Source organism: Coregonus clupeaformis, unplaced genomic scaffold, assembly GCF_020615455.1.
Source record: "Coregonus clupeaformis isolate EN_2021a unplaced genomic scaffold, ASM2061545v1 scaf0642, whole genome shotgun sequence".
In the NCBI taxonomy this organism is placed as follows: domain Eukaryota; kingdom Metazoa; phylum Chordata; class Actinopteri; order Salmoniformes; family Salmonidae; genus Coregonus; species Coregonus clupeaformis.
The window spans coordinates 39,391-183,569 of NW_025534097.1; the positions used below are offsets into that span (position 1 = coordinate 39,391).

The 144,179-nt window shown below is 43.0% G+C and overlaps 2 protein-coding genes, 2 long non-coding RNA genes and 2 pseudogenes across 4 annotated transcripts; 3 read left to right on the plus strand and 3 right to left on the minus strand.

Moving 5' to 3' along the window:
- Window positions 1–6,861: 6,861 nt before the first annotated feature.
- Window positions 6,862–17,765, plus strand: LOC123485281 (annotated as a pseudogene).
- Window positions 17,766–36,163: 18,398 nt separating this feature from the next.
- Window positions 36,164–50,455, minus strand: LOC121572670 (TOG array regulator of axonemal microtubules protein 1). Its single transcript, XM_045216229.1, has 9 exons — window positions 50,312–50,455; window positions 50,094–50,237; window positions 49,606–49,867; window positions 45,893–46,004; window positions 45,598–45,703; window positions 45,208–45,443; window positions 37,674–37,832; window positions 36,377–36,508; window positions 36,164–36,182 (listed from the first exon to the last, which is right to left on the minus strand). Exons 1-9 carry the CDS (start codon window positions 50,453–50,455, stop codon window positions 36,164–36,166), a joined length of 1,314 nt encoding a protein of 437 aa, XP_045072164.1.
- Window positions 50,456–52,729: 2,274 nt separating this feature from the next.
- Window positions 52,730–54,779, plus strand: LOC123485276 (annotated as a pseudogene).
- A 30,455-nt stretch (window positions 54,780–85,234) lies between these two features.
- LOC123485279 lies at window positions 85,235–86,119 on the minus strand. Its single transcript, XR_006658957.1, has 3 exons — window positions 86,107–86,119; window positions 85,947–86,018; window positions 85,235–85,395 (listed from the first exon to the last, which is right to left on the minus strand). It is a non-coding gene; the product is annotated as an uncharacterized LOC123485279 (long non-coding RNA).
- Window positions 86,120–90,570: 4,451 nt separating this feature from the next.
- On the minus strand, window positions 90,571–91,550 carry LOC123485278. The gene is made up of 3 exons (XR_006658956.1): window positions 91,075–91,550; window positions 90,864–90,971; window positions 90,571–90,638 (listed from the first exon to the last, which is right to left on the minus strand). It is a non-coding gene; the product is annotated as an uncharacterized LOC123485278 (long non-coding RNA).
- Window positions 91,551–108,183: 16,633 nt separating this feature from the next.
- On the plus strand, window positions 108,184–118,225 carry LOC123485282 (TOG array regulator of axonemal microtubules protein 1-like). Its single transcript, XM_045216230.1, has 5 exons — window positions 108,184–108,260; window positions 108,451–108,556; window positions 108,711–108,946; window positions 116,867–117,025; window positions 118,189–118,225. The coding sequence occupies exons 2-5, from the start codon at window positions 108,503–108,505 to the stop codon at window positions 118,223–118,225; spliced, it is 486 nt and encodes a 161-aa protein (XP_045072165.1). The 5' UTR covers window positions 108,184–108,260; window positions 108,451–108,502.
- The last annotated feature ends 25,954 nt before the right edge of the window (window positions 118,226–144,179 follow it).

Sequence of the window (144,179 nt, forward strand, 5' to 3'; positions counted from 1 at the left end):
CACGTGGCCAGGGGCCCTGACCTCAAGGGTGCCCATATTGAGTCATTTTCACTCAGATGTCATTAACATGGCATGAGTCATGGCAAAATGGCAGAATTGCAGGAAATTTGCTTTAAAACGGCAAACATTTTTCTCCACCCCATGGCAAAATGGGTAGAATAGCAGGAAATAAGCTTTAAAACTGCAAAAATATATATACGCCCCATGGCAAAATGTGTCGAATTGCAGGAAATAAACTTAAAAACGTAATTTTCTCTCAGCCGTTATTATTTTTTTGCCTGCTTGGTGGGGGGGTCTCCCAACTTAGGGCCCCCAAGAGGCTAGAGCCAGCCCTGCTCTGGATCATCACTTTCATAGAAAGTGTTACCAAACGTTCTTGTGTAGAGATGACACACATTCACTGCTAACTAGGGCCGGGACATACCAGTATCCAAAACACGAAGCGGATTTAACTTCTTTAGGAAAACAGTTGTAATGTTGAAAACAAATATCATTATGTTGTCATCCTGAGTCACATTTATTTTTATTTCCAAGCTATAGCACACAATATTTTACATACATAATTTTTACTTTTAAAGGACCAAAGAGTGAGATCTGCTTTGTGTTTTCATTTTTGCCATCGAAAAAATATTGTGATACTGGTATTGTCCTGGCCCTAATACTAATGTGTAGTATACATACGCAAGCAGTGACCATTTTGCACCAGAAAGTTCACTACATATCAATGATCTATTGCATTGTCACATCAGGGATGTTTGGAGTGAATCCTAACTACCACTTGAGTCAAACTTTCAATGTGAGACAAAGTGAACATTTGTGGAAGTTAGGATCTACCCCTTAGTGAGTGACTGTTAATTGATCCCTCTCCCTCTTTACCTCAGCCCACCGACCAGCAGGGCTTTCATGACACGGGTAGGGGGTGCAGCTCTGCACCATGTGACCCAGGGCAAAGTTTGCGCCCTGCCGGATGAAGGTGTTGGACTCGCTGGCTTTGTGCAGCAGCACGCGTGCCGTCCCCTCCACCTCACTGTCCATGGCCCTCTGGAGGTAGGCGTACATGTCACGCAGTGTGGCCATGGCAGCAGAGGACACTGCAGAGCGCAGGTTCTTCACCTGAATCATAATAACACACAGGACCAGCTATTAATGTTGAGCAGTACAACCCGCTAACATCAGAAACATGACACAATAGTTTGTCTTGACTTGTTCTCCAAATGTAGCAGATTTGTGCAGATGAATAAATAGGGCAGTGAATGAATACAGCTACCTCATTTATAATAGCAAGGCAGATATCATGGAGTTTAGGCATCAGCATGTCCATGTGGTTCTGAGCCATCGCACGGAGAGAGGTCAAGCCCTCGATCTTCTTCTCCCTGCAATTCAGTGAAATAAACATAAGCAATTTCCACAACATTTTCCATTGAAAAACATTATGATGATGTTCATCAATTAGGACTCCCTGTAGTTTCTACGCTCTGTAGCTAAAATCTACATTTACAAGGACACTACACTGTGCTTCCTTTAGCCGAGCTCCATTGGTCTTGTCTACAGTGAATGCTCACCAGTCATCAGAGCGGAGCAGCTGGAAGGTCTTAGTCAGGGCCTGCTCTGGGTTGGAAAGGGCTGCAAGCTGGTCTTTATTTGGTCCTTTGGCTCACTGGCTAACTTCTTGTCTATAGGTTGACAGTGGACATCTATCTGTCTGTGAACTGTATATATATATATATATATATATATATATATATATATATATATATATATATATATATATATATATTTATATTTATATTTATATTTATGTATTTATTAATTTCCATATCTGTTTTTAGCTTTTAAAACTAGAACATCTTAGTTCATTATGACATCATATAATTCTAAATTTAGCACACATTTTTTGGTGCTCACCCAGTTAGCCTTCAGCAAGGACTATCTCAATGTGAAACAAGCAAAGCAAATGTGGAAAAATGTCTTAGCCTTGGGCTAAGCTGGGAAAAAAAGTCATATGAAAAGCTATGTGTCCCTTCCCTTTCTACTGTCTTCCTATCAATCTACCTACAGTGAGGGAAAAAGTATTTGATCCCCTGCTGATTTTGTACGTTTGCCCACTGACAAAGACATGATTAGTCTATAATTTTAATGGTAGGTTTATTTGAACAGAGAGAGACAGAATAACAACAAAAAAATCCAGAAAAACGCATGTCAAAAATGTTATAAATTGATTTGCATTTTAATGAGGGAAATAAGTATTTGACCCCTCTGCAAAACAGTACTTAGTACTTCGGTGGCAAAACCCTTGTTGGCAATTACAGAGGTCAGACGTTTCTTGTAGTTGGCCACCAGGTTTGCACACATCTCAGGAGGGATTTTGTCCCACTCCTCTTTTCAGATCTTCTCCAAGTCATTATGGTTTCGAGCCTGACGTTTGGCAACTGAAACCTTCAGCTGCCTCCACAGATTTTGTATGGGATTAAGGTCTGGAGACTGGCTAGGCCACTCCAGCACCTTAATGTGCTTCTTCTTGAGCCACTCCTTTGTTGCCTTGGCCGTGTGTTTTGGGTCATTGTCATGCTGGAATACCCATCCACGACCCATTTTCAAAGCCCTGGCTGAGGGGAGAAAGTTATCACCCAAGATTTGACGGTACATGGCCCCGTCCATCATCCCTTTGATGCGGTGAAGTTGTGCTGTCTCCTTAGCAGAAAAACACCCCCAAAGCATAATGTTTCCACCTCCATGTTTGACGGTGGGGATGGTGTTCTTGGGGTCATAGGCAGCATTCCTCCTCCTCCAAACACAGCGAGTTGAGTTGATGCCAAAGAGCTCGATTTCGGTCTCATCTGACCACAACACTTTCACCCAGTTCTCCTCTGAATCATTCAGATGTTCATTGGCAAACTTCAGACGGGCCTATATATGTGCTTTCTTCAGCAGGTGGACCTTACGGGCACTGCAGGATTTCAGTCCTTCACGGCGTAGTGTGTTACCAATTGTTTTCTTGGTGACTATGGTCCCAGCTGCCTTGAGATCATTGACAAGATCCTCCCGTGTAGTTCTGGGCTGATTCCTCACCGTTCTCATGATCATTGCAACTCCACGAGGTGAGATCTTGCATGGAGCCCCAGGCCGAGGGAGATTGACAGTTATTTTGTGTTTTTTCCATTTGCGAATAATCGCACCAACTGTTGTCACCTTCTCACCAAGCTGCTTGGCGATGGTCTTGTAGCCCATTCCAGCCTTGTGTAGGTCTACAATCTTGTCCCTGACATCCTTGGAGAGCTCTTTGATCTTGGCCATGGTGGAGAGTTTGGAATCTGATTGATTGATTGCTTCTGTGGACAGGTTTCTTTTATACAGGTAACAAACTGAGATTAGGAGCACTCCCTTTAAGAGTGTGCTCCTAATCTCAGCTCGTTACCTGTATAAAAGACACCTGGGAGCCAGAAATCTTTCTGATTGAGAGGGGGTCAAATATTTATTTCCCTCATTAAAATGAAATCAATTTATAACATTTTTGACATGCGTTTTTCTGGATTTTGTTGTTGTTATTCTGTCTCTCACTGTTCAAATAAACCTACCATTAAAATTATAGACTGATCATTTCTTTGTCAGTGGGCAAACGTACAAAATCAGCAGGGGATCAAATACTTTTTTCCCTCACTGTAGCTTCATCTCCCCGTCGAATTCCCATTAGTGTGAGTACATGAGAGGGACTGACCTGAGCCGGTGGCAGCCTTTGGCAGACTAAGGAACCTTATAGGCCGAGCCAGTTGGCTCCTGGGCTTGGTAGGAGGGGGAGTAGGCCTGGGTGTGGGGTCACGCGGCGTGACCGGGGTCCCGACATTCAAGTAGTCACGGAGCTCCTCAGGGGTGTTCATATCCACTGAGCTCAGGCTTCCCAGAGAGCTGGTGGCTATTTCCCCCATAGACATGACCGGGCTCAAACTTCTCCTGCCCATGGCCTTCACCGCATGTACCACCTTTGGAGTAGACCAAAAAATAATGCTCCTATCATAGAAATACATATAGAACTATATACATAAACTAATACATAGAGAGATCTTGTATTCTATGATCTATTCTATCATGCTGTCATAGACAGTGTCCTAAGACATGGAACCACTGTCTAGTTTGGCAATTTATCAGTCCAAGTATAATCCCGAACTGCAAATCTGCACATTTACAATAAATTCGAAGTCCATCCTACCTTCCAGGCCTCCTCCTTCAGGTGAGCCTCCATGGCCCCCTCACCTCCTCCAACAGGTCAATGGGTCCGTTGTTGTCAGCACAGCCCTGGTCCGAATGGACTTTCAGGGCCTTGACTCCCCCGCCTGCCCTTCCTCTTCTTGCCCCTTTTGGAGGGAGCTCCAGTGGAAGGGTCGGGGACAGGATGCACGCTACTACTGCTGAATGACTTCTTTACCTGGATGGACTCCAGAGAGTGAGATCCGGGTCGAACTTGGGCTCCGTCCACCCCCACCACGTTCTTCAGTGGGGCCAGAGCTAGTGTTCAAGCCTTCGTGGCAAAGGCCTTAGCGGAGCTTTCGGGGGCAGAGTGCACTGCATAGTGGGGATGAAGTGGTGCGCGAAGGTGCTGCCAACACCGACGGAGAGCAGTCCGGACGTAATTCTCGTGGACAGCACTTATCTTCCTTTGCTTTGCTTCCATGGCCTCTCTCTCAGCTCTCTGCATCTGCCGAAGTCTGGCGTCACTGATGAAGCCACGATGGCCTTCTGGGATTGTGTAGCTCTCCTGATAGCCCTGGATCACAATGGTGAAATGAATAGCAGAAGTGAAGTAGTCAAAATAGTTTCTACAGTGTGTCATATAAAGCTTTTAAGCTAAAGATTTTATGGATGTAAGCCTACTGTATATCTATGAAACCACAAAATAAACACAGTGATATTTTAGAAAAACTTTAGAAAAACTGATGAGCCTTACAAAACTTGAAGACTTGTCCTGGTCACCCTGTTGGTTTAAAGCCATGTTTTGCTTCCTCAAGTTTTCGATGACACTCTTCATCTTAGAGTTCTCCTTCTGGAGTTTGTCAATCTCACTTGTTTTTCTTCCTCGATAAGCCATTGATGATAAATATTAACACTCTCTAAATAAGAACTTAACCTATCTCTGTGAGAGATCTATCATGAACTGAGTGGAAATAGAATTTTGCCAGTCAGATGGAACCAGCAATGACATAATGGCAAGGGTTCCGTTACATTGTGATGTCATAATGGAGTCTGTTGACAGTGTTGATTAGCACATCAGCACATGGTGAACATTCATGAAAGCTTTTTGATTCCCATATAAAATCATAAATATGTGATGAATTTTTAAATACTATATAAATATACACTGAACAAAAATATAAACGCAACATGTAAAGTGTTGGTCCCATGTTTCATGAGCTGAAATTAAAGATCCCAGAAATTTTCCATACGCATAAAATCTTAATTCTCTCAAATTCTGTGCACACATTTCTCCTTAGATAACCAAGATAATCCATCCACCTGACAGCTGTGGCATATCAAGAAGCTGATTAAACAGCATGATCATTACACAGGTGCACCTTGTGCTGGGGACAATAAAAGGCCACTCTAAAATGTGCAGTTTTGTCACACAACACAATGCCACAGAGGTCTCTCCACCAGAGCTGTTGCCAGAGAACAGAATGTTCATTTCTCTACCATAAACCTCCTCCAACGTTGTTTTAGAGACTTTGGCAGTAACGTCCAATCAGCCTCACAACCGCAGACCACGTGTAACCACGCCAGTCCAGGACATTTGAGTCATTTAGCAGACGCTCTTATCCAGAGCAATTTACAGTTAGTGAGTACATAAATTTTTCATATTGGCCACCCGTGGGAATCGAACCCACAACCCTGGCGTTGCAAGCGCCATGCTCTACCAACTGAGCTACAGGAGGCTCCACATCCAGTTTCTTCACCAGCGGGATAATCTGAGACCAGCCACCCAGACAGCTGATGAAACTGTGGGTTTGCACAACCAAAGAATTTCTGCACAAACTGTCAGAAACCGTCTCAGGGAAGCTCATCTGCATACTTGTCGTCCTCACCATGGTCTTGACCTGACTGCAGTTCAGCGTCGTAACCGACTTCATTGGGCAAATGCTCACCTTCGATGGCCACTTGCACGCTGGAGAAGTTTGCTCTTCACGGATGAATCCCAGTTTCAACTGTACCGGGCAGATGGCAGACAGCGAGCGGTTTACTGATGTCAACGCTGTGAACAGAGTACCCCATGGTGGGGTGGGGTTATGGCATGGGCAGGCATAAGCCTCAGACAACAAACACAATTGCATTTTATCTAAGGCAATTTGAATGCACAGAGATACTGTGACGAGATCCTGAGGCCCATTGTCGTGCCATTCATCCACCGCCATCACCTCATGTTTCAGCATGATAATGCACGGCCCCATGTCATCGGATCTGTACACAATTCCTGGAAGCTGAAAATGTCCCAGATCTTCCTTGGCCTGGATACTCAACAGACATGTCACCCATTGAGCATGTTAGGGATTCTCTGGATTGACGTGTACGACAGCGTGTTCCAGTTCCCGGCAATATCCAGCAGAGTATACTTTTTGTTTATGAACGTCAGGGTTGAGGTCAATTCCATTTAAATTCCAGTCAATTCAGGAACTACACTGAAATTCCAATTCCAATTCTCTTAAATGTTTTTCAATTAGGAAAATGTGTAATTTAATCTGGTTTAGTTTCTGAATTGACTGGAATTTAAATGGAATTAACCACAACCCTGATGACCAATGAACAAATAATACATGCTGTATCCCCAAAAAATCACTAGAGGGAAACATTGCCTGGTATGTCTTACCATGAGAATGGACCTATCGTCTTACCTTACGATATGGAATAGCATGATTACAAGAATGTGGGATTCTGTGTACAGCACTTTAAAATGAAAGTGAATGTGATCTCTAAAGCAAACGGGATATTGTTTGAAGAAATTCTATTGGGTATGATGTCCATGGATGCCACACAAGGAAGCAGAGTTGACCTGAAAAATCGAAAGTGAAACTATCTGAGAAACACTGTCAAAACATTGGAGGCAGAACAAGTAGGTTAATTACGAGAGAAAGTATTGGGGATTTATTATTCTCCTAAATTGATGGGATGACTAATTTAGAAAGAATGCAGTCTTGACTGGGCTAATGTAGGCTGTGACACCTGGCAAGGCTGTGATTGATGTGAAGAGCTGTTTTAGGGGGGTAAAAATAAGATAAGGATTGTGTCTTCAAATTCTAGACTATACTGGTTCTTTGTGATCTATGAGTCTTCCTTTGACTAGGAATGATGTCTAAGGGAGCTGGCTCTTCTCACTATGATAGGTTGTTATGATAATCTTGTGCCTGGCTGAAGTGTGTAACAAATGGCGCCGAGGAGATGAGAGCAACCCCTGAATCAACGGATTGGCTGAGAAAGTTTAAACCACGCTCAAGTCTTTACTCTAATTGGCCAGCAGAGAAGTGGGAAACTCCCTCTGTCAGAGTATTTGGGTATTGTTTCTGGAACAATGTGTGAGTTCTCTGGAGTGTCCTGCGAGACATCACAGAGAGCCCGTATATACGAAACATCATATTTACCATTGAAGGTTTTTGCATTAATTAAAATAACTAGTATACCTTAGAAGTCGTGTTGACCTCTTTTGTTCCTGATACCAGATTTGAATTGACGCGACTTTGACAATTGGTGACCCCGACGCGGTCTGGTAGAAGGGACTTCGCTGGATACTGTCCGGCCCATTTGGTCAACTCTTTAATCGAACCGTGTGTTTCACAAACTGCCCGGGCTTCTATAAAGGTAAGCAGATACCTGTTGTTAAATAACCAAAGATCTGCAAATTGGCTTTATCCAAATTAATTTTGTGAAACACCTGTCTGATGTAAGTGAACTAAATTATGAAACTAGTATGAGTAGATAAGCACAATATTGTGACATGCAAACCTTTGCTAAATGTGATGTTTAAAACCATGGTACCAGAGTGTTGATTCTACCGGCAAGGTCCGCTAAGAGACGGCTAGGTTCAGGAGACAATGCTGACATCTACCGGCAAGGTCCGTAATTGCGACATACGGCTAAGGTTCGGAAGATATAGGGAATAATTGGTTTAAGTAATTGCTATCGGCAAGGTTCGTGAACTACGACAGTACGACTAGGTTCGAAGAATTACACCGGCAAGGTCCGTAACTACGAGGATACGGCTAAGGTTCGGGAAATTTTAGATATAGGGAATAATTGGTTTAAGTAATTGCTATCGGCAAGGTTCGTAACTCACGACAGTACGACTAGGTTCGAAGAATTACACGGCAAGGTCCGTAACTACGAGGATACGGCTAAGGTTCGGGAAATTTTAGATAAATACTAGCGACTGGCAAGGTCCATAACTTCGAGGATATGGCTAGGTTCAGCGGAGTATTTTTTAAAGATAGTAGAAGAGGCTGTGTGCTCAAATAGATTGTGTGTGGAACATGGGTGTCATTTATGACTGTGTGACATTTGACTGTATGATAGGATTATGACTGTGTATTGTGAGTGAGGGCGATAACTGTGTACTATTTTTGCTGTGTGATAACTGTATACTACGCTTAACTGTGTACCATTTTTGGCTGTGAATAGAAATAATATTTTAAAACAGTAAATAATGAGAATTACAAATAGGAAATAAGGTTTAAATTGTGCAAACGTTAACAAAAGACACCCATAGGAGGTACTATAAAAAGTTAAACAGTGCGAGTGTTGTCGTATGCATGAAAGTGTGAATGATAAACCTGTATACCTTGATAGAAAACAAATTGGGAATCATAAGACGTCTGTGGCTGTCCAAACTGTATAATTTGGGAATAACTGTTGGATGTATGGTTGCTTAAACCATATAACCCGTTAAAAACAATTGGGAACATAAAGCTAAAGTGATGAATTGTGTGACTGAACTAAAACGTTTGAACTGATACATTTGAAATATAACGTTTGGTGTTTGAAATAGCATAATACTGCTTTTGAATAGTTGTGTCGAAACAATTCGGTTTAGTATTTGATTTGAGGTTTGATGTTTGACATAGAATAATACTGGTTTTAGGTGCTTGGTTTGGGCTATTTGGTTTATTATTTGATTTAACGTTTGATGTTTGACCGTGCAAAATACTGGTTAAACAATTAGACCGAAATAATTCGGTTTATAAACGTGCACCAACTTGAACTAATTAGGTGGGAATTATTTGATTTAAATAAATGGACTGAAATACTTTGAGTAACGGCGGAATATTGGAGGCGCGCTGGGACGAGAAGCAGCTCCTCACAGCTCCTCAAAAAGGTAGAGTTGCAAGGGGAGGGGCTGGAGAGAGCGAAAGTGTGGCTTTTGGAGCCATGAAAAGACTGGGAGATGGCTGGGAACGCATGTGGGTTTCTGACGAGAAATTTTCTAAACTTGCTCACCCGACCGTCGTGGGTGAGAAAGTAGAGAATGTTACATTTGCATTTTTGTAATTTGGCAGACGCTCTTGTCTAGAGCGATTTATGGGAGCAATTGGGGTTGAGTGCCTTGCTCGAGGGCACATCGGCAGATTTTTCGCCTGGTCGGCTCGGGGATTGTAACCGGCAACCTCTCGGTTGTTGGCGCGGTGCTATTGGTCACTAAACTGCCAGCCGCCCCATATGAGTTTAAGATTGTGGCGTTGTTGGATAATGTGATGGTGGAATAAACTAAGTAAATGTTGTTTTAGACGTAACGTATAATATAGTACAAAACAAATAGAGGGTTAAATTGAACTAATTATCATGGTAGAGCTAACGTAGTACAGTGAGGGAACTTCATTTTGTGTCAGAGGGTAAAATGAGAAATCATTGTAATATGCTATTGGTGGAAATCTATTTATCATTTCAAGGCATGGAGTAACAATCTGCATTTATGAGTGTAAATTCCACGGCTGATGTGTTGATTGAATGGGTACGATGGAGTATTTGGTTTGGTAATGTTGAATGGACTATTTGTAGCAGCGTGTTTAGGGGTTAAATAGAAAAACTAACTTATTCAATAGGGAATCAAAGAGAGAGAGTTTTTTGCTGAGGTGAAAGCTACTGCGATTTTCATTTGGTGACGTCACTTGCTCTATGAACTGGGAGTGGTTACTTTGAGAGCATCGCAGATGGTGTGAAGTGACTGGCGATGTCCCTGGTTCGAACTCAGGTAGGGACAGTAGACAAAGCTTTCGCTGTGGGGCTATATACCTAGATTATTATGTGGATTGAGAAATATGAAAGGTTGAATTAGATAGCTTAAATAGAAGTATTCTAGAAAAAGTCATGAAAATATGTTACCAACGATAGCAAGTATTTGTTTTATTAATTAGGGCCTAATCAGAGAGAACAGTTAAATAAATTGAATAGCGAACTGAAATGGGTTAGCGGGAAAAATACAAAATAATTGGACGATTTTAAAACGATAATTTATTTTGGTTAGGATGAAAGTATGCATTGGCTGTTGTGCTGGGGAATAGCGCCAGCCTGTAGTGGGTTATGGATTTGTTACATAAACTTATATTTTAAATTAAAGTGATGGAATAGGCTACAATTATAACATTATCAGAAAAAGACACAATTTAATGTGAAATAGTTATTACAAGTATTATTGATAGTTATTACAGTTATTATCATTGATCCAGTAATGATATAAGGATAGTAGAGGAAGGCAGGGGATTTAATCTCATTTAGGGGAAGTTATATTAGGAAGAAAATACCATTAAATGAGGGAACATTTGATGTAACCGTGATTGTATTGGCTAAAAACTCAAATATGACATTTACAGGGAGGACAGGAACAATAGAAGGGAAGACAGGTTTTCCTAGGGGTTGAATAAATAATTGATTAATGGATCATTTGGAGATGAGATCACATGTAGCAGAGTTAGGGTAATCAATTAAATAATCATTGTATACTCGAGGAATTTTGAGTGGTTTAATGGATTAGTTAGGAGGAATTAGAATGATACAAACAATTATTGATGGGTTAAGACTGGGAATATCTATCATGTTTTGTGTGTACTACCATCTTTAGATTATAACTAGGAGAAAGAGATTAGCTCATCTCAGTTAGGAAGTAGGTCATAAAAGTGAGCTATCAAATTGAGCGAGGCCTGGCTATTTGTGATTGTTGTTTTTTCAAATTGGGTTAAATGGGTTCAACAGAGCCAGAGGCTGTACAGAGAAAGGTGGAGCCCCCATGTTGCCCTAGTGAAAGAACATTCAGAGGAATGGTTAACACTAGGTAAATGGATAAAACAGGGGAAAAACATTACTGACTGGCAGAATACACCAAATGGGGATCAGTATGGCCACTCCACTGGGACATATAGAAGAAAGTTAAATTGGAGAGCAAAAACCCAGCCCAGTGTCCATCTGGAGATAAGTTTTAACGGATGACAGGAAGAGATTTTCTTAACTCAGGAACAGGAGGCTGAGTTAGAAGCAATTCCGTTCAAATTATGGTCACAAGGATAACAGATGTAGGACTAATTAAGGGGTAGCTCCAGTACAAGTGATTCCTCGATTCGATAATAGACCATACCAAAAGCAATATACTATGAAACCAGAAGCAATAAAAGGGATAACACCTACATTTGAGCATTTACTTAAGGGAGGGGTGATAATTCCTGGAGATGAGGTACAATGAAACTCTCCAATGTTTCCTGTTAGAAAGGAGGCACCTAGCGCCGACTGGAGGATGGTCATGGACTTGCAGGGGGTTAATAGAAATATCATTGCTGAAATACATTGCTGAACCAATTAAACCAGAGAACTCCTATTTTACAGTGATAGATTTAGCTAATGCGTTCTTTAGTATCCAAGTTCATCCGGATAGTTAGGGGTGGTTTGGCTTTACTTTTCAGGGAAGGAAATGGACTTAGGCTAGGATGCCTCAAGGCTACTTGGAAAGTCTTACAATCTTAGCCCAGGCTATAACTAAGAATTTGGGAAAGTTTGAACCTAGGGAAGGAAGCAAATGTTAGTTTATATAGATGATATTCTATTGGCTGATCCCACTCAGGATGGATGTAAGAGGGATACAATCCAATTGTTAACCTTCCTGGCAGAACAGGGACACAAAGTGAGCAAAAAGAAACTTCAACTTTGGTAGAGTGAGGTCATTTACCTAGGACACACTATAACACAGGAGGGGCAAATGTTAAATTCATCCAGGAAAACTGCTATATTTGAAGCGCCAAAACCGTTAAAAAACAAAACAAATGATGAGCTTTTTGTTAATGATAAAGTGCTGTAAAGTTTGCGTACTCCATTATGTACTGCATACGGGTAAATTAAGTGATCTTATCTATGGGAAGGCAATGGCAGCCCATGGTAAAATCATTTGGAACTCTAAGGAGGCATACATACATCAGGGATGTTATCCAAATGGTAGAGAGTAACGAGGGATTTGACATTGGTAGTGATTTAAAGATGATGAGGTTTTTTGGTGGGCTATTAGATATAACTGGGTTAATCATGAACATAATAAAGATTTTTATTCTTTGTTGCTAGACAGAAGACTTAGGTGACCTAAGAAATAGACTTGTCATGTCCAACAATTAGTCTTCAGGTCAAGCCCGGGAGAGCCTGGGTAGAACAGAGTTTGAACTAAACATGAGTGTTTTTACAAGATAAGAGATTGAATGATTGGATTACTAATTGATTCTGAACTGGATGAAAGTTGAATTTAGCTGCCATAAAATACAAAGGAAGTGGGAGGAGCAATAAAGAAGCAAAAGATAATCTAAAAAATTAAAGGCATGGCAATTGGATGATAAATTACATAAGGAGGGTTTAGAAAGGTGGTAATATTGACACATGGGCAAATCATGTGTCAAAAAAGGGGGAGTGATAGGATTAAATAATAGTGATAGGATTAAATAATAATGATAGGATTAAATAAAATAAAAAAAACAACAATAGAAATTGAGAGCTCAACATGTATGTGTGAAGATAGTTTATTAACCACACCCGTATGTCAGAGGTTCTGTGCCCCACAGGTGAACTAAAGGAGAAGGTGACCCACTCTATCACACCAGGAGACTGGGTGTGGAACCAGTCCCTAAAAGAAGAAAAACTGGAAGCAGGCCTGTTGGGAAGGGCCCTATCAAGTCCTATTAGATCCATCTGGGTGCATGTCACACACTGCAAAAAGGTAAACCCAGTTACACCTGATGAACAAACACAGAGTTAGGAGAAAGATCCGATCACCATTAGGGCTCGGGGGTTGGCTCCTTAACGAAGATTCCCTTACCCTGTCTGATCATCCCTGTGTGAGTTTGGTAGAAGGTGAAGTAATGGGTTGGCATCTGACATGTTCTCAGGGCAAGGGTGGGGATTACAGGTTTTCCTGACGGTAGGTAGCTGTCTGATTGTGGGGGCCATATTCCTAACACACTCAAACCCTTCTGATCAGCCGAAAGTAGTAGTTAACCTAAAACAAGTTGATAGAATAATACCTGAGCACAGTCATGAAGGCATAGGATACAGCTAGACGTAGGGAAAGGGGAAGATTAGGGACTTTAGGGGAGGATATCACTGTATGTGTGTCGCCGTGTACATCCTGGGACTATGTAGCGTTGCTCATATCGAGAGCGTGGGGGGATATGTAAATCTTCATACACAGTTTGGGGACAGGTGTAGTGTTGTGAGGGTAGGGAATTACCAGAAATGGCAGTGCGACCCATAGAAGGGTAGGTTCTGTCTGAAAGTCTGAAGTACGCAAAAACAGGTTACAGACCTGACAAGTGAGATATCCTCTTCAACTGGGGCACCCTATAGAGTAAACCTCTCTGAGGGAGGTAGTGAGACAGTGCAACCTATAGACCTGAAGAAAGTAGGACAGGTGGAGATGGGGTGTAGGAATCTTGACCGGTGGTTGGAATGGATTTAGTATACGGCAAGAACTATGTCTAAAGAGGACTGTTATGCCTGTGGGACAGCCAAACCAAGGTTAACAACTACTCCGTTCCCCTTGACAGGCTTTGACTCTCTGTCAGGTTTATCCTCCATACAAGCCACCTGGGAATGTGGTGAAAGAGTCTTGTAGTAACTTGAACTATTAGTATCCCCCGATAACAAAGTCATTCCGACCTAGGTTGCCTACGTTTGAAGTCTCAGGGGATTCTAATTGTTATTCTAGGACTAGTAAGATAGGATACAGAGTAGGGCATCTTAGCTCTGCTCCTACACAGAGAATATCACAACTGAAAGAGACCATGACTAATCTCTCCTCTTTGTTGCAGCCAGAGGATTGTAGGAACTAAAACCAGGCCCGTGCTGACATCTGATGGTTGTGTGGTGATAACTGATTGTGAACTCACCTACATACGCAAACAATCAAACGTGTCAGAGACTGGTGAGTTGTCACGTAGAAAGTAGGACCTCCTCCCGGGATCCTTTGATGAAAGGATCCTTTGATGGGGTAGGAGTACCTCGAGAGGTTCCAGAACAATTCAAAGCTAGGAATCAGATCGCAGTTGAGTTTGAATCAAGTATTTTTTGGTGGGCAACAATTAATAAAAACGTAGATTGGATAAATTATATTTACTATAACCAGCAAAGATTTATAAACCACACTTGTGATGCAATAAAGGGATTAGATGAGCAGACAGCGGCAACTATCTTAATGACAAGGCAGAATAGAATAGCTTTAGATATGCTTTTGGCTGAGAGGGGCGGAGTTTGTGTTCTGTTTGGATCTATGTGCTGTATTTTCATCCTCAAACAATATAGCACCGGACGGGTCAGTGACAAAAGAGCTTCATGGGAGTAACTACACTGACAAACAAACTGGCTGAGAGATCTGGTATTGAGAGCTCCATAAACGGATGGTTTGATAACATATTTGATAAATGGAAAACTATTGTTGTAACTATTCTGGGTGAAGTTATAGCCTCTATGGGTATACTTGTTCTTTGTGGATGTTTGTCTTATTTCCTGTGTCTGAGGGTTTGGTGAGAAAGGAGATGGAGAAGGTGATTTCCCACAGATGGTGAGATAAGGCCCAATCCTGGACTCCAACCTAGGAATGGAGGATATGACCTACCAGGCTTGGTGGAGTGACACTAGAGGGTGTCTAAAGGGGGGCCAAGATATACTTATCTGTTTGTGTTTTATGTTTTAATAGTCTTATGTTTTGTGTTCTATTAATCCTGTGTTTTATGCTTTATTAATCAAGTTAACCATGTGAATGTTTGTCTTTTCTTATGTGATGATTTGAAGTTCCTTGGTGACTGGTAACAATTTGCAAGTGGGGTGTAGATGGACTGAGGGTTTGAATTTTTTAGTATCATTATGGCCTATTAATAAAAGTGTGATTTTTTGTTTGTATTGTATTATAATGAATGACAATCTGTGTTTTCTTATTTTTTGAATCACACCTTATGAGGTGTGAAAAGGGGGACTATTGGGGATTTATTATTCTCCTAAATTGATGGGATGACTAACTTAGAAAGAATGCAGTCTTGACTGGGCTAATGTAGGCTGTGACACCTGGCAAGGCTGTGATTGATGTGAAGAGCTGTTTTAGGGGGTAAAAATAAGATAAGGATTGTGTCTTCAAATTCTAGACTATACTGGTTCTTTGTGATCTATGAGTCTTCCTTTGACTAGGAATGATGTCTAAGGGAGCTGGCTCTTCTCACTATGATAGGTTGTTATGATAATCTTGTGCCTGGCTGAAGTGTGTAACAAATGGCGCCGAGGAGATGAGAGCAACCCCTGAATCAACGGATTGGCTGGAAAGTTTAAACCACGCTCAAGTCTTTACTCTAATTGGCCAGCAGAGAAGTGGGAAACTCCCTCTGTCAGAGTATTTGGGTATTGTTTCTGGAACAATGTGTGAGTTCTCTGGAGTGTCCTGCGAGACATCACAGAGAGCCCGTATATACTGAAACATCATATTTACCATTGAAGGTTTTTGCATTGATTAAAATAACTAGTATACCTTAGAAGTCGTGTTGACCTCTTTTTGTTCCTGATACCAGATTTGAATTGACGCGACTTTGACAAAAGGTAGAAACAATGTAAAAAATATTTTAGCAACTTTTCCACAGCCAGTCAGTTGCACCGCATTTGGATCTATAAGGCATAGATTTTAGTTTTTCTATAGTAGTAACTATACAGTACTGCATTTATTGTTGTTACTATCTATATGGATGTTTTGCTTTCTCTCAGTCCTGTCAAATTAACGCTGTACAGCTGGTATGGTGATCAGGGTTGACTTTCATTCAGTTAGTTCAGTAAAAATGAAAAGTCTTCATAATAAATGATGGGAGATTTGAATTAAATTATTCCCTGAAATGACCCCAGCCCTGGTGGTGACTATACAAATAACTCTCTATAGAGGGAGAAGATGGAGTTTAGTTCAGTAAAAAGGAAAAGGTTTGTGTTGTTCAGTGACACCTTGTATACTTTGTATGCATTATGATATCATACTTTGTACTCAAATTAGCACACTTAAGGCTTGATTCAATCAGTAGAGAATATATGTGTTGTACTTCACGTTTAAAGATAATTTCTGATTGAGCCGACATATTCAGCGTTACCGTGAATGCAGTCTCGCAACTGCGGGAACATTGCCTTTGTCAACCGCCCTATAATGCGGATCTTCAGCGCTACGGATTTAATTAAGCCTTAGTCAATCATCTTTTGGGGGGAATAAATCATGGAAACATACTTGATAAATAATCATTTGAGTTGGGAGATTTTAGAAAAGAAAACCTCTCTATGTCTACATCTTCAATATGTTTTTTCCCCAATAAATATATTATTGCTGTATGTGTACAACACATATAGCCTAACCCGGGTACAGCCAGAAGAGGATAGGCCACCCCTCTCTCTGAGCTGGGTTCCTCTCCAGGTTTCTTCCTTGATGGGAGTTTTTCCAAGCCTCTGTGCTCTCACTTCTGCTTCGCTTGCACTTTGGGGTCTAGGCTGGGTTACTGTAAAGCACTTTGTGATAACTACTGATGTATAAAGGTCTTTATAAATACATTTGATTGATTGATATCATCTGTTTACAAATTGGTGTCAACTGTGTGTCCGTTAGCAGAGCCATGCCAGCGAAGTCGGTGCAGTTCAGCGGTTGGGAGGCTGTGGTTGAGAAGCAGAGTGTCCTGAAACCTGGTCAGGCACCCTGGGCAGACAAGGCTACACCATGTACCATGGAACCCACCGTGACAGAGCCCGAGCCATCATCACAGGGGTTCCAACCTCGGCGGGTGGCACGTTGGGCCCGGGGTCTACTACAGCCGGGACATAGCCAAGGCACAGGGCTACCCCAGTGGTTGCCCCTCTGTGGAACACGTGGTACTGCAGCTGAAGGTCCGGGTGGGCCGCGTGAAGAAGATGGATGGGCAGAATGTAGCAATGTGGCACTCGTGGCAACAGAGCGGCTACGATACGGCCTGGCTGCCTCCACCGTCAATGGGCGTGAGGAGGACTGCGTGAAAGACCCCAAGCGGGTGGCAGTGAATGGCATCGCGCACTGTGGCGACCCAGCCACGAGCACGCCCTCGAGAAGCTCATCAGTCAGCAGAGACAGGGGGCGGAGTCAAGTGGGCGGGGACACGAGCAGGGGGATTGTGGCCGGGTGTAAGCGGTGCAAGAAGCAGACACCGATTGGCCACTCTCTGGAGGTGTGTTTGGGGTGTGGCGCCACAGTATGCCCGTTTATGGACAAACATGTCTGCAAAAAGAGCAGTTGAAAGTGACAGCTTCTAAATACTGGAGACTTTATGATGATGACATTACTGGTTCATTCGACAATAAAAAAAGGTTTGTGTGGAATTAAATTAAGCTTTGTTGGTGACTTCATTATAGGTTTATTTGAAATCGGACAGCTCACTCATTGTCCCCCATGATGAAATCGGAGGGGGACTATGGATCTGTCTCCGTCCATTTGTACATTAGTACGTACAGTACGTACATTAGTTAGTCAGCACGCAAGGAGTCAATGCAAATCCATTTGAGAAAAGGCCTAGGAGAATCTCAATTGGGATTTGCTAAATTCCTCACGTCCTCTCCCTCTGTCTTCTCCCCATCGAGGAGAAGACAGAGGTTGTGGTAACGTGGAAACATGCGCTCGTATGAAATGAGACTCAAGCAAATTACGTTTACAGAGGAGGAATCACATAATCACATAATACATGTGTAAAGAGGTAAAAATAAATTGAGCTAGTTCTGCTAAACATTTTATAATTAAGTAGCATGTCGTTTTTAAGAGAAAAACAACAGCTCTTTCAAAGGGGGTGATGTGGATTTCTAAACTCTTCCGCGATAAGATACACCTGAGGATCATCCACCAGAGGAGGAAATTGATGAGAGGAGCAAACTCCTCCATTCACCTACAGTGTATTAACGAATTGACACACACGCGACCACTTAACGGTTTACGGTCACGGATGAGAGGAGGAAGGAGAAGTCGAGGAGAGGACAGACTTTTTCCCAATTAAGAATATTCCTTTGTTACAAGAGGCCCTTGCTCTGGCTTGCGCTACTTAAAGTCCTACCTGTCACAGATTAAACATGGAATACAATTTTATTTTATTGTAGGATAGTTACATACATTTTTGATCACTTAAATGATTGGTATTTACACATTGAATCCGACTGCTTATAATAGTGGTAGATACAGTGTGGGCGAGGATGAAAGGAGAAAGCACAGGAGTGTGAAGAAGGAATATGCTTTAATCAGCTCAACAAGGTAGTCCGCAGCAATGCGTAAACACGATCCCAGGGCGACTTAAATGCGTACTGGGAACCAAACATACACGGGTAAATGTTCCTGGGGATAAAAATAATAAAATGCTCAACCGAGCATGCGAATACCTCCACAAAGAACAATCACACACAAAGACAAGGGGGGCAGAGGGAACACTTATACAGGTACTGATGAGGGGATATGAACCAGGTGTGTGTAATAAACAAGACAAAACAATTTGAATGATGAGATGAGGAGCGGCAGTGGCTAGAAGGCCGGTGACGATGAACGCAGAAGCCTGCCCGAACAAGGAGAGGAGGCAGCTTCGGAGGAATTCGTGACATACAGTATCTCCGAAGGACTGTTCCGGCTAGGGGTTAAGCAAAGCTTACTCCTTATATCATGTTTCGGGCAAATGTGGATTTAGGCGGGATTCAATCCGCTTAAACACGCTTTGACATTTAAAGGTAATATCCGATTGAGCGGTCATCTGCAGAATTTATCGTTAATTCGATCTCTGCATACGTCAAGGAAAATTCCTTTAAACACCGCATCAGTCGGCTTTCCAGTGCGCTGCGCTATAAATGGAACTGGACTGAACTGCTAGTGATTTAGCGTTAGGTTTGTATGCTTAACTCAACATTTGTGTTACTCTTAGACCAACCAATGACTATGTCTGCCCAACCTGGTCTCAGAGCATTTTGTATTATTCTGTAAGTAAATCTGAAATTCAATTTAGTATGATATGTTGTGTTTCGTATGGTTCATAAGACAGATGGTTACTTAAGGCAAAAACTAAAGTACAGTGGTTGGTCGGGGTAGATAGGTGGGCGTATATGTCTAGTAACCCAAAGGTTGCGAGTTCAAATCTCATCACAGGCAACATTTCATCTACTTGCTACTTAGCATGTTAGCTAACCATTTCCCTAAAACTAACCCTTTTAGCTAACCCTAACCTTAACCCTTTTAGCTAACCATTCTCCTAACCCTTTAACCTAACTTCTAAACCTAACCCTGACCTTAACCCAAACCCTAACCCCTAGCCTAGCTAATGTTAACCAGGTAGCTAACGTTAGCCACCTAGCTAGAATTCGTAGCATAACATATTGTACGTTTTGCAAATTTGTAACATAATATTATTTGTAACATATCATATGAAATGGGTGATGGACAACCACAAATTAATACATAAGATATTAATTGAAACAGAATAATACGAAATGCTCTGAGACCAGGTTGGTCTGCCCCCAGAACCAAATCTAGTAGCTGGCCAGCATGCATGCACAATTTGGTTCTGGGTTCCGAGACTCCTCCCAGTTCTCCTCTGAATCATTCAGATGTTCATTGGCAAACTTCAGACGGCCCTGTATATGTGCTTTCTTGAGCAGGGGGACCTTGCGGGCGCTGCAGGATTTCAGTCCTTCACGGCGTAGTGTGTTACCAATTGTTTTCTTGGTGACTATGGTCCCAGCTGCTTTGAGATCATTGACAAGATCCTCCCGTGTAGTTCTGGGCTGATTCCTCACCGTTCTCATGATCATTGCAACTCCACGAGGCGAGATCTTGCATGGAGCCCCAGGCCGAAGGAGATTGACAGATTGACATTGTGTTTCTTCCATTTGCGAATAATTGCACCAACTGTTGTCACCTTCTCACCAAGCTGCTTGGCGATGTTCTTGTAGCCCATTCCAACCTTGTGTAGGTCTATAATCTTGTCCCTGACATCCTTGGAGAGCTCTTTGGTCTTGGCCATGGTGGAGAGTTTGGAATCTGATTGATTGATTGCTTCTGTGGACAGGTGTCTTTTATGCAGGTAAAAAACTGAGATTAGGAACACTCCCTTTAAGAGTGTGCTCCTAATCTCAGCTCGTTACCTGTATAAAAGACACCTGGGAGCCAGAAATCTTTCTGATTGAGAGGGGGTCAAATACTTATTTACCTCATTAAAATGCAAATCAATTTATAACATTTTTTACATGCGTTTTCAGGATTTTTTGTTGTTATTCTGTCTCTCACTGTTCAAATAAACCTAGCATTAAAATTATGGACTGATCAAGTCTTTGTCAGTGGGCAAACGTACAAAATCAGCAGGGGATCAAATACTTTTTCCCTCGCTGTACATGGGTTGCATGTTTCATCACAATATTGTTTTGAACGTTCGTTTTAGGACTGATGGCCAGCTGAATATTGACTCAATACATCCTCAATATGCGCTGATGAAGATTTGGTCTAAAGTACATTACTGTAGCTTGAAAACACGATGCCATTTCTACAGAAGGTAACTTATTAGTAGCAAAACCTTGTGTCTTCATTTTGATGTTGCCAGATTGACTTTAGTTGCAGTTTAACGTTAGCTAGCTAGCTAAGATCGAGAGGAGACCACCAAACTTTAGCTAGCTAAAGTTCGCATTTCTAGGAATTATTTACAAACTTGGCTAGCTAATGACAACATTGCCATCTTTCTAAAGTGAAGTCGATGACATGATGATAATGGCAGTTGTTTCCTACTAAATATTTGCCTACTTTAGCAATGTCATCGTATTTGAAGCCACTATAGTGTAATTTAGGCGAAACAGTCATAGCTCCTGTTCAACGTCATTAGCCCCGTTTTACTTTTGGACATCAATGTGGCTGCGGCTTCTGTAGAACGTTGATAACAATGGCAACGACTTCGACCGCGTGATGGAGGTGCAATCCATGAAAATGTAAGTACCAATTCAGATACCTATTGACTTTGTCTGTACAATTGTGATCAAGTTGCTTTTCTCACGCCACATACATTACAGATTACATTTACGGAGCTTGTCTCTCTCTCATTTACGGTCACTGTCTCTCTCTCAGGCACAGACCTATCAGGAAAAGTGATCTTCTACGGGCAGGGTTTTGTACTATTAGAGCCGAAGAAACACAACGAGTCTTCGACTGTCTGCCTGACTTACTTCACCGACCTTACTCTTTGGACCTCTCTCTTCTCTTCTACTGATGAATTTTGCTTTTTGTCCTTGTGTTTCATGGCTATTTACATAGTTTTGTTCACAAGCTACGTTGTTTTTCAATGTTTGAGTTTCAACTGCTAGGGAAGAGAAGACAAAGCTGCTACTAATCAGACTCTCAATTTCACAGGTAGTGGTGGGGAGTCGACTCCAAAAGCATCGATTCGTCGACTCCTTGCCCGTCGACTCCCGGTGTCGACTCCAATTTCTGGGTGTCAAGCTTGGCCGAATCGACTCCTCGACTCCTAAAATTCAGTATTTTCTGCAACGGAGGAAACTATTGTCCGTAGTCTACTTCGAGAACATAAACTCTAGCATCTTTCACAGAAAATAAAGATAGAGCTAGCGAAAGGAGAGAGGGAGATGGGAGGGGCAAAGCCAGGCATAGGTAGGTATGTTGGCCACCAGGCAGGCAGTCAGAACCGTGCATCGGTAATCAAAAGATGTAGGCTATAGGCTATCGCAATGCTGTATATCACAATTTCTTGGCTTGCAATGTCTTGTGCAAGTTCACTAAAGTAGGTGCTTTCAATGAGTATGCTGAGCTATTCTACAAACAACAGACCGAAGTCCAACACACACTAGCATTTTTCATAGCGAAAAGAAAGGGGCACAGGCGAGGGAGAGAGAGGATTGGGGCAGGCAGAGAGACAGTCAGAACGTGCGCATAGGCTATACCGGTGGTTCCCAACCTTTTTGGGTTACTGTACCACCAACTGAATTTTGCTCTGTCCGAGTACCCTGAAGTACCCCCTGGTGCATTTTACCAGTAGACCTATGGTCTCATGTGTCTTCTCAAGTACCCCCTGTGGATATGCCAAGTACCCCCAGGGGTCCTAGTACCCCTGGTTGGGAACCACTGGTCTATACTGTATCTTGGTAATCTGTATCTAGCAATGCCTCATAAATTCATCAAAAATATATTAAAGTATATATTAGGCTATCAATGAGCATGGCTAAGCTGTTCTTTATAGTGCCAGTGAATTGAAGTTGAACATCCCCAAATGTATCAGTTTAATTAGGCCGAAATGTGCAATATAAGGTATTGCCTATAATTTATTTAATGAAACCCTGGCTGACTGTTGATGTCCCAGGTCAGGGCTCTCCAACCATATTCCTGGAGAGCTACCTTCCTGTAGGTTTTTGCTCCAACATTTACATTCACATTTACATAATTTAGCAGACGCTGTTATCCAGAGCGACTTACAAATTGGTGCATTCAACTTATGATAGCAAGTGGGACAACCACTTATATTTTTATTTAATTTTTTATGGGGGGTGGGGGAAGAAGGATTACTTTTATACTATTCCAGGTATTCTTTAAAGAGGTAGGGTTTCAAGTGTCTCCGGAAGGTGGTGAGTGACTCCACTGTCCTGGCGTCGTGGGGGAGCTTGTTCCACCATTGGGGTGCCAGAGCAGCGAATAGCTTTGACTGGGCTGAGCGGGAACTGTGCTTCCGTAGAGGTAGGGGAGCTAGCAGGCCAGAGGTGGATGAACGTAGTGCCCTCGTTTGGGTGTAGGGTCTGATCAGAGCCTGAAGGTAAGGAGGTGCCGTTCCCCTCACAGCTCCGTAGGCAAGCACCATGGTCTTGTAGTAGATGCGAGCCTCAACTGGAAGCCAGTGGAGTGTGCGGAGGAGCGGGGTGACATGAGATAACTTGGGAAGGTTGAACACCAGACGGGCTGCAGCGTTCTGGATAAGTTGAAGGGGTTTAATGGCACAGGCAGGGAGCCCAGCCAACAGCGAGTTGCAGTAATCCAGACGGGAGATGACAAGTGCCTGGATTAGGACCTGTGCCGCTTTCTGTGTAAGGTAGGGTCGTACTCTGCGAATGTTGTAGAGCATGAACCTGCAGGATCGGGTCACCGCTTTGATGTTAGCGGAGAACGACAGGGTATAGTCCAGGGTCACGCCAGGGTTCTTTGCACTCTGGGAGGAGGACACAATGGAGTTGTCAACCGTGATGGCGAGATCATGGAGCGGGCAGTCCTTCCCCGGGAGGAAGAGCAGCTCCGTCTTGCCGAGGTTCAGCTTGAGGGGGTGATCCGACAACCCCAGTTGTAACTAACCTGATTCAGCTTATCAACCAGCTAATTATTGAATCAGATGCGCTAGATTAGGGTTTGAGTGAAAACCTACAGGATGTTAGGTCTCCACGAACAGGGTAAGAGAGCCCTGTCCTAGGCAATAGATCTCAAAGCAGCATCCCCGCTAAACCTTTTGGAAATGGCAAGTTCACTTTCTCATCCATAAACACAGTCAAGTGCAAATAGGGTTCAGCAGCTCCAATCAGCAGGATGTGGGGCATTGTTATTAGGAAGGACATCTACCATGGATGGATTGCTAAAATAATGATTATGATCACACTTTATCCATTTAAATATTATGGGGAGACCTATAGGCCTACATTTGGCAGCCACGCACGAGTTATCAGTGTAGCCTATTATTGTCTAGACATGCCGTTGAAATATCTTCACGCTTACAATAAAAACTTCCAGGCTTCCGTCATAAGATTCAATTCATTAAAAAAGATTAATTTAAAAGAACAGGGGGCAGTTTGGAAAAACTCATCCTGTGTGAATCGTCCTCTGGAATAACGCACATGCTTGGATAATAAGTACAAAACCAACGTCTCTAGTAATAGCCACCCGAATAGGGCTATATCATGGTATAGAATAGGCTTTTCAGAGTAGAGTGCGCCGCATCATCCCATGGGATATCACTCAAATATTTTACTTCCTACACATCTTCTTTCTATAGTCAAACAAAATAGGCATTATACAGGCAAATAGGCAGCATCATGCTCATGTCAGTATTCTAGAATGCAAATGTAGTCTTCCTAGTAGGACTGCAATAAAGAGATGGTGTGTATGTGTGTGCGCATTCGTTTCAGCGTGTTTTGGGAGTTGAGCAAGAGTCGACTCCTTTCGACTCCAATCACAGGAGTCGGAGTCGACTCCAAAAATCCTGGAGTTGTGCACCACTACTCACAGGCACAAAAATGACTCAGTCACTTTACCATGGTAACCTCCCTGTCACAGTTCCCTCAGCCAGAACCCAGAAGCAGACCAGGACAAGGAGAGTTGAACGAAAGTGAGGGTTTATTCAGATAACAAAAAGGTGCAGAATAATCCAGGGACAGAGCGGGCGGCGTGGGTGAGTTGTTGGGGGTGCAGTACTTGGTCCAGTGATGGCTCGGCAGCCGCCGACCATCAGGCAGAGGTGGGGTGAAGGTTCCGGACGTGTGACTGCAGGTGGAACAAAAACTCGACAAAGTACAAAACAACCAAAACTCACGCTAGCACTCAAAACTGATACGCAGATACACCTACTGTTCATGGCTAACGATCCGGCAGGAACTGGATGTTGGGCCAGAGCCTAAGAAAGGTGCTGATTAGGCCCAGGTGTGCAGATTGCTAATGGGAAGCAGGTGCGGAAACCAGAGCGCTCCCCGGAGCGTTCCCGAACCCTCGGGAAACTGGAGATTACGACCAGGACCCGACTCAGACAGCCGGGATCGTTACAGTACCCCCCTCCGACAGACGCCACCGGGCGGACTCCCGGAGCGCCAGGATGGAGGCGGTAAAAGTCCCTGATGAGATCCGCATCTAGGACCTGTCGCCGTGGAATCCAACTCCTCTCTTCAGGACCATACCCCTCCCAGTCCACGAGATACTGGAAACCCCGGCCCCGCCGTCTGGAATCCATAATGCGACGCACCGTGTAGGCAGGACCACCTCCGATCATCCGAGGAGGAGGAGGAGGAGGCGGAGGAGGCAACAGAGGACTGAGGAAGACAGGCTTGAGGCAGGAGACATGAAAGGTGGGATGGACTCTGAGCGTCCTCGGTAGTTTGAGTCGCACTGCCACTGGATTGATCACCTTCTCCCACCACAAACGGACCAATAAACTTCGGTAACAACTTCCTAGACTCAGTCCGTAACGGAAGATCCCGTGTGGCCAACCAAACCCTATCTCCGATGGTATAGGTGGGAGGCGGGGGTCCGGCGACGATTCGCCTGGAGCTGATACCGGTCCGAACCTCTAAGGAGTGCCTTTCTGGCCCGATGCCAGGTCCGGTGGCAACGCGAATATGGGCCTGAACAGAAGGCACAGAGAGCTCCTTCTCCTGAGAAGGGAACAGGGGAGGTTGGTAGCCATACAGGCACTGGAAGGGAGACATCCCAGTGGCAGATGTAGGGGAGAGTATTGTGGGCATACTCAACCCAAGGCAACTGAGAGGCCCAGGAGGTGGGGTTGGAAGAGACCAGACAGCGTAGCGTGGATTCCATCTTCTGGTTGGCTCTCTCCGCCTGACCATTGGATTGGGGGTGAAAACCAGATGTGAGACTGACTGTAGCTCCAATGGCCAAACAGAAGGACTTCCAGACCGCAGAGGTAAACTGAGGGCCACGGTCGGAAACGATATCACTGGGCAAACCGTGGACCCTGAAAACCTCCCTGACCAGGATCTCGGACGTCTCCGAGGCAGAGGGAAGCTTGGCAATAGGCACAAAGTGGGCGAACTTGCTGAACCTGTCCACGATAGTCAGAACGACCGTGTTCCCCTCAGAAGCGGGCAACCCCGTGACGAAGTCCAGGGCCAGATGCGACCATGGACGCCGGGGAATAGGAAGGGGGTGAAGTAGTCCAGAGCTGGGCCGATTGGTACTCTTATTCTGCGCACACACTGGACAGGCAGCCACAAAACCCCGAGTATCCTCGGCCATGGCAGGCCACCAAAACGTCTGCGAAGAAACGCCATTGTCCGAGCCACGCCAGGGTGACAAGCCATCTTACTGGCGTGGGACCATTTGAGAACAGCAGGACGAACCGACTCAGGCACAAACAACCGACCGGGTGGACCGTTACCGGGACCGGGCTGAGTCCGAAGGGCCGCCAGCACCTCCTCCTCAATCCTCCACATAACTGCTCCCACGACGCAGTTCCGGGGGAGAATTGTCTCGGTCTTGGACCCACTCTCCTCCGTCTTGAGAACATCCGGGACAAGGCGTCCGCCTTGCCGTTCTTAGATCCAGGTCGGAACGTCAGGACAAACTTGAATCGTCCGAAAAACAACGCCCACCTGGCCTGACGGGAGTTGAGACGTTTAGCCGATTGCACGTAAGCAAGATTCTTGTGGTCAGTCCAGACAATAAACGGTTGCTCCGCCCCCTCCAACCAGTGGCGCCACCTCCTCCAAGGCAAGTTTCACCGCGAGAAGCTCCCGGTTACCCACATCGTAATTCCTCTCCGCAGGCGAAAGCGACGAGAGTAGTAGGCGCAGGGATGGAGTTTACTGTCCGTGGAGCATCGCTGCGACAGGATGGCGCCAACTCCCACATCAGACGCGTCCACTTCAACGGCGAACTGACGGGCCGTGTCCGGTTGAGAGAGAATCGGTGCGTTGGTGAATCGCCTCTTCAAATCCAGAAACGCTCGATCCGCCTCCGGATTCCACTTGAAGGTCCTGATGCTGGAAGTCAAGGCAGTTAATGGAGCGGCCACACGGCTGTAATCCCGGATGAATCTGCGGTAGAAATTCGCAAACCCCAAAAATCTCTGGAGTTGCAATCTCGTGCCGGGCTGGGCCCATTCCAGAACCGCTCTAACCTTCTCCTGATCCATCCTAATCTCACCCCTGGAGATGATGTACCCGAGAAAGGATGTAGTGTGGGCGTGAAACTCGCACTTCTCGGCCTTCACGAACAGGCGATTCTCCAACAATCGCTGCAGAACCTGCCGGACATGCTGGACGTGGTCGGAAGGTTCCTTCGAGAAGATCAGAATGTCATCCAGGTAAACAAACACGAAGAGACCGATCATATCTCTCAGGACGTCGTTCACCATACTCTGGAATACCGCTGGAGCATTGGTCAGTCCAAACGGCATCACCTGATACTCGAAGTGACCCATCGGTGTATTGAAACCCCGTCAACCACTCGTCCCCCTCTCTGATCCGGACCAGGTGATACGCATTGCGTAGGTCTAGCTTGGTGAACACCGTAGCACCCTGTAAGGAGTCGAAGGCAGAACTCATCAAGGGCAGGGGATACTTGTTCTTGACCGTGATGTCATTCAACCCCCCGATAATCAATACACGGTCGAAGAGAGCCATCCCTCTTTCCCACAAAGAAGAATCCTGCCCCCAGGGGTGATGACGAGGGACGAACGAGACCAGCAGCTAGGGACTCCTTGATGTAGGTCTCCAACGCCTCACGTTCAGGTCGGGAGATACTGTATAACCTTCCCTTGGGGTAGACAGCTCCAGGAACCAGGTTGATGGCACAATCATATGGTCGGTGGGGAGGAAGTGACAGAGCCTTCTGCTTACTGAAAACTTCCCCCAAATCGTGATATGTCTCGGGAACCAGGGACAAATCTGGGGGTTTAGCCTCAATCACCTGACTGGGAACCGAATGGGGCAGGCAGTCTTGAGACAGTTAGCAGACAATCAAGGCTCCAACTCGTTACCTTGCCCGTCACCCAATCGAACGTGGGATTGTGTTCCTTCAGCCAGGGGTATCCAAGGACCAGAGGAACATGGGAAGACGGCAGAATGAAAAATGAAATCATCTCAGAATGATTCCCCGACAACCGCATCTTAACCGGTTCAGTCCTCATCGTGATACGTGCCAGACTACTGCCGTTCAGAGTGGTCGCTTCAATGGCTTCCGGCAATTGCTCCTTGGAAAGCCCCAGCTGTTCCACCAACTCGGCATCAAGAAAGCTTCCATCGGCACCTGAATCGATAAAAGCGTTAAGCGCTAAGCTCTGATTCCTGTTCACAAGGGTAGCCGGGAAGCGGGGTCTGACAGAGGTACTGAGAGGTTGAAACTGGCTCGCTAAAAGTCCTCCCAACTTTAGCGAGCCGGGCAGTTTGACGACCGCCGGGGAACAAGTGGAGATGTAATGTCCCGAGCGACCACAGTAGAGGCAGCAGTTGGTCTTACGTCTATGTTGACGCTCCTCCTTGGTTAACCCGTGCCGCCCCCACTTGCATGGGTTCAGAATCGGGAGAGAGGTCCTCTCCACTAATCCTTAGTGGTGGAGAATGATCGACGTGTTCTGGTCCACCACCCGACCCGACTGGGAACTGAGAAGCTGATCGATTGGACGGACCCCATTGCTTCTCCCTCCTTCGCTCTCGGACTCGATTATCCACCCGAATAGACAAGGCTACCAAGCTGTCCAGGTCACTAGGCTCGGATAGGAGATCAACTCATCCTTGAGCTGCTCCGACAGGCCCTGGTAAAAGGCCGCTTGCAAAGACTCTCGTTCCACCCACTCTCCACAGCCAACGTCTTGAACTCGATCACGAAGTCGGCCACGCGGCGAAGTTCCTTGGTGAAGAGAAAACAGACGCCTAGCTGCGTCCCTCCCTCGGACGGAATGGTCGAAGAGCTTCCTCATCTCGGCCGTGAACCCCTGGTATGAAGCCATGCAGGGATCCTGTCGTTCCCAAACGGCTGAAGCCCACTCCAGCGCTCGACCACGCAGCAACTCAATCAAAAAGGCTATCCTAGCCTTGTCAGTGGCATAAGAGTAGGGCTGTAGATCGAACACTAATCCACACTGCATAAGGAAGGAACGGCATCTTCCCAGCTCCCCCTCATATTTCTCCGGCGTCGGAACCTTGGGCTCACGGAGGGACACAACTTCAGAAGCGGCAGGCGAGATGGGTGAAACCGGTAGTGGGTCCTCCACCGGACACTGGCGTTGGTTCTGGACCTCCATCAGGCCGGTAGAAAGGTTCCGAACTGACACCGCGATCTCCTGTAGTACCGTGCTATGATGGCCCAACATCTTCTCCTGCTGGGTAATGGCATGGCGAACGGAGTCCAGGTCCGCTGGGTTCATAATTGGCCGGATCGTTCTGTCACAGTTCCCTCAGCCAGAACCCAGAAGCAGACCAGGACAAGGAGAGTTGAACGAAAGTGAGGGTTTATTCAGATAACAAAAAGGTGCAGAATAATCCAGGGACAGAGCGGGCGGCGTGGGTGAGTTGTTGGGGGTGCAGTACTTGGTCCAGTGATGGCTCGGCAGCCGCCGACCATCAGGCAGAGGTGGGGTGAAGGTTCCGGACGTGTGACTGCAGGTGGAACAAAAACTCGACAAAGTACAAAACAACCAAAACTCACGCTAGCACTCAAAACTGATACGCAGATACACCTACTGTTCATGGCTAACGATCCGGCAGGAACTGGATGTTGGGCCAGAGCCTAAGAAAGGTGCTGATTAGGCCCAGGTGTGCAGATTGCTAATGGGAAGCAGGTGCGGAAACCAGAGCGCTCCCCGGAGCGTTCCCGAACCCTCGGGAAACTGGAGATTACGACCAGGACCCGACTCAGACAGCCGGGATCGTTACACTCCCGCCTTTAAAGGGGCAGGTGAACATTTTTTGTCTCATCTGTGATATTTTGGATAAAAGACTCAGGTCAGAAATGTTTTAATGAAATTAAACAGTATACCATATTACTTCTTACTAGTCATACATTTATTGTTTTAGAAACATCATAAAGCATGCTCATCCTTTATTTTGGCTGGTAAAAAATCTGATTGGCTGGTAGATTTTCTTTTGGGGGGGAATATGTTTCTAAACACTTCTACGTGAATGTGGATGCTATGAATGAATGTGGATAATACTGAATGAATCGTGAATAATGATGAGTGAGAAAGTTATAAATGCACAAATATCATACCCCCAAGAATCTACAGTCTCTTCCTTTCTGGTTAGAATTTCCACGACAGGGTCCACCACCCTGCAGCACCCCAACCCAACCATTCCCACTCAGCTTTAGGATCTTAGTGAAACATTCATTATTGGTTTCAGTTGTGTTAGGCCAATGCCAGAGTGACAACCAACCATATGGAAGGGCCAGGACTGAGCAGCCTAGCAGCTAGTGATTGCCTAAATAAGTATCTCAACTGACGTGGACATGTTTTCAATACAGACTCTTTCGTCGTACAGTATTCCATATAAGGCATCCAGACCTTATGAAAGTTGCACAGTATACCTTTAATCTGGTAATAAATCAAATCTAGTGATACATAACTTAACATTTCTGCCATCCATTGTGACATTGTTGGAGGATAACCAACCTTCCAATTAATGGCAATGCATTTCGTAGCCGCTATAAATGCTAGGTTACACAGTTTCTTCTGATAACAGTCTCCAGTATCAACATTCCCAAGCAAACAAAAACAGGGAGAAGGGAGAATCTGTAGACATGCTGAGATAAAATAACTTACATATTTTCCAGTCTTTATGAAGTCATTTCAATAAAAATAATGTATTACAATGTAGATATTATTTGTTTATCGTCCCATAATTTTGAATCAAAGGTGACCTAAAAAGCAACAAAAGCAACAACACCATTATGTATAAATGCCTTTATAGTGCATTGTAGAGATGAGCAGTAGATAAGTTCACAACCAGAAAACAGAAAACGAATTGCAAAAGTTGGGTCTTGATGGGGAAATCATGTTTGACAAGGAAGTGGTAGCTGACAATCTCGATACCTTTTTCACAACAGTTGCCTAACATTTGGTTGAGAAGTGTGTGTTTTGGAGTGTCAGTGTAGTATGTGAGAGTGTGTATGTGTGGTGTGTGTGTGTGTGTGTGTGTGTGTGTGTGTGTGTGTGTGTGTGTGTGTGTGTGTGTGTGTGTGTGTGTGTGTGTGTGTGTGTGTGTGTGTGTGTGTTTTGGAGTGTCAGTGTAGTATATGTGAGTGTGTGGTTAGAGTCCAGTGAGTGTATATCGAGCCTGTGCAAGACAGTCAGTGCAAAAAATAAGAATAAATCAGAATAAAATAAGGTGTCAATGCAAATAGTCCAGGTAGCCATTTGATTAACTGTTAACTGCAATATTATGGCTTAGGGGTAAAAGCTGTTAAGGAGCCTTTTGGCCCCAGACTTGGCGCTCCGGGACTGCTTACTGTGCGGTAGCAGAGACAACAGTCTATGACTTGGGTGGCTGTGACAATTTTTAGGGCCTTCCTCTGACACCGCCTGGTATAGAGCTTGAAGAATATTGAAAAGAATAATGGGCAAATGTTGCACAATCCAGGTGTGGAAAGCTCTTAGAGACTTACCCAGAAAGACTCACAGCTGTAATCGCTGCCAAAGGTGCGTCTACAAAGTATTGACTCAAGGGTGTGAATACTTATGTAAATGAGATATTTCTGTATTTAATTTTCAATAAATTTGCAAACATTTCTTAAAACATGTTTTCGCTTTTCATTATGGGGTATTGTGTTTAGCTGGGTGAGAGAAAAATATATATTTAATCCATTTTGAATTCAGGCAGTAACACAACAAAATGTGGAAAAAGTCAAGGGGTATGAATACTTTCTGAAGACACTGTAGACAAGGATGGGGCTTGGGGTTTTGATGGGAAAGATCTAGACTTTACAGTGAAGGACCATGGTTAGCAGGGTTGACCTTCATTCCATTTCAACTCAATTAACTCTGAAAATGAAGTCAAATGCAGTTAATGAGTTCACTCAGTTCAGGAAACAACAATATCATTGAATTGCATTAGCTATGTTTTCAAATGTCCAATTACTAAATTCGCTGAGCTGAGCCAGACTGGAATGGAATCAGAGTTGTGCAGGCAGATCACCCGTGATACAAGTCAGTATTCGACGTCAATCTATGGCTGAGAATGTTGGGAGATGACGTGGAAACCGGCCACTAGGGGCAACAGTGAGCGCTGTTACCTTTAAGTAAGTTTCGGTTTTGCTAGAACATTGTGGATGGGGATAAGCATCTGCCTCTGATTCCAAAGGTTTCATGGTTGAATCCAGCGATAGAAAGTAGTTTTTGATATTCTTGTTTTAAGCCTATCCCAAACCTTACCCTTACCTTAACCATTCGGAGTTAATGCCTAACCTTAACATTTCGGAGTTCATACCTAAACTTAACCCTAACCTTATAATCTAGAGTTAACGCTTAAACTTAACCTTAAACACTTTGAAATGTTACGTTTGGAACAACTTTGAAATTTGAAGTTTGAGAAACATGGATGAACGTCTAATTCTGATGTGAGACTGTGAGACCTTGTAGGAATTTAGATCCTAGCTCATAGATTTGTGGATCCAGGATCATAAATTGGGATATGGCTCCCTCTACTGGTGCTTTTCCATATATAATTACCACCACGCCAGGGTGTCAACTGTGTTTTATGTTAATGTCAGCTCTAAAGACTTATGGCGAGGGAATCAACAACCTCTGCATCATTCAAGTCTGTTGCTTTGTGAGAAGGTGTTAAAGTTCACAGTTAGCCATTGTTATGTAAATGACAGGTGAAAAGAACACAGGGCCTTGCCTTGGCCCGAAGTGAGCAGGTCTGCCGGAGCGATGGATAAAACACTATGGTGTAAATCTTGTATGGAAATGCACCATTAGAAGCTGGATGTAGAAACCAATGGTAGAAACTCTGGGTGGTCGTGTTTGTGAGGCACCATCTTTTACTTGAGCATCATTTAGGTCACTGTAAACAAGGGCAACAAAGCCCAAATCCAATGATAATCAAACAGAAAGAAAGAAGCAAACATTATTTTTATCCCCACCAGTGACTACGCTTTTCCACTTGTGCTCTGACTAGCTATCCCCCCTTTCCCTTTCTTTAAATTTTCTCACCTAAATTCTTGGGTAGTCCCATCTATGCAAATGGTATGTCCGCCAGCTAGTGGTGTTTTTTCAGTATGACATGACTGGAGTCCTGTCTACCTCTGTAAGCTTGCTACTGTGTTTCTCACTCAAGGTAAGCACTTTATCACATTTCTATGTCTGAAGGAACTTGATAAATTCAAGTAAGGTCATTCTGAGCAAGTTACAGAGCCCGGGAGGTGACACAAATTAGATTTGATTTGAAATTGTGCCCATGTAATATAGAACGTGCCCATTAATTACTGAAACAAGCTCACAAATTGATATAAAACATGCCCACCAAATATAAAACATGCTCACGAATTTCTACAAAACGAGCACAAATTGATATAAAAGATGGCCACAAATTATGAAACGAGCTCACGAATTGTAAAATGTCCCCATACTTTTATATACATCCACTATACTTTTAGCTTTGGATGTTATGATGAAATTCCCTGGAGGTCGGGGCCCACAGGGCATGTGCCCTGCGTGCCCGTTCGGTAATCTGGCCCTAATCATCAAGTTAAACCATAGGTATTGTTGTTACACATCCTCACACTGTCTTGGAGGATAAAACTGAGACTGTAGCCAGCTTCCATTTCACCTCATTTTATTGTCCAAAGAATGTTCTCATAGTCCATAAGTATTGGATGAAAATACACAATGTTGGTGCCATACAGGAGCACTGACCAATCTGGCTCCAAAAGAAGACTGCTGGTTTTGAGGATGGTGTAGAGGTCAGTAGTTTCAGTAGACCACTGTTGGGCTGGTAGATCAGATATGCGCTTTGAGGCAAGGTCATTTAGTGCTTTGAATGTGGTTGATATCGCCTTATAGTGGATTCAGGACTTGGACAAGGAGTCAATGCAGTTTAAAGATCCATTTACATTGGGGTTTGGATGATAGGGTCAAATTTCTTAGAACGAGCGAGTTCTGAAAATATTGGAGTTTGGGGACTGGAGGGGATACAGTGGGGGAAAAAAGTATTTAGTCAGCCACCAATTGTGCAAGTTCTCCCACTTAAAAAGATGAGAGAGGCCTGTAATTTTCATCATAGGTACACGTCAACTATGACAGACAAATTGAGGAAAAAAATTCCAGAAAATCACATTGTAGGATTTTTACTGAATTTATTTGCAAATTATGGTGGAAAATAAGTATTTGGTCACCTACAAACAAGCAAGATTTCTGGCTCTCACAGACCTGTAACTTCTTCTTTAAGAGGCTCCTCTGTCCTCCACTTGTTACCTGTATTAATGGCACCTGTTTGAACTTGTTATCAGTATAAAAGACACCTGTCCACAACCTCAAACAGTCACACTCCAAACTCCACTATGGCCAAGACCAAAGAGCTGTCAAAGGACACCAGAAACAAAATTGTAGACCTGCAACAGGCTGGGAAGACTGAATCTGCAATAGGTAAGCAGCTTGGTTTGAAGAAATCAACTGTGGGAGCAATTATTAGGAAATGGAAGACATACAAGACCACTGATAATCTCCATCGATCTGGGGCTCCACGCAAGATCTCACCCCGTGGGGTCAAAATGATCACAAGAACGGTGAGTAAAAATCCCAGAACCACACCTAGTGAATGACCTGCAGAGAGCTGGGACCAAAGTAACAAAGCCTACCATCAGTAACACACTACGCCGCCAGGGACTCAAATCCTGCAGTGCAAGACGTGTCCCCCTGCTTAAGCCAGTACATGTCCAGGCCCGTCTGAAGTTTGCTAGAGCGCATTTGGATGATCCAGCAGAGGATTGGGAGAATGTCATATGGTCAGATGAAACCAAAATAGAACTTTTTGGTAAAAACTCAACTCGTCGTGTTTGGAGGACAAAGAATGCTGAGTTGCATCCAAAGAACACCATACCTACTGTGAAGCATGGGGGTGGAAACATCATGCTTTGGGGCTGTTTTTCTGCAAAGGGACCAGGACGACTGATCCGTGTAAAGGAAAGAATGAATGGGGCCATGTATCGTGAGATTTTTTGTGAAAACCTCCTTCCATCAGCAAGGGCATTGAAGATGAAACGTGGCTGGGTCTTTCAGCATGACAATGATCCCAAACACACCGCCCGGGCAACGAAGGAGTGGCTTCGTAAGAAGCATTTCAAGGTCCTGGAGTGTCCTAGCCAAGTCTCCAGATCTCAACTCCATAGAAAATCTTTGGAGGGAGTTGAAAGTCCGTGTTGCCCAGCGACAGCCCCAAAACATCACTGCTCTAGAGGAGATCTGCATGGAGGAATGGGCCAAAATACCAGCAACAGTGTGTGAAAACCTTGTGAAGACTTACAGAAAACGTTTGACCCGTGTCATTGCCAACAAAGGGTATATAAGAAAGTATTGAGAAACTTTTGTTATTGACCAAATACTTATTTTCAACCATAATTTGCAAATAAATTCATTAAAAATCCTACAATGTGATTTTCTGGATTTTTTTTCTCATTTTGTCTGTCATAGTTGACGTGTACCTATGATGAAAATTACAGGCCTCTCTCATCTTTTTAAGTGGGAGAACTTGCACAATTGGTGGCTGACTAAATACTTTTTTCCCCCAGTGTAATAGTAAAGTTGGGAAATGTGCAAATATTTAGATACAAATATATAGTCAAGTTGGGGATTATTTAGATATTCCTGTTGAAAAATAGAAAAGACAGAAAGATAGAATGTTACAGTATATTAAATTCATCCCACTGGGCCAAAACTGGTTGAATCAACGTTGTTTCCACATCATTTCAACAACAAAAAATCTATGTGATGACGGTGAACCTGATTACATTTTCAAGAAGTAATCAACGTAAGTTAATGTCGTCCATTTTTGGTTGATTTCACATTTTGGTTGATTTCCCAAATGTAAATCAAAACTAGACATTGAACTGACGTCTGTGCCCAGTGGGATTGGATTTCTGTAATCATATCAACTCATTTGTCATACTTCTTCCACTCATCCAGAGAGAACGTACCTTGCTTTGAGGTTAAGCTTTGAGATGACTTCCCTCAAGGATTCTCGCTCTTTCTTCGGAGCGAATTTGTCCCACATTTTAGCAAAGTCGCTATAGGTGGCCATGTTTTTCAAGATATTGCGACCATGATGCCTGTGGACAAAGATATTTATATCATCTTAAACGTGCGACAGATCAAACAATTTCTGCTGTCTGTGATTAAAAACAGTACACAATTGATGGCAACCTGAGAAAAACTATCCCATCAAAATAAGACATTAGGTAGAATTTGCAAGAGGGTCGGTTTGAGTAATGCACTGCATTACCTGATCTACAAATCATCTCAACAATCTAACAACTGGTCATTAACCATTCGTTATTATAAAAATCTTAGCGAATCTGCACAGCGCTTGGCTCAGGCCAACCATTTTGTTCAAGTAGGGTTGTCTTCATTAGGCACCAAATATAAGGAAGGAAACTGAATCAGGTACTGACTATTTTTTCCATTGCTAAATGTTTTAAAAAGTTTTGTGCCCTAACAAACACAACCCAAATGGCAACTATGTTGATAATCAGTTTGGGGTCACCCAGGTCATCCAAGTGTTGTCTACAGTTGTGTGATTGTTTTGTCTGGTTGGTGTCTGGTTGTTGCGTCTGAAGATTGACTGTGTTCAATTTGTAAAGTGTATTAGGATCTGTTTGATGTTTGAAAGGGGTTGACATAAAGACTTTCTGTCTTTAAATGAAAAGCAAAAGGAAAAATTATTTCCACAAATAGGTGCAACGTGACAAAAAAAGTCAAAGTCCAGGCACTCGTGTGGGTTTTAAAGGTAAAAAGCTTTTGGCAAAAGCCTTTGGCTTAGGCTAAGCCTTTGGCTTTTTAACTTTCAAACCCACATGAGTGCCTGGACTTGGATTATTCTATGCCAAGTAGCATCTATTTGTGTTTATAATTTTTCCTTTTGGTTTTCAATTACTATTCCCCTCCAAGAGCACCTGTGGTTGTTTTGGAATAGCGCTTCCGCTACTTCCATGTTCTTCAAGACGTTCTGTCTTTAGATGGGTTTAGTTGAGGCCACAATTCAATCCATGGCACCCTTTAGCGTAGATGCTCTAGACAGCTGACAATGTGGCTTTTAAAGGCAATTTCCATTTGTAATCGTGGTAAACGCTGCAGATGTCGACTCAAGTATAAATAACCTTTAAAAGCTGCATTGTCGGTGGTCTAGTGCTATAGCGTGCCATGGATTGAATCCCAGCCTTAGTTTAGGCTGGCCATTATGTTTAAGCAAGCAACTATACAGGATGAACTTCCAACCTGACTTCCTGTGCAGGGTCCACAGCCAGTTTACTGACGGCAATCAAGAAACGGTCAGTGAGTTCTTTCTTCCCTGACAGGAGACGAGCCGCCCCCATGACCTCAGCCAGTCTCTCCAGGTGCTGAGCAGTGCAGCACCTCACCGCAGCGTTACGGTGGCTGAGGAAGGACAAACAGAGAACATCAGTGACAGGTCATAGAGATATATGAGTTAGGAGACAAATGATAATGGTTTGTATTGATGAAGTCTCATCGATGGATCAAAATGTTCAGGAACACTTTATATTAAAGTCCCTTAATAAACCATTTATAAACTGTTTGTAAAGTTTACCTACCATTTATTAATCGTTATTCCTACATTTGTAAATGTCAATAAGAAATCTATAAATAGTTATTTACACATTTATAAACATTATTTTAAATGATTGATTAATGATTTATAAGGTCATTAATAAGGTGTTTGATTATAGCATGTACACAATTTGAAAATGATTACTAATGTACTACTAATGTACTATAAACCAGTTATAAAGGAGTTATTGTCAACTCATAAGATTATTTATAAGGCATTTGTTAATGGTTGATTAATGGTTTGACTTACCATTTATATACAAATATTTAAATGTCATGAAGGGTGTATTTATTAATTGTTAATGAGTGCATTTATAAATGTGAGTACATGCACTTACTAATACCTCAGTATCTCACTAATACCCCCTAATCTAAAGTGTTCACTATATATACTTTATAAAGTATGAAAATGTATGCACTCACTAACTGTAAATCGCTCTGGATAAGAGCGTCTGCTAAATGACTAAAATGTAAATGTAAATAAATGTTTATAAATGACTTGTTATTCCCCATAAGCTGGTCACATCAGTAGACAGTACCTCTCCACCAATGGCTAAAAATAACCTAAATCATGGAATAGTAAAAGAAGAAGTACACAACACAAGGAAGTATAAGACAAAATGGATTCCATTAAAATGTGACGTCTAGCATTGGGGTGAGTTGCTGCCAGAAGTGTTGTGGAATCTAATAAGCTACTTTAGCATGCTAGTAACCTAGCATGCTGATGAAAAAGGCAGTTAATTAAAAACTAGCAGTATTTTATTTCAATCTTCTTGATTTCGAGGCTTGGATAATGGGACAATTAGGAATACAGCGACACCTTCCATCCCTGGATTGAGATAACGTTTTCAAGCCATATCCCTTTTCCGTCACCACAGTGGAAACATATTGGCATAGGACCGTTTCGACTTGATGGCAGATTGAACTTGAAGTCGAGCTTTGGCTAACTAAGCCCAGTAACATAATTAAACTCAAAATATGCTATTCTGTTATTTTGAAAGACATTTTTTTATAAAAATGTAGACCTGCCTTAAATAAAAAAATTAAAAAACATTGTGATGGTGTATATTAAATTGATTTACTTTGACGTGTGGTAGTATTTGATATACAGTTGAAGTTGGAAGTTTACATACATTTAGGTTGGAGTCATTCAAACTAATTTTTCAACCACTCCACAAATGTCTTGTTAACAAACTATAGTTTTGGCAAGTCGGTTAGGACATCTACTTTGTGCATGACACAAGTAATTTTTCCAACAATTGTTTACAGACAGATTATTTCACTTATAATTCACTGTATCACAATTCCAGTCGGTCAGAAGTTTACATACACTAAGTTGACTGTGCCTTTAAACAACTTGGAAAATTCCAGAAAATTATGTCATGGCTTTAGAAGCTTCTGATAGGCTAATTGACATCATTTGAGTCGATTGGAGGTGTACCTGTGGATTTATTTCAAGGCCTACCTTTAAACTCAGTGCCTCTTTGCTTGGCATCATTGGAAAATCAAAAGAAATCAGCCAAGACCTCAGAAAAACAATTGTAGAACTCCACAAGTCTGGTTCATCCTTGGGAGCAATTTCCAAACGCCTGAAGGTACCACGTTCATCTGTACAAACAATAGTATGCAAGTATAAACACCATGGGACCACGCAGCTGTCATACCACTCAGGAAGGAGACGCTTTCTCTCTCCTAGAGATGAATGTACTTTGGTGCGAAAAGTGCAAATCAATCCCAGAACAACAGCAAAGGACTTTGTGAAGATGCTGGAGGAAACAGGTACAAAAGTATCTATATCCACAGTAAAACGAGTCCTATATCGACATAATCTGAAAGGCCGCTCAGCAAGGAAGAAGCCACTGCTCCAAAACCGCCATAAAAAAGCCAGACTACAGTTTGCAACTGCACATGGGGACAAAGATTGTACTTTTTGGAGAAATGTCCTCTGGTCTGATGAAACAAAAATAGAACTGTTTGGCCATAATGACCATCATTATGTTTGGAGGAAAAAGGGGGTGGCTTGCAAGCCGAAGAACATCATCCCAACCGTGAAGCACGGGGGTGGCAGCGTCATGCTATGGGGGTAATTTGTTGCAGGAGGGACTGGTGCACTTCACAAAATAGATGGCATCATGAGGAAGGAAAATTATGTGGATATATTGAAGCAACATCTCAAGACATCAGTCAGGAAGTTAAAGCTTGGTCACAAATGGGTCTTCCAAATGGACAATGACCCCAAGCATACTTCCAAAGATGTGGCAAAATGGCTTAAGGACAACAAAGTCAAGGTATTGGAGTGGCCATCACAAAGCCCTGACCTCAATCCTATAGAAAATGTGTGGGCAGAACTGAAAAGGTGTGTGCGAGCAAGGAGGCCTACAAACATGACTCAGTTACACCAGCTCTGACAGGAGGAATGGGTCAAAATTCACCCAACTTATTGTGGGAAGCTTGTGGAAGGCTACCCGAAACGTTTGACCCAAGTTAAACAATTTAAAGGCAATGCTACCAAATACTAATTGAGTGTATGTAAATGTCTGACCCACTGGGAATGTGATGAAAGAAATAAAAGCTGAAATAAATCATTCTCTCTACTATTATTCTGACATTTCACATTCTTAAAATAAAGTGGTGATCCTAACTGACCTAAGACAGGGAAGTTTTGCTAGGAGTAAATGTCAGGAATTGAAAAACTGAGTTTAAATGTATTTGGCTAAGGTGTATGTAAACTTCCGACTTCAACTGTATAAGTATTTATATATTAAATGTTTATCTGACTCTATAAAGATACTTAAAATATGCAAGCAAGAATTAGGCAATGAGTTGACATTGACTAGCAAGAATTGGTCTGAGAGTGCAAAGGCTGATATTTAACATTATGAAATCATATACAAGGCATAAACTTAAGTTATAAGGCATTAACAAACATTACAATGCAATACTTTAAGCATGATCAGAGAGGGGGAGAGAGAGAGAGAGAAGTCATAGCCTGAAAGGTCATGCCCCAAGAGTCCCTGTTGTGAGAGAGAGAAAGAGAGAGTGGATCTCACCAGCGCAGGTCAGGAACAAAGAAAAAAGAGAGACAATGAATCTAAGACTCTTTTATAAGCCGCCGAGTTGTTAGAATAAAATAATCTGAGTTGTTGACCAATAGGATACTGTAAAAATGTACTTCCAATCATATATCAGACCTACAGGCCGTCATTGTAAATAAAAAATAGTTCTTAACTGACTTGCCTAGTTAAATAAAGGTTAAATATAAAATATAAAAAATAAAACCTCTGCTACCCAGAGGGGTGACAAGAGGGGGTTGGTGAGATAATGCAGCATTCCTAAGACAACACAGAGGAAATTCTTGCATACAGTGTAAAGAGTTACTTATGGGCCCTATATAATCCTCCCTTGAACACATCTGATTCTGGATCAGACAGAAGTGTTCGAAACGATCTGGATGGCCAGCACTGTAGTCACTGTAGACAATCTTCAGACCAGCAGTTCATGGTCCTTGCAGCATCACAGGTAGCATTGTCTTCTGCTTTAGACATGCAAAAGGTCTGATATCTGATTGGAAGTTCACTTTTACAGTATACTATTGGTCAACAACTCAGATTTTTTAATTGAAATTATAAACTGGGTGGTTCGAGCCCTGAATGCTGATTGGCTGGAAGTCGTGGTATATAACCTACCATTTGGTTTTGTGGTAGGTTATATACCACAAGTGTTGAAACCAAACCATATGATTTGTATTAAAAGTATTTTAATAAACAACAGGAAAAGGTGACTGTAAGAAGCGCTCATCATTTCAAATAGGCTACATGTCGTATTAAACAGCATATAAACACTCTAAATAGGTCAGGAGTCAGACAGGTAGCCTAAGAAGGATTATTTAGGATGTATAATTTCAATTATTTCAAGTCGATAGCCTACAAATGAAAAAAATTGTGAAGTATTTGCGAGAGCAACACACTAGGCTGGCATGGACATTAAGTGCTCAGCATTTAAACAACATTTTGTTGTATTAAATCATTATAGTCTTTAAATTGCACACATAGGCTGTTTGACTTACTTAGAATAAAATACAAATTAAACGAAAAATGCTTATTAGGCTCAGTCTACAGTGCCTTTGAATTCAGAAACATGAGTTTGGCCAGAGTCTGTGGCTTCAGGTTCATGTGATGGTGCCTGGAGAGCAGGTCAGCCGCGAAGAATACCCTCTCAGCTCCTGCAGAGCCACTGGGGATGCTAAACACCATTTGGGCAACTAATGCCAGGCTGGGCAGGGATCCGTAGTTGTTTTTTTATTTTTCTGTAGGTAGGCCTAAAAAGTTTTATGTAAAATAAACCTATCAAAATGGAAAGCTCCTTGAAAGAGGTAATATGCCAGACCTATTGGGCCAAAATCAATGATGGCCTATTGTATAGATAATATAATTAAAATTAACGAAACTTTTTAGAGTCGATTGCCATAACTCAAAAATATAGATTGCTTGCATATTCGCCATCACGTAGGCCATGTGTTCGTTATATATCAGTTAATCTAATAGAATAAACTCAAATTTAGTCCAAAGTATCTGTAAGATAAATCACGTCGGGGGTCACCAGTCTGATATATAAGTATTTACATATATACTGTGTATATTAGCCTATTAAAAATGTTAATCTGACTCCATAAAGATAATTAAAATATGCAAGCATTAAGCATTGAGTTGACGTTGACTAGCAAGAATTGGTCTGAGAGTGGAATACGAAAAGCAGATATTTAATACAATTATGGAATCACATACAAGGCATAATCTTCAGTTACAAGACATTAACAAACATTACAATGCAATACTCTAGGCATGATCAGAGACGGAGAGAGAAGTTATAGCCTGTTAAATGGCGATATAGCACTGCAAATATGCTTTTTGTTCAAGTGCAAGTTGCCGAAGTTGATGATCACTTGTGATTTATCAGGCCTTTGTTAATGGCTGCAGTTGTGAAGCAAGAAGTTCATGCAATAAAATAGATTCTGGAGATGCTTTGTTTTTAATGTAATTATTTTTCTTATACTTGTATTTTGTACTTCTTTTATCATTGCATGTTTTAGGTTATTTTTAGCTATTGCTGGAGCATCAGGTACTGTCTACTAATGTGGCCAGCTTTTGGGGAGTAACAAGTCATTTATAAATGTTTATAAAGTATACATAGTGCACACTAAATTAGAGGCTGCGAAATAGTTCATTAATAATTAGTAAATGGTTTATAAGGAGCTACATTAATCATCAACTGAGGTATTAGTAAGTGCATGTACTCACATTTACAAATGCACTCATAAACAATAATAAATATACCATTCATGACATACTGTATATAAATATATTTGTAAATATGTATATAAATGTTGAGTCAAACCATTAATCAGCCATTAACAAATGGCTTATAAATAATCTTATGTGTTGACAATATCTCATTTATAACTGGTTTATAAGTCCATTAGTAGTACATTATTAATCATTTACAGATTTTGAACATACTATGATCAAACACTTGATAAATTATCGTATAAATCATTAATAGATCATTTAAAATAGAGTTTATTAATGCGTAAATGACTATTTAGAGATTGCTTATTGACATTTACAAATGTAGGAACAATTATCAATAAATGGTAAGTAAACTCTTTATAAAAAGTGTTTATATATGATTTATTCAAGCTTGAATCCTTAGTTGCTACATCCATTTTTGGACTTATTAATTAATTATATATACCCATTGATTCTTGAAGAACATAACTTTGAAATGCATCATGGGCTTAGTTCAGAACCCAAAATATAAGCTTGTTTTACTCCAATGTTTGTAAACAATGTACATGTAAACATTTTACATTTTAGTCATTTAGCAGACGCTCTTATCCAGAGCGACTTACAGTTAGTGAGTGCATTCATTTTCATAAACAAACACTGTTTAGCCTCAAATAATGGTTACAACTATAATTTTGATATCATGGATGGTCAGTCCTTGCATCCATAACTCTGTCTATGAATTTGATGGTGGTTACATTTCTCAAGGCCCATCCCTCAGCTATCGATTAGGGGGCCCCCGACCCAAATTATTATATATACTGTATTTTTTTAGGAACTCAGTCGGCGTCTCAATTTACTGCTGAGAGTTAGAATAGTAGAATAGCAGTTTTTCTCTTGTTTTGTCAGTCACTGACAGTTACTCAATTAGCCATGTCAGCTAATAATTTTTAGATGGTAAATTAGTCAAGCCAGTTATCTAAACTTGTAGTAATCATGGACGAAAATTGAACGGGCACGCAGGGCACGTGGCCAGGGGCCCTGACCTCAAGGGTGCCCATATTGAGTCATTTTCACTCAGATGTCATTAACATGGCATGAGTCATGGCAAAATGTGCAGAATTGCAGGAAATTTGCTTTAAAACGGCAAACATTTTTCTCCACCCCATGGCAAAATGGGTAGAATAGCAGGAAATAAGCTTTAAAACGGCAAAAATATATATACGCCCCATGGCAAAATGTGTCGAATTGCAGGAAATTAACTTAAAAACGTAATTTTTCTCTCAGCCGTTATAATTTTTTTGCCTGCTTGGTGGGGGGGTCTCCCAACTTAGGGCCCCCAAGAGGCTAGAGCCGGCCCTGCTCTGGATCATCACTTTCATAGAAAGTGTTACCAAACGTTCCTGTGTAGAGATGACACACATTCACTGCTAACTAGGGCCGGGACATACCAGTATCCAAAACACGAAGCGGATTTAACTTCTTTAGGAAAACAGTTGTAATGTTGAAAACAAATATCATTATGTTGTCATCCTGAGTCACATTTATTTTTATTTCAAGCTATAGCACACAATATTTTACATACATCATTTTTCTTTTTAAAGGACCAAAGAGTGAGATCTGCTTTATGTTTTCATTTTTGCCATCGAAAAAATATTGTGATACTGGTATTGTCCTGGCCCTAATACTAATGTTTAGTATACATAAGCAAGCAGTGACCATTTTGCACCAGAAAGTTCACTACATATCAATGATCTATTGCATTGTCACATCAGGGCTGTTTGGAGTGAATCCTAACTACCACTCGAGTCAAACTTTCAATGTGAGACAAAGTGAACATTTGTGGAAGTTAGGATCTACCCTTAGTGAGTGACTGTTAATTGATCCCTCTCCCTCTTTACCTCAGCCCACCGACCAGCAGGGCTTTCATGACACGGGTAGGGGTGCAGCTCTGCACCATGTGACCCAGGGCAAAGTTTGCGCCCTGCCGGATGAAGGTGTTGGAGTCGCTGGCTTTGTGCAGCAGCACGCGTGCCGTCCCCTCCACCTCACTGTCCATGGCCCTCTGGAGGTAGGCGTACATGTCACCCAGTGTGGCCATGGCAGCAGAGGACACTGCAGAGCGCAGGTTCTTCACCTGAATCATAATAACACACAGGACCAGCTATTAATGTTGAGCAGTACAACCCGCTAACATCAGAAACATGACACAATCATTTGTCTTGACTTGTTCTCCAAATGTAGCAGATTTGTGCAGATGAATAAATAGGGCAGTGAATGAATACAGCTACCTCATTTATAATAGCAAGGCAGATATCATGGAGTTTAGGCATCAGCATGTCCATGTGGTTCTGAGCCAACGCACGGAGAGAGGTCAAGCCCTCGATCTTCTTCTCCCTGCAATTCAGAGAAAGAAACATGAGCAATTTCCACAACATTTTCCATTGAAAAACATTATGATGATGTTCATCAATTAGGACTCCCTGTAGTTTCTACGCTCTGTAGCTAAAATCTACATTTACAAGGACACTACACTGTGCTTCCTTTAGCCGAGCTCCATTGGTCTTGTCTACAGTGAATGCTCACCAGTCATCAGAGCGGAGCAGCTGGAAGGTCTTAGTCAGGGCCTGCTCTGGGTTGGACAGGGGCTGCAAGCTGGTCTTTATTTGGTCCTTTGGCTCACTGGCTAACTTCTTGTCTATAGGTTGACAGTGGACATCTATCTGTCTGTGAACTGTATATATATTTATATATATATTTATATTTATATTTATGTATTTATTAATTTCCATATCTGTTTTTAGCTTTTAAAACTAGAACATCTTAGTTCATTATGACATCATATAATTCTAAATTTAGCACACATTTTTTGGTGCTCACCCAGTTAGCCTTCAGCAAAGACTATCTCAATGTGAAACAAGCAAAGCAAATGTGGAAAAATGTCTTAGCCTTGGGCTAAGCTGGGAAAAAAAGTCATATGAAAAGCTATTTGTGTCCCTTCCCTTTCTACTGTCTTCCTATCAATCTACCTACAGTGAGGGAAAAAGTATTTGATCCCCTGCTGATTTTGTACGTTTGCCCACTGACAAAGACATGATCAGTCTATAATTTTAATGGTAGGTTTATTTGAACAGAGAGAGACAGAATAACAACAAAAAAATCCAGAAAAACGCATGTCAAAAATGTTATAAATTGATTTGCATTTTAATGAGGGAAATAAGTATTTGACCCCTCTGCAAAACAGTACTTAGTACTTGGTGGCAAAACCCTTGTTGGCAATTACAGAGGTCAGACGTTTCTTGTAGTTGGCCACCAGGTTTGCACACATCTCAGGAGGGATTTTGTCCCACTCCTCTTTTCAGATCTTCTCCAAGTCATTATGGTTTCGAGCCTGACGTTTGGCAACTCAAACCTTCAGCTGCCTCCACAGATTTTGTATGGGATTAAGGTCTGGAGACTGGCTAGGCCACTCCAGCACCTTAATGTGCTTCTTCTTGAGCCACTCCTTTGTTGCCTTGGCCGTGTGTTTTGGGTCATTGTCATGCTGGAATACCCATCCACGACCCATTTTCAATGCCCTGGCTGAGGGGAGGAAGTTCTCACCCAAGATTTGACGGTACATGGCCCCGTCCATCATCCCTTTGATGCGGTGAAGTTGTCCTGTCCCCTTAGCAGAAAAACACCCCCAAAGCATAATGTTTCCACCTCCATGTTTGACGGTGGGGATGTTGTTCTTGGGGTCATAGGCAGCATTCCTCCTCCTCCAAACACGGCGAGTTGAGTTGATGCCAAAGAGCTCGATTTCGGTCTCATCTGACCACAACACTTTCACCCAGTTCTCCTCTGAATCATTCAGATGTTCATTGGCAAACTTCAGACGGGCCTATACAGTGGGGAAAAAAAGTATTTAGTCAGCCACCAATTGTGCAAGTTCTCCCACTTAAAAAGATGAGAGAGGCCTGTAATTTTCATCATAGGTACACGTCAACTATGACAGACAAATTGAGGAAAAAAAATCCAGAAAATCACATTGTAGGATTTTTTAATGAATTTATTAGCAAATTATGGTGGAAAATAAGTATTTGGTCACCTACAAACAAGCAAGATTTCTGGCTCTCACAGACCTGTAACTTCTTCTTTAAGAGGCTCCTCTGTCCTCCACTCGTTACCTGTATTAATGGCACCTGTTTGAACTTGTTATCAGTATAAAAGACACCTGTCCACAACCTCAAACAGTCACACTCCAAACTCCACTATGGCCAAGACCAAAGAACTGTCAAAGGACACCAGAAACAAAATTGTAGACCTGCACCAGGCTGGGAAGACTGAATCTGCAATAGGTAAGCAGCTTGGTTTTAAGAAATCAACTGTGGGAGCAATTATTAGAAATGGAAGACATACAAGACCACTGATAATCTCCCTCGATCTGGGGCTCCATGCAAGATCTCACCCGTGGGGTCAAAATGATCACAAGAACGGTGAGCAAAAATCCCAGAACCACACGGGGGGACCCTAGTGAATGACCTGCAGAGAGCTGGGACCAAAGTAACAAAGCCTACCATCAGTAACACACTACGCCGCCAGGGACTCAAATCCTGCAGTGCAAGACGTGTCTCCCTGCTTAAGCCAGTACATGTCCAGGCCCCGTCTGAAGTTTGCTAGAGTGCATTTGGATGATCCAGAAGAGGATTGGGAGAATGTCATATTGTCAGATGAAACCAAAATAGAACTTTTTGGTAAAAACTCAACTCAGTCGTGTTTGGAGGACAAAGAATGCTGAGTTGCATCCAAAGAACACCATACCTACTGTGAAGCATAGGGTGGAAACATCATGCTTTGGGGCTGTTTTTCTGCAAAGGGACCAGGACGACTGATCTGTGTAAAGGAAAGAATGAATGGGGCCATGTATCGTGAGATTTTGAGTGAAAACCTCCTTCCATCAGCAAGGGCATTGAATATGAGACGTGGCTGGGTCTTTCCAGCATGACAATGATCCCAAACACACCGCCCGGGCAACGAAGGAGTGGCTTCGTAAGAAGCATTTCAAGGTCCTGGAGTGGCCTAGCCAGTCTCCAGATCTCAACCCCCATAGAAAATCTTTGGAGGGAGTTGAAAGTCCGTGTTGCCCAGCGACAGCCCCAAAACATCACTGCTCTAGAGGAGATCTGCATGGAGGAATGGGCCAAAATACGAGCAACAGTGTGTGAAAACCTTGTGAAGACATACAGAAAACGTTTGACCTGTGTCATTGCCAACAAAGGGTATATAACAAAGTATTGAGAAACTTTTGTTATTGACAAAATACTTATTTTCCACCATAATTTGCAAATAAATTCATTAAAAATCCTACAATGTGATTTTCTGGGAAAAAAATTCTCAATTTGTCTGTCATAGTTGACGTGTACCTATGATGAAAATTACAGGCCTCTCTCATCTTTTTAAGTGGGAGAACTTGCACAATTGGTGGCTGACTAAATACTTTTTTTCCCCACTGTATATGTGCTTTCTTCAGCAGGGGGACCTTACGGGCACTGCAGGATTTCAGTCCTTCACTGCGTAGTGTGTTACCAATTGTTTTCTTGGTGACTATGGTCCCAGCTGCCTTGAGATCATTGACAAGATCCTCCCGTGTAGTTCTTGGCTGATTCCTCACCGTTCTCATGATCATTGCAACTCCACAAGGTGAGATCTTGCATGGAGCCCCAGGCCGAGGGAGATTGACAGTTATTTTGTGTTTTTTCCATTTGCGAATAATCGCACCAACTGTTGTCACCTCCTCACCAAGCTGCTTGGCGATGGTCTTGTAGCCCATTCCAGCCTTGTGTAGGTCTACAATCTTGTCCCTGACATCCTTGGAGAGCTCTTTGGTCTTGGCCATGGTGGAGAGTTTGGAATCTGATTGATTGATTGCTTCTGTGGACAGGTGTCTTTTATACAGGTAACAAACTGAGATTAGGAGCGCTCCCTTTAATAGTGTGCTTCTAATCTCAGCTCGTTACCTGTATAAAAGACACCTGGGAGCCAGAAATCTTTCTGATTGAGAGGGGGTCAAATATGTATTTCCCTCATTAAAATGAAATCAATTTATAACATTTTTGACATGCGTTTTTCTGGATTTTTTTGTTGTTATTCTCTCTCTCACTGTTCAAATAAACCTACCATTAAAATTATAGACTGATCATTTCTTTGTCAGTGGGCAAATGTACAAAATCAGCAGGGGATCAAATACTTTTTTCCCTCACTGTAGCGTCATCTCCCCGTCGAATTCCCATTAGTGTGAGTACATGAGAGGGACTGACCTGAGCCGGTGGCATTCTTTGGCAGACTAAGGAACCTTATAGGCCGAGCCAGTTGGCTCCTGGGCTTGGTAGGAGGGGGAGTAGGCCTGGGTGTGGGGTCACGCGGCGTGACCGGGGTCCCGACATTCAAGTAGTCACGGAGCTCCTCAGGGGTGTTCATATCCACTGAGCTCAGGCTTCCCAGAGAGCTGGTGGCTATTTCCCCCATAGACATGACCGGGCTCAAACTTCTCCTGCCCATGGCCTTCACCGCATGTACCACCTTTGGAGTAGACCAAAAAATAATGCTCCTATCATAGAAATACATATAGAACTATATACATTAACTAATACATGAGAGATCTTGTATTCTATGATCTATTCTATCATGCTGTCATAGACAGTGTCCTAAGACATGGAACCACTGTCTAGTTTGGCAATTTATCAGTCCAAGTATAATCCCGAACTGCAAATCTGCACATTTACAATAAATTCGAAGTCCATCCTACCTTCCAGGCCTCCTCCTTCAGGTGAGCCTCCATGGCCCTCACCTCCTCGAACAGGTCAATGGGTCCGTTGTTGTCAGCACAGCCCTGGTCCGAATGGACTTTCAGGAGCCTTGACTCCCCCGCCTGCCCTTCCTCTTCTTGCCCCTTTTGGAGGGGAGCTCCAGTGGAAGGGTCGGGGGACAGGATTGCACGCTACTACTGCTGAATGACTTCTTTACCTGGATGGACTCCAGAGAGTGAGATCCGGGTCGAACTTGGGCTCCGTCCACCCCCACCACGTTCTTCAGTGGGGCCAGAGCTATGTGTTCAAGCCTTCGTGGCAAAGGCCTTAGCGGAGCTTTCGGGGGCAGAGTGCACTGCATAGTGGGGATGAAGTGGTGCGCGAAGGTGCTGCCAACACCGACAGAGCAGTCCGGACGTAATTCTCGTGGACAGCACTTATCTTCCTTTGCTTTGCTTCCATGGCCTCTCTCTCAGCTCTCTGCATCTGCCGAAGTCTGGCGTCACTGATGAAGCCACGATGGCCTTCTGGGATTGTGTAGCTCTCCTGATAGCCCTGGATCACAATGGTGAAATGAATAGCAGAAGTGAAGTAGTCAAAATAGTTTCTACAGTGTGTCATATAAAGCTTTTAAGCTAAAGATTTTATGGATGTAAGCCTACTGTATATCTATGAAACCACAAAATAAACACAGTGATATTTTTGAAAAACTTTTGAAAAACTGATGAGCCTTACAAAACTTGAAGACTTGTCCTGGTCACCCTGTTGGTTTAAAGCCATGTTTTGCTTCCTCAAGTTTTCGATGACACTCTTCAACTGGGAGTTCTCCTTCTGGAGTTTGTCAAACTCACTTGTTTTTCTTCCTCGATAAGCCATTGATGATAAATATTAACACTTTCTAAATAAGAACTTAACCTATCTCTGTGAGAGATCTATCATGAAATGAGTGGAAATAGAATGTTGCCAGTCAGATGGAACCAGCAATGACATCATGGCAAGGATTCCGTTACATTGTGATGTCATAATGGGGTCTGTTGACAGTGTTGATTAGCACATCAGCACATGGTGAACATTCATGAAAGCTTTTTGATTCCCATATAAAATCATAAATATGTGATGAATTTTTAAATACTATATAAATATACACTGAACAAAAATATAAACGCAACATGTAAAGTGTTGGTCCCATGTTTCATGAGCTGAAATTAAAGATCCCAGAAATTTTCCATACGAATAAAATCTTAATTCTCTCAAATTCTGTGCACACATTTCTCCTTAGATAACCAAGATAATCCATCCACCTGACAGCTGTGGCATATCAAGAAGCTGATTAAACAGCATGATCATTACACAGGTGCACCTTGTGCTGGGGACAATAAAAGGCCACTCTAAAATGTACAGTTTTGTCACACAACACAATGCCACAGAGGTCTGTCCACCAGAGCTGTTGCCAGAGAACAGAATGTTCATTTCTCTACCATAAACCGCCTCCAACGTTGTTTTAGAGACTTTGGCAGTACGTCCAATCAGCCTCACAACCGCAGACCACGTGTAACCACGCCAGTCCAGGACATTTTAGTCATTTAGCAGACACTCTTATCCAGAGCGATTTACAGTTAGTGAGTGCATACATTTTTCATATTGGCCCCCCGTGGGAATCAAACCCACAACCCTGGCGTTGCAAGCGCCATGCTCTACCAACTGAGCTACAGGAGGCTCCACATCCAGTTTCTTCACCAGCGGGATCATCTGAGACCAGCCACCCAGACAGCTGATGAAACTGTGGGTTTGCACAACCAAAGAATTTCTGCACAAACTGTCAGAAACCATCTCAGGGAAGCTCATCTGCATACTTGTCGTCCTCACCATGGTCTTGACCTGACTGCAGTTCAGCGTCGTAACCGACTTCATTGGGCAAATGCTCACCTTCGATGGCCACTTGCACGCTGGAGAAGTTTGCTCTTCACGGATGAATCCCAGTTTCAACTGTACCGGGCAGATGGCAGACAGCGAGCGGTTTGCTGATGTCAACGCTGTGAACAGAGTACCCCATGGTGGGGTGGGGTTATGGCATGGGCAGGCATAAGCCTCAGACAACAAACACAATTGCATTTTATCTAAGGCAATTTGAATGCACAGAGATACTGTGACGAGATCCTGAGGCCCATTGTCGTGCCATTAATCCACCGCCATCACCTCATGTTTCAGCATGATAATGCACGGCCCCATGTCATCGGATCTGTACACAATTCCTGGAAGCTGAAAATGTCCCAGATCTTCCTTGGCCTGGATACTCAACAGACATGTCACCCATTGAGCATGTTAGGGATTCTCTGGATTGACGTGTACGACAGCGTGTTCCAGTTCCCGGCAATATCCAGCAGAGTATACTTTTTGTTTATGAACGTCAGGGTTGAGGTCAATTCCATTTAAATTCCAGTCAATTCAGGAACTACACTGAAATTCCAATTCCAATTCTCTTAAATGTTTTTCAATGAGGAAAATGTGTAATTTAATCTGGTTTAGTTTCTGAATTGACTGGAATTTAAATGGAATTAACCACAACCCTGATGACCAATGAACAAATAATACATGCTGTATCCCCAAAAAATCACTAGAGGGAAACATTGCCTGGTATGTCTTACCATGAGAATGGACCTATCGTCTTACCTGACGATATGGAATAGCATGATTACAAGAATGTGGGATTCTGTGTACAGCACTTTAAAATGAAAGTGAATGTGATCTCTAAAGCAAACGGGACATTGTTTGAAGAAATTCTATTGGGTATGATGTCCATGGATGCCACACAAGGAAGCAGAGTTGACCTGAAAAATCGAAAGTGAAACTATCTGAGAAACACTGTCAAAACATTGGAGGCAGAACAAGTAGGTTAATTACGAGAGAAAGGTAGAAACAATGTAAAAATATTTTAGCAACTTTTCCACAGCCAGTCAGTTGCACCACATTTGGATCTATAAGGCATAGATTTTAGTTTTTCTATAGTAGTAACTATACAGTACTGCATTTATTGTTGTTACTATCTATATGTATGTTTTGCTTTCTCTCAGTCCTGTCAAATTAATGCTGTACAGCTGGTATGGTGATCAGGGTTGACATTAATTCAGTTAGTTCAGTAAAATGAAAAGTCTTCATAATAAATGATGGGAGATTTGAATTAAATTATTCCCTGAATTGACCCCAGCCCTGGTGGTGACTATACAAATAACTCTCTATAGAGGGAGAAGATGGAGTTTAGTTCAGTAAAAATGAAAAGGTTTGTGTTGTTCAGTGACACCTTGTATACTTTGTATACATTATGATATCATACTTTGTACTCAAATTAGCACACTTAAGGCTTGATTCAATCAGTAGAGAATATATGCGTTGTACTTCACGTTTAAAGATAATTTCTGATTGAGCCGACATATTCAGCGTTTACCGTGAATGCAGTCTCGCAACTGCGGGAACATTGCCTTTGTCAACCGCCCTATAAAGCGGATCTTCAGCGCTACGGATTGAATTAAGCCTTAGTCAATCATCTTTTTGGGGGGAATAAATCATGGAAACGTACTTGAGTAAATAATCATTTGAGTTGGGAGATTTTAGAAAAGAAAACCTCTCTATGTCTACATCTTCAATATGTTTTTTCCCCAATAAATATATTATTGCTGTATGTGTACAACACATATAGCCTAACCCGGTACAGCCAGAAGAGGATAGGCCACCCCTCTCTCTGAGCTGGGTTCCTCTCCAGGTTTCTTCCTTGATGGGAGTTTTTCCAAGCCTCTGTGCTCTCACTTCTGCCTCGCTTGCACTTTGGGGTCTAGGCTGGGTTACTGTAAAGCACTTTGTGATAACTACTGATGTATAAAGGTCTTTATAAATACATTTGATTGATTGATATCATCTGTTTACAAATTGGTGTCAACTGTGTGTCCGTTAGCAGAGCCATGCCAGCGAAGTCGGTGCAGTTCAGCGGTTGGGAGGCTGTGGTTGAGAAGCAGAGTGTCCTGAAACCTGGTCAGGCACCGCGGGCAGACAAGGCTACACCATGTACCATGGAACCCACCGTGACAGAGCCCGAGCCATCATCACAGGGGGTTCCAACCCTCGGCGGGGGGCACGTTGGGCCCGGGGGTCTACTGCAGCCGGGACATAGCCAAGGCACAGGGCTACCCCAGTGGTTGCCCCTCTTTGGAACACGTGGTACTGCAGCTGAAGGTCCGGGTGGGCCGCGTGAAGAAGATGGATGGGCAGAATGTAGCAATGTGGCACTCGTGGCAACAGAGCGGCTACGATACGGCCTGGCTGCCCTCCACCGTCAATGGGCATGAGGAGGACTGCGTGAAAGACCCCAAGCGGGTGGCGTTGAACGGCATCGCGCACTGTGGCGACCCAGCCACGAAGCAAGCCCTCGAGAAGCTCATCAGTCAGCAGAGACAGGGGGCGGAGTCAAGTGGGCGGGGACACGAGCAGGGGATTGTGGGCGGGTGTAAGCGGTGCAAGAAGCAGACACCGATTGGCCACTCTCTGGAGGTGTGTTGGGGGTGTGGCGCCACAGTATGCCCGTTTATGGACAAACATGTCTGCAAAAAGAGCAGTTGAAAGTGACAGCTTCTAAATACTGGAGAGATGATGATGACATTACTGGTTCATTCGACAATAAAAAAGGTTTGTGTGGAATTAAATTAAGCTTTGTTGGTGACTTCATTATAGGTTTATTTGAAATCGGACGGCTCACTCATTGTCCCCCATGATGAAATCGGAGGGGGACTATGGATCTGTCTCCGTCCATTCGTACATTAGTACGTACAGTACGTACATTAGTTAGTCACACGCAAGGAGTCAATGAAATCCATTTGAGAAAAGGCCTAGGGAGAATCTCAATTGGGATTTGCTAAATTCCTCACGTCCTCTCCTTGTGGTAACGTGGAAACATGCATGTATGAAATGAGACTCAGGCAAATTACGTTTACAGAGGAGGAATCCCATAATACATGTGTAAAGAGGTAAAAATAAATTGAGCTAGTTCTGCTAAACATTTTATAATTAAGTAGCATGTCGTTTTTAAGAGAAAAACAACAGCTCTTTCAAGGGGGGTGATGTGGATTTCTAAACTCTTCCGCGATAAGATACACCTGAGGATCATCCACCAGAGGAGGAAATTGATGAGAGGAGCAAACTCCTCCATTCACCTACAGTGTATTAACGAATTGACACACACGCGACCACTTAACGGTTTACGGTCACGGATGAGAGGAGGAAGGAGAAGTCGAGGAGAGGACAGACTTTTTCCCAATTAAGAATATTCCTTTGTTACAAGAGGCCCTGTCTTGTTTTGTATGCTTTGTACAAAATAATAAAATGCAGGACGACAGGATATTTATAAACGTAGCTCTTTATTAACTAGCTATAACTGGCATGTCCATGTGTCTCTGGCCATGATCATCTTAGAATGACCTCACCACCTGGGTGGTCTTAACCAATCATAGCACAGTATGATATGACAGTATAATGCATCCAATTACAATTCAGTATGCTGACACATATGAATATTACATCCCCCTTCTTTAAAAAAAAAAGAAAAAATATGTAGAACAATAAAGCGTTTCTTTTGAATATATGCTCTGTAGTTTGAACTTGAGGTAAGTAACCATTTAAACTGCACCAACTGCATCAACATAACAGACAAACAATGATTCAGCATACTGTTACTTTTAGAACAAATATTTCTCAGCAACTCAGCTTTTCACTGTAGCAATGACATCTCAACATATCAAACAAATACCATACCAAAGCATTTCAAGTTAACTTTCAATAACACGTTTACAGTCTGGAACTCTTTTAGGGCAGCGATCCGCCTACACCCTTTGACATTTCAGAGGTCTAGGACAGCTCTAGGCTTGACCTCTCTTCCTGACCTTGTGTGATATGAAGCTGAGCATGCTTCTGTGTCAGTCAACAGTTCTTGTGGCGTTGCAGGTAAGTATGGTGTATGTTGTGTTGTGTCTGTGTTTAGTCCACCCCGTTCTCTTTCAGGGAAACAGTTAATCTCGTCAGTGTGTTGTTCTTTTGTGTTCAGTAGGTGACGACGATTGCGGCGGTACACCGCTCCTTCTGCGGTGCGAACGAGATATGAACGTTCAGTGTCAGCTGGTTGGATGACGACTGCTGGCTTCCAGTAGCCATGCTCCTGGATTCTAACTGACTCTCCGTCGTTCAGTGGTGGCAGTGGTCTGGCTGACCTGTCGTAGTATCGCTTTTGCTGTTGTTGTCTCTGTGCACGTTTTGCATGCACTTCCTTGTAGCTGATGACCTCAGGTTGCAGCTGCTGGTTGGTGCTGGGAAGGATTGAGCGAAGTCTGCGGCTCATCAACAGCTGGGCTGGTGATTTTAAGTTGTCAACTGGAGTGTTGCGGTATTCAAGGAGACTGAGGTAGGGGTCTCTCTTGTCTGCTTTTGCTTTGTCCATGAGTGATTTAGCGATCTGCACAGATTTTTCAGCAAGGCCATTACTTTGAGGGTAATGTGGGCTTGTGGTGACGTGTGTGAACTCCCATGCTTTTGTGAAGGATTCAAACTCATTTGATTTGTAACAGGGCCCATTGTCAGATATTAAAGTCTCTACAATGCCATGCCTGGCAAAGGCTGCTTTCAGCTTGTGTATCACAGCTGCAGATGTGGTGCTGTGAAGCTTGTCGAGTTCGAAGTATCTGCTGTAGTAGTCCACTGTTATAATGTAGTCCTCGTTGTTCCACGTGAACAGATCGGTTGCCACGACCTGCCAGGGTCGGTCTGGGATACGGTGAGGTAACATTGGCTCTTTGGTGTTTGAGGGCGTCGTTCAAGACAGGTGGGGCATTTACCAACCATGTCCTCTATTTGTTTGCACATTCCGGGCCAAAACAAAATGTCCCGTGCTCTCTGTTTGCACTTTTCCATGCCCATGTGTCCAGCATGGATTTTGTCAAAATCTCTTCTCTGAGACTGGTAGGAATGATGATTTTCTCTCCTTTGAAAATTATTCCGTTGATCTGTGATAGTTCGTCACGATGGTTCCAGAACTCTGAGACGCTCTGAGGGCATTTTCTCCTCTCCTCAGGCCATCCTGACTGTATGACTTTCCTCAGCTGTGTGAGTTGTGTGTCTTTTTCTGTTTCTGCTCGGATCTCCTTCAGTTTTGTGTCACTAACTGGTAAGTTGCTGTACACAGTGTGCACCTGCATGTCCATGCCTTCACTGAGGCTGCTGTACTTGTAGGTAAGAAACTTCCTGGAGAGTGTGTCTGCGACAGGGATGTCTTTGCCTGGACGGTGAGTGATTGTGAAGTCGTATTTTTGTAGTTGAAGGATCATTCTCTGTAGCCTTGGCGGGGCTGCGGCTAACGGTTTCCTCATGATTGACTCGAGGGGCTTGTGGTCTGATTCCACAATGACTTGTCGTCCATAGACATACTGATGGAAACGCTTACATCCGAACAGAATGGCATACAGCTCCTTTTCGATTTGAGCGTAGTTGATTTCACAGTCTGTGAGAGATTTGGAAGCGTAGCCGATGGGTTTTCCTTCTTGCAGTAGCACTGCCCCTAGTCCATACTTGACGCGTCCACCTGGAGTCTGAGCTCTTTGTTGGGGTCGTAGTAGGCAAGGATTGGTCCTGGTTCTCTCGTGATCAAGTCTTTCACTTTCTGGAAAGCGATGTCGTGTTGGTTGTCCCAGAGGAACTCACTGGACTGCTTTAGCAGCTGACGCAGGGGTGCATTAGCATTGGAGAGGCTGGGTGCGAACTTGGCTAAGTAGTTGACCATGCCAAGCATTGTTTCCAGCTCTGCGCGGTTCTTTGGTGGCTCCATTTCCTTTATGGCTGAGATCTTCTGCGGATCTGGCTTGATTCCATTCACTGTGAGAAGATGTCCGAAGTAGCTGACCTCTGTAGCGCCGACTGTGCTCTTCTCGGGGTTGAGCCGGACTCCTCTCTCGCAGGACCTTTGCAGCATCGCGTTGAGGTTTCTGTCGTGTTCCTCTTTGGTTCGACCATAGACAAGGATGTCGTCCACAATTGCCACGACTCCGTCGAGGCCTTCGTACACCTCGTCGATCTTTCGCTGAAACTCGTCTTGGGCTGAGATAATCCCAAAAGGCAGGCGACGGAACCTGTAGCGTCCAAACGGTGTGTTGAACGTTGTGAGCTTAGATGACTCTTCTGTGAGCTTGATAGCCCAGTAGCCTGATCTGGCGTCCATGACACTGAAGTAGCGTGCGGCCGCTAGCTTGTGTGTGATGCCATCTAGCGTCGGTAAGGGGTAATGGGGGCGTTTGATAGCCTTGTTCAAGTCTCTTGGGTCGAGACATACTCTGAGCTTGCCTGTGCGTGGTTTCTCCACCACCACTAACGCGTTGACCCAATCCGTCGGTTCTGTAACCTTGGTGACGATGTCAGATTGCTCCATGCTCTCCAACTCTTTCTTCAGACGGGCGCGGAGAGCAAGTGGAATCTTTCTCGGTGGGTAGACCACAGGGGGTTGCGTCTGGGTCAAGGTGAATGGTACATTCTCCTGGGAATAGTCCTATTCCTGTAAAAACATCAGCAAACTCCTCCATGACATTCTCTATCTCTACTGGTGCTGTCACTGATAAAACTAGCTTGATAAGGTCCATGTCTAAACATGCTTTAAGACCTAGCACTGCAGGTGCTCGAGTGTCAACAATGTAAAAGTCCAACATCATGTCCCTTTCCTTGTATTTGCATTTGAGAGTGCATGTGCCTTTTACTGGGAGCTGTTCACCACCATAACCAGTCAGTCTGCGCGTGGTGGGCTGTAGCTCACACTCAGATGTCAAGCTTCTGTACTTACTCAGAGGAATAATGTTTACTTGTGCACCAGTGTATAGTTTGAATTTTAGCTCTGTGCCTTGTCTTCCTATCTCAATGTCAGCAAAGGCTTGCTCTGTCTCTGATATCTGACTTTTCTGTGTCACTGAATCAATAAACAGTTCATCAGCATTTGACTCTTTGATTGACATTTCATCTTCACTCACTGTATGTACTGTTTTTCCACGGTAAACTCTGCACACTTTTGCAAAGTGATTCCATTTTCCACATTTAGTACACTGTTTGCCTTTAGCTGGGCAATTCCCCTGTTCGCCATGCACTTTGTATCCACAATATCCACATGTTTTGGGGCGTTTGGAGTCTGTGTCGCTCTGTTTTGGAGTTCTGTCTGTCTCCGTTCTGAAACATGCTCTCTGGGCACTGGAGGTGTGCTTTGATGTCTGCCTGACTGCGTGCACTGCTTGTTCACGTGATGCGCTCGTGCTGCCGCCTGAAATGGTTTTAATCTGAACCTGTGCTAGCTCGTGAGATCTGGCTATGTCGATAGCTTTGTCCAGCGTTAACTCTGATCCAACATTCAAAAGTTTCTCTCTCACTCGCGGTGAGTGTATTCCAAATACAATACGGTCCCTGACCATCTCATCCTTGTTTGCATAATCACAGTCTTTCACAAGCAGACGCAGCTCTGTGACAAACTGTTCAAACGATTCGCTAGCGCCTTGTACTTTCTCATGGAATTTGTACCTAGCGAAAATTGTATTGGTCTTTGGCACAACATATGCTTCAAAACGATCGTAGTATGTTTTCAGTACCTTTGATTCAGCCTCAGTAAGTGTCCATGTGTTGTAAATCTCTCTCCCTTTTTCACCGATCCAGAGGAGCAGGTAGCTGCACTTTTCCTCTTCTCCTCTTTCCTTCAGAGGACCCGTGAACATCAGCTCCACATGCTGTTTGAACTTACGCCATGCATCGGGTAGATTTGTAGACCCCCAATCCATTCGAGGTGAAGGAACTCCAGCAAAATCCATCTTTTAGTCCTTTTACTCTGACACCATGTCTTGTTTTGTATGCTTTGTACAAAATAAGAAAATGCAGGACGACAGGATATTTATAAACGTAGCTCTTTATTAACTAGCTATAACTGGCATGTCCATGTGTCTCTGGCCATGATCATCTTAGAATGACCTCACCACCTGGGTGGTCTTAACCAATCATAGCACAGTATGATATGACAGTATAATGCATCCAATTACAATTCAGTATGCTGACACATATGAATATTACAGGCCCTTGCTATGGCTTGCGCTACTTAAAGTCTTACCTGTCACAGATTAAACATGGAATACAATTTTATTTTATTGTAGGATATTTACATACATTTTTGATCACTTAAATGATTGGTATTTACACATTGAATCCGACTGCTTATAACTCTAGCATAGTGGTAGATACAGTGTGGGCGAGGGGATGGATGGAGTAAGGCACAGGAGTGTGAAGAAGGAATATGCTTTAATCAGCTCAATAAGGTAGTCCGCAGCAATGCGTAAACACGATCCCAGGGCGACTTAAATGCGTACTGGGAACCAAACATACACGGGTAAATGTTCCTGGGGATAAAAATAATAAAATGCTCAATCGAGCATGCGAATACCTCCACAAAGAACAATCACACACAAAGACAAGGGGGGCAGAGGGAACACTTATACAGTTACTGATGAGGGGATATGAACCAGGTGTGTGTAATAAACAAGACAAAACAATTTGAATGATGAGATGAGGAGCGGCAGTGGCTAGAAGGCCGGTGACGACGAACGCAGAAGCCTGCCCGAACAAGGAGAGGAGGCAGCTTCGGAGGAAGTCGTGACATACAGTATCTCCGAAGGACTGTTCCGGCTAGGGGTTAGGCAAACTTACTCCTTATCTCATGTTTCGGGCAAATGTGGATTTAGGCCGGGATTCAATCCGCTTAAACACGCTTGACATTTAAAGGTAATTTCCGATTGAGCGGTCATCTGCAGAATTTATCGTTAATTCGATCTCTGCATACGTCAAGGAAAATTCCTTTAAACACCGCATCGTCGGCTTTCCAGTGCGCTGCGCTATAAATGGAACTGGACTGAACTGCTAGTGATTTAGCGTTAGGTTTGTATGCTTACCTCAACATTTGTGTTACTCTTAGACCAACCTTGACTCTAAAAAGCAAATATTAAAGAAACACTAAAGTCCAGAAAGTGAGCCTACTCCCGGTTGATATCAGGCTGCTCTGTCAAGTCTAAAGAATTTGGAAATAGCACACACACACACACACACACACACACACACACACATATGTCTGCCCAACCTGGTATCAGAGCATTTTGTATTATTCTGTAAGTAAATCTGAAATTCAATTTAGTATGATATGTTGTGTTTCGTATGGTTCATAAGACAGATGGTTACTTCAGGCAAAAACTAAAGTACAGTGGTTGGTCGGGGTAGATAGGTGGGCGTATAACGCGAATGTCTAGTAACCCAAAGGTTGCGAGTTCAAATCTCATCACAGGCAACTTTTCATCTACTTGCTACTTAGCATGTTAGCTAACCATTTCCCTAAACCTAACCCTTTTAGCTAACCCTAACCTTAACCCTTTTAGCTAACCATTCTCCTAACCCTTTAACCTAACTTCTAAACCTAACCCTGACCTTAACCCAAACCCTAACCCCTAGCCTAGCTAATGTTAACCAGGTAGCTAACGTTAGCCACCTAGCTAGAATTCGTAACATAACATATTGTACGTTTTGCAAATTTGTAACATAATATTATTTGTAACATATCATATGAAATGGGTGATGGACAACCACAAATTAATACATAAGATATGAATTGAAACATAATAATACGAAATGCTCTGAGACCAGGTTGGTCTGCCCCCAGAAACAAATCTAGTAGCTGGCCAGCATGCATGCACAATTTGGTTCTGGGTTCCGAGACTCCTCCCAGTTCTCCTCTGAATCATTCAGATGTTCATTGGCAAACTTCAGACGGCCCTGTATATGTGCTTTCTTGAGCAGGGGGACCTTGCGGGCGCTGCAGGATTTCAGTCCTTCACGGCGTAGTGTGTTACCAATTGTTTTCTTGGTGACTATGGTCCCAGCTGCTTTGAGATCATTGCCAAGATCCTCCCGTGTAGTTCTGGGCTGATTCCTCACCGTTCTCATGATCATTGCAACTCCACGAGGCGAGATCTTGCATGGAGCCCCAGGCCGAAGGAGATTGACAGTTATTTTGTGTTTCTTCCATTTTTGAATAATTGCACCAACTGTTGTCACCTTCTCACCAAGCTGCTTGGCGATGGTCTTGTAGCCCATTCCAACCTTGTGTAGGTCTATAATCTTGTCCCTGACATCCTTGGAGAGCTCTTTGGTCTTGGCCATGGTGGAGAGTTTGGAATCTGATTGATTGATTGCTTCTGTGGACAGGTGTATTTTATAAAGGTAACAAACTGAGATTAGGAGCACTCCCTTTAAGAGTGTGCTCCTAATCTCAGCTCGTTACCTGTATAAAAGACACCTGGGAGCCAGAAATCTTTCTGATTGAGAGGGGGTCAAATACTTATTTACCTCATTAAAATGCAAATCAATTTATAACATTTTTGACATGCGTTTTTCTGGATTTTTTTGTTGTTATTCTGTCTCTCACTGTTCAAATAAACCTAGCATTAAAATTATGGACTGATCAAGTATTTGTCAGTGGGCAAACGTACAAAATCAGCAGGGGATCAAATACTTTTTTCCCTCGCTGTACATGGGTTGCATGTTTCATCACAATATTGTTTTGAACGTTCGTTTTAGGACTGATGGCCAGCTGAATATTTACTCAATACATCCTCAATATGCGCTGATGAAGATTTGGTCTAAAGTACATTACTGTAGCTTGAAAACACGATGCCATTTCTACAGAAGGTAAGTTATTAGTAGCAAACCTTGTTTCTTCATTTTGATGTTGCCAGATTGACTTTAGTTGCAGTTTAACGTTAGCTAGCTAGCTAAGATCGAGTGGAGACCACCAAACTTTAGCTAGCTAAAGTTCGCATTTCTAGGAATTATTTACAAACTTGGCTAGCTAATGACAACATTGCCATCTTTCTAAAGTGAAGTCGATGACATGATGATAATGGCAGTTGTTTCCTACTAAATATTTGCCTACTTTAGCAATGTCATCGTATTTCGAAGCCACTATAGTGTAATTTATGCGAAACAGTCATAGCTCCTGTTCAACGTCATTAGCCCCGTTTTACTTTTGGACATCAATGTGGCTGCGGCTTCTGTAGAACGTTGATAACAATGGCAACGACTCGACCGCGTGATGGAGGTGCAATCCATGAAAATGTAAGTACCAATTCAGATACCTACTGACTTTGTCTGTACAATTGTGATCAAGTTGCTTTTCTCACGCCACATACATTACAGATTACATTTACGGAGCTTGTCTCTCTCTCATTTACGGTCACTGTCTCTCTCTCAGGCACAGACCTATCAGGAAAAGTGATCTTCTACGGGCAGGGTTTTGTACTATTAGAGCCGAAGAAACACAACGAGTCTTCGACTGTCTGCCTGACTTACTTCACCGACCTTACTCTTTGGACCTCTCTCTTCTCTTCATTTACATTACATTTACGTCAATTAGCAGATGCTCTTATCCAGAGCGACTTACAAATTGGTGCATTCACCTTATAGCCAGTGGGATAACCACTTTACTTTACTTTTTTTTTTTGGGGGGTAGAAGGATTACTTTATCCTATCCCAGGTATTCCTTAAAGAGGTGGGGTTTCAAATGTCTCCGGAAGGTGGTGAGTGACTCCGCTGTCCTGGCATCGTGAGGGAGCTTTTTCCACCATTGGGGTGCCAGAGCAGCGAACAGTTTTGACTGGGCTGAGCGGGAACTATGCTTCCGCAGAGGAAGGGGAGCCAGCAGGCCAGAGGTGGATGAACGCAATGCCCTTGTTTGGGTGTAAGGACTGATCAGAGCCTGAAGGTACGGAGGTGCCGTTCCCCTCACAGCTCCATAGGCAAGCACCATGGTCTTGTAACAGATGCGAGCTTCAACTGGAAGCCAGTGGAGTGTGCGGAGGAGCGGGGTGACGTGAGAGAACTTGGGAAGGTTGAACACCAGACGGGCTGCAGCATTCTGGATGAGTTGTAGGGGTTTAATGGCACAGGCAGGGAGTCCAGCCAACAGCGAGTTGCAGTAATCCAGACGGGAGATGACAAGTGCCTGGATTAGGACCTGTGCCGCTTCCTGTGTAAGGCAGGGTCGTACTCTCCGAATGTTGTAGAGCATGAACCTACAGGATCGGGTCACCGCCTTGATGTTAGCGGAGAACGAGCTCTTCGCACTCTGGGAGGAGGACACAACGGAGTTGTCAACCGTGATGGCGAGATCATGGAACGGGCAGTCCTTCTCCGGGAGGAAGAGCAGCTCCATCTTGCCAAGGTTCAGCTTGAGGTGGTGATCCGTCATCCATACTGATATGTCTGCCAGACATGCAGAGATGCGATTCACCACCTGGTTATCAGGGGAAAGGAGAAGATTAGTTGTGTATCGTCAGCGTAGCAATGATAGGAGAGGCCATGTGAGGATATGACAGAGCCAAGTGACTTGGTGTATAGCGAGAATAGGAGAGGGCCTAGAACTGAGCCCTGGGGGCCACCAGTGGTGAGAGCACGTGGTGCGGAGACAGCTTCTTGCCACGCCACTTGGTAGGAGCGACCGGTCAGGTAGGACGCAATCCAAGAGTGAGCCGCGCCGGAGATGCCCAGCTCGGAGAGGGTGGAGAGGAGGATCTGATGGTTCACAGTATCAAAGGCAGCAGACAGGTCTAGAAGGACAAGAGCAGAGGAGAGAGAGTTAGCTTTAGCAGTGCGGAGAGCCTCCGTGACACAGAGAAGAGCAGTCTCAGTTGAATGACCAGTCTTGAAACCTGAATGGTTTGGATCAAGAAGGTCATTCTGAGAGAGATAGCAAGAGAGTTGGCTAAAGACGGCACGCTCAATAGTTTTGGAAAGAAAAGAAAGAAGGGATACTGGTCTGTAGTTGTTGACATCAGAGGGATCGAGTGTTGTTTTTTTGAGAAGGGGTGCAACTCTCGCTCTCTTGAAGACGGAAGGGACATAGCCAGCGGTCAAGGATGAGTTGATCAGCGAGGTGAGGTAGGGGAGAAGGTCACCGAAGATGGTCTGGAGAAGAGAGGAGGGGATAGGGTCAAGCGGGCAGGTTGTTGGGCGGCCTGCAGTCACAAGTCGCAAGATTTTATCTGGAGAGAGAGGGGAGAAAGAAGTCAAAGCATAGGGTAGGGCAGTGTGAGCAGGACCAGCAGTGTCATTTGACTTAGCAAACGAGGATCGGATGTCGTCAACCTTCTTTTCAAAGTGGTTGACGAAGTCATCCACAGAGAGGGAGGGGGGAGGGGGGGGAGGAGGATTCAGCAGGGAGGAGAATGTGGCAAAGAGCTTCCTAGGGTTAGAGGCAGATGCTTGGAATTTAGAGTGGTAGAAAGTGGCCTTAGCAGCAGAAACAGATGAAGAAAATGTAGAGAGGAGGGAGTGAAAAGATGCCAGGTCCGCAGGGAGTCTAGTTTTCTTCCATTTCCACTCAGCTGCCTGGAGCTCTGCTCTTCTACTGATGAATTTTGCTTTTTGTCCTTGTGTTTCATGGCTATTTACATAGTTTTGTTCACAAGCTACGTTGTTTTTCAATGTTTGAGTTTAAACTGCTAGGGAAGAGAAGACAAAGCTGCTACTAATCAGACTCTCAATTTCACAGGTAGTGGTGGGGAGTCGACTCCAAAAGCATCGATTCGTCGACTCCTTGCCTGTCGACTCCCGGTGTCGACTCCAATTTCTGGGTGTCAAGCTTGGCCGAATCGACTCCTCGACTCCTAAAATTCAGTATTTTCTGCAACGGAGAAAACTATTTTCCGTAGTCTACTTCTTGAACATAAACTCTAGCATCTTTCACAGAAAATAAAGATAGAGCTAGCGAGGGAGAGAGGGAGATGGGAGGGGCAAAGCCAGGCATAGGTAGGCATGTCGGCCACCAGGCAGGCAGTCAGAACCGTGCATCGGTAATCAAAAGATGTAGGCTATAGGCTATCGCAATGCTGTATATCGCAATTTCTTGGCTTGCAATGTCTTGTGCAAGTTCACTAAAGTAGGGGCTTTCAATGAGTATGCTGAGCTATTCTACAAGCAACAGACCGAAGTCCAACACACACTAGCGTTTTTCATAGCGAAAAGAAAGGGGCACAGGCGAGGGAGAGAGAGGATTGGGGCAGGCAGAGAGACAGTCAGAACCGTGCGCATAGGCTATACCGGTGGTTCCCAACCTTTTTGGGTTACTGTACCACCAACTGAATTTTGCTCTGTCCGGAGTACCCCTGAAGTACCCCCAGGTGCATTTTACCAGTAGACCTATGGTCTCATGAGTCTTCTCAAGTACCCCCTGTGGATATGCCAAGTACCCCCAGGGGTCCTAGTACCCCTGGTTGGGAACCACTGGTCTATACTGTATCTTGGTAATCTGTATCTAGCAATGCCTCATAAATTCATCAAAAGTATATTAAAGTATATATTAGGCTATCAATGAGCATGGCTAAGCTGTTCTTCATAGTGCCAGTGAATTGAAGTTGAACATCCCCAAATGTATCAGTTTAATTAGGCCGAAATGTGCAATATAAGGTATTGCCTATAATTTATTTAATGAAACCCTGGCTGACTGTTGATGTCCCAGGTCAGGGCTCTCCAACCATATTCCTGGAGAGCTTGTCATGAGCCCTCTCACTCCACCGGGTTACCACCTTAATTTGTTTCCACTATCTTCCACTCTGCTCACCTCCCTCTCTCTACTCAGCCTAACTAGCTCCACCTGTCCCTGCTCTGCTCGGCTCTAATTACTCTGCCAGCTGCGCTGCATTACCCACTAACCTCTCCCAGTATTTAAGGCCCTGTCTTTCAGCTCTCCGGTGTCAGATCGTCTGCAAAGCTCACACCCGGAACCTGTTTGCTCGCGCTTCTGGCTCACCCTGGTTTTGTGACCCCCGGACCTGCCTGTTTTTTGGATACTCTTCTGCCTCAGGAGATCCAGACCTGCTTCTGCCATTACGACTCCTGACTACTCTTCAATCCCGGTAACTCTGACCAGCCTTCTGCCTTGCTACTACGTATTTTGGATTTCCCTTGAACTGTACTGCTGCCTGGTTTCATTCCGCCCTGTTGTGTCTGTGTCTCCCCCCAGGACTTCTGGACCACCCACCACCGGCTTCATAGGACGCATCGCTGCCACTGGGGGGCACAGACCCAGCGCATTGGACGGGATCCCTGTTACCCCTGGAGCCTTCATTCACTCCCTACTTCCCCTTTTCCCTTAAGTTTAATAAACTTTCTGGTGTGACGCAATTGTGGTCCTCTGGTCGTCTGTCTGAATCGTGACAGTACGATCTGACCATTATGGACTCAGCGCACACTTTCCCCGACATGGAAACCGATGAGCATGAGCAGCAGTTCCAGCAGCAGCAACAACAACTCGCCATGATCATTCAACTCCTCACCAACCTTACCCCAGCCAGTCTGCCCACCAGCCCAGCCCCCCGAGTTACCTGCCCCGGTCATTGCAGCCGCTGCTCCGAACCCAAGATTGGAAACCCCGAGCGGTTCAACGGCGATTCAACCCAGGTCCGGCCATTCCTGACTAGCTGCCGACTTCAGTTCTCCTTGCAGCCAAGGACCTTCGCCACGGAGGGGGCTAAAGTTGGGTATGCCATCACTCACCTGACGGGCCGAGCTCGACTCTGGGGAACAGCAGAGTTCGAACGTCAAACCCCCGCATGTGCAACCTTCGACCTGTTTGCTGAGGAGATGCTGAAGGTGTTTGACCTGGATTCACCCACCGCAGAGGCGTCTCGTGAACTGTTCAGTATTCGACAAGGCAGACGTACAGTCGCAGACCATTCCATCGACTTCCGAACCCTGGCTAGACGAAGTTCTTGGAACACACCATCGTTGGTGGACGCGTTCTTCCATAGTTTGGCTGACTATATCAAGGACGAGTTGGTCTCCCATGAACTGCCTTCCACTCTTGATGAAGCCATCGCACTGACTGTCAGGATCGACAGAAGGATACAGACCCGTCGTCGTGAGAGGGGGCGCCAAGGTCCACCTACTACCGGCATTCGGAGAGATCCGACTGGGCTCCTGTCATCTACTGCCACTCACCCAGGTCAGCTTGATCAGTCTGAGCCTATGGAGATTGGGCGAGCCTCCCTCACTCCTGCAGAGCGCCAGCGCCGCTTCACCTCAAACCTCTGCCTCTATTGTGGAGGTGATGGACATCGTGTGGTAACCTGCCCTTTAAAGGGCCGAAGCTCACCGGGCGTAGGGGGAGTCCGGTTGAGTTCAATGACCATCCAGTCCTCCGACCGCAAACCCCTGCTGCAAGTTCACCTCCGCCTCTCTGACTCAACTCACACCCTGGCTGCTCTGGTGGATTCTGGCGCCGAAGCCAACATAATGGACATCAAGCTGGCACGCCAACTGGGACTGGAGAACCTCCGTTTGACACCTCCTATTCCTGCCCGGGCACTGGACGGACACTTACTCGGATCGGTCACTCATGTCACGGCCCCGGTCTCGATGGGTCTGTCCGGAAACCATCAAGAAACTATCCAGTTTCACCTGCTCCCCTCTCCAGGCCAACCCCTCATCCTGGGTTACCCATGGCTCCGCCCGGCACAACCCTCAGCTCGACTGGGTGACCGGGGTGATCAGGGAGTGGGGAGAGGACTGCCACCGAACCTGCCTGCTTGCTGCCGCACTACCCCCTCGGCCAGTACCTACTAACTCCGCTCCTGACCTCTCCAATGTCCCAGAATGCTACCATGGTCTCAGAGAGGTGTTTAACAAAGCAAGAGCCACATCTCTGCCCCCTCACCGACCGTACGACTGTGCCATCGACCTCCTCCCTGGAACAGCTCCTCCAAGGGGTCGTCTTTATTCGTTGTCTGCTCCTGAAAGAAAGTCCATGGAGGACTACATCAATGGCTCTCTGTCCGCAGGATTAATCCGTTCATCTTCATCTCCTGCTGGTGCTGGCTTCTTCTTTGTGGGGAAGAAGGACGGATCTCTTCGCCCCTGCATCGACTACAGGGGACTCAACGACATCACAGTGAAGAACCGTTACCCTCTGCCTCTGCTCACCTCTGCTTTTGAGTTGCTCCAGGGAGCCACTGTTTTTACCAAGTTGGATCTCAGAAACGCTTACCACCTAGTGCGGATCCGGGGAGGGAGATGAATGGAAAACCGCATTCAATACACCAACAGGCCACTACGAGTATCTGGTTATGCCTTTTGGCCTCACCAATGCTCCTGCTGTGTTCCAGGCTCTAGTGAATGATGTACTGCGGGACATGTTAAACAAGTTTGTCTTCGTTTACCTGGATGACATCTTAATTTACTCCAGAGACCTGTCTGAACACACCCGCCATGTCCAGCAAGTCCTTCATCGTCTTCTGGAGAATTCCCTCTACGCCAAGGCAGAGAAATGTGAGTTTCACGTCAAGACAGTGGCCTTCCTGGGGTACATAGTGGCAGAAGGAAGTATCCAAATGGATCCTGCCAAAGTATCAGCAGTCACTTCATGGCCAGTTCCGGAGAACAGAAAGAAGCTGCAACAGTTTCTGGGGTTTGCTAACTTCTATAGGAAGTTTATCCGGAACTACAGTACCGTTGCTGCCCCTCTCACTGCTCTAACCAGCACCAAGCAACCCTTCACCTGGACCCCAGCAGCCGACAAAGCCTTCAGTACCCTCAAGGTGAGGTTCACCTCCGCTCCCATCCTCCAGATGCCTGATGTGGACCGGCAATTCATTGTGGAGGTGGACGCCTCGGATGTGGGAGTTGGTGCTGTGATTTCTCAGTGGGCTGGCGGAGGATAGGAAGCTCCATCCCTGTGCCTTTTTCTCACGTCGGTTGTCCCCCTCTGAGTGCAATTACGACATAGGGAACCGTGAGCTGCTGGCTGTGAAGCTTGCCTTGGAGGAGTGGCGTCACTGGCTGGAGGGGTCCACCATTCCATTTCTCGTTTGGACCGATCATAAGAACTTGGAGTACATCCGCACGGCCAAACGGTTGAACTCCAGGCAGTCCCGCTGGGCCCTGTTCTTCACCAGGTTTAATTTCACTCTGTCATACCGGCCTGGATCACGCAACACCAAGCCAGACGCCCTCTCCCGTCAATTCCAGAAGGATGACACCCCCTCCAAGGACCCTGTGTCGATTCTGCCAAGTCCCTGCATCGTTGCAGCTCTGACCTGGGCTGTTGAGGAACAGGTGCTGGAGGCTCTCCGTAACCAGCCAGGTCCCAGCACTTGCCCAGCTGACCGCCTTTTGTCCCCGAAGACCTGAGGTCCCAGGTCATTCAGTGGGGGACATGACTCCCGCCTAGCTTGTCACCCTGGCTCCACCCGCACTTACAACCTGCTCGCCCAGAGGTTCTGGTGGCCCTCTCTGAGGAAGGATGTACGGGAATTCGTCCAAGCCTGCCCCATCTGCAACCAACACAAGTCGTCCTGCCAGCCCCCAGCCGGATTGCTGCAGCCCCTGCCTGTGCCCAGACGTCCCTGGTCTCACATCGCCCTTGACTTTGTCACGGGGCTGCCCCCTTCAAGGGGCATGACCGTCATTCTCACCATCGTTGACCGTTTCAGCAAGATGGCACACTTCATTCCCCTCCCCAAGCTCCCAACCGCCAAGGAGACCGCCCAGGTGGTCCTGGAACACGTCTTCCGGATCCACGGACTGCCAAGGGATGTTGTTTCTGACCGTGGTCCACAATTCTCCTCCGCTTTTTGGAAGGAGTTCTGTCACCTGCTGGGAGCCACAGTCAGTCTGACTTCCGGATTCCATCCCCAATCCAATGGGCAGTCAGAGCGGGCTAATCAGGAGCTCGAGAAGGCACTGCGATGCATGACTTCACGCAACCCCACTCCTGGTCGCAGCAATTGACATGGGTGGAGTACGCACACAATTCTCTGACCTGCTCTGCCATCGGTATGTCCCCTTTCCAATGTGTTTATGGATACCAGCCTCCTCTATTTGCCAGCCAGGAGGAGGAGGTTACTTGCCCATCTGCACTTGCTTTTGCCCGTCGATGTCGCCGCACCTGGTCACAAGCCCGAGCCACACTCCTCAGGTCCGTTGCCAGCTACACTACCGGGGCCAACCGTCGGAGAATTCCTGCTCCCACCTACCATGTTGGTCAAAGGGTGTGGTTGTCATCGAAGAACCTGCCACTCAGGGTGGAGTCGCAGAAGCTGGCACCTCGGTTCATTGGCCCATTCCCTATCATAAGAGTGATTAGCCCAACTGCTGTCCGGCTCCAACTGCCTAATTCCCTGAGGGTGCACCCCACTTTCCATGTGTCTAAGATTAAGCCCATCCATGAGAGTCCGCTGGTCCCTGCTGCGCCTGGTCCTCCTCCTCCACGGCTCAGTCGATGGTGGTCTGGTTTACACCGTCCGCCGCCTGCTTCGGTCCAGACGGAGGGGTAGGGGTCTCCAGTACCTCATTGACTGGGAGGGCTATGGACCTGAGGAAAGGACCTGGGTGCCAGCTAGTCGGATTGTGGATAGGACTCTCATCACCGCTTTCCACCAACGGCATCCGGATCAACCTGCAATCCGTAGGGGCCGCCCCAGAGGGGTCCCTAACCGTCCGGCCCGCTCGGCTTCCTGTCCTGTGCCTGATCCTGTCTCGGGACCTGTCCCATCTCCCGACCACGGCCCTCCGGCTTCCTCCGAGGATGAGGACGTTCACTCGGGACCGTTCGGAGGAGTTCTAGCCCTCCTCCGGCTCCCCTCCTCCGCCCGGCGTGGTGTTGCTCTTGGGACTTCTGGGGCCGTCCCTTGGGGGGTTCTGTCATGAGCCCTCTCACTCCACCGGGTTACCACCTTAATTTGTTTCCACTATCTTCCACTCTGCTCACCTCCTCTCTCTACTCAGCCTAACTAGCTCCACCTGTCCCTGCTCTGCTCGGCTCTAATTACTCTGCCAGCTGCGCTGCATTACCCACTAACCTCTCCCAGTATTTAAGGCCCTGTCTTTCAGCTCTCCGGTGTCAGATCGTCTGCAAAGCTCACACCCGGAACCTGTTTGCTCGCGCTTCTGGCTCACCCTGGTTTTGTGACCCCGGACCTGCCTGTTTTTGGATACTCTTCTGCCTCAGGAGATCCAGACCTGCTTCTGCCATTACGACTCCTGACTACTCTTCAATCCCGGTAACTCTGACCAGCCTTCTGCCTTGCTACTACGTATTTTGGATTTCCCTTGAACTGTACTGCTGCCTGGTTTCATTCCGCCCTGTTGTGTCTGTGTCTCCCCCCAGGACTTCTGGACCACCCACCACCGGCTTCATAGGGACGCATCGCTGCCACTGGGGGGCACAGACCCAGCGCATTGGACGGGATCCCTGTTACCCCTGGAGCCTTCATTCACTCCCTACTTCCCTTTTCCCTTAAGTTTAATAAACTTTCTGGTGTGACGCAATTGTGGTCCTCTGGTCGTCTGTCTGAATCGTGACAGAGCTACCTTCCTGTAGGTTTTTGCTCCAACATTTACATTCACATTTACATGATTTAGCAGACGCTCTTATCCAGAGCGACTTACAAATTGGTGCATTCAACTTATGATCGCAAGTGGGACAACCACTTTTATTTTTATTTAATTTTTTATGGGGGGTGGGGGAAGAAGGATTACTTTTATACTATTCCAGGTATTCTTTAAAGAGGTAGGGTTTCAAGTGTCTCCGGAAGGTGGTGAGTGACTCCACTGTCCTGGTGTCGTGGGGGAGCTTGTTCCACCATTGGGGTGCCAGAGCAGCGAATAGCTTTGACTGGGCTGAGCGGGAACTGTGCTTCCGTAGAGGTAGGGGAGCTAGCAGGCCAGAGGTGGATGAACGTAGTACCCTCGTTTGGGTGTAGGGTCTGATCAGAGCCTGAAGGTAAGGAGGTGCCGTTCCCCTCACAGCTCCGTAGGCAAGCACCATGGTCTTGTAGTAGATGCGAGCCTCAACTGGAAGCCAGTGGAGTGTGCGGAGGAGCGGGGTGGCATGAGATAACTTGGGAAGGTTGAACACCAGACAGGCTGCAGCGTTCTGGATAAGTTGAAGGGGTTTAATGGCACAGGCAGGGAGCCCAGCCAACAGCGAGTTGCAGTAATCCAGACGGGAGATGACAAGTGCCTGGATTAGGACCTGTGCCGCTTTCTGTGTAAGGTAGGGTCGTACTCTGCGAATGTTGTAGAGCATGAACCTGCAGGATCGGGTCACCGCTTTGATGTTAGCGGAGAACAACAGGGTATAGTCCAGGGTCACGCCAGGGTTCTTTGCACTCTGGGAGGAGGACACAATGGAGTTGTCAACCGTGATGGCGAGATCATGGAGCGGGCAGTCCTTCCCCGGGAGGAAGAGCAGCTCCGTCTTGCCGAGGTTCAGCTTGAGGGGGTGATCCGACAACCCCAGTTGTAACTAACCTGATTCAGCTTATCAACCAGCTAATTATTGAATCAGATGCGCTAGATTAGGGTTTGAGTGAAAACCTACAGGATGTTAGGTTTCCACGAACAGGGTAAGAGAGCCCTGTCCTAGGCAATAGATCTCAAAGCAGCATCCCCGCTAAACCTTTTGGAAATGGCAAGTTCACTTTCTCATCCATAAACACAGTCAAGTGCAAATACGGTTCACCAGCTCAAATCAGCAGGATGTGGGGCATTGTTATTAGGAAGGACGTCTACCATGGATGGATTGCTAAAATAATGATTATGATCACACTTTATCAATTTAAATATTATGGGGAGACCTATAGGCCTACATTTGGCAGCCACGCACGAGTTATCAGTGTAGCCTATTATTGTCTAGACATGCCGTTGAAATATCTTCACGCTTACAATAAAATCTTCCAGGCATCCGTCATAAGATTCAATTCATTAAAAAAAGATTAATTTAAAAGAACAGGGGGCAGTTTGGAAAAACTCATCCTGTGTGAATCGTCCTCTGGAATAATGCACATGCTTGGATAATAAGTACAAAACCAACGTCTCTAGTAATACCCGCACGAATAGGGCTATATTATGGTATAGAATAGGCTTTTCAGAGTAGAGTGCGCCGCATCATCCCATGGGATATCACTGAAATATTCTACTTCCTACACATCTTCTTTCTATAGTCAAACAAAATAGGCATTTTACAGGCAAATAGGCAGCATCATGCTCATGTCAGTATTCTAGAATGCAAATGTAGTCTTCCTAGTAGGACTGCAATAATGAGATGGTGTGTATGTGTGTGCGCATTCGTTTCAGCGTGTTTTGGGAGTTGAGCAAGAGTCGACTCCTTTCGACTCCAATCACAGGAGTCGGAGTCGACTCCAAAAATCCTGGAGTTGTGCACCACTACTCACAGGCACAAAAATGACTCAGTCACTTTACCATGGTAACCTCCCGCCTTTAAAGGGGCAGGTGACATTTTTTGTCTCATCTGTGATATTTTGGATAAAAGACTCAGGTCAGAAATGTTTTAATGAAATTAAACAGTATACCATATTACTTCTTACTAGTAATACATTTATTGTTTTAGAAACATCACAAAGCATGCTCATCCTTTATTTTGGCTGGTAAAAAATCTGATTGGCTGGTAGATTTTCTTTTGGGGGGGAATATGTTTCTAAACACTTCTACGTGAATGTGGATGCTATGAATGAATGTGGATAATACTGAATGAATCGTGAATAATGATGAGTGAGAAAGTTATAAATGCACAAATATCATACCCCCAAGAATCTACAGTCTCTTCCTTTCTGGTTAGAATTTCCACGACAGGGTCCACCACCCTGCAGCACCCCAACCCAACACATCCCACTCAGCTTTAGGATCTTAGTGAAACATTCATTATTGGTTTCAGTTGTGTTAGGCCAATGCCAGAGTGACAACCAACCATATGTAAGGGCCAGGACTGAGCAGCCTAGCAGCTAGTGATTGCCTAAATAAGTATCTCCACTGACGTGGACATGTTTTCAATACAGACTCTTTCGTCGTACAGTATTCCATATAAGGCATCCAGACCTTATGAAAGTTGCACAGTATACCTTTAATCTGGTAATAAATAAAATCTAGTGATACATAACTTAACATTTCTGCCATCCATTGTGACATTGTTGGAGGATAACCAACCTTCCAATTAATGGCAATGCATTTCGTAGCCGCTATAAATGCTAGGTTACGCAGTTTCTTCTGATAACAGTCTCCAGTATCAACATTCCCAAGCAAACAAAAACAGGGAGAAGGGAGAATCTGTAGACATGCTGAGATAAAATAACTTACATCTTTTCCAGTCTTTATGAAGTCATTTCAATAAAAATAATGTATTACAATGTAGATATTATTTGTTTATCGTCCCATAATTTTGAATCAAAGGTGACCTAATTATTTGTTTGTTAAAAGCAACAACACCATTATGTATAAATGCCTTTATAGTGCATTGTAGAGATGAGCAGTAGATAAGTTCACAACCAGAAAACAGAAAACGAATTGCAAAAGTTGGGTCTTGATGGGGAAATCATGTTTGACAAGGAAGTGGTAGCTGACAATCTCGATACCTTTTTCACAACAGTTGCCTAACATTTGGTTGAGAAGTGTGTGTTTTGGAGTGTCAGTGTAGTATGTGTGAGTGTGTATGTGTGGTGTGTGTGTGTGTGTGTGTGTGTGTGTGTGTGTGTGTGTGTGTGTGTGTGTGTGTGTGTGTGTGTGTGTGTGTGTGTGTGTGTGTGTGTGTGTGTGTGTGTGTGTGTGTGTGTGTGTGTGTGTGTGTGTGTGTTTTGGAGTGTCAGTGTAGTATGTGTGAGTGTGTGGTTAGAGTCCAGTGAGTGTATATCGAGCCTGTGCAAGACAGTCAGTGCAAAAAATAAGAATAAATCAGAATAAAATAAAGGGTCAATGCAAATAGTCCAGGTAGCCATTTGATTAACTGTTAACTGCAATATTATGGCTTAGGGGTAGAAGCTGTTAAGGAGCCTTTTGGCCCCAGACTTGGCGCTCCGGGACTGCTTACTGTGCGGTAGCAGAGACAACAGTCTATGACTTGGGTGGCTGTGACAATTTTTAGGGCCTTCCTCTGACACCGCCTGGTATAGAGCTTGAAGAATATTGAAAAGAATAATGGGCAAATGTTGCACAATCCAGGTGTGGAAAGCTCTTAGAGACTTACCCAGAAAGACTCACAGCTGTAATCGCTGCCAAAGGTGCGTCTACAAAGTATTGACTCAAGGGTGTGAATACTTATGTAAATGAGATATTTCTGTATTTAATTTTCAATAAATTTGCAAACATTTCTTAAAACATGTTTTCGCTTTTCATTATGGGGTATTGTGTTTAGCTGGGTCAGAGAAAAATATATATTTAATCCATTTTGAATTCAGGCAGTAACACAACAAAATGTGGAAAAAGTCAAGGGGTATGAATACTTTCTGAAGACACTGTAGACAAGGATGGGGGCTTGGGGTTTTGATGGGAAAGGTCTAGACTTTACAGTGAAGGACCATGGTTAGCAGGGTTGACCTTCATTCCATTTCAACTCAATTAACTCTGAAAATGAAGTCAAATGCAGTTAATGAGTTCACTCAGTTCAGGAAACAACAATATCATTGAATTGCATTAGCTACGTTTTCAAATGTCCAATTACTAAATTCGCTGAGCTGAGCCAGACTGGAATGGAATCAGAGTTGTGCAGGCAGATCACCCGTGATACAAGTCAGTATTCGACGTCAATCTATGGCTGAGAATGTTGGGAGATGACGTGGAAACCGGCCACTAGGGGCAACAGTGAGCGCTGTTACCTTTAAGTAAGTTTCGGGTTTTGCTAGAACATTGTGGATGGGGATAAGCATCTGCCTCTGATTCCAAAGGTTTCATGGTTGAATCCAGCGATAGAAAGTAGTTTTTGATATTCTTGTTTTAAGCCTATCCCAAACCTTACCCTTACCTTAACCATTCGGAGTTAATGCCTAACCTTAACATTTCGGAGTTCATACCTAAACTTAACCCTAACCTTATAATCCAGAGTTAACGCCTAAACTTAACCTTAAACACTTTGAAATGTTACGTTTGGAACAACTTTGAAATTTGAAGTTTGAGAAACATGGATGAACGTCTAATTCTGATGTGAGACTGTGAGACCTTGTAGGAATTTAGATCCTAGCTGATAGATTTGTGGATCCAGGAACATAAATTGGGATATGGCTCCCTCTACTGGTGCTTTTCCATATATAATTACCACCACGCCAGGGTGTCAACTGTGTTTTATGTTAATGTCAGCTCTAAAGACTTATGGCGAGGGAATCAACAACCTCTGCATCATTCAAGTCTGTTGCATTGTGAGAAGGTGTTAAAGTTCACAGTTAGCCATTGTTATGTAAATGACAGGTGAAAAGAACACAGGGCCTTGCCTTGGCCCGAAGTGAGAGCAGGTCTGCCGGAGCGATGGATAAAACACTATGGTGTAAATCTTGTATGGAAATGCACCATTAGAAGCTGGATGTAGAAACCAATGGTAGAAACTCTGGATGGTCGTGTTTGTGAGGCACCATCTTTTACTTGAGCATAATTTAGGTCACTGTAAACAAGGGCAACAAAGCCCAAATCCAATGATAATCAAACAGAAAGAAAGAAGCAAACATTATTTTTTATCCCCACCAGTGACTACGCTTTTCCACTTGTGCTCTGACTAGCTATCCCCCTTTCCCTTTCTTTAAATTTTCTCACCTAAATTCTTGGGTAGTCCCATCTATGCAAATGGTGTGTCCGCCAGCTAGTGGTGTTTTTCAGTATGACATGACTGGAGTCCTGTCTACCTCTGTAAGCTTGCTACTGTGTTTCTCACTCAAGGTAAGCACTTTATCACATTTCTATGTCTGAAGGAACTTGATAAATTCAAGTAAGGTCATTCTGAGCAAGTTACAGAGCCCGGGAGTTGACACAAATTAGATTTTATTTGAAATTGTGCCCATGTAATATAGAACGTGCCCATTAATTACTGAAACAAGCTCACAAATTGATATAAAACATGCCCACCAAATATAAAACATGCTCACGAATTTCTACAAAACGAGCACAAATTGATATAAAAGATGGCCACAAATTATGAAACGAGCTCACGAATTGTAAAATGTCCCCATACTTTTATATACATCCACTATACTTTTAGCTTTGGATGTTATGATGAAATTCCCTGGAGGTCGGGGCCCACAGGGCAGGTGCCCTGCGTGCCCGTTCGGTAATCTGGCCCTAATCATCAAGTTAAACCATAGGTATTGTTGTTACACATCCTCACACTGTCTTGGAGGATAAAACTGAGACTGTAGCCAGCTTCCATTTCACCTCATTTTATTGTCCAAAGAATGTTCTCATAGTCCATAAGTATTGGATGAAAATCCACAATGTTGGTGCCATACAGGAGCACTGACCAATCTGGCTCCAAAAGAAGACTGCTGGTTTTGAGGATGGTGTAGAGGTCAGTAGTTTCAGTAGACCACTGTTGGGCTGGTAGATCAGATATGCGCTTTGAGGCAAGGTCATTTAGTGCTTTGAATGTGGTTGATATCGCCTTATAGTGGATTCAGGACTTGGACAAGGAGTCAATGCAGCTTAAAGATCCATTTACATTGGGGTTTGGATGATAGGGTCAAATTTCTTAGAACGAGCGAGTTCTGAAAATATTGGAGTTTGGGGACTGGAGGGGATACAGTGGGGGAAAAAAGTATTTAGTCAGCCACCAATTGTGCAAGTTCTCCCACTTAAAAAGATGAGAGAGGCCTGTAATTTTCATCGTAGGTACACGTCAACTATGACAGACAAATTGAGGAAAAAAATTCCAGAAAATCACATTGTAGGATTTTTAATGAATTTATTTGCAAATCATGGTGGAAAGTAAGTATTTGGTCACCTACAAACAAGCAAGATTTTTGGCTCTCACAGACCTGTAACTTCTTCTTTAAGAGGCTCCTCTGTCCTCCACTTGTTACCTGTATTAATGGCACCTGTTTGAACTTGTTATCAGTATAAAAGACACCTGTCCACAACCTCAAACAGTCACACTCCAAACTCCACTATGGCCAAGACCAAAGAGCTGTCAAAGGACACCAGAAACAAAATTGTAGACCTGCACCAGGCTGGGAAGACTGAATCTGCAATAGGTAAGCAGCTTGGTTTGAAGAAATCAACTGTGGGAGCAATTATTAGGAAATGGAAGACATACAAGACCACTGATAATCTCCCTCGATCTGGGGCTCCACGCAAGATCTCACCCCGTGGGGTCAAAATGATCACAAGAACGGTGAGTAAAAATCCCAGAACCACACCTAGTGAATGACCTGCAGAGAGCTGGGACCAAAGTAACAAAGCCTACCATCAGTAACACACTACGCCGCCAGGGACTCAAATCCTGCAGTGCAAGACGTGTCCCCCTGCTTAAGCCAGTAAATGTCCAGGCCCGTCTGAAGTTTGCTAGAGCGCATTTGGATGATCCAGAAGAGGATTGGGAGAATGTCATATGGTCAGATGAAACCAAAATATAACTTTTTGGTAAAAACTCAACTCGTCGTGTTTGGAGGACAAAGAATGCTGAGTTGTATCCAAAGAACACAATACCTACTGTGAAGCATGGGGGTGGAAACATCATGCTTTGGGGCTGTTTTTCTGCAAAGGGACCAGGACGACTGATCCGTGTAAAGGAAAGAATGAATGGGGCCATGTATCGTGAGATTTTGAGTGAAAACCTCGTTCCATCAGCAAGGGCATTGAAGATGAAACGTGGCTGGGTCTTTCAGCATGACAATGATCCCAAACACACCGCCCGGGCAACGAAGGAGTGGCTTCGTAAGAAGCATTTCAAGGTCCTGGAGTGGCCTAGCCAGTCTCCAGATCTCAACCCCATAGAAAATCTTTGGAGGGAGTTGAAAGTCTGTGTTGCCCAGCGACAGCCCCAAAACATCACTGCTCTAGAGGAGATCTGCATGGAGGAATGGGCCAAAATACCTGCAACAGTGTGTGAAAACCTTGTGAAGACTTACAGAAAACGTTTGACCCGTGTCATTGCCAACAAAGGGTATATAACAAAGTATTGAGAAACTTTTGTTATTGACCAAACACTTATTTTCCACCATAATTTGCAAATAAATTCATTAAATATCCTACAATGTGATTTTCTGGATTTTTTTTCTCATTTTGTCTGTCATAGTTGACGTGTACCTATGATGAAAATTACAGGCCTCTCTCATCTTTTTAAGTGGGAGAACTTGCACAATTGGTGGCTGACTAAATACTTTTTTCCCCCAGTGTAATAGTAAAGTTGGGAAATGTGCAAATATTTAGATACAAATATATAGTCAAGTTGGGGATTATTTAGATATTCCTGTTGAAAAATAGAAAAGACAGAAAGATAGAATGTTACAGTATATTAAATTCATCCCACTGGGCCAAAACTGGTTGAATCAACGTTGTTTCCACATCATTTCAACAACAAAAAAATCTATGTGATGACGGTGAACCTGATTACATTTTCAAGAAGTAATCAACGTAAGTTAATGTCGTCCATTTTTGGTTGATTTCACATTTTGGTTGATTTCCCAAATGTAAATCAAAACTAGACATTGAACTGACGTCTGTGCCCAGTGGGATTGGATTTCTGTAATCATATCAACTCATTTGTCATACTTCTTCCACTCATCCAGAGAGAATGTACCTTGCTTTGAGGTTAAGCTTTGAGATGACCTCCCTCAAGGATTCTCGCTCTTTCTTCGGAGCAAATTTGTCCCACATTTTAGCAAAGTCGCTATAGGTGGCCATATTTTTCAAGATATTGCGACCATGATGCCTGTGGACAAAGATATTTATATCATCTTAAACGTGCGACAGATCAAACAATTTCTGCTGTCTGTGATTAAAAACAGTACACAATTGATGGCAACCTGAGAAAAACTATCCCATCAAAATAAGACATTAGGTAGAATTTGCAAGAGGGTCGGTTTGAGTAATGCACTGCATTACCTGATCTACAAATCATCTCAACTATCTAACAACTGGTCATTAACCGTTCGTTATTATAAAAATCTTAGCGAATCTGCACAGCGCTTGGCTCAGGCCAACCATTGTGTTCAAGTAGGGTTGTTTTCATTAGGCACCAAATAAAAGGAAGGAAACTGAATCAGGTACTGACTATTTTTTCCATTGCTAAATGTTTTAAAAAGTTTTGTGCCCTAACAAACACAACCCAAATGGCAACTATGTTGATAATCAGTTTGGGGTCACCCAGGTCATCCAAGTGTTGTCTACAGTTGTGTGGTTATTTTGTCTGGTTGGTGTCTGGTTGTTGTGTCTGAAGATTGACTGTGTTCAATTTGTAAAGTGTATTAGGATCTGTTTGATGTTTGAAAGGGGTTGACATAAAGACTTTCTGTCTTTAAATGAAAAGCAAAAAGGAAAAATTATATCCACAAATAGGTGCAACGTGACATAAGAAGTCAAAGTCCAGGCACTCGTGTGGGTTTTAAAGGTAAAAGCTTTTGGCAAAAGCCTTTGGCTAGGCTAAGCCTTTGGCTTTTTTAACTTTCAAACCCACATGAGTGCCTGGACTTGGATTATTCTATGCCAAGTAGCATCTATTTGTGTTTATAATTTTTCCTTTTGGTTTTCAATTACTATTCCCCTCCAAGAGCACCTGTGGTTGTTTTGGAATAGCGCTTCCGCTACTTCATGTTCTTCAAGACGTTCTGTCTTTAGATGGGTTTAGTTGAGGCCACAATTCAATCCATGGCACCCTTTAGCGTAGATGCTCTAGACAGCTGACAATGTGGCTTTTAAAGGCAATTTCAATTCGTAATCGTGGTAAACGCTGCAGATGTCGACTCAAGTATAAATAACCTTTAAAAGCTGCATTGTCGGTGGTCTAGTGCTATAGCGTGCCATGGATTGAATCCCAGCCTTAGTTTAAGCCGGCCATTATGTTTAAGCAAGCAACTATACAGGATGAACTTCCCACCTGACTTCCTGTGCAGGGTCCACAGCCAGTTTACTGACGGCAATCAAGAAACGGTCAGTGAGTTCTTTCTTCCCTGACAGGAGACGAGCCGCCCCAATGACCTCAGCCAGTCTCTCCAGGTGCTGAGCAGTGCAGCATCTCACCGCAGTGTTACGGTGGCTGAGGAAGGACAAACAGAGAACATCAGTGACAGGTCATAGAGATATATGAGTTAGGAGACAAATGATAATGGTTTGTATTGATGAAGTCTCATCGATGGATCAAAATGTTCAGTAACACTTTATATTAAGGTCCCTTAATAAACCATTTATAAACTGTTTGTAAAGTTTACTTACCATTTATTAATCATTATTCCTACATTTGTAAATGTCAATAAGAAATCTATAAATAGTTATTGACACATTTATAAACATTATTTTAAATGATTTATTAATGATTTATAAGGTCATTAATAAGGTGTTTGATTATAGTATGTACACAATTTGTAAATGATTAATAATGTACTACTAATGTACTATAAACCAGTTATAAAGGAGTTATTGTCAACTCATAAGATTATTTATAAGGCATTTGTTAATGGTTGATTAATGGTTTGACTTACCATTTATATACATATTTATAAATGTCATGAAGGGTGTATTTATTCATTGTTAATGAGTGCATTTATAAATGTGAGTACATGCACTTACTAATACCTCAGTGTCTCACTAATACCCCCTAATCTAAAGTGTTCACTATATATACTTTATAAAGTATGAAAATGTATGCACTCACTAACTGTAAATCGCTCTGGATAATAAATGACTAAAATGTAAATGTAAATTAATGTTTATAAATGACTTGTAATTCCCCATAAGCTGGTCACATCAGTAGACAGTACCTCTCCACCAATGGCAAAAAATAACCTAAATCATGGAATAGTAAAAGAAGTACACAACACAAGGAAGTATAAGACAAAATGGATTCCATTAAAATTTGACGTCTAGCATTGGGGTGAGTTGCTGCCAGAAGTGTTGTGGAATCTAATAAGCTACTTTAGCATGCTAGTAACCTAGCATGCTGATGAAAAAGGCAGTTAATTAAAAACTAGCAGTATTTTATTTCAATCTTCTTGATTTCGAGGCTTGGATAATGGGACAATTAGGAATACAGCGACACCTTCCATCCCTGGATTGAGATAACGTTTTCAAGCCATATCCCTTTTCCGTCACCACAGTGAAAACATATTGGCATAGGACCGTTTCGACTTGATGGCAGATTGAACTTGAAGTCGAGCTTTGGCTAACTAAGCCCAGTAACATAACTAAACTCAAAATATGCTATTCTGTTATTTTGAAAGACATTTTTTTTATAAAAATTAAGACCTGCCTAAATAAAAAAACAAAAAAAAATTGTGATGGTGTATATTAAATTGATTTACTTTGACGTGTGGTAGTATTTGATATACAGTTGAAGTTGGAAGTTTACATACACTTAGGTTGGAGTCATTCAAACTAATTTTTCAACCACTCCACAAATGTCTTGTTAACAAACTATAGTTTTGGCAAGTCGGTTAGGACATCTACTTTGTGCATGACACAAGTAATTTTTCCAACAATTGTTTACAGACAGATTATTTCACTTATAATTCACTGTATCACAATTCCAGTGGGTCAGAAGTTTACATACCTGGATTGACTGTGCCTTTAAACAGCTTGGAAAATTCCAGAAAAGGATGTCATGGCTTTAGAAGCTTCTGATAGGCTAATTGACATCATTTGAGTCAATTGGAGGTGTACCTGTGGATGTATTTCAAGGCCTACCTTCAAACTCAGTGCCTCTTTGCTGGACATCATGGGAAAATCAAAATAAATCAGCCAAGACCTCAGAAGAAAAGAAAATTGCATCCTTGGGAGCAATATTCAAACGCCTGAAGGTACCACGTTCATCTGTACAAACAATAGTACGCAAGTATTAACACCATGGGACCACGCAGCCGTCATACCGCTCAGGAAGGAGACGCGTTCTGTCTCCTAGAGATGAACGTACTTTGGTGCGGAAAGTGCAAATCAATCCCAGAACAACAGCAAAGGACCTTGTGAAGATTCTGGAGGAAACAGGTACAAAAGTATCTATATCCACAGTAAAACGAGTCCTATATCGACATAACCTGAAAGGCCGCTCAGCAAGGAAGAAGCCACTGCTCCAAAACCACCATAAAAAAGTCAGACTACGGTTTGCAACTGCACATGGGGACAAAGATCGTACTTTTTGGAGAAATGTCCTCTGGTCTGATGAAACAAAAATATAACTGTTTGGCCATAATGACCATCGTTATGTTTGGAGGAAAAGGGGGGACGCTTGCAAGCCGAAGAACACCAACAACATCTCAAGACATCAGTCAGGAAGTTAAAGCTTGGTCGCAAATGGGTCTTCGAAATGGACAATGACCCCAAGCATACTTCCAAAATTGTGGCAAAATGGCTTAAGGACAACAATGTCAAGGTATTGGAGTGGCCATCACAAAGCCCTGACCTCAATCCTATAGAATATTTGTGGGCAGAACTGAAAAAGCGTGTGCGAGCAAGGAGGCCTACAAACCTGACTCAGTTACACCAGCTCTGTCAGGAGGAATGGGCCAAAATTCACCCAAATTATTGTGGGAAGCTTGTGGAAGGCTACCCGAAACGTTAAAACAATTTAAAGGCAATACACTCAATTAGTATTTGGTACGATCTAAACTTCTGACCCACTGGGAATGTGATGAAATAAATGAAAGCTGAAATAAATCATTCTCTCAACTATTATTCTGACATTTCACATTCTTAAAATAAAAGGGTGATCCTAACTGACCTAAGACAGGGAATTTTTACTAGGATTAAATGTCAAGAATTGTAAAAAACTGAGTTTAAATGTATTTGGCTAAGGTGTATTTAAACTTCTGACTTCAACTGTATATATGAAACATTCATAAGAACTTCAAATAAAGCAGAACCGAGTTCTCTCAGGAACCTTAAGAACTAAGGAATAACCATTTAAGAACCTTAATTTCTCCAATGTAATACAGGCTAAGAAACCCAAGATCACAAAGAAAACAAAAGTGACATTCAGTTGCTAGCTACTATATAAGAAATGAAAATCTGGATAGAGCAGAACCCTAGTCTACACTTATTTTCTCTGATCTGCAATTATTCTGTTGTTTACATAGGACTTCACCGCTCTCCAGTCCCTGTTTACTAGTGCTTGGGGAGAAGCAGCAATGCATTTCTCACAGTCTTGTTTTCCAGGCGTTTTTCCCATTCGGATAAAATTCATCAAGGAATCTTCAACTGCATCCACCTCTATTGTCGACCAATACCCTTTTGTTCCTTTGGCACCTTTGGAAAGAGATTGCATTATACATGACTACATTATGCCACACATTTTTTTATTTTTTATTAAAAGGTTGACTACAATGAACTTGAACCTCTCTTTCTATTAACTCTACAAGGTTGCAGATATATATTCAGAGTGTGATGAAGTTAAGCTAACAATCCTAACTAAATAACTACATAGATAAGCGTGTGAGAGAAGAATGTGCAATGCTGATATCAAGGCAGACTCAATCTGTATGGAATCTAAGCCCAACAATCTGTTTGCAATGTAAACCTTCTAATAAAAGCAATAAGTATTCAATCAAGTTCCCTACCTCCAAGAAAAACAATATAAAGTGTGGTAATCCTTCTGTGTTATCATCTATCCTGACACACTAATTCCAGATCTAATGTCTTGACTTGTGTACAATCCAAACTCAACCGTTCTGTGCTGGCATGGTTGGAAATACACTAACTGATGAAGACAGAATTGATCTGGACCAGCACAGTACAGCCATAAGTTGACACTACAGAGTGAAAATGCACTGAATGAAGGCAGCAGGAAACATGCTTACCGTGTGAGCCTCTCTTTTGTCCCAGCTTTCCCTTGGTCATTGGCTGTTTGGCCCGAATTGCTGACATCTCTCCTGGAAAATATCAGTGGAAAACATGTCATTTTTGAACAGTACATTGTAATTAAGAATAGGTCCATGTGTATATAAGGTATAGGCATACCTGTCAGATTTCCTTTATAGGATTTTTCAGACGACTCCTCTCTCTCAGAGTCACTCTCTGATGCGCAATCAGTGGCTGCAGCATCCATTTCTTCAGACATAACAGTTTGTAAAAGACAGCCAAAGGAAGAATGGTAAATTGAGGCAAGTTAAATCAGTGCATAACAAATAAGAGTCAGCATTTTTTGCCAGAGTGAAAATGCACTGAATGAAGGCAGCAGGAAATATGCTTACCGTGTGGGCCTCTCTTTTGTCCCAGCTTTTCCTTGGTCATTGGCCTTTTGGCCTGAATTGCTGACATCTCTCCTGGAAAATATCAGTGGAAAACATGTCATTTTTGAACAGTACATTGTAATTAAGAATAGGTCCATGTGTATATATAAGGTATAGGCATACCTGTCAGATTTCCTTTATAGCATTTTTCAGACGACTCCTCTCTCTCAGAGTCACTCTCTGATGCGCAATCAGTGGCTGCAGCAGTGGCGGCTCCTGAAAAAATTCTCAGGAGGGGCAATTTTTCTGATGATTTAGGTGACCTACACACGTGCACGAGTCCGTGCACGCGATTCCAGATATCTTTACCTCTGAATAAACTGCCTTTATTATACCATATCCACCCTGTCCAAAGTCTCTACTTGGTCTCAGTTCTCCAGTAAACTTGTGATTATCAACAGTACACAACGGTAACAAACAATTGGGGGAACTCACGGGGCAGATAGTAACCACTTAAAAGGAAGCGATTCCCAAACCTTCCATAACAAAGCCATCACCTACAGAGAGATGAACTTGGAGAAGAGTCCCCTAAGTAAGCTTGTCCTGGGCCTCTGTTCACAAACACAAACAGACCCCACACAGCCCCAGGAAACAACAACAACAACAACAACAACACAATTAGACCCAACCAAATCATGAGAAAACAAAAAGAGAATTACTTGACACATTGGAAAGAACAAACAAAAAAACAGAGCAAACTAGAATGCTATTTGGCCCTAAACAGAGAGTACACAGTGGCAGAATACCTGACCACTGTGACTGACCCAAACTTAATGAAAGCTTTGACTATGTACAGACTCAGTGACCATAGCCTTGCTATTGAGAAAGGCCGCCGTAGGCAGACCTGGCTCTCAAGAGAAGACAGGCTATGTGCACACTGCCCACAAAATGAGGTGGAAACTGAGCTGCACTTCCTAACCTCCTGCCAAATGTATGACCATATTAGAGACACATATTTCCCTCAGATTACAGCGATCCACAAAGAATTCGAAAACAAACCCAATTTTGATAAACTCCCCTTATCTACTGGGTGAAAAACCACAGTGTGCCATCACAGCTGCAAGATTTGTGACCTGTTGCCACAAGAAAAGGGCAACCAGTGAAGAACAAACACCATTGTAAATACAACCCATATTTATGTTTATTTATTTTCCCATTTGTACTTTAACTATTTGCACATTGTAACAACACTGTATATATACATAATATGACATTTGAAATGTCTTTATTCTTTTGAAACTTCTGAGTGTAATGTTTACTGTTAATATTTATTGTTTATTTCACTTTTGTTTACTATCTACTTCCCTTGCTTTGGCAATGTTAACACATGTTTCCCATGCCAATAAAGCCCTTAAATTGAATTGAATTGATAGTAAGGTCGTAATGACACAGAAAGCAGTTCAATGTCGGGGTACAGAGTCGCTCTCTTACCAGGATCGCGGTCCGCTCTGACCAGGGTGAAGGTGGCGGCTCCACTTCTCTGTCCGGGACTCATCCAGCCAAGTCTCCCAGCTGTATTGGGATTCAGCTGCCAGCAGCGTTTTCATTATTTAGTCCGTTCGTAGCGGGTATGTACACGATCAACAAGATCAGTCCAAAACCAACCACTGGAAATCCATGGTTGGCAGAATGTTTGTAAACTAAGTCTACAAATTAAAAACATAAAATAACGCCGCACTGCAGGTCGCAACAGAGACGCTTCTAGCCGCCATTGTCTTAGTTACGTTCAACGTTACGTCACGCATGACGAAAGCGCGTAAGTGCAAGCCCACAGACACCCATAGAGAATGTATTGAAAGCTTTGAAATGTGAAAAAAATAGATTTTACATGACAGGCTATGAGAGACTTCTGGGCGATTTTCAACTTGACTGAAATCGCCCCAAAAACGGGCGGGGCCATTTGAAGCACGACTTTAGCCTGATTTGACATTTAGTGGCTGGCAGATCAGACGTGAACACTGATAACTGCTGTTGCCGTGATATAATTGATTAGAAAAAAAATCCCTTCCTTTTCCCGTTTGGCAGTGCGTCGCCCATATCGCCCTATTGAACAAGCCGTCCCTGGGCTGCAGCATCCATTTCTTCAGACATAACAGTTTGTAAAAGACAGCCAAAGGAAGAATGGTAAATTGAGGCAAGCTAAATCTGCGCAAAACAAATCAAAGTGTAAACATTTTGCCATTAAACTAAACACTGGGGGTAAACTTACCACTGGGACTGATGGTTATTTGATCCAGAGTTTTCCCCTTGAACTCTGCCAATCTGCCCTGTTCACACGCCATCAGTATTTTACTTATTTTTGCCAACTGAAGCGTTCCCTCTGGAAGACGGTAGAACTTTCGATGAATCCGAATGTCGTGACCCAAGAAGTCAGCAAACTGGTCCTGTTCTGTATCATTGAGATTTAACACTCTGGAGAGGGTGGCAACCTGTTTTCATAGTTTAGTTGATGACAATGCTTCAGGTAACTTGGCACCACATTGTTTGGCATAGACGCGGATGCAGTCATTCCCCCGAAAATGTGTATCATATCCTGGCCTGGCAAATAAGTAGATATTACCTTCGCTCACTCCACATGAGCACCGCTCTTTGATAAGCAGCTCTAAAGATTCCACCATCACTGGAGTGAGGAATACAGGCACCTTCCTGCCACGCTTCCCACAGGTTTTGATGCATTCAAAATGCGCACAGAGCAGTCTCTCAACCTCTGTTAGCGCCACTGCAACATCTTTGTTAAGTGGGGATTTGTCCCTGGAGTGAAATGTTGCCATAGACATCTTTGACACCTCTCCCTCTCTTTTCCTGTTGAAGATAATCATCTGAGCCAGTATCACTTTTGCTAGATTGCTCCATTTTCTTGAGGTTTTCTCATCACACAGTCGGTTGTAGTATTGTTTCTGCTTTTCATCTAAGTACATGTGCATTTTTTTAACATCATCTGCTAATGGAATAAGCTGCGGAGCGTTCCATTTCTTCTGTTCAAGTGTACGATATGTAGCAGAAGAAATCATTTCATTCCAGCGAAGATGGTAGATGCCTTGGAAGTCTCGGACTAGCTTCAACTTTTCTTCATTCTGGGTAATAAGAGCTTCACCCTCCATGACGTCTGCAATTTTCTGGATGCTTTGCCCAAGCTTTGTGGCCAAGGTTGCTTTTTCAAATTTGTTTGTCTTTTCATCAAAGCCAGTCACTTCTTTGACAGCTTTTATGATGTTGTGGAAGTGTTGTGGGTTGATATAATCCTTCATCTTTTTCAGTGGTGTCACCTTTCTACCTTTAATCACGAGTCTCCCTAGTTCTCGCAAAGTTTGACGAATGTGCTGGTGTTGTGAGGGGTTCTCCCCTTTCTTGTTGTACATTTTTTCACCCAATGCCAAGATGTATCTGTCTTCTTTTACTGCATGGGCTACATCATCTTGAGCCATGTTACTCACAAGTTTCCAGACCTTCTCGCTGACTCCTTTAGCAACCGGTTGAGCACTAGCACAGAGTGCCTGTATTCTGGTTTCACCAGGCATCTCCTTACGAACATTTTGTGCTAGTGTGCACCTTGCCACATGCCTCCACATAGATTTGCGTTTAAAGAGCCCATGGCAGGCAAAACAATGCTGATAGTCCTGGTGATTGCTCTTGTCATCACTTGTTTGCTTACATGGTACCAAAACCCCCTTTCCTTCTTTAAGTGCCTGAATGTTGTGTGCCTGATTCCCCTTCTTGCGAAGGAGATTCAGCTGAAGTCTCCTAGCTTTTGACTTATTTGCAGACTGAAGTGCAGTAGCTACTTCCATTTCATCCCCATGTTTACGTTCTAAATGACGGGCGAAGTTGGATTGCGGTTGCTCACAAAACTTTTTTTGGTGCTACTTTTTGGATCCATCTACTTCTGAGACATTCATTACAAGCAGTGATTCACTGCTAGTGTTCGACTTTGGGGAACTCTTATAAGTATTTTCGTATCGCTTCTTTCTCTTGAGTTCTGATTCTCCATTTGAGCTGTTTTCTTCTGAGGAACTTCTGCATCTCTTGATAGTCTTCTTGTATTGCTTCTTTCTCTTGACTCCTGCTAATTTATCTGAACTGTCTCCCTCTGAGACTAAATCAACGTGTTTACTGCTGTCCACCCTTGTCTTTGGTTCTGAAAATTCATCGGAATTGTCTTCCTCTGATGAACCTGATGGCCCTGGGACATTACCCATCTTCACTGTTGTCAATGCTGGTTATTGAGTCATCAGTCTTGTATCCAAGCATAGCTTTGGTCAACTGTATTGAAGAAAAAAAGTTTATTGAATAACTAGACAGATAACACAGAAAGTATTTGGACACCGGCACATTTTGATTAGTTATGGCTCCGTGCTCCTCTAATTTAGATTTTGTTATAATACAATGCATATGGGATGAAAGTGCAGACTCGCCAATCTTTGATTTACAAAGCTGATTCACAAGAACTTACAGTATGTGCTGGTGTTGAATGACACTTTAACTTACGAATATGCTGTCTGTTCTGATCAATGGCGGTGCATCATCCAACACATGGACTATCGACCCAGCGGTACTGGCAGCCTCAGAGGTACTGGCAACCTCAGTGTCTGACATCTAAGGATACAATAAAATGATATTAGTCATGTGCAAATTAGGCAATAGGATATTATAACGATTCAACCATCCCCAATATCCTCATTCTAAACAACTGACAAACCTGAGCTTCAAATCTGGCCTCACAAGTTCAGTGATGTTTCTTTAGATTTTCCATGCGTCTTCTTAGCCTCTGCAGTGCCTTTGTAAAGGAAGACAAGTTACAAAAATAATAGTTGAGACTTAATAGAATGACAAGATTGCTCTGCACACAACATCGGGGATGGGCTGGGGGACACCAATGACTGATATCATTGACTAATAGAGGTCCAACAAACATCTGTTACAATTTCCTTTTTTAAGACTACTTTCAAGGTAAAAAAGCAAGTATAAGCATAACATAAGCAGATTATGCAAGTTCCTGGATGCAACTGAAACTGAATCTGCTTTTATGGATAGACTAAAAGAGAATCAGTATGAGTGGTTTGGCTAAAGCAAGGCAAGCATACTCTAAATACTAGGCGAAGCAGAAAACACTAGGCTAAGGTTGCTTTGTATGTTCCTGGACTCTTATCTTCCATTTTGTTTTTGATCTTTAAAAATGAGTGTAGGGAATAAGGCTTTTCAAGAACAAAATCTGGTCACTTATTTCTTATTTTCTTTCACATATTTCTTATTTTCATCCAAATTATTCCAACGGAAAAAAATTGTCTTTGGGTAAGGGCTATAAAAAACAGGTGCAACTTAAATATATTAATTTAATGAGGGGATTTAATTAAATATTTTAGCACACATGCAGGCTTATAGCTTGACAAAACAGTTGAAAAGGAACTGGCTTTTCTAGCTAGCTTGTAAACCAATTCAAGTTACACTAGCAATTTTATTTTCCAATGCATGTAACATTGGGTTAACCACAATGTATTGATATATTCTGAATCAAAGACATGTTTACCAATTATGCTAAACTTATTAGCTAGCTTGCCACCATAGCTAGCATCATACAAAAAAAGAAGCTAGCATCGTTAGCATCGCTAGCACGCTAACCCTTAGCAAGCAGTAAATAAGTATAAGGTAGAAACATGCAAAGTAACAATTGCATATGTATGAATTGTTTGGATAAGCCTACCAATTTCAATCTGTCATGACGCAGTATATCTGACACAACATTGTCAATGCATGTTGGATTCCACCGAAATACATATGTGAGCTAACATTAACTAATTAAAAATAAAGACAACGGGAACATGCATTGCTTGCCAATACACCAAATACAAATTCAATTTTAGCTAAACTATTGGTTAGCAGTTTAGTTAATAGCTTACCTTCTTGCATGAATTCAAACATCTGCAACCATCCTCCTCTTCCTTAAACAGGTGCTGCACAGCTACTTTAGAGGTGATCATGCTCAGGCAGAGACAGGCTTGCCAGATCAATTGCGAATGTCTAGGACAATTCAACCCAAACCTGCCTTCAAAGCCTGAAAACTAGCACAATTTCAGCAGATTACAGGGAAATTAATAGATTTTTTTAAATGCCATGTTGGTAGTTGCAATATAGAAGTAGTATAAAAACTTGCACCCAGCGACCAAAACTTTTCACCTGCGGCAAAGTTTCCAAAGTACCTATATAAACCACAAAAAAAAGCATACATGGCAACCCTGGGCAGAGATGTGTTGACCTGTGAAACTTTTGGTAGTTTGGTACTTTTGTGCACTCTGCAGAAGTCAGATATTTGTGGCTAATGTTAACATTCTGTGGAGGTCACCTGATCCTAGATCTGTGAAAAGGTTGACAACAACACAGTTTATGTTTGTGTTAGAGAGCACATAACAGGCCTGTCTGAACTTAATTTAGTCATTTGAAATCACATATTTTAATGTTAAGCTTTGATTTGTAACACTAAATGTTTTGTCAGTGCATAGTATTCTGCAAGACAGTCTGTGGAACATTTTCATATTAGTGGTACATTTGAGTGAGAATTTGAGCTAGCAGTTGGAAATTTGATACATTGTATGACACACCCTACACTACAGCCAATCAATGATCAGCCTCCTATCCCCTTCTCTGCTCCCTTCCTCCACTCTGCTCCACTCCACCAAGTCATACATTTTAAAGCCAAATATAAGTTTTAATGAAGAAACCGCTATAGACTATACAGAAGTCAGATATTAGAGGCTGCTAACATTCTGTGGAGATCAACTGCTCCTATATCTGTGAAAACGTCTACAGCAACAACACAGTTTATGTTTATGTTAGAGAGCACATTACAGGCCTGTCTGAATTTTATTTAGTCATTTGAAATCACATATTTTAATGTTAAGCTTTGATTTGTAACACTAAATATTTTGTCAGTGCATAGTAGTCTGCAAGACAGTCTCTGGAAGATTTTCATATTAGTGGTACATTTGAGTGAGAATTTGAGCTAGCAGTTGGAATTTTGATACATTGTATGACACACCCTACACTACAGCCAATCAATGATCAGCCTCCCATCCCCTTCTCTGCTCCCATCCCCCTCTCTGCTCCACTCCACCAAGTCAAACATATAAGCCAACTACAGTGGGGAGAACAAGTATTTGATACACTGCCGATTTTGCAGGTTTTCCTACTTACAAAGCATGTAGAGGTCTGTAATTTTTTTATCATAGGTACACTTCAACTGTGAGAGACAGAATCTAAAACAAAAATCCAGAAAATCACATTGTATGATTTTTAAGTAATTAATGTGCATTTTATTGCATGACATAAGTATTTGATACATCAGAAAAGCAGAACTTAATATTTGGTACAGAAACCTTTGTTTGCAATTACAGAGATCATATGTTTCCTGTAGGTCTTGACCAGGTTTGCACACACTGCAGCAGGGATTTTGGCCCACTCCTCCATACAGACCTTCTCCAGATCCTTCAGGTTTCGGGGCTGTCGCTGGGCAATACGGACTTTCAGCTCCCTCCAAAGATTTTCTATTGGGTTCAGGTCTGGAGACTGGCTAGGCCACTCCAGGACCTTGAGAGGCTTTTTAAGGAGCCACTCCTTAGTTGCCCTGGCTGTGTGTTTCTGGTCGTTGTCATGCTGGAAGACCCAGCCACGACCCATCTTCAATGCTCTTACTGAGGGAAGGAGGTTGTTGGCCAAGATCTCGCGATACATGGCCCCATCCATCCTCCCTCAATACGGTGCAGTCGTCCTGTCCCCTTTGCAGAAAAGCATCCTGGACATGCGCTGGCTTGAGCAGGGGGACCTTTGCGTGCGCTGCAGGATTTTAATCCATGATGGCGTAGTGTGTTACTAATGGTTTTCTTTGAGACTGTGGTCCCAGCTCTCTTCAGGTAATTGACCAGGTCCTGCCGTGTAGTTCTGGGCTGATCCCTCACCTTCCTCATGATCATTGATGCCCCCACGAGGTGAGATCTTGCATGGAGCCCCAGACCGAGGGTGATTGACCGTCATCTTGAACTTCTTCCATTTTCTAATAATTGCGCCAACAGTTGTTGCCTTCTCACCAAGCTGCTTGCCTATTGTCCTGTAGCCCATCCCAGCCTTGTGCAAGTCTACCATTTTATCCCTGATGTCCTTACACAGCTCTCTGGTCTTGGCCATTGTGGAGAGGTTGGAGTCTGTTTGATTGAGTGTGTGGACAGGTGTCTTTTTTACAGGTAACGAGTTCAAACAGGTGCAGTTAATACAGGTAATGAGTGGAGAACAGGAGGGCTTCTTAAAGAAAACTAACAGGTCTGTGAGAGCCGGAATTCTTACTGGTTGGTAGGTGATCAAATACTTATGTCATGCAATAAAATGCAAATTAATTATTTAAAAATCATACAATGTGATTTTCTTGATTTTTGTTTTAGATTCCGTCTCTCACAGTTGAAGGGTACCTATGTCACAGTTCCCTCAGCCAGAACCCAGAAGCAGACCAGGACAAGGAGAGTTGAACGAAAGTGAGGGTTTATTCGGATAACAACAAAAGGTGCAGAGTAATCCAGGGACAGAGCGGGCGGCGTGGATGAGTAGTTGGGGGTGCAGCACTAGGTCCAGTGATGGCTCGGCAGCCGCCGACCATCAGGCAGAGGTGGGGTGAAGGTTCCGGACGTGTGACTGCAGGTGGAACAAAAACGGAGGTAAGGACACAAAAACTCAACAAAGTACAAAACAACAAACTCACGCAAGATACTCTGAACTGATACACAGTACACCTACTGTTCATGGCTAACGATCCGGCGGGAACTGGATGTTTGGCCAGAGCCTAAAAAGGGTGATGATGAGGGCCAGGTGTGCAGATTGCTGACGGGATGCAGGTGCGGAAAACAAGAGAGCTCCCCGGAGCGTTCCCGAACCCTCGGGAAACTGGAGACTACGAAACACAAAAACTAGTCACCAGACAGGACCCGACTCAGACTGCCGGGATCGTTACAACCTATGATAAAAATTACAGACCTCTACATGCTTTGTAAGTAGGAAAACCTGCAAAATCGGCAGTGTATCAAATACTTGTTCTCCCCACTGTATAAGTCTTAATGAAGAAACCGCTATAGACTATACTGAAGTCAGATATTTGTGACTAATGTTAACACGATATGGAGGTCAACTGATCCTAGATCTGTGACTTACAGACTTTATAAGTGCCTAAGACCAACACTAATATATATATTGCGGTTGGCTAAAGACTCAAGTATGATGGTGGGGTGGCCAAGCCCATCTTGTTTATGAACTTTATGGGGCCTAAGCCCATTCTTAATACACTGCTCAACAAAATAAAGGGAACACTTAAACAACACAATGTAACTCCAAGTCAATCACACTTCTGTGAAATCAAACTGTCCACTTAGGAAGCAACACTGATTGACAATAAATTTCACATGCTGTTGTGCAAATGGTATAGACAACAGGTGGAAATTATAGGCAATTAGCAAGACACCCCCAATAAAGGAGTGTTTCTGCAGGTGGTGACCACAGACCACTTCTCAGTTCCTATGCTTCCTGGCTGATGTTTTGGTCACATTTGAATGCTGGCGGTGCTTTCACTCTAGTGGTAGCATGAGACGGAGTCTACAACCCACACAAGTGGCTCAGGTAGTGCAGCTCATCCAGGATGGCACATCAATGCGAGCTGTGGCAAGAACGTTTGCTGTGTCTGTCAGCGTAGTGTCCAGTGCATGGAGGCGCTACCAGGAGACAGGCCAGTACATCAGGAGACGTGGAGGAGGCCGTAGGAGGGCAACAACCCAGCAGCAGGACCGCTACCTCCGCCTTTGTGCAAGGAGGAGCAAGAGGAGCACTGCCAGAGCCCTGCAAAATGACCTCCAGCAGGCCACAAATGTGCATGTGTCTGCTCAAACGGTCAGAAACAGACTCCATGAGGGTGGTATGAGGGCCTGACGTCCACAGGTGGGGGTTGTGCTTACAGCCCAACACCGTGCAGGACGTTTGGCATTTGCCAGAGAACACCAAGATTGGCAAATTCGCCACTGGCGCCCTGTGCTCTTCACAGATGAAAGCAGGTTCACACTGAGCACATGTGACAGACGTGACAGAGTCTGGAGACGCCGTGGAGAACGTTCTGCTGCCTGCAACATCCTCCAGCATGACCGGTTTGGCGGTGGGTCAGTCATGGTGTGGGGTGGCATTTCTTTGGGGGGCCGCACAGACCTCCATGTGCTCGCCAGAGGTAGCCTGACTGCCATTAGGTACCGAGATGAGATCCTCAGACCCCTTGTGAGACCATATGCTGGTGCGGTTGGCCCTGGGTTCCTCCTAATGCAAGACAATACTAGACCTCATGTGGCTGGAGTGTGTCAGCAGTTCCTGCAAGAGGAAGGCATTGACGTTCCCCAGACCTGAATCCAATTGAGCACATCTGGGACATCATGTCTCGCTCCATCCACCAACGCCACGTTGCACCACAGACTGTCCAGGAGTTGGCAGATGCTTTAGTCCAGGTCTGGGAGGAGATCCCTCAGGAGACCATCCGCCACCTCATCAGGAGCATGCCCAGGCATTGTAGGGAGGTCATACAGGCACGTGGAGGCCACACACACTAATGAGCCTCATTTTGACTTGTTTTAAGGACATTACATCAAAGTTGGATCAGCCTGCAGTGTGGTTTTCCACTTTAATTTTGAGTGTGACTCCAAATCTAGACCTCCATGGGTTGATACATTTGATTTCCATTGATAATTTTTGTGTGATTTTGTTGTCAGCACATTCAACTATGTAAAGAAAAAAGTATTTAATAAGATTATTTCATTCATTCAGATCTAGGATGTGTTATTTTAGTGTTCCCTTTATTTTTTTTAGCAGTGTATATAGATGCTGCTATTGGCTCAATACTCAAGTATGATGTCAGGAGTGCAGTTAAGTTACAAGTGTTCAGGGGCCAGCCTTCTTATATCCATGGTCCGATTAGCTCGAGACTCACATATGCATCTCCCCTCATCGTCATAGACATGTTTAAGCTATGACCCCCCAGACAAATCCCCTCAATAGCGTGAAAGACTAGAAATTGATGAATATCCTTGCAGTGCCTTGCAAAAGTATTCATCGCCCTTGGCGTTTTTCCTATTTTGTTGCATTACAACCTGTCATTTAAATAGATTTTTATTTGGATTGCATGGAATGGACATACACTAAATTGTCCAAATTGGTGAAGTGAAAAAAAAAGAAATTACGGAAAAGTGAGTGCGTGCATATCTTTTCACCCCCCTTTGCTATGAAGCCCCTAAATAAGATCTGGTGCAACCAATTACCTTCAGAAGTCACATAATTAGTTAAATAAAGTCGCCCTGTGTGCAATCTAAGTGTCACATGATCTGTCACATGATCTCAGTATATATAAACCTGTTCTGAAAGGCCCCAGAGTATGCAACACCACTAAGCAGGGGGCACCACCAAGCAAGTGGCACCATGAAGACCAAGGAGCTCTCCAAACAGGTCAGAGACAAAGTTGTGGAGAAGTACAGATCAGGGTTGGGTTATAAAAAAATATCTGAAACTTTGAACATCCCACGGAGCACCATTAAATCCATTTTTTTTAAATTGAAAGAATCTGGCACCACAACAAACCTGACAAGCCAAAACTCACGGACCAGGCAAGGAGGTCATTAATCAGAGAGGCAACGAAGAGACCAAATATAACCCTGAAGGAGCTGCAAAGCTCCACAGCGGAGATTGGAGTATCTGTCCATAGGACCACTTTAAGCCGTACACTCCACAGAGCTGGGCTTTACGGAAGACTGGCCAGAAAAAAAGCCATTGCTTAAAGAAAAAAATAAGCAAACACGTTTGGTGTTCGCCAAAAGGCATGTGGGAGACTCCCCAAACAAATGGAAGAAGGTACTCTGGTCAGATGAGACTAAAATTGAGCTTTTTGGCCATCAAGGAAAACACTATGTCTGGTGCAAACCCAACACCTCTCATCACCCCGAGAACACCATCCCCACAGTTAAGCATGGTGGTGGCAGCATCATGCTGTGGGGATGTTTTTCATCGGCAGGGACTGGGAAACTGGTCAGAATTGAAGGAATGATGGATGGCGCTAAATACAGGGACATTTTTGAGGGAAACCTGTTTCAGTCTTCCAGAGATTTGAGACTGGGACGGAGGTTCACCTTCCAATAGGACAATGACCCTAAGCATACTGCTAAAGGAACACTTGAGTGGTTTAAGGGGAAACATTTAAATGTCTTGGAATGGCCTAGTCAAAGTCCAGACCTCAATCCAATTGAGAATCTGTGGTATGACTGAAAGATTGCTGTACACCAGCGGAACCCATCCAACTTGAAAGGAGCTGGAGCAGTTTTGCCTCGAAGAATGGGCAAAAATCCCAGTGGCTAGATGTGCCAAGCTTATAGAGACATACCCCAAGAGACTTGCAGCTGTAATTGCTGCAAAAGGTGGCTCACACAAAAAATATTCTGCATCTTCAACGTGGTAGGCATGTTGTGTAAATCAAATAATACAAACCCCCCAAAAATCCATATTAATTCCAGGTTGTAAGGCAACAAAATAGGAAAAATGCCAAGGGGGGTGAATACTTTCGCAAGCCACTGTACTTAGCTTGAACCTCAGAAAAACCAGGTTTTCTAATGTGTACCGGTTCATGAGGGTTGCCTAATCACATATATGAAATTATGGAAAGATGTGACATTTTTAACCCTTCGTAACAGCCCCTATGACCCCAATTGAAGGCACTTCCTGTTATTGAAGGAAGCTGAAAGTAAACATATATCCTCATTGGGACACGCTTTTACAGAATCCTGAGTTTCAAGTCTTTACGTTAAGAACTGACTGATATACAAAGGGTTGAATGCAGTGTTTTTCACTAACTGCAGGGAGTGAAATCAAAACCACGTTTAGGGTCAATTTAACCACTTCCGGTTGCTCCAGGAAGCTTAAAATCAACACAGGTAATCCTTGTAGTGGCCCGATGGGTTGTCATTGAAGACAGTTTGATATGCCAATCACAACCCACATTGGCATCAGGTTGAAGTTAGGGCAACAGGCAATGTATTCCTATGGGGAGAGAGGTCAAGGTCAACTGTTAGAAGAATTACACCCTGTTTTCACTGTAAAGGGTTAATTCCACATGGTGAAGGGTAGGCTTGCACAGATCGGGAGGACCTTAGGAACGTTCCTGTGGTTGAATTGTGTTTCTAGCTTCAACGGTTCTGCCGCTGTCACCCAAAAGCACCTTAAATTTAGGTCAGGCTTCATTTTGGGCCTTGTCCTAGGACCTCTCTGGATGTCAATATCTTGCCCCCGACAATGTCAGAGAAAGATGCTCTTTGAATAAGTTGCTCTTTAGATGGCCCCCAACCATAATCTGGAAATATATTCAATTCAGAATACCATAAAGGGGTGAGGTGGCATCCTAGACTACAGTCGTGGTCCAACGTTTTGTGAATGACAAGTATTGGTCTTCACAAAGTTTGCTGCTTCAGTGTTTTTAGATATTTTTGTAAGATGTTACTATTGTATACTGAAGTATAATTACAAGCATTCCATAAGTGTCAAAGGCTTTTATTGACAATTACATTTAGTTTATGCAAAGAGTCAATATTTGCAGTGTTGACCCTTCTTTTTCAAGACCTCTGCAATCCGCCCTGGCATGCTGTCAATTAACTTCTGGGCCACATCCTGACTGATGGCAGTCCATTCTTGCATAATCAATGCTTGGAGTTTTTAGAATTTGTGGGTTTTTGTTTGTCCACCCGCCTCTTGAGGATTGACCACAAGTTCTCAATGGGATTAAGGTCTGGGGAGTTTCCTGGCCATAGACCCAAAATGTTGATGTTTTGTTCCCCGAGCCACTTAGTTATCACTTTTGCGTTATGGCAAGGTGCTCCATCATGCTGGAAAAGGCATTGTTCATCACCAAACTGTTGTTGGATGGTTGGGAGAAGTTGCTCTCGGAGGATGTGTTGGTACCATTCTTTATTCATGGCTGTGTTCTTAGGCAAAATTGTGAGTGAGCCCACTCCCTTGGCTGAGAAGCAACCCCACACATGAATGGTCTCAGGATGCTTTACTGTTGGCATGACACAGGACTGATGGTAGCGCTCACCTTGTCTTCTCTGGACAAGCTTTTTTCCGGATGCCCCAAACAATCGGAAATGACCCCAGTCCTCAGCAGTCCAATCCCTGTACCTTTTGCAGAATATCAGTCTGTCCCTGATGTTTTTCCAGGAGAGAAGTGGCTTCCTCGCTGCCCTTCTTGACACCAGGCCATCCTCCAAAAGTCTTCGCCTCACTGTGCATGCAGATGCACTTACACCTGCCTGCTGCCATTCCTGAGCAAGCTCTGCACTGGTGGTGCCCCGATCCCGCAGCTGAATCAACTTTAGGAGACGGTCAGGCGCTTGCTGGACTTTCTTGGGCACCCTGAAGCCTTCTTCACAACAATTGAATCAAATCAAATCACATTTTATTTGCCACATGCCTTTTGGACCTAGACTTGGCGCTCCGGTACCGCTTGCCGTGCGGTAGCAGAGAGAACAGTTTATGACTAGGGTGGCTTGAGTCTTTGACCATTTCTAGGGCCTTCCTCTGACACCACCTGGTATAGAGGTCCTGGATGGCAGGAAGCTTGACCCCAGTGATGTACTGGGCCGTACGCACTACCCTCTGTAGTGCCTTGCGGTCGGAGGCCGAGCAGTTGCCATACCAGGCGGTGATGCAACCAGTCAGGATGCTCTCGATGGTGCAGCTGTATAACTTTTTGAGGATCTGAGGACCCATGCCAAATCTTTTCAGTCTCCTGAGGGGGAATAGGTTTTGTCGTGTCCTCTTCATGACTGTCTTGGTGTGTTTGGACCATGATAATTAGTTGGTGATGTGGACACCGAGGAACTTGAAGCTCTCAACCTGTTCCACTACAGCCCCGTCGATGAGAATGGGGGCGTGCTCAGTCCTTTTTTTTCCCTGTAGTCCACAATCATCTCCTTTGTCTTCTTCACAACAATTGAATCTCTCTCCTTGAAGTTCTTGATGATCCGATAAATGGTTGATTTAGGTGCAATCTTACTAGCAGCAATATCCTTGCCTGTGAAGCCCTTTTTGTGCAAAGCAATGATGACGGCACGCGTTTCCTTGCAGGTAACCATGGTTAACAGAGGAAGAACAATGATTTCAAGCACCACCCTCCTTTTAAAGCTTCCAGTCTGTTATTCTAACTCAATCAGCATGACAGAGTGATCTCCAGCCTTGTCCTCGTCAACACTCTCACCAGTGTTAACGAGAGAATCACTGACATGATGTCAGCTGGTCCTTTTGTGGCAGGGCTGAAATGCAGTGGACATTTTTTTCATGGCAAAGAGGGACTTTGCAATTAATTGCAATTCATCTGATCACTCTTCATAACATTCTGGAGTATATGCAAATTGCCATCATAAAAACTGAGGCAGCAGACTTTGTGAAAATTTATATTTGTGTCATTCTCAAAACTTTTGACCACAACTGTACACATGGATACATACCACTACCTAGATTGAATTTGTAAGGGTTCCCAAAAGGGCAAAGAAAACCTGGTTTTCTAATAAGTTTTCACTGTTAAGGGTTAAACCAATCCCAAAAAGCATGAATTATTTAGCACTGGTATTCAGTATAACATGACATGATATTTAGCATTAAACATTAACTGATTACTAGAATAGGCTGAATTTAATAATACAATTGAGCATATTAAACTGATTAAAAAGGCTGATTTTAGCAACCTTCTTGCTTTGTCAGTTGCAGTCAGTGATTGTCAACATATGGATGTTGACAATCACAACAAATCCCTGAGCCAGCTTCTACAGTCCAATCCGAAAAATCAAGATGTTCTCTGCCATCCAATGAGAAAATACTGCAATACTATATGTTCCCTATAGAGGGCGCTTGATGTTCTCGGCCATCCAATGATACAACATTGCAGTACTGTGTGTCCCCCATAGGGGGCCTACAAAAATACCGCCTTATTAGGACCATGACAGTTTTACTTGATTTTCAAACCAGGCATATTAGCATGCTATTTCCAGGCTATTCCAGTGGTTTGCCTTGTTAGGACCATGCTTTTGGTCCTAACTTGTCCAAAGGTCCTAATACGAAAGGTGTTTATATAAGTTGTGGTCCCAATACAGTCTCAAATACAAGAACACACACACACACACACACACACACACACACACACACACACACACACACACACACACACACACACACACACACACACACACACACACACACACACACACACACACACACACACACCACACATACACACTCACACATACTACACTGACACTCCAAAACACACACTTCTCAACCAAATGTGAGGCAACTGTTGTGAAAAAGGTATCGAGATTGTCAACTACCACTTCCTTGTCAAACATGATTTCCCCATCAAGACCCAACTTTTGCAATTCGTTTTCTGTTTTCTGGTTGTGAACTTATCTACTGCTCATCTCTACAATGCACTATAAAGGCATTTATACATAATGGTGTTGTTGCTTTTAACAAACAAATAATTAGGTCACCTTTGATTCAAAATTATGGGACGATAAACAAATAATATCTACATTGTAATACATTATTTTTATTGAAATGACTTCATAAAGACTGGAAAAGATGTAAGTTATTTTATCTCAGCATGTCTACAGATTCTCCCTTCTCCCTGTTTTTGTTTGCTTGGGAATGTTGATACTGGAGACTGTTATCAGAAGAAACTGTGTAACCTAGCATTTATAGCGGCTACGAAATGCATTGCCATTAATTGGAAGGTTGGTTATCCTCCAACAATGTCACAATGGATGGCAGAAATGTTAAGTTATGTATCACTAGATTTTATTTATTACCAGATTAAAGGTATACTGTGCAGCTTTCATAAAGTCTGGATGCCTTATATGGAATACTGTATGACGAAAGAGTCTGTATTGAAAACATGTCCACGTCAGTTGAGATACTTATTTAGGCAATCACTAGCTGCTAGGCTGCTCAGTCCTGGCCCTTCCATATGGTTGGTTGTCACTCTGGCATTGGCCTAACACAACTGAAACCAATAATGAATGTTTCACTAAGATCCTAAAGCTGAGTGGGATGTGTTGGGTTGGGGTGCTGCAGGGTGGTGGACCCTGTCGTGGAAATTCTAACCAGAAAGGAAGAGACTGTAGATTCTTGGGGGTATGATATTTGTGAATTCATACCTTTCTCACTCATCATTATTCACGATTCATTCAGTATTATCCACATTCATTCATAGCATCCACATTCACGTAGAAGTGTTTAGAAACATATTCCCCCCCAAAAGAAAATCTACCAGCCAATCAGATTTTTTACCAGCCAAAATAAAGGATGAGCATGCTTTATGATGTTTCTGAAACAATAAATGTATTACTAGTAAGAAGTAATATGGTATACTGTTTAATTTCATTAAAACATTTCTGACCTGAGTCTTTTATCCAAAATATCACAGATGAGACAAAAATGTTCACCTGCCCCTTTAAAGGCGGGAGGTTACCATGGTAAAGTGACTGAGTCATTTTTGTGCCTGTGAGTAGTGGTGCACAACTCCAGGATTTTTGGAGTCGACTCCGACTCCTGTGATTGGAGTCGAAAGGAGTCGACTCTGGCTTAACTCCCAAAACACGCTGAAACGAATGCGCACACACATACACACCATCTCATTATTGCAGTCCTACTAGGAAGACTACATTTGCATTCTAGAATATGAGCATGATGCTGCCTATTTGATGGTAAAATGCCTATTTTGTTTGACTATAGAAAGAAGATGTGTAGGAAGTAGAATATTTCAGTGATATCCCATGGGATGATGCGGCGCACTCTACTCTGAAAAGCCTATTCTATACCATGATATAGCCCTATTCGGGCGGGTATTACTAGAGACGTTGGTTTTGTACTTATTATCCAAGCATGTGCGTTATTCCAGAGGACGATTCACACAGGATGAGTTTTTCCAAACTGCCCCCTGTTCTTTTAAATTAATCTTTTTTTAATGAATTGAATCTTATGACGGAAGCCTGGAAGTTTTTATTGTAAGCGTGAAGATATTTCAACGGCATGTCTAGACAATAATAGGCTACACTGATAACTCGTGCGTGGCTGCCAAATGTAGGCCTATAGGTCTCCCCATAATATTTAAATTGATAAAGTGTAATCATAATCATTATTTTAGCAATCCATCCATGGTAGACGTCCTTCCTAATAACAATGCCCCACATCCTACTGATTTGAGCTGCTGAACCGTATTTGCACTTGACTGTGTTTATGGATGAGAAAGTGAACTTGCCATTTCCAAAAAGTTTAGCAGGGATGCTGCTTTGAGATCTATTGCCTAGGACAGGGCTCTCTTACCCTGTTCGTGGAGACTTAACATCCTGTAGGTTTTCACTCAAACCCTAATCTAGCGCATCTGATTCAATAATTAGCTGGTTGATAAGCTGAATCAGGTTAGTTACAACTGGGGTTGTCGGATCACCCCCTCAAGCTGAACCTCGGCAAGACGGAGCTGCTCTTCCTCCCGGGGAAGGACTGCCCGCTCCATGATCTCGCCATCACGGTTGACAACTCCATTGTGTCCTCCTCCCAGAGTGCAAAGAACCCTGGCGTGACCCTGGACTATACCCTGTCGTTCTCCGCTAACATCAAAGCGGTGACCCGATCCTGCAGGTTCATGCTCTACAACATTCGCAGAGTACGACCCTACCTTACACAGAAAGTGGCACAGGTCCTAATCCAGGCACTTGTCATCTCCCGTCTGGATTACTGCAACTCGCTGTTGGCTGGGCTCCCTGCCTGTGCCATTAAACCCCTTCAACTTATCCAGAACGCTGCAGCCCGTCTGGTGTTCAACCTTCCCAAGTTATCTCATGTCACCCCGCTCCTCCGCACACTCCACTGGCTTCCAGTTGAGGCTCGCATCTACTACAAGACCATGGTGCTTGCCTCACGGAGCTGTGAGGGGAACGGCACCTCCTTACCTTCAGGCTCTGATCAGACCCTACACCCAAACGAGGGCACTACGTTCATCCACCTCTGGCCTGCTAGCTCCCTTACCTCTACGGAAGCACAGTTCCCGCTCAGCCCAGTCAAAGCTATTCGCTGCTCTGGCACCCCAATGGTGGAACAAGCTCCCCCACGCCGCCAGGACAGTGGAGTCACTCACCACCTTCCGGAGACACTTGAAACCCTACCTCTTTAAAGAATACCTGGAATAGTATAAAAGTAATCCTTCTTCCCCCACCCCCCATAAAAAATTTAATAAAAATAAAAGTGGTTGTCCCACTTGCTATCATAAGTTGAATGCACCAATTTGTAAGTCACTCTGGATAAGAGCGTCTGCTAAATTATGTAAATGTAAATGTTGGAGCAAAAACCTACAGGAAGGTAGCTCTCCAGGAATATGGTTGGAGAGCCCTGACCTGGGACATCAACAGTCAGCCAGGGTTTCATTAAATAAACTATGGGCAATACCTTATATTGCACATTTCGGCCTAATTAAACTGATACATTTGGGGATGTTCAACTTCAATTCACTGGCACTATGAATAACAGCTTAGCCATGCTCATTGATAGCCTAATATATACTTTAATATGCTTTTGATGAATTTATGAGGCATTGCAAGATACAGATTACCAAGATACAGTATAGCCCAGTGGTTCCCAACCAGGGGTACTAGGACCCCTGGGGGTACTTGGCATATCCACAGGGGGTACTTGAGAAGACTCATGAGACCATAGGTCTACTGGTAAAATGCACCAGGGGGTACTTCAGGGGTACTCCGGACAGAGCAAAATTCAGTTGGTGGTACAGTAACCCATAAAGGTTGGGAACCACCGGTATAGCCTATGCCCACGATTCTGACTGTCTCTCTGCCTGCCCCAATCCTCTCTCTCCCTCGCCTGTGCCCCTTTCTTTTCGCTATGAAAAATGCTAGTGTGTGTTGGACTTCGGTCTGTTGTTTGTAGAATAGCATTGATTAGGAGCACACTCTTAAAGGGAGTGCTCCTAATCTCAGTTTGTTACCTGTATAAAAGAAACCTGTCCACAGAAGCAATCAATCAATCAGATTCCAAACTCTCCACCATGGCCAAGATCAAAGAGCTCTCCAAGGATGTCAGGGACAAGATTGTAGACCTACACAAGGCTGGAATGGGCTACAAGACCATCGCCAAGCAGCTTGGTGAGAAGGTGACAACAGTTGGTGCGATTATTCGCAAATGGAAAAAACACAAAATAACTGTCAATCTCCCTCGGCCTGGGGCTCCATGCAAGATCTCACCTCGTGGAGTTGCAATGATCATGAGAACGGTGAGGAATCAGCCCAGAACTACACGGGAGGATCTTGTCAATGATCTCAAGGCAGCTGGGACCATAGTCACCAAGAAAACAATTGGTAACACACTACGCCGTGAAGGACTGAAATCCTGCAGTGCCCGTGAAGGTCCCCCTGCTGAAGAAAGCACATATATAGGCCCGTCTGAAGTTTGCCAATGAACATCTGAATGATTCAGAGGAGAACTGGGTGAAAGTGTTGTGGTCAGATGAGACCGAAATCGAGCTCTTTGGCATCAACTCAACTCGCCGTGTTTGGAGGAGGAGGAATGCTGCCTATGACCCCAAGAACACCATCCCCACCGTCAAACATGGAAGTGGAAACATTATGCTTTGGGGGTGTTTTTCTGCTAAGGAGACAGCACAACTTCACCGCATCAAAGGGATGATGGACGGGGCCATGTACCGTCAAATCTTGGGTGAGAACTTCCTCCCCTCAGCCAGGGCATTGAAAATGGGTCGTGGATGGGTATTCCAGCATGACAATGACCCAAAACACACGGCCAAGGCAACAAAGGAGTGGCTCAGAAGAAGCACATTAAGGTGCTGGAGTGGCCTAGCCAGTCTCCAGACCTTAATCCCATACAAAATCTGTGGAGGCAGCTGAAGGTTTGAGTTGCCAAGCGTCAGGCTCGAAACCATAATGACTTGGAGAAGATCTGAAAAGAGGAGTGGGACAAAATCCCTCCTGAGATGTGTGCAAACCTGGTGGCCAACTACAAGAAACGTCTGACCTCTGTAATTGCCAACAAGGGTTTTGCCACCAAGTACTAAGTACTGTTTTGCAGAGGGGTCAAATATTATTTCCCTCATTAAAATGCAAATCAATTTATAACATTTTTGACATGCGTTTTCTGGATTTTTTTGTTGTTATTCTGTCTCTCTCTGTTCAAATAAACCTACCATTAAAATTATAGACTGATCATGTCTTTGTCAGTGGGCAAACGTACAAAATCAGCAGGGGATCAAATACTTTTTCCCTCACTGTAGGTAGATTGATAGGAAGACAGTAGAAAGGGAAGGGACACAAATAGCTTTTCATATGACTTTTTTTCCAGCTTAGCCCAAGGCTAAGACATTTTTCCACATTTGCTTTGCTTGTTTCACATTGAGATAGTCTTTGCTGAAGGCTAACTGGGTGAGCACCAAAAAATGTGTGCTAAATTTAGAATTATATGATGTCATAATGAACTAAGATGTTGTAGTTTTAAAAGCTAAAAACAGATATGGAAATTAATAAATACATAAATATAAATATAAATATAAATATAAATATAAATATATATATATATATATATATATATATATATATATATATATATATATATATATACAGTTCACAGACAGATAGATGTCCACTGTCAAGCTATAGACAAGAAGTTAGCCAGTGAGCCAAAGGACCAAATAAAGACCAGCTTGCAGCCCCTGTCCAACCCAGAGCAGGCCCTGACTAAGACCTTCCAGCTGCTCCGCTCTGATGACTGGTGAGCATTCACTGTAGACAAGACCAATGGAGCTCGGCTAAAGGAAGCACAGTGTAGTGTCCTTGTAAATGTAGATTTTAGCTACAGAGCGTAGAAACTACAGGGGAGTCCTAATTGATGAACATCATCATAATGTTTTTCAATGGAAAATGTTGTGGAAATTGCTTATGTTTATTTCACTGAATTGCAGGGAGAAGAAGATCGAGGGCTTGACCTCTCTCCGTGCGTTGGCTCAGAACCACATGGACATGCTGATGCCTAAACTCCATGATATCTGCCTTGCTATTATAAATGAGGTAGCTGTATTCATTCACTGCCCTATTTATTCATCTGCACAAATCTGCTACATTTGGAGAACAAGTCAAGACAAATGATTGTGTCATGTTTCTGATGTTAGCGGGTTGTACTGCTCAACATTAATAGCTGGTCCTGTGTGTTATTATGATTCAGGTGAAGAACCTGCGCTCTGCAGTGTCCTCTGCTGCCATGGCCACACTGGGTGACATGTACGCCTACCTCCAGAGGGCCATGGACAGTGAGGTGGAGGGGACGGCACGCGTGCTGCTGCACAAAGCCAGCGAGTCCAACACCTTCATCCGGCAGGGCGCAAACTTTGCCCTGGGTCACATGGTGCAGAGCTGCACCCCTACCCGTGTCATGAAAGCCCTGCTGGTCGGTGGGCTGAGGTAAAGAGGGAGAGGGATCAATTAACAGTCACTCACTAAGGGTAGATCCTAACTTCCACAAATGTTCACTTTGTCTCACATTGAAAGTTTGACTCGAGTGGTAGGTAGGATTCACTCCAAACAGCCCTGATGTGACAATGCAATAGATAATTGATATGTAGTGAACTTTCTGGTGCAAAATGGTCACTGCTTGCTTATGTATACTACACATTACTATTAGGGCCAGGACAATACCAGTATCACAATATTTTTTCGATGGCAAAAATGAAAACACAAAGCAGATCTCACTCTTTGGTCCTTTAAAAAGAAAAATGATGTATGTAAAATATTGTGTGCTATAGCTTGGAAATAAAAATAAATGTGACTCAGGATGACAACATAATGATATTTGTTTTCAACATTACAACTGTTTTCCTAAAGAAGTTAAATCCGCTTCGTGTTTTTGGATACTGGTATGTCCCGGCCCTAGTTAGCAGTGAATGTGTGTCTTCTCTACACAAGAACATTTGGTAACACTTTCTATGAAAGTGATGATCCAGAGCAGGGCCGGCTCTAGCCTCTTGGGGGCCCTAAGTTGGGAGACCCCCCCACCAAGCAGGCAAAAAAATTATAACGGCTGAGAGAAAATTACGTTTTTAAGTTTATTTCCTGCAATTCGACACATTTTGCCATGGGGCGTATATATATTTTTGCAGTTTTAAAGCTTATTTCCTGCTATTCTACCCATTTTGCCATGGGGTGGAGAAAAATGTTTGCCGTTTTAAAGCAAATTTCCTGCAATTCTGCACATTTTGCCATGACTCATGCCATGTTAATGACATCTGAGCGAAAATGACTCAATATGGGCACCCTTGAGGTCAGGGCCCCTGGCCACGTGCCCTGCGTGCCCGTTCAATTTTCGTCCATGATTACTACAAGTTTAGATAACTGGCTTGACTAATTTACCAATCTAAAAATTATTAGCTGACATGGCTAATTGAGTAACTGTCAGTGACTGACAAAACAAGAGAAAAACTGCTATTCTACTATTCTAACTCTCAGCAGTAAATTGAGACGCCGACTGAGTTCCTAAAAAAATACAGTATATATAATAATTTGGGTCAGGGGCCCCCTAAGCGACCGCTTATGTCGCTTATGCCCTGCTCAAGAGCTTTTGTATAATTTCATCCAGTAGTTTTGAAAGTAATGATCACAAGCCAAAACTGGTCCCCGAAAATTGTGCACAATTGTGTACTATGACATCCATTTCATATGATATGTTACGTCCTGCAAAAAAAAATCATAAAATAAAAAAAAATGTGTTTTGCAATTCCTATGATATGTTACAAATTCTGATTCGCTTAAAGCTAGAATCCTTAATTGAAACAATAACAAAGCCTCACCCCGCCTCTGTTTCGGTAAATAGCTGAGGGATGGGCCTTGAGAAATGTAACCACCATCAAATTCATAGACAGAGTTATGGATGCAAGGACTGACCATCAATGATATCAAAATTATAGTTGTAACCATTATTTGAGGCTAAACAGTGTTTGTTTATGAAAATGAATGCACTCTAAGTCGCTCTGGATAAGAGCATCTGCTAAATGACTAAAATGTAAAATGTTTACATGTACATTGTTTACAAACATTGGAGTAAAACAAGCTTATATTTTGGGTTCTGAACTAAGCCCATGACGCATTTCAAAGTTATGTTCTTCAAGAATCAATGGGTATATATAATTAATTCATAAGTCCAAAAATGGATGTAGCAACTATAATAATAATAATATATAATATGCCATTTAGCAGACGCTTTTATCCAAAGCGACTTACAGTCATGCGTGCATACATTTTTTTTTGTGTATGGGTGGTCCCGGGGATCGAACCCACTACCTTGGCGTTACAAGCGCCGTGCTCTACCAGCTGAGCTACAGATTCAAGCTTGAATAAATCATATATAAACACTTTTTATAAAGAGTTTACTTACCATTTATTGATAATTGTTCCTACATTTGTAAATGTCAATAAGCAATCTCTAAATAGTCATTTACGCATTAATAAACTCTATTTTAAATGATCTATTAATGATTTATACGATAATTAATCAAGTGTTTGATCATAGTATGTTCAAAATCTGTAAATGATTAATAATGTACTACTAATGGACTTATAAACCAGTTATAAAGGAGATGTTGTCAACACATAAGATTATTTATAAGCCATTTGTTAATGGTTGATTAATGGTTTGACTCAACATTTATATACATATTTACAAATATATTTATATACAGTATGTCATGAATGGTATATTTATTATTGTTTATGAGTGCATTTGTAAATGTGAGTACATGCACTTACTAATACCTCAGTTGATGATTAATGTAGCTCCTTATAAACCATTTACTAATTATTAATAAACTATTTCGCAGCCTCTAATTTAGTGTGCACTATGTATACTTTATAAACATTTATAAATGACTTGTTACTCCCCAAAAGCTGGCCACATTAGTAGACAGTACCTGATGCTCCAGCAATAGCTAAAAATAACCTAAAATATGCAATGATAAAAGAAGTACAAAATACAAGTATAAGAAAAATAATTACATTAAAAACAGAGCATCTCCAGAATCTATTTTGGTCCTCTGGTCCTCTGTAGCTCAGCTGGTAGAGCACGGCGCTTGTAACGCCAAGGTAGTGGGTTCGATCCCCGGGACCACCCATACGTAAAAATGTATGCACGCATGACTGTAAGTCGCTTTTTGGATAAAAGCGTCTGCTAAATGGCATATTATTATTATTTATTTTATTGCATGAACTTCTTGCTTCACAACTGCAGCCATTAACAAAGGCCTGATAAATCACAAGTGATCATCAACTTCGGCAACTTGCACTTGAACAAAAAGCATATTTGCAGTGCTATATCGCCATTTAACAGGCTATGACTTCTCTCTCCGTCTCTGACCATGCCTAGAGTATTGCATTGTAATGTTTGTTAATGTCTTGTAACTGAAGATTATGCCTTGTATGTGATTCCATAATTTTATTAAATATCTGCTTTTCGTATTCCACTCTCAGACCAATTCTTGCTAGTCAACATCAACTCAATGCTTAATGCTTGCATATTTTAATTATCTTTATTGAGTCAGATTAACATTTTTAATAGGCTAATATACCCAGTATATATGTAAATACTTATATATCAGACTGGTGACCCCGACGTGATTTATCTTACAGATACTTTGGACTAAATTTGAGTTTATTCTATTAGATTAACTGATATATAACGAACAAATGGCCTACGTGATGGCGAATATGCAAGCAATCTATATTTTTGAGTTATGGCAATCGACTCTAAAAAGTTTCGTTAATTTTAATTATATTATCTATACAATAGGCCATCAATAGGTCTGGCATATTACCTCTTTCAAGGAGCTTTCCATTTTGATAGGTTTATTTTACCTAAAACTTTTTAGGCCTACCTACAGAAAAATAAAAAAACAACTACGGATCCCTGCCCAGCCTGGCATTAGTTGCCCAAATGGTGTTTAGCATCCCCAGTGGCTCTGCAGGAGCTGAGAGGGTATTCTTCGCGGCTGACCTGCTCTCCAGGCACCATCACATGAACCTGAAGCCACAGAATCTGGCCAAACTCATGTTTCTGAAATCAAAGGCACTGTAGACTGAGCCTAATAAGCATTTTTCGTTTAATTTGTATTTTATTCTAAGTAAGTCAAACAGCCTATGTGTGCAATTTAAAGACTATAATGATTTAATACAACAAAATGTTGTTTAAATGCTGAGCACTTAATGTCCATGCCAGCGTAGTGTGTTGCTCTCGCAAATACTTCACAATTTTTTTATTTGAAGGCTATCGACTTGAAATAATTGAAATTATACATCCTAAATAATCCTTCTTAGGCTACCTGTCTGACTCTGACCTATTTAGAGTGTTTATATGCTGTTTAATACGACATGTAGCCTATTTGAAATGATGAGCGCTTCTTACAGTCACCTTTTCCTGTTGTTTATTAAAATACTTTTAATACAAATCATATGGTTTGGTTTCAACACTCGTGGTATATAACCTACCGCAAAACCAAATGGTAGGTTATATACCACGACTTCCAGCCAATCAGCATTCAGGGCTCGAACCACCCAGTTTATAATTTCAATTAAAAAATCTGAGTTGTTGACCAATAGTATACTGTAAAGTGAACTTCCAATCAGATATCAGACCTTTTGCATGTCTAAAGCAGAAGACAATGCTACCTGTGATGCTGCAAGGACCATGAACTGCTGGTCTGAAGATTGTCTACAGTGACTACAGTGCTGGCCATCCAGATCGTTTTGAACACTTCTGTCTGATCCAGAATCAGATGTGTTCAAGGGAGGATTATATAGGGCCCATAAGTAACTCTTTACACTGTATGCAAGAATTTCCTCTGTGTTGTCTTAGGAATGCTGCATTATCTCACCAACCCCCTCTTGTCACCCCTCTGGGTAGCAGAGGTTTTATTTTTAATATTTTATATTTAACCTTTATTTAACTAGGCAAGTCAGTTAAGAACTATTTTTATTTACAATGACGGCCTGTAGGTCTGATATATGATTGGAAGTTCATTTTTACAGTATCCTATTGGTCAACAACTCAGATTATTTTATTCTAACAACTCGCGGCTTATAAAAGAGTCTTAGATTCATTGTCTCTCTTTTTCTTTGTTCCTGACCTGCGCTGGTGAGATCCACTCTCTCTCTTTCTCTCTCCACAACAGGGACTCTTGGGGCATGACCTTTCAGGCTATGACTTCTCTCTCTCTCTTTCCCCCTCTCTGATCATGCTTAAAGTATTGCATTGTAATGTTTGTTAATGCCTTATAACTTAAGTTTATGCCTTGTATATGATTTCATAATGTTAAATATCAGCCTTTCCACTCTCAGACCAATTCTTGCTAGTCAATGTCAACTCATTGCCTAATTCTTGCTTGCATATTTTAAGTATCTTTATAGAGTCAGATAAACATTTAATATATAAATACTTATACAGTTGAAGTCGGAAGTTTACATACACCTTAGCCAAATACATTTAAACTCAGTTTTTCAATTCCTGACATTTAATCCTAGCAAAACTTCCCTGTCTTAGGTCAGTTAGGATCACCACTTTATTTTAAGAATGTGAAATGTCAGAATAATAGTAGAGAGAATGATTTATTTCAGCTTTTATTTCTTTCATCACATTCCCAGTGGGTCAGACATTTACATACACTCAATTAGTATTTGGTAGCATTGCCTTTAAATTGTTTAACTTGGGTCAAACGTTTCGGGTAGCCTTCCACAAGCTTCCCACAATAATTTGGGTGAATTTTGACCCATTCCTCCTGTCAGAGCTGGTGTAACTGAGTCAGGTTTGTAGGCCTCCTTGCTCGCACACACTTTTTCAGTTCTGCCCACACATTTTCTATAGGATTGAGGTCAGGGCTTTGTGATGGCCACTCCAATACCTTGACTTTGTTGTCCTTAAGCCATTTTGCCACATCTTTGGAAGTATGCTTGGGGTCATTGTCCATTTGGAAGACCCATTTGTGACCAAGCTTTAACTTCCTGACTAAAGTCTTGAGATGTTGCTTCAATATATCCACATAATTTTCCTTCCTCATGATGCCATCTATTTTGTGAAGTGCACCAGTCCCTCCTGCAACAAAGCACCCCCATAGCATGACGCTGCCACCCCCGTGCTTCACGGTTGGGATGGTGTTCTTCGGCTTGCAAGCCACCCCCTTTTTCCTCCAAACATAATGATGGTCATTATGGCCAAACAGTTCTATTTTTGTTTCATCAGACCAGAGGACATTTCTCCAAAAAGTACAATCTTTGTCCCCATGTGCAGTTGCAAACTGTAGTCTGGCTTTTTTATGGCGGTTTTGGAAAAGTGGCTTCTTCCTTGCTGAGCGGCCTTTCAGATTATGTCGATATAGGACTCGTTTTACTGTGGATATAGATAATTTTGTACCTGTTTCCTCCTGCATCTTCACAAAGTCCTTTGCTGTTGTTCTGGGATTGATTTGCACTTTTCGCACCAAAGTACATTCATCTCTAGGAGAGAGAAAGCGTCTCCTTCCTGAGTGGTATGACGGCTGCGTGGTCCCATGGTGTTTATACTTGCGTACTATTGTTTGTACAGATGAACGTGGTACCTTCAGGCGTTTGGAAATTGCTCCCAAGGATGAACCAGACTTGTGGAGTTCTACAATTGTTTTTCTGAGGTCTTGGCTGATTTCTTTTGATTTTCCAATGATGCCAAGCAAAGAGGCACTGAGTTTGAAGGTAGGCCTTGAAATAAATCCACAGGTACACCTCCAATCGACTCAAATTATGTCAATTAGCCTATCAGAAGCTTCTAAAGCCATGACATAATTTTCTGGAATTTTCCAAGTTGTTTAAAGGCACATTCAACTTAGTGTATGTAAACTTCTGACCGACTGGAATTGTGATACAGTGAATTATAAGTGAAATAATATGTCTGTAAACAATTGTTGGAAAAATTACTTGTGTCATGCACAAAGTAGATGTCCTAACCGACTTGCCAAAACTATAGTTTGTTAACAAGACATTTGTGGAGTGGTTGAAAAATTAGTTTGAATGACTCCAACCTAAGTGTATGTAAACTTCCAACTTCAACTGTATATCAAATACTACCACACGTCAAAGTAAATCAATTTAATATACACCATCACAATGTTTTTTAATCTTTTTATTTAGGCAGGTCTTAATTTTTATAAAAAAATGTCTTTCAAAATAACAGAATAGCATATTTTGAGTTTAATTATGTTACTGGGCTTAGTTAGCCAAAGCTCGACTTCAAGTTCAATCTGCCATCAAGTCCAAACGGTCCTATGCCAATATGTTTCCACTGTGGTGACGGAAAAGGGATATGGCTTGAAAACGTTATCTCAATCCAGGGATGGAAGGTGTCGCTGTATTCCTAATTGTCCCATTATCCAAGCCTCGAAATCAAGAAGATTGAAATAAAATACTGCTAGTTTTTAATTAACTGCCTTTTTCATCAGCATGCTAGGTTACTAGCATGCTAAAGTAGCTTATTAGATTCCACAACACTTCTGGCAGCAACTCACCCCAATGCTAGACGTCACATTTTAATGGAATCCATTTTGTCTTATACTTCCTTGTGTTGTGTACTTCTTCTTTTACTATTCCATGATTTAGGTTATTTTTAGCCATTGGTGGAGAGGTACTGTCTACTGATGTGACCAGCTTATGGGGAATAACAAGTCATTTATAAACATTTATTTACATTTACATTTTAGTCATTTAGCAGACGCTCTTATCCAGAGCGATTTACAGTATATAGTGAACACTTTAGATTAGGCGGAATTAGTGAGATACTGAGGTATTAGTAAGTGCATGTACTCACATTTATAAATGCACACATTAACAATTAATAAATACACCCTTCATGACATTTAAATATTTGTATATAAATGGTAAGTCAAACCATTAATCAACCATTAACAAATGCCTTATAAATAATCTTATGAGTTGACAATAACTCCTTTATAACTGGTTTATAGTACATTAGTAGTACATTAGTAATCATTTACAAATTGTGTACATGCTATAATCAAACACCTTATTAATGACCTTATAAATCATTAATAAATCATTTAAAATAATGTTTATAAATGTGTAAATAACTATTTATAGATTTCTTATTGACATTTACAAATGTAGGAATAACGATTAATAAATGGTAAGTAAACTTTACAAACAGTTTATAAATTGTTTATTAAGGGACTTTAATATAAAGTGTTACTGAACATTTTGATCCATCGATGAGACTTCATCAATACAAATCATTATCATTTGTCTCCTAACTCATATATCTCTATGACCTGTCACTGATGTTCTCTGTTTGTCCTTCCTCAGCCACCGTAACGCTGCGGTGAGGTGCTGCACTGCTCAGCACCTGGAGAGACTGGCTGAGGTCATGGGGGCGGCTCGTCTCCTGTCAGGGAAGAAAGAACTCACTGACCGTTTCTTGATTGCCGTCAGTAAACTGGCTGTGGACCCTGCACAGGAAGTCAGGTGGGAAGTTCATCCTGTATAGTTGCTTGCTTAAACATAATGGCCGGCCTAAACTAATGCTGGGATTCAATCCATGGCACGCTATAGCACTAGACCACCGACAATGCAGCTTTTAAAGGTTATTTATACTTGAGTCGACATCTGCAGCGTTTACCACGATTACGAATTGAAATTGCCTTTAAAAGCCACATTGTCAGCTGTCTAGAGCATCTACGCTAAAGGGTGCCATGGATTGAATTGTGGCCTCAACTAAACCCATCTAAAGACAGAACGTCTTGAAGAACATGAAGTAGCGGAAGCGCTATTCCAAAACAACCACAGGTGCTCTTGGAGGGGAATAGTAATTGAAAACCAAAAGGAAAAATTATAAACACAAATAGATGCTACTTGGCATAGAATAATCCAAGTCAGGCACTCATGTGGGTTTGAAAGTTAAAAAGCCAAAGGCTTAGCCTAAGCCAAAGGCTTTTGCCAAAAGCTTTTTTACCTTTAAAACCCACACGAGTGCCTGGACTTTGACTTTTTTGTCACGTTGCACCTATTTGTGGATATAATTTTCCTTTTGCTTTTCATTTAAAGACAGAAAGTCTTTATGTCAACCCCTTTCAAACATCAAACAGATCCTAATACACTTTACAAATTGAACACAGTCAATCTTCAGACACAACAACCAGACACCAACCAGACAAAACAATCACACAACTGTAGACAACACTTGGATGACCTGGGTGACCCCAAACTGATTATCAACATAGTTGCCATTTGGGTTGTGTTTGTTAGGGCACAAAACTTTTTAAAACATTTAGCAATGGAAAAAATAGTCAGTACCTGATTCAGTTTCCTTCCTTCCATTTGGTGCCTAATGAAGACAACCCTACTTGAACACAATGGTTGGCCTGAGCCAAGCGCTGTGCAGATTCGCTAAGATTTTTATAATAACGAACGGTTAATGACCAGTTGTTAGATAGTTGAGATGATTTGTAGATCAGGTAATGCAGTGCATTACTCAAACCGACCCTCTTGCAAATTCTACCTAATGTCTTATTTTGATGGGATAGTTTTTCTCAGGTTGCCATCAATTGTGTACTGTTTTTAAGTACAGACAGCAGGAAATTGTTTGATCTGTCGCACGTTTAAGATGATATAAATATATTTGTCCACAGGCATCATGGTCGCAATCAGGGGCGGTGTGTTCAATAGGGCGATATGGGCGACGCACTGCCAAACGGGAAAAGGAAGGGATTTTTTTTCTAATCAATTATATCACGGCAACAGTAGTTATCAGTGTTGTAATCTAGACGTCTGGTGTGATCTGCCACTAATCTGTCCAATCAGGCTAAAGTCGTGCTTCAAATGGCCACCCCCCCTTTTGGGGCGATTTCAGTCAGGTTGAAAATCGCCCAGAAGTCTGTCATAGACTCCCATGTAAAATCTATTTTTTTCAAATATCAGAGCTTTCAATACAATCTCTATGGGTGTCTGAGGGCTTGCACTTACGCCTTGTCGTCATACGTAACATAACCATGAACGTAACTAAGAAAAGAGCGGGTAGCCTCATCAATCAATTCACTATTACTGTCAAAATGGCAGTGCAACTCGATTGTCTCTTTGAAAGAAGTTCCTTTTTGTCGGCGAACAAATCAAGATAAATTGGCAACGAAACAATTAGGACCTCCCAGACCAAATTTAATAATTCAACAGGTTTCTACTAAAGGCGGAAAGTCCTACACCCGAGGATTTTCCAGAAATTGGTACGAACGAAAAAATAACATTGCCACTCAACTGGATGAGGGATACAGGCTAGCTGTCCGCCGCCACAACGATGAGGTTAGTGTTGATAATCACAAGTTTACTGGAGAACTGAGACCAAGTAGAGACTTTGGACAGGGTGGATATGGTATAATAAAGGCAGTTTATTCAGAGGTAAAGATATCTGGAATCGCGTGCACGGACCCGTTCGTCAAACTCTTAGGGAGCTATACATTAAGCCCCATTACTTACCATATCAGATAAGAGAAATTGCTGCAGCTACATATATTTTACATCCTGGCCCTACATAGTTCACTATTTGCATCACTTACCAAAATATTACATGTGGTCATATATGCTTGGAAAGTGGAGATGCCATAGAACGTCAAAAAAGTAAACATTGCTGGAGACACATTGCCGTTTTGGAGAAGACATCGCGTTTGCTAGCGAAGAGATTTGTTGTGGCAAATGAACTTGGGCTGGGAATTGCCAGGAACCTCACGATAAGATATATGCATTACGAGTCTCATGATTCTATACGTATTATGATTCGATGCTGTGATTTTATTGCGCACCATATGTCTGTTGCAGAGGGATCAGAAAGCCATGAGAACGAGTTTTGATCAGTCATGGAAATAAAAGTGCTGAAAACAAATTGGCTCCCAATGTGAAAAGATTGAGAACAAGCTATGAAGGAACAATAATGGTGTTTTGGTGCAGGTACAGCCAACTAGCGCTAAAATATTGCGATATTGTCAATACAGTATATCGTAAAGTATCACTATGTAACTCGATTTCTTTCACCCCAATCCCTCAAATTAACGGTAAATAACTGAATTGTTTGCCCCACATTTAGCTAAGATGATTAGCTAGCCAGCTAAAATGTTTTATTTAGTTAGCAGTCGCATCTACAATAGTTTACTGTCAATAACATGTCTCCAAAAATGACGTGGTGTCTCCAATTGTGTTGACATTTTACAATTGCGATGCGCATCCATGAGTATCCACTTTCTGTAGCTCAGCTGGTAGAGCACGGCGCTTGTAACGCCAAGGTAGTGGGTTCGATCCCCGGGACCACCCATACACAAAAATGTATGCACACATGACTGTAAGTCGCTTTGGATAAAAGCGTCTGCTAAATGGCATATTATTATTATTATTATTATTATTATCTGAAGAGAGCCCCGAAACATTGTGTGCAGACATTTTATGCAATAAATGAAGTAGGTTGAATCTAGTAGTTCTGATCTTCTGATTGGTCCTGATGAGTTGGGCGAGGTCCCCTCCAGGCTACTGTCACTGTTGCATTGGCTCTGAGTCGGGTTCTCTGTCTTCAAATGTTCAGCCTAAGAGAGGGGATTTTTTGTGTGTGTGTGTGTGTGTGTGTGTTTAACAGTGATGATGTGTGTGTGTGTGTGTGTGTGTGTGTGTGTGTTTAACAGTGATGATGTGTGTGTGTGTGTGTTTGTGTGTGTGTGTGTGTGTGTCCTCAGAGCAAGAACTCGTGAGTTGGAAGAACTGAGAGGCCTATGGCGTGGTGTTGTCCTTGGCCACCTGCTGACAAGGCTGACAAGATAGGACCCTTTGTCCATTGTTATTGGATAGGAACAGAACTTATAACCAGCTCCTGACCTAAATAGATCTTAGCACAACATTTTACTCAACATATCATATTCCATATTCACTATAACAAATATATTTACTACGACATTAGCAAGAACCGCCACATCCTCAGCCGGCTAATCCAGTGTGTGAAGTTTTGCGGAGTGTTTGAGTTAGCTTTGCGAGGCAAAGATGAAACTGAGGGCTCCACCAACCCTGGTAAGCCAACACTTTTGAGATCAGTCAATAAATGCTTCTGGTATTGACTTATATGCTGCCCCTGTCTTCATGTTGTTGCTGGACATATCTTTTTTAAAATGTGTGTAGGTCACCTAAATCATCAGAAAAATTGCCCCCCCTGAGAATTTTTTCAGGAGCCGCCACTGGTCGCAATATCTTGAAAAACATGGCCACCTATAGCGACTTTGCTAAAATGTGGGACAAATTCGCTCCGAAGAAAGAGCGAGAATCCTTGAGGGAAGTCATCTCAAAGCTTAACCTCAAAGCAAGGTACGTTCTCTCTGGATGAGTGGAAGAAGTATGACAAATGAGTTGATATGATTACAGAAATCCAATCCCACTGGGCACAGACGTCAGTTCAATGTCTAGTTTTGATTTACATTTGGGAAATCAACCAAAATGTGAAATCAACCAAAAATGGACGACATTAACTTACTTTGATTACTTCTTGAAAATGTAATCAGGTTCACCGTCATCACATAGATTTTTTTGTTGTTGAAATGATGTGGAAACAACGTTGATTCAACCAGTTTTGGCCCAGTGGGATGAATTTAATATACTGTAACATTCTATCTTTCTGTCTTTTCAATTTTTCAACAGGAATATCTAAATAATCCCCAACTTGACTATATATTTGTATCTAAATATTTGCACATTTCCCAACTTTACTATTACACTGGGGGAAAGTATTTAGTCAGCAACCAATTGTGCAAGTTCTTGTAGTATACGTCAATCGTAGGTGTTACCATCAATTAAAAGAGTCTGCTTAGGCTGTATCGCGTTCAAAGGCCTTTATTCAAACCACGAGGTTCCAGCGTAAGTACAGACACAATGTCCGGAGAACCAGACCCAATTAAATCTTGCTGCATTCTAACTCTCCGTCGTTGCTCCCCCCTTTATATAGCCTTCCAAGAGTTGAATAGCTCCCTCTACTGTTCAATCCCCGTATCTTACCACCCACTTCCTGTTTGTCATATGTGACGTCACGCTAAAACCTTCCCTCTTGATAGCAATAATCAACCTTCCATTTCTTCATGAAAAACCGTTAACAAAGACATAATTTTAATATACTACATATTCCCCCCTTCGAGACAAAACTAAAAAGTCTCGACAACAATAGGATTATGACCAGTAACAATTTATCTTATTGAGTATCTTTAACCTTAAACCAAAAACATTCTTCTCTAGAGTGTAAATACCTTTCTATGAAATAACTGTTTATGAAGTATGAATACATTACTATGACATATGAAGAAATCTTTATGGAGTGTAAGAGCGAAAAACTGTCTGGCAGCCATCTTTTCAGATATCCATCCATCAATCAAGACAGTAAAATTCTCTTACGGTCCCTCTGCCCCAGGCAACCACCGTCCGGTACTCCAGATAACCTCATAACTCATGTAAATGCATTTGAAAGTATGATGCCATTAAATACACATGTTTCCCCTGCAAACAAAATCCTATCCAGAAACATCCACTCTCAGGCTGGTCAACCCATAGAACCTGAAAGGGACTCTTTCCCTGCCTAAACGTCCTTTCCCTAACCCCACCGAAATAAACAAAAGCATCTAAGATCCTCATCTGCATTCAATAACATCAAACATCATTCTACTAAAATCAATACCTAAGAATATGACACCATTATGTATTACACATCAAATATGTCTATATTTCATTGCAGACACTGGAATGTAGACCACTACACTTCATCTCCTCCGTAGTCTCGACTTCCAATGGACTTGTTAATGATGAAATCGGCCACACCCTCCTTGTTTCATCTCCTCCAGTCATATTGTCCCTTCATATTGTCTTTGTTTGAGTATTCCAATCTCCACATGTTCTCCCAAATGCCTCTGGAAGAAAAAGAAAAATACCAAACAGTATCTTTTCCAAAAAAACACTTTCAAATTAAACATCACTATCCACTAAGACTATAAAACTGATATATAAATGATGCATGAATCACATAAACCCATTCCCCCCTTGATTCATAAATCATACTAAAAATCACACTAATATTGAAAAAATAAAAATTGAAAAATGATCAAATAATCAAAAAGGATATTTATCCATCAGTAGTCCATCTAGACCCCCTCGTCCGTCTTCGTCCAGATCAGGAACAATCAACAACGGCATCTGAGTGTTGTCTCCAGGCATCACAACACCAACCCATCTTAATATCATAGCTTTTGCAAAGGTCAGTAACAAAGTACAAAAGCAAAACATCACACACAGCGCTATCAGAGCTGCGATTAAAATCTGAACCATCACTGCTCCTATTGGGCCTAACTGATCTTGCAACCAAGACTTCGCTGACCATCCAGCTTTCTCAGATCTTCCAAATGCATCCCTGATATTCTTCAAGGCATCGATAACACTCGTGATATTATCGGAACTATCTGGGATCAAAGTATAACAATCATCCCCCGTCAGATTCATAGCCAAACATAAGCCACCTTGTCTTGCCAAAATATAATCAAGAGCCATGTCATGTTTCAACAACGTCAGTCTGTGACTTCTTTGAGCATTTGACAGAAGGTGAAACCCTCTTATTGTTTCATTTGCAAAGCCCTGCAACGTATATGTAATATTATCAATATGATCTGCTAAAAATGTTACACCATACCATGGAAAAAGACCAAGTCCCCACTTCTCTCCCAGACTTATTCTCCAATGGTAGGCTTCAAGATTAGTAAATTTAGCCATGTCTCTTTTAACCCTATTTTCAACAGTAGTTCCAGATTGATCTGGGGTCGGTGCTACTCCTCTTCTTATTGTAAAAACCTCATATGGAAGCTTCAACGTGGACATGTAACAACACCCTTTCCATCCATAGGGTAAAAATATATATGCTTTATCACCACAAACCCACCAAATATCTCTAAAATTCCCAATAGTTGCATTGATAGGGAAAAATTGATCCATCACCATCAAAGTCCTTCCCTTCGTACTACCTGGTGCATAAAAAGTTACATTATATTTGTCACCTTTACCCTTTCGTCCGTGTTTACCCAAAGTCAACATATACCCATCACAATCGGATATTCCCATGAACATACCATTTACCTCATCTGTATTATTAGAACAAATACAAGTTTTAGCTCTCACTGCTCTCACCTCAAATGCTTCAGGGATCACTGTCACCTGACTTTCTTTACCACCCACCATATTCACATAGGGAAATTCATTTAACCAAGAACACTTATAACTAGGCTTATACAAATGGTGTGACAACAACATGTCTTTATCTGTCAATACTCGTTGATGATACAACAGCCATCTCAACGCATAGGCCTGACACCCACCCGCCAATGGTTGAGCGATCGTCTGTAAAATTGAACCCCACGTCTCTGGTGCTGGAATTCTCAACAGACATGGACCCTCAAGATTCCTCACTGATCTTACAGCATGAGTTAATTGCTGAAACCAAAGATTTCTCCCTGCCCATTGATCTTTAATTTTCAAAACCGCCGAATCAAATCCATATGCTTTCCATTTAGCGTCTCTTTTCCCTACCGAGCGGGATTGATCAGATGTATCTTCTGATGTTAAGTTGAACCCAAAAAACCCATCCTGTTCTTCCATGATATTATCCTGTACTATTTCAGATGAACCTATATTGTTTTCAATGACTACTTGCTGAGTCATTTCAGTTACATCGTTTACTTTTAGAAAAGTTGTTGTTGGTGTCGGTATCATACCTCCTACATTTGTTATTGCCGTCGCATCCCCAAATCCTTCCAAAGTCACCATTAAAGTAGTTGATTTAGTTAATGTCTTTTGTTCTAACATTGGTGCTGACACTATTGGATCCCTTGTAATCGAATGCGCTATATTTATGGCTTTACCAACTGTCAATGTTGAAAGAGTTAAATTGCTTCCCACTGTTGTTCTAACAGACTGACGTGTTGGTGTTATTGTTGTTACTTCATTCCTAGTTTTCGTAACGTTTTGGTCTGACTTTTCTCCTAACTGGTCTAGGCCTATTTTGTCCAATCGAATCACTAGCTTCTCCTTTAACAGAGTTGCCCTTGGTGATCTCTGCTGCTTCACATCCCACTGAAATATTCCCTGTTGCTTCTGGGACGTATTGGAAATCAATTTCCCCAAATCCTCCTTCCTTTCCATCCCCTGCATAGTCATCTCTGGCATAATCAGAAGTGTCATCATTATCAACGTTAATCCCAACATTGACAATCTCTCCCTCTTCCTGTTCTCCCCTATCTCCATCTTCTCTCTCTACGCGTGGCACCTCTTCTGTAGGCGCTTTAACACAATGTGACAAATGATACCACGTAGGAGACCCTTAACCTGGACAGCTGTTCCAGTACTACGAACCACTTCAAATGGTCCGTCACGACGTTCGTTATACCACTTCCTCCTGAATACCTTCTACGAATACTTTGTCTCCCGGTTGTACTGTATTCCTCTTATCCTCCTCAGGCGCCTTCTGCACCTCTTCTTGTCTTTGCCTGTCAGAAACATATGTGGACAACTTTTTATGAAAATTGGCCATATATGTAACGTACGCTCTCATTTCATCTTCCAACAGGGCCAAGCTTGGACCCTTTCCGCTTGTTCGCAAACAAGGCGTTGGCATCCTTCTTCCTGTTACCAACTCATGGGGTGTCATACGTAGATCACGTAACTCACTTGAGCGACACACCATTAGTGCTAAAGGAAGCGCCGCTATCCAGTTTAGACCTGTATGTTGACAAATCTTCACAATGCGGTTCTTCAAGACACCGTTCATTCTTTCACACATCCCCTGACTTTGTGGGTGATAAACTGCTCCAAGACGTTGCTTAATTCCCAATTTTTGCAACATTTTGCACAATTTTACTGATTTATCCACAAATTCTCTTCCATTGTCTGAGGATATTCGATCGGGTAATCCCCACCTGCTTATGACCTCTTTACATACGAACTTGGCAACTGACTGAGCATCCTTACGCTTGGTTGGACAAGCTTCCGTCCATCGTGAAAATCTATCTACAACCACCAACATGTATCTTTTCCCATCAACTGGTTTTATCATATCAACAAAGTCAATGACCAACTCACGCATAGGACCCCTGGGTGTAGGAATGTAACCTGGATGAACAGGTATCCCTCTTCGAACATTATTTTTAAGACAGATAGTGCATCTTCCTATCAAATAATCAATTTGTTCAAACAAATATGGAGCCCAAAAACCATATTCCTTTGTGATCTTTCTGTGAACCTCCCCCCTCGCAACATGAGCTAAGCCATGTGCTTCCTGAATCATCAGACCTAGAAGGTCTAGAGGCGCTACTATCAACCCCTCATGGTTTCTCCACAGACCAGTAGCATCTTTGACCGCTCCTCGGTCTAGCCATAACTGTTGGTCGATCATAGAAGCGGCTTCTTGCATCAAAATTACATCTCGAAGCGTAATTTTGTCTTCCAAGTCCACTACATGAGTGACCAGAAAAACTTTCCCCAATTTATCCGCTCCTGCGACGGCTTTTGCAGCTTCATCAGCAGCTTTGTTCCCTTGTGTCACCCTTGACATATCTGTCTTGTGAGCTGCACACTTAGCTATCGCTATCTCTGTAGGCTTCATCATAGCATGCAACAATTTCATTATTTGTGCATGATGTTGTATCGGAGAACCATCCGATTTCTTGAACCCTCGACCTTTCCATACCGCCCCAAACAAATGACATACACTATGTGCATATGCTGAATCAGGGTTACTCGCTTACCTTCCGCTAACAAACATGCTTCTGTTAGCCCCACAAGTTCAGCAAGTTGTGCAGACGCAGGCTGTGGTATTACTTCAGCCTTTTCAACAACAAATCCCGTCCCTCTGCCTCTAACTACTGCATAACCAGCACATAACTTATCTCCTACCCGATAGCAAGACCCATCAGTCCAATACTCCAGGTCTGCTTCACGTAATGGAAAGGCTTGTAAATCTGATCGAAGCCTCGAATATCTCTCGGCTTCTTGGACACAATCATGTGGCTCACCATCCTCGGAAGTTGGTAAACTCTCGGCTGGATTTATTGTATCACATCTCACAAGGGTGACATCCTCCTGCTCTAAGAGTCTATGATAGTCTCTGAGCCTAGGCATTGTCAATGTATACTTCCCATAGTTCAAAAGATTTCTGAGACTATGATGGGTAAGAATTGTCACGGGGTAGCCCATCGTGACCGATGATGCTTTGTCATACATGGAATACACCCCCACCATTGCTCTGTAGCATAATGGTAACCCTAGTTCTACCTCTGAATAAGCAGTAGAGTAGTAGGAAATAGGCTGAGGATTAGTCCCCATGCCTGTCGGTTGACAAAGAACCGCGCATGCATATCTACCTCCAGCAGAAGTAGACACATATAGCAAAAAGTTCCTTGAATAATCTGGTAGTGCAAGTGCAGGTGCCTCCTGCAACCTCCGTTTGATAGTTTCAAATGCCACATGGCCTTCCTGTGTCCAGGAAAGATTGCTATGGAGTTGACCACTCTCAGTACCCCTCACCATAGCCCTCAATGGAGCCATCAAACTAGTATAATCCTCTACCCAAGCGGAGGAATAACCAGCAATACCCAGAAATGTCATCATTTCTCTGACTGTTCTAGGTTTTGGAGCCTTACGAATAGTTTCCACCTGCTTGTCCGAAATGTTTCTGTGGCCATGAGTTATGTTTTGACCTAAATATACAACTTTCTCCTGACAATATTGCAACTTTTTCTGTGACACCTTGTGTCCCTTTTCTGCCAATACCTGTAGTAATTTAATTGAGTCCCTATGACATGTTTCCTTATTTTGTGAGCAAACCATTATATCATCCACGTACTGAATGACAGTGCTCTGCAATATCTGATCTATCCCTACCAAATCTTCCTTCAGTACTTTATTGAAGATATGCGGTGAATGCCGGTACCCCTGTGGCATTCTATTGTACTCATAGAACTGTCCCTTATAGGTGAACCCAAATAAATCCTGACTCTCTACACTAAGTGGAACACTGAAAAATGCTCCACATAAGTCCAGTACTGTAAAATGTGTCGCATCTGGAGGAACTTGAGCTAACAAGGTATGAGGATCTGGCACGTCTGCTGGAAAGTCAATCACTATTTCATTCACTGCTCTCAAATCATGAGCTACCCGATAACTTCCATCTGGTTTTTTTACAGGCCACAAAGGCGTGTTACTCCGAGGGTGTTTTGTTGTCCTTAAAACCCCTACTGTCGAAAGTCCATCAATTTGTGGTTCAATCCCTTTGATTGCTTCCTCTGTCAATGGATATTGATTTTTCCATGGAGGTTTGGCTCCTGGTCGAAGTTCAACCTTCACAGGTTGAGCTGATTTTACAAGTCCAATATCAGTACTATGTTGAGACCACAACCCTTCTGGAACTTGTTGCAACATCTCCTCTTTCATAGGATCTGAATCAATCTTCATATTGCAAATAGATTCATGTGTCATTCCTACCGCCTGTGGCTCTCCTTGTCCTTGAGCCGAAATCATTATTTTGAGAAATCGTTGATCTTCACTTCTCCAAATCGCCAAATTTTCTTTTGTTGGTCTGAAAGTAAGTTTCTCTGCTTCTGTCATCATTTCTCCCATTTGCTTTTGCTCATAGCCTTCTGAAACCAACAAGGTAACATGTGGCACACTCTTCTCAATCTCAAATTCTCTATTCAGATAATCATCGGTGTTTATCTTCATAGCTGCTCCTTGTGGTCCTAAAATAATGCAACTTGAGCTAAGTTGAACATTCTTGCGTTGATGACTCAACCATTCCTCTGATTGTGGTTGAGCAGCCTTCTTGAAATACTTAAGCGTACAATGGAATGGATATTCCGGAAGCTTCGCATCCGGCATATTTGCAACAATAAATCTTTCCCATATCTTAGCCTGTTTCATAAAATCTTCACTGAGATTTCCAATCCAGAATACTGAAGACGAATCCATCTCCGTCATCATCGACAATTGGTAAACCCTTTCCTTTGGCATTTCTATCAGACAGCCGTCTGGTGTACATCTGATTGTACAGTTCAATTTACACAAGGCATCTCTTCCCAATAATGCAACAGGTGTATGTTCTGATACCAGTATGGGTATTTTAATTTTGTGATCTTTATAGCAGAGCTCAATTGGTTCCGTAAGAGGAATCAGCTGTTTTACTCCCTCAAATCCGATTGTCCTAACGAGTTGATTGGACATAGGGAGATGTGTAGCATCTTCAGGTCGAACACAGGTGAACGCAGCTCCGCTATCCGCCATTACTTCCAATGGTCGGTTGTTTATTTTCACCTCAATTGTTGGATCTCTTTCCGATCCTGACGCTACCAGCTGACACCCCCCTTTCGGATCATCTAGGCACCTCTAGAATCCTGGCTCCGGACCCCTGTAGGGGTTCACCGGTCCTCCCGATGCTTTTGACTGGCCCCTGTATCTTCCTCTGAAATTCCCTCTAAGGTCTCCTCCTGACCAATTACACTCACGGGCAAAGTGACCAACCTGTCCACAATTATAACACACATCTGGAGACGGCGGGAAGACTGGCTTACCTCTTCCTCTCCAATTCTGTGTCTGCCCAGAAATTGGCTGTGGGTATGAATTAACTGGTGCCGCCATTGGTGGCTGGTACAATTGCGGTTGGAACTGTTCTGGTGGAAGCTGTGACAGCGCTTGTTGGTTCGGTGCACACGGACTCTGCATAACCAAAGCTTGTTTCTTCTCCTTTTTATTCTCTCCCAGTTGTATTAGATTCAGTTTCCGGAGAGTTTCTTCGTCCTGCTCTTTCTGGTTGAGTTCCTTCTTCCTGTACAGATCCACTTGATGAGCTATGTGATCTGTATAGACCCCTTTTGTCATGCTTCCAAGTCCAACCACTTCTGCCAGTTTGCTTCTTACTGGTGAGGGCAGTCCCATTTGCAGTTTAGCTCTCAAAATTGACTGCTCAATTTGACTCACATCTGGATCATTTCCAGTAATATTTCTCCACACTTGATGAACTCTTGACACATAGGCTCTCGGATTTTCTTGTTGTCCTAGTGGGTCAATCAGAATATTATCAGGATGCACATTTGTTGGAAATGTATCTTTCAATGCTCTCCACAGACGATTCCTACTTGCAGCCAACAATTCAGGATCGTTCACTGCCGTCCCAACATATCTCATGAGTCCAGCCCTCTGGAAGACTTCTTCCATATCCGGAATCCCAATGAGATTAGCCAACAGTCTCTTAACGTCTCCTATGGCAGACTGTGTTCCCACCGTAATTTCCTCCAATTTCGAAATCCAAGGATAGGCCCCATTCTGAAGAATAGGCAGCTTCTCAAGTATGTTCGACATATCGGTATTTTGCAACGGCTTATATTCAAAGTTTTGACCTCGAATGATAACTGGTACCATTTTGCTCGGGTATCTTTCCTTGACCTTAATGCATATTTTGTCTCATCTTTTCCAGATTCTCTTCTCAGCTGTCTCTCCTTCCGTATGGTCAGCGTCTGAAGTTCTTCCTGTAACTCTCTTACTTCTCCTGCAGTCCTTGCACTCTTCAGTTCTGATAAGCATTGGTCTATATCTCCGTCTATTTCTTCTGCAACAGTCTTTGCCGGAGAAACTCCTTTCGAATACGCAGCACCTTCAGTCTTCTCTTTATCGCTGTCTTCATCTTTGCTTCCCTCAGCACTTCGAATATATTGTATCCTTCTTCTTCGAATCTTCCTCAGCACTGTAATATCTTGTATCCTTCTTCTTCAAACCTTCCTTACCCCTTCTCTCCGTTCTGGCCAACCTCCGTTTGATGACCGGATCATATCCACCCATGATCCCCTCTAAATCACTCTGATCATCATCGTCCTTCTCCAATTCCATCCTACTTAACCTCATACCACCCTTAGTTTTCAGACTTCTCATTTTCTTTCCACCTTTGGTGCTTGGATGCATTTTTACGGTCGTTTCTGCTTGTCCTCTCTCTATAATTTGTTCATCTTCATCTCTGATGTAATAATCCCCCTGTTGGAGGATTACTGGAAGCTGAGGATAAGCATCCCTAAGCTCAACTTCCTTCTCATACGGTGGGGGTCTTCTCGCCGAATCCGTATGTGAGAAAGGTATACCGACCTCTACCCTCAGTTTCTCTGTCGACGTCTCTTCCTTTAGCTTTTTCTCCATACCTTTGCTTCCCTTGTCTTTGGTATCTTTCCTCAGTTTTTGTCCTTCATCTTCAAACAATTTAAGAACACCCAGCTCCCTTTGTCTCTTCTCTTTACGTCGTTCCTTTTGTTTTCCCTTCTTCTGATCTGCCTTGTAAATTGACAGAAGTACTTTCATGATGTTGATAACATCCGGATTAAGAGTCCCTTCCTCTGGCCAGGGTTGTTCAATGTCCGGCCAACGTTTGTTCCATTTGCCGGATAATCTCGCAATACCCTTAACTAAAGGATTACTATGTTCGACTATATTAACCGGTGTAATAACTTTCATAGCCTTGCTATCCTTTCTCCCCATTGTAAGTCCTCTTTTATCTTTCTTTATTGTGAACTATTTATTTTAGCCTATGGCTTCCCCCCCTTTAATTATTAATATAACCTAAACAAAGCGATATATATATATATATATTTTTTTTTAAATATGAATAGTAAAAAAAATTAAAATATGAATAATAAAAAACTTTTCAAAATCGGAATATTAAAAAATATGAATATTAATTTTTTTTGAAAAATATGAATAATTAAAAAAATTAAAATATGAATATTAAAACTTTTTGAAAAATATGAATAATTAAGAAATTAAAATATGAATATTAAAACTTTTTGAAAAATATGAATAATTAAGAAATTAAAATATGAATATTAAAACTTTTCAGAAAAATATGAATAATTAAAAAATTAAAATATGAATATTAAAATTTTAATCAAAAATAAACCCCCCCCAAAAAATCCATTAAATTATTCAATTACAATTTTAATTAACAACTATGAATAATTATGAATAATTAAGACCAATTTTTATTTCTACACCTATTTTACCAATTTAGGACCCACTTACCTTAACCCCTCCGGAAAGTGAATACCAGTAGTCAACTTCCACAGCAATCCAAACAACATGGAATTCCAATCTACAACACCATCACCCCAATAAATTCCATTGTTTAATCTGCACCCAAGTATTTTACTATCACAGAATAAAACAATATGCACCCAAGTATTTTAATATCACAGAATAAACCAATATGCACCCAAGTATTTTAATATCACAGAATAAAAGACTTCCAATCTACAACAATACCACACCAATATAAACCATTGTTTAATATGAACCCAAATATTTCAATATCACAGAATAATGTCAGTACCTGCTTTCCAACCGAATCCCCCAGTCAGGCCCAGTAATGCACAGAGACCCAAAACTGCAACTTTTATTCCCTGATCAGTCCGTTGCCAAGCGTGTAAGAGAGTATCATTGCATCCAACATCCTAGGGAAAGATTTTGTAGACAAAAAGCACTAGCCTGATTTGGAATGATCCTCTGCCTGCGTCACACCTTGTCACGTCACGTCACGTCACGCACACGTTAGCCCCCTCTCTCTCCTTCGCTCCGTTCTATAGCCTCATATAACAAGGGAAGAAAACGGTACAGACCAGCATTTAAAGTTTATACACTTAACCAAGTTATTACATTCAATATTCCCCACTCATATTTGCTACAAAACTGAACCCAGGAAGAAATAAATAGCTCAGAACATTTTAAAACCTGACCCCAGGAATAAATAGATCGCTCAAAACATTTCAATTTTATTTTAATCCGTCATTCAAATCAATGCATTATACTTCGTCAACATATATTCAATTTATAAATTTACTACATCTCTACAAATAGTTTAACGTTCACATAACCGTTACTTTAACGATTTTTAAAAGAGTCATGTTCACCTTTCTTTTCCGGTAGCCATTAAACCCCCTAAAAGGAAACCCCAAACAATCATATGACCTTACGCCACCATTTTGTTTCGTAGGCTCAGCACGACCGCATGTCGTAGCTCTCGCCCTGTAAAATCACACGCATGCGCACATCCAATCAAAACCACATTTTCACCTCCACGAAACGGATACCAGTCCAGCTGTACCTTTCGTTCCCCTCCTAGTCAAACAACATTTAACAGCGCTCACAAAACATACAACCTGACTTACAGACAGTGACAAGTTTAAGAGACTTTAATCCATCGCAATGGAATCTCTAAGGATATCCGTTAGCATGTAGCATGCAACACAATTAGCATTAGCAGTTAGCATTAGCCTGAGGTACACTGTGACACAAAACCCAGTTAGCCTTTAGCCTTAAGCATTAGCATTAGCATTTAGCATTAGCATTTAGCATTTAGCCACGATGTACCACGTGGTCCGAACCATACAATCAAGCCTTAGCCACGAGGCACCACGTGGCCTGAAACAATCCAGCATTAACACCAACCTCCAGCTAACTGCAGCCTACTAGCTATACAAATGAACACCCCGCACCGTGGCCAAATCATTGTCTATCAGTAATATCTCCTTCTAACTTTGTGTTGCCGTAAGTTCTGGATAATCATAGAGAGGTTACCCCAAGCATTATAGTTCGTCAACCATACGATGAGTATATAACATACATATAATTCGTCCAGCTTAATAATTCCCAGAATTAACCATACACCACATAACGCGTTGCAAGGATTTTATGGCCCATTCCTAAAGAATCGCCTCGATTCGAGGGCTTTTCCAGATCCCCCGGTGCCCTAATTATGCAGACGTCTTCCAACCTTTATTCTCTACCAATCCATTGTCCTAAACATGCTATTATTCCCCGTTACCCATCAACCAAATTTAGAATATTTGTTATCAGACTCCTAATCGACAACAACACCACATCAACCATAACCCAAGTACTTTTAACAGTACACCGTCAAAGCCCTCTCATGAATCAGCGGGATAACCAATGGCCAAATTTCTTTGTGAGCAATCTCTCACCTTTTAAAGCCGGCTTGGACAGTAGTCACCTCGCGAATCCAGGAAAGGGACCAACAACGATGCAATCAATATCTCAGCGGAGCCTCCATTTGTAGTATACGTCAATCGTAGGTGTTACCATCAATTAAAAGAGTCTGCTTAGGCTGTATCGCGTTCAAAGGCCTTTATTCAAACCACGAGGTTCCAGCGTAAGTACAGACACAATGTCCGGAGAACCAGACCCAATTAAATCTTGCTGCATTCTAACTCTCCGTCGTTGCTCCCCCCTTTATATAGCCTTCCAAGAGTTGAATAGCTCCCTCTACTGTTCAATCCCCGTATCTTACCACCCACTTCCTGTTTGTCATATGTGACGTCACGCTAAAACCTTCCCTCTTGATAGCAATAATCAACCTTCCATTTCTTCATGAAAAACCGTTAACAAAGACATAATTTTAATATACTACATTCTCCCACTTAAAAAGATGAGAGAGGCCTGTAATTTTCATCATAGGTACACGTCAACTATGACAGACAAAAATAATTTTTTTTTTCCAGAAAATCACATTGTAGGATTTTTAATGAATTTATTTGCAAATTATGGTGGAAAATAAGTATTTGGTCAATAACAAAAGTTTCTCAATACTTTCTTATATACCCTTTGTTGGCAATGACACGGGTCAAACGTTTTCTGTAAGTCTTCACAAGGTTTTCACACATTGTTGCTGGTAATTTGGCCCATTCCTCCATGCAGATCTCCTCTAGAGCAGTGATGTTTTGGGGCTGTCGCTGGGCAACACGGACTTTCAACTCCCTCCAAACATTTTCTATGGGGTTGAGATCTGGAGACTGGCTAGGCCACTCCAGGACCTTGAAATGCTTCTTACGAAGCCACTCCTTCGTTGCCCGGGCGGTGTGTTTGGGATCATTGTCATGCTGAAAGACCCAGCCACGTTTCATCTTCAATGCCCTTGCTGATGGAAGGAGGTTTTCACTAAAAATCTCACGATACATGGCCCCATTCATTCTTTCCTTTACACGGATCAGTCGTCCTGGTCCCTTTGCAGAAAAACAGCCCCAAAGCATGATGTTTCCACCCCCATGCTTCACAGTAGGTATGGTGTTCTTTGGATGCAACTCAACATTCTTTGTCCTCCAAACACGAAGAGTTGAGTTTTTACCAAAAAGTTATATTTTGGTTTCATCTGACCATATGACATTCTCCCGATCCTCTTCTGGAGCATCCAAATGCGCTCTAGCAAACTTCGGACGGGCCTGGACATGTACTGGCTTAAGCAGGGGGACACATCTGGCACTGCAGGATTTGAGTCCCTGGCGGCGTAGTGTGTTACTGATGGTAGGCTTTGTTACTTTGGTCCCAGCTCTCTGCAGGTCATTCACTAGGTGTGGTTCTGGGATTTTTACTCACCGTTCTTGTGATCATTTTGACCCCACGGGGTGAGATCTTGCGTGGAGCCCCAGATCGAGGGAGATTATCAGTGGTCTTGTATGTCTTCCATTTCCTAATAATTGCTCCCACAGTTGATTTCTTCAAACCAAGCTGCTTACCTATTGCAGATTCAGTCTTCCCAGCCTGGTGCAGGTCTACAATTTTGTTTCTGGTGTCCTTTGACAGCTCTTTGGTCTTGGCCATAGTGGAGTTTGGAGTGTGACTGTTTGAGGTTGTGGACAGGTGTCTTTTATACTGATAACAAGTTCAAACAGGTGCCATTAATACAGGTAACAAGTGGAGGACAGAGGAGCCTCTTAAAGAAGAAGTTACAGGTCTGTGAGAGCCAGAAATCTTGCTTGTTTGTAGGTGACCAAATACTTATTTTCCACCATAATTTGCAAATAAATTCATTAAAAATCCTACAATGTGATTTTCTGGAATTTTTTTCCTCAATTTGTCTGTCATAGTTGACGTGTACCTATGATGAAAATTACAGGCCTCTCTCATGTTTTTAAGTGGGAGAACTTGCACAATTGGTGGCTGAATAAATACTTTTTTCCCCCACTGTATCCCCTCCAGTCCCCAAACTCCAATATTTTCAGAACTCGCTCGTTCTAAGAAATTTGACCCTATCATCCAAACCCCAATGTAAATGGATCTTTAAGCTGCATTGACTCCTTGTCCAAGTCCTGAATCCACTATAAGGCGATATCAACCACATTCAAAGCACTAAATGACCTTGCCTCAAAGCGCATATCTGATCTACCAGCCCAACAGTGGTCTACTGAAACTACTGACCTCTACACCATCCTCAAAACCAGCAGTCTTCTTTTGGAGCCAGATTGGTCAGTGCTCCTGTATGGCACCAACATTGTGGATTTTCATCCAATACTTATGGACTATGAGAACATTCTTTGGACAATAAAATGAGGTGAAATGGAAGCTGGCTACAGTCTCAGTTTTATCCTCCAAGACAGTGTGAGGATGTGTAACAACAATACCTATGGTTTAACTTGATGATTAGGGCCAGATTACCGAACGGGCACGCAGGGCACATGCCCTGTGGGCCCCGACCTCAGGGAATTTCATCATAACATCCAAAGCTAAAAGTATAGTGGATGTATATAAAAGTATGGGGACATTTTACAATTCGTGAGCTCGTTTCATAATTTGTGGCCATCTTTTATATCAATTTGTGCTCGTTTTGTAGAAATTCGTGAGCATGTTTCATATTTGGTGGGCATGTTTTATATCAATTTGTGAGCTTGTTTCAGTAATTAATGGGCACGTTCTATATTACATGGGCACAATTTCAAATAAAATCTAATTTGTGTCACCTCCCGGGCTCTGTAACTTGCTCAGAATGACCTTACTTGAATTTATCAAGTTCCTTCAGACATAGAAATGTGATAAAGTGCTTACCTTGAGTGAGAAACACAGTAGCAAGCTTACAGAGGTAGACAGGACTCCAGTCATGTCATACTGAAAAACACCACTAGCTGGCGGGCATACCATTTGCATAGATGGGACTACCCAAGAATTTAGGTGAGAAAATTTAAAGAAAGGGAAAGGGGGATAGCTAGTCAGAGCACAAGTGGAAAAGCGTAGTCACTGGTGGAGATAAAAATAATGTTTGCTTCTTTCTTTCTGTTTGATTATCATTGGATTTGGGCTTTGTTGCCCTTGTTTACAGTGACCTAAATGATGCTCAAGTAAAAGATGGTGCCTCACAAACACGACCACCCAGAGTTTCTACCATTGGTTTCTACATCCAGCTTCTAATGGTGCATTTCCACACAAGATTTACACCATAGTGTTTTATCCATCGCTCCGGCAGACCTGCTCTCACTTCGGGCCAAGGCAAGGCCCTGTGTTCTTTTCACCTGTCATTTACATAACAATGGCTAACTGTGAACTTTAACACCTTCTCACAAAGCAACAGACTTGAATGATGCAGAGGTTGTTGATTCCCTCGCCTTAAGTCTTTAGAGCTGACATTATCATAAAACACAGTTGACACCCTGGCGTGGTGGTAATTATATATGGAAAAGCACCACTAGAGGGAGCCATATCCCAATTTATGATCCTGGATCCACAAATCTATCAGCTAGGATCTAAATTCCTACAAGGTCTCACAGTCTCACATCAGAATTAGACGTTCATCCATGTTTCTCAAACTTCAAATTTCAAAGTTGTTCCAAACGTAACATTTCAAAGTGTTTAAGGTTAAGTTTAGGCGTTAACTCTGGATTATAATGTTAGGGTTAAGTTTAGGTATGAACTCTGAAATGTTAAGGTTAGGCATTAACTCCGAATGGTTAAGGTAAGGGTAAGGTTTGGGATAGGCTTAAAACAAGAATATCAAAAACTACTTTCTATCGCTGGATTCAACCATGAAACCTTTGGAATCAGAGGCAGATGCTTATCCCCATCCACAATGTTCTAGCAAAACCGAAACGTACTTAAAGGTAACAGCGCTCACTGTTGCCCCTAGTGGCCGGTTTCCACGTCATCTCCCAACATTCTCAGCCATAGATTGATGTCGAATACTGACTTGTATCACGGGTGATCTGCCTGCACAACTCTGATTCCATTCCAGTCTGGCTCAGCTCAGCTAATTTAGTAATTGGACATTTGAAAACGTAGCTAATGCAATTCAATGATATTGTTGTTTCCTGAACTGAGTGAACTCATTAACTGCATTTGACTTCATTTTCAGAGTTAATTGAGTTGAAATGGAATGAAGGTCAACCCTGCTAACCATGGTCCTTCACTGTAAAGTCTAGACCTTTCCCTTCAAAACCCCAAGCCCCCATCCTTGTCTACAGTGTCTTCAGAAAGTATTCATACCCCTTGACTTTTTCCACATTTTGTTGTGTTACTGCCTGAATTCAAAATGGATTCAAAATGGATCTCTCACCCAGCTAAACACAATACCCCAAAATGAAAAGCGAAAACATGTTTTAAGAAATGTTTGCAAATTTATTGAAAATTAAATACAGAAATATCTCCTTTACATAAGTATTCACACCCTTGAGTCAATACTTTGTAGACGCACCTTTGGCAGCGATTACAGCTGTGAGTCTTTCTGGGTAAGTCTCTAAGAGCTTTCCACACCTGGATTGTGCAACATTTGCCCATTATTCTTTTCAATATTCTTCAAGCTCTATACCAGGCGGTGTCAGAGGAAGGCCCTAAAAATTGTCACAGCCACCCAAGTCATAGACTGTTGTCTCTGCTACCGCACAGTAAGCAGTCCCGGAGCGCCAAGTCTGGGGCCAAAAGGCTCCTTAACAGCTTCTACCCCTAAGCCATAATATTGCAGTTAACAGTTAATCAAATGGCTACCTGGACTATTTGCATTGACCCCTTATTTTATTCAGATTTATTCTTATTTTTTGCACTGACTGTCTTGCACAGGCTCGATGTACACTCACTGGACTCTAACCACACACTCACACATACTACACTGACACTCCAAAACACACACACACACACACACACACACACACACACACACACACACACACACACACACACACACACACACACACACACACACACACACACACACACACACACACACACACCACACACACACACACACACACATACACACTCACACATACTACACTGACACTCCAAAACACACACTTCTCAACCAAATGTTAGGCAACTGTTGTGAAAAAGGTATCGAGATTGTCAGCTACCACTTCCTTGTCAAACATGATTTCCCCATCAAGACCCAACTTTTGCAATTCGTTTTCTGTTTTCTGGTTGTGAACTTATCTACTGCTCATCTCTACAATGCACTATAAAGGCATTTATACATAATGGTGTTGTTGCTTTTAACAAACAAATAATTAGGTCACCTTTGATTCAAAATTATGGGACGATAAACAAATAATATCTACATTGTAATACATTATTTTTATTGAAATGACTTCATAAAGACTGGAAAAGATGTAAGTTATTTTATCTCAGCATGTCTACAGATTCTCCCTTCTCCCTGTTTTTGTTTGCTTGGGAATGTTGATACTGGAGACTGTTATCAGAAGAAACTGTGTAACCTAGCATTTATAGCGGCTACGAAATGCATTGCCATTAATTGGAAGGTTGGTTATCCTCCAACAATGTCACAATGGATGGCAGAAATGTTAAGTTATGTATCACTAGATTTGATTTATTACCAGATTAAAGGTATACTGTGCAACTTTCATAAGGTCTGGATGCCTTATATGGAATACTGTACGACGAAAGAGTCTGTATTGAAAACATGTCCACGTCAGTGGAGATACTTATTTAGGCAATCACTAGCTGCTAGGCTGCTCAGTCCTGGCCCTTCCATATGGTTGGTTTTCACTCTGGCATTGGCCTAACACAACTGAAACCAATAATGAATGTTTCACTAAGATCCTAAAGCTGAGTGGGAATGGTTGGGTTGGGGTGCTGCAGGGTGGTGGACCCTGTCGTGGAAATTCTAACCAGAAAGGAAGAGACTGTAGATTCTTGGGGGTATGATATTTGTGCATTTATAACTTTCTCACTCATCATTATTCACGATTCATTCAGTATTATCCACATTCATTCATAGCATCCACATTCACGTAGAAGTGTTTAGAAACATATTCCCCCCCAAAAGAAAATCTACCAGCCAATCAGATTTTTTACCAGCCAAAATAAAGGATGAGCATGCTTTATGATGTTTCTGAAACAATAAATGTATTACTAGTATGAAGTAATATGGTATACTGTTTAATTTCATTAAAACATTTCTGACCTGAGTCTTTTATCCAAAATATCACAGATGAGACAAAAAATTTCACCTGCCCCTTTAAAGGCGGGAGGTTACCATGGTAAAGTGACTGAGTCATTTTTGTGCCTGTGAGTAGTGGTGCACAACTCCAGGATTTTTGGAGTCGACTCCGACTCCTGTGATTGGAGTCGAAAGGAGTCGACTCTTGCTCAACTCCCAAAACACGCTGAAACGAATGCGCACACACATACACACCATCTAGTTATTGCAGTCCTACTAGGAAGACTAAATTTGCATTCTAGAATACTGACATGAGCATGATGCTGCCTATTTGCCTGTAAAATGCCTATTTTGTTTGACTATAGAAAGAAGATGTGTAGGAAGTAGAATATTTCAGTGATATCCCATGGGATGATGTGGCGCACTCTACTCTGAAAAGCCTATTCTATACCATGATATAGCCCTATTCGGGCGGGTATTACTAGAGACGTTGGTTTTGTACTTATTATCCAAGCATGTGCGTTATTCCAGAGGGCGATTCACACAGGATGAGTTTTTCCAAACTGCCCCTGTTCTTTTAAATTAATCTTTTTTTAATGAATTGAATCTTATGACGGAAGCCTGGAAGTTTTTATTGTAAGCGTGAAGATATTTCAACGGCATGTCTAGACAATAATAGGCTACACTGATAACTCGTGCGTGGCTGCCAAATGTAGGCCTATAGGTCTCCCCATAATATTTAAATTGATAAAGTGTGATCATAATCATTATTTTAGCAATCCATCCATGGTAGACGTCCTTCCTAATAACAATGCCCCACATCCTGCTGATTTGAGCTGCTGAACCGTATTTGCACTTGACTGTGTTTATGGATGAGAAAGTGAACTTGCCATTTCCAAAAGGTTTAGCGGGGATGCTGCTTTGAGATCTATTGCCTAGGACAGGGCTGTCTTACCCTGTTCGTGGAGACCTAACATCCTGTAGGTTTTCACTCAAACCCTAATCTAGCGCATCTGATTCAATAATTAGCTGGTTGATAAGCTGAATCAGGTTAGTTACAACTGGGGTTGTCGGATCACCCCCTCAAGCTGAACCTCGGCAAGACGGAGCTGCTCTTCCTCCCGGGGAAGGACTGCCCGCTCCATGATCTCGCCATCACGGTTGACAACTCCATTGTGTCCTCCTCCCAGAGTGCAAAGAACCCTGGCGTGACCCTGGACTATACCCTGTCGTTCTCCGCTAACATCAAAGCGGTGACCCGATCCTGCAGGTTCATGCTCTACAACATTCGCAGAGTACGACCTTACCTTACACAGAAAGCGGCACAGGTCCTAATCCAGGCACTTGTCATCTCCTGTCTGGATTACTGCAACTCGCTGTTGGCTGGGCTCTCTGCCTGTGCCATTAAACCCCTTCAACTTATCCAGAACGCTGCAGCCCGTCTGGTGTTCAACCTTCCCAAGTTATCTCATGTCACCCCGCTCCTCCGCACACTCCACTGGCTTCCAGTTGAGGCTCGCATCTACATTTACATTTTTTTACATTTTAGTCATTTAGCAGACGCTCTTATCCAGAGCGACTTACAGGAGCAATTAGGGTTAAGTGCCTTGCTCAAGGGCACATTTACGTCATTTAGCAGACGCTCTTATCCAGAGCGACAACAAATTGGTGCATTCACCCTATAGCCAGTGGGATAACCACTGGCTATAGGGGGGGGGGGGTAGAAGGATTACTTTATCCTATCCCAGGTGTTCCTTAAAGAGGTGGGGTTTCAAATGTCTCCGGAAGGTGGTGAGTGACTCCGCTGTCCTGGCGTCGTGAGGGAGCTTGTTCCACCATTGGGGTGCCAGAGCAGCGAACAGCTTTGACTGGGCTGAGCGGGAACTATGCTTCCGCAGAGGAAGGGAGCCAGCAGGCCAGAGGTGGATGAACGCAATGCCCTCGCCTGGGTGTAGGGACTGATCAGAGCCTGAAGGTACGGAGGTGCCGTTCCCCTCACTGCTCCATAGGCAAGCACCATGGTCTTGTAACGGATGCGAGCTTCAACTGGAAGCCAGTGGAGTGTGCGGAGGAGGGGGGTGACGTGAGAGAACTTGGGAAGGTTGAACACCAGACGGGCTGCGGCATTCTGGATGAGTTGTAGGGGTTTAATGGCACAGGCAGGGAGCCCAGCCAACAGCGAGTTGCAGTAATCCAGACGGGAGATGACAAGTGCCTGGATTAGGACCTGTGCCGCTTCCTGTGTAAGGCAGGGTCGTACTCTCCGAATGTTGTAGAGCATGAACCTGCAGGATCGGGTCACCGCCTTGATGTTGGCGGAGAACGACAGGGTGTTGTCCAGGGTCACGCCAAGGCTCTTCGCACTCTGGGAGGAGGACACAACGGAGTTGTCAACCGTGATGGCGAGATCATGGAACGGGCAGTCCTTCCCCGGGAGGAAGAGCAGCTCCGTCTTGCCAGGGTTCAGCTTGAGGTGGTGATCCGTCATCCATACTGATATGTCGGCCAGACATGCAGAGATGCGATTCGCCACCTGGTTATCAGAAGGGGGAAAGGAGAAGATTAGTTGTGTATCGTCAGCATAGCAATGATAGGAGAGGCCATGTGAGGATATGACAGAGCCAAGTGACTTGGAGTATAGGGAGAAAAGGAGAGGGCCTAGAACTGAGCCCTGGGGGACACCAGTGGTGAGAGCACGTGGTGCGGAGACAGCTTCTCGCCACGCCACTTGGTAGGAGCGACCGGTCAGGTAGGACGCAATCCAGGAGTGAGCCGCGCCGGAGATGCCCAGCTCGGAGAGGGTGGAGAGGAGGATCTGATGGTTCACTGTATCAAAGGCAGCAGACAGGTCTAGAAGGACAAGAGCAGAGGAGAGAGAGTTAGCTTTAGCAGTGCGGAGAGCCTCCGTGACACAGAGAAGAGCAGTCTCAGTTGAATGACCAGTCCTGAAACCTGACTGGTTTGGATCAAGAAGGTCATTCTGAGAGAGATAGCAAGAGAGTTGGCTAAAGACGGCACGCTCAATAGTTTTGGAAAGAAAAGAAGGAAGGGATACTGGTCTGTAGTTGTTGACATCAGTGGGATCGAGTGTTGGTTTTTTGAGAAGGGGTGCAACTCTCGCTCTCTTGAAGACGGAAGGGACATGGCCAGCGGTCAAGGATGAGTTGATCAGCGAGGTGAGGTAGGGGAGAAGGTCACCGGAGATGGTCTGGAGAAGAGAGGAGGGGATGGGGTCAAGCGGGCAGGTTGTTGGGCGCCCTGCAGTCACTAGTCGCAAGATTTTATCTGGAGAGAGAGGGGAGAAAGAAGTCAAAGCATAGGGTAGGGCAGTGTGAGCAGGACCAGCAGTGTCATTAGACTTAACAAACGAGGATCGGATGTCGTCAACCTTCTTTTCAAAGTGGTTGACAAAGTCATCCACAGAGAGGGAGGAGGGGGATTCAGCAGTGAGGAGAATGTGGCAAAGAGCTTCCTAGGGTTAGAGGCAGATGCTTGGAATTTAGAGTGGTAGAAAGTGGCCTTAGCAGCAGAAACAGATGAAGAAAATGTAGAGAGGAGGGAGGAAAAGATGCCAGGTCGGCAGGGAGTTTAGTTTTCTTCCATTTCCGCTCAGCTGCCCGGAGCTCTGTTCTGTGAGCTCGCAATGAGTCATCAAGCCACAGAGCTGGAGGGGAGGACCGAGCCGGCCGGGAGGATAGGGGACACAGGGAGTCAAAGGATGCAGAAAGGGGAGGAGAGGAGGGTTGAGGAGGCAGAATCAGGAGATTGGAGGGAGAAGGATTGAGCAGAGGGAAGAGATGATAGGATGGAAGAGGAGAGAGTAGTGGGAGAGAGAGAGCGAAGGTTGCGGGCGGCGCGTTACCATCTGTGTAGGGGCAGAGTGAGTAGTGTTGGAGGAGAGCGAGAGAGAAAAGGATACAAAGTAGTGGTCGGAGACATGGAGGGGAGTTGCAGTGAGATTAGTAGAAGAGCAACATCTAGTAAAGATGAAGTCAAGCGTATTGCCTGCCTTGTGAGTGGGGGGATGGTGAGAGGGTGAGGTCAAAAGAGGAGAGGAGTGGAAAGAAGGAGGCAGAGAGAAATGAGTCAAATGTAGACGTGGGGAGGTTGAAATCCCCCAAGACTGTGAAGGGTGAGCCATCCTCAGGAAAGGAACTTATCAAGGCGTCAAGCTCATTGATGAACTCTCCAAGGGAACCTGGAGGGCAATAGATGACAAGGATATTAAGCTTAAATGGGCTAGTGACTGTGACAGCGTGGAATTCAAATGAGGAGATAGACAGATGGGTTAGGGGAAAAATTGAGAATGACCACTTGGGAGAGATGAGGATTCCTGTGCCACCACCCTCTGACCAGATGCTCTCGGGGTATGCGAGAACACATGGT

Excerpts from the sequence above, each read along its gene's own strand:
- LOC123485282 (XM_045216230.1), top strand. The coding sequence starts at position 108,503 with ATGGACATGCTGATGCCTAAACTCCATGATATCTGCCTTGCTATTATA. Across the intron at positions 108,947-116,866 it reads CTGCTGGTCGGTGGGCTGAG|CCACCGTAACGCTGCGGTGA; the intron begins GTAAAGAGGGAG and ends GTCCTTCCTCAG. Across the intron at positions 117,026-118,188 it reads GACCCTGCACAGGAAGTCAG|GCATCATGGTCGCAATCAGG; the intron begins GTGGGAAGTTCA and ends ATTTGTCCACAG.
- LOC121572670 (XM_045216229.1), bottom strand. The coding sequence starts at position 50,455 with ATGCAGTGCACTCTGCCCCCGAAAGCTCCGCTAAGGCCTTTGCCACGA. Across the intron at positions 50,238-50,311 it reads ACTCTCTGGAGTCCATCCAG|GGGCAAGAAGAGGAAGGGCA; the intron begins GTAAAGAAGTCA and ends CCCCTCCAAAAG. Across the intron at positions 45,704-45,892 it reads CTGCTCCGCTCTGATGACTG|GGAGAAGAAGATCGAGGGCT; the intron begins GTGAGCATTCAC and ends TCTGAATTGCAG.